This window comes from Dendrobates tinctorius, unplaced genomic scaffold, assembly GCF_039654945.1.
Source record: "Dendrobates tinctorius isolate UK_male_01 unplaced genomic scaffold, ASM3965494v1 ptg000105l, whole genome shotgun sequence".
Classification (NCBI taxonomy): Eukaryota; Metazoa; Chordata; class Amphibia; order Anura; family Dendrobatidae; genus Dendrobates; species Dendrobates tinctorius.
The window spans coordinates 662784-806962 of NW_027361773.1; the positions used below are offsets into that span (position 1 = coordinate 662784).

A 144179-nucleotide genomic window follows, 5' to 3' on the forward strand; every position below is an offset into this window, starting at 1 on the left:
AGGCATCCTCATAACCACCAGCGCTGCTGCACACAAAAGTGTGAAAAAATGAATGCTCGGTAACTGTGCAGACAAAAGGAATAACATTATTTTTGCTTTGAAAACAGTCTGCACAGCAGTGTACAAACAGCAATGCAGCTATCAGGTAGCCTTATAAGGCAGCCTAATAACCACCAGAGCTGCTGCACACAAAAATATCCTCCCCTGTCACTGCACACTAAGTGTTGTGTTGTACAGTGAAAATCGCTATCAGCAGAAGCACAGTTTTTTTTTCCTGCCTAAACACTCTCCCTATTGAGAACGAGCAGCAGCAACCTCTCCCTATGCTAAGATCGGCAGAAGTAAGATGGCGGTCGGCGTTCAGGGCTTTTATAGCCACTGTGACGCCACACAAAGCCAGCCAATCACTGCAATGCCCTTCTCTAAGATGGTGGTGGCCGCTCCCCATGTCATCGCGTTGCCCAGAGTGAGCGTCCTTGATCATTGGCTGAGAAAAGGTGCTGGAAGCATTATGGGAAACGTAACTTTGGAGCTTGAGTAGGCGACCTCATGGCCGACCTCACGCTATGGTCGGGTTTCGATCGGTGAAACTTGACTTTAGCGAAAGTCGGCGACTTTTGAATTTGACCGACCCATTTCGCTCAACTCTAGGGGTGATCCTTTTTCTGTCTTCTCTAGTGTTAGCTATCTCTCCTAGCTTTCCATTGTCTGCAAATTTGATCAATATACCTTCAATTCCCTTATCTAGATCATTTATAAAATTGTTGAACAACACTGGTGCCAGGACAGAGCTTTGTAGTACCCCACTTGAAACACTCTTCCAATTGGATATGCAACCATTTATTACCATGCATTGACTATAATAATTGAGCCAATTATGAATCCACCTAAATGTAGTCTTGTGAATCCCAAATGTTAGGCGTCGGATGCCGGCTGCTGCACAGCAGGAATCCCGAGCCTTGCATTCGGCGGTCTCTCCGGCCGCACAGGAAGCTGCTCAGCAGACTCGTCGATCCAGACGCTCTGCTCAGACCAGCTCTGTAGGCTTGGTCGCTGCTGCCACCTTTGGTCCAGCTATAGCAACGCATGCTGGTCAGCAGCGAGCTACTCCAGGGACTAAGTCCTCCTCTCGGTCCACTGAGCATGCCCGTGGGACGATCTCTCATTGGAGATCGGAGGTCACATGCTCAGGTCCTTCTCCAGCTCGGATTGGACCGTCAGGAGGGTCAGGAAGGTCCCAGAAGGACGCTGCTATAAAAGAGCCGCATGGCCGCACGGCCATGCGCTAGTATAGACTCTGTTATTATGTGTGTGAGTGACGATGGATGTATGAGACTGGTGACTTACTTAGTTTTTTTTTAAACTATTTTCATTAATTTAACAATTTTAACAACAAGGAAAAGGTACAGACAGTTACAGTATATTTATGACATTAAGCCAAAATCCCACCTTTTCCTCCCCGCCTCCCCTTCCTACAATCGTCATCATTTGAAAGGATTCCTTAAATTGGTGCGTGTCCACTGATGCTTTGTAGCAGGTACCATCTGGTGCTCTCAAATTGCTTCTTAAGTCTGTTCCTAGATTCTGTATCCAAGGATGGACCAAAAAACGGCCATCTGGTGAACTTCTCTGTTAATTTTTCTTTGTTGGTCAAGGTTTCCAACCAGTCCATTTTAAACAGAAAATGAATTTTTGTCAATATTAACGATTTTGACAGAACATTTGAGTGTAACCATTGATGTAATATTCTTTTCTTTACTGCTGAGGCCCAAATCACTAACATGGCTTTGGTGTGCTTTGGCAATACTCTTTGGGTCTCCTCTAGGATATTAAATATAGCCCATTGTGGGGTAAGAGGGAACTCAAAACCACTCAATTGTTGTAACTCAAAGTGGATATCACGCCATAACTTTTGAATTTTTGACAACCTCACGTATGATGGAAAATGTCAGTACTATGTAGACCACATTTTACACATTGATATGAATTTGTGGGAGACATTGTAGATTGGACGTACGGGGTAATATAAGCCCTATGTAGCAATAATATGGCCATATCTGTATAATTATTATATGGAATAACTTTCCTTTGTGTCTCAGTAGCTTCTAATATATCTCCCACCTCCAGACCTTCCATGTCCCGTACCCATCTCACCGGACCCGAGGTTTTGGCCTCCCAAGACCATTCCTTCCGCAGAGTGGAGTATATGGTACTAGTTGACAACAAGTGAGCCCTGCCCTTTCTGAGAAAGATATCCAATTTATCACCCAAACCCTCACTCCATCTGCTAACTATAAACCTAAGAACCAGACTGTGTGCTTGTATGAATAAGAACGGCCGTCCTTCAAATATGGGATAACAGGATACTGCCTCGTCAAAAGTGATCATAGAGAAACTATGGTCTAATAGATCCACCCCAAGAACGCATTTTTGTTGCGCCATAGTTTTATAAATTTTTGGCGGTTTACCTTTCAAAAACAATGGGTTACCCAGAAAAGGCTGGAAAGGTAACAGTCTACCATTCAAATTACACAATTTCCTCCCTCTTCTCCAAGACAGAATAGTTTGCCACAATATTGGATGATCTCTAATTTCTTCAGGGAGTTCCTCATTAGTCAGATGTAACAAGGCCACTAATGAAATAATACTGCCCCCTGAAGGACATCTACACCGAAACGTGCGTCGGGGTCCTATTCCCTGCCCCTGGGAACTACATTATGATGGGTAATTAATCTTACTTTTGCATATAGTTACTTCTTTTATCATGCTTGTTTTAAGTATGCGGTCAATGACTTGGGTGATCTATACTCTTTGTACTTTACTCTTCCTGCATACAGACAACTGATATAATTTACCGGCATATTTTCCGTCCTATATGTACTTCTACCATGGGTAGGGTATTTGTTACGTTCTAGGGTTTATAGGTCACTACATTGAGGATTGATCCTCGACCCTCTTCTACTTTGTTCTGCTCATGTCTGTTATTTAATGTTGCTAGTACTAATGTCTGTACATGTCAACTTTTTTATTAATAAATAAAATATGGTATTTCTGTATATTAGCTTAGACTCATTTCTCTCTATCTGTTCCCATTAATGAAATATGTGGGTAAATCTTCCCCTCTAGGTGAGTATTGTAGAAGTGAGATGTCCCCCGCATCCAATCTATTACATATCGTAAATTGGCCGCTATGTTATATCGGACAATATCGGGGAAGTTAATGCCTCCCTCAGATCTTGGGAGTTGTAATTTACAAAACCCAATACATGAACGACCCCCCACTCCACATATAAACTGTAGAAATGTCCTAGTCAAAAGGTTAATGTCCGATTTTGATAACAGAAGTGGTAATGTTTGAAATAAATATAATAATTTAGGAAAAATTATAATTTTAATTAAGTGACATTTCCCAGTAAAAGACAAAATGAAATGTTTCCAGGAGTTGAGGAGGCTAGTGTCATGTCCGCCATGTCTGTCATGCCGCAAGATGCCTGGAGCAGTGTGCACACGCACCTTACCTCATGGCTGCACGCTGTTGCTGGGTAACCATCCGTCTCTGTCTGACTCTGCAATCCGCTGTATTCCTGGAAACCCCTGATCATGTGACTCTTCCTGTGTTCCAGTCCTGCTCTGATTCTGCAATCCGCTGTATTCCTGGAAACCCCTGATCATGTGACCCTTCCTGTGTTCCAGTCCTGCTCTGATTCTGCAATCCGCTGTATTCCTGGAAACCCCTGATCGTGTGACCTTTCCGATGTTCCAGCTCTGTTCTGATTCTGCAATCCGCTGTATTCCTGGAAACCCCTGATCATATGACCTCCTCTATGGTTCTACCCAGGCTGTTCTAGCGATGCTCTCTATGATCCTGGAGGATCTGAACCCAAAGTCCCTCCCTGGTCCTGACCCGGAAGTACTGGTGCTATGGTGCTATATCAGGGCCTGAGTATCGTGTTGCTTCCCTGCATGGCTGCTTGGCCTGCTGGGTCGCTCCTGTATTCTGTGCCCCTGCACTTTGCTGTCATGCGTCTCTGCACACGCTCTGTGCTTGTACTCCATCTCTTGTCCCATGCCTTGTCTTATGTTTGTCCGTTGTGCTATGTTCGTCTTTAAGTCCTGCTTGGACTTGTTGTCCTTCTGGTGTTCTCTGCCTTGCCCGTTTCTGCCATGTCTTGCCTTCGCTTTGCTCAGTCTTGTGTTCCCTCCTCTGTTCTCTGCTCTTGCCTGTTCTCCCTTGCTCTGACCTATGGTGCCCTGTTTTGCCACCTGGCTCACGCACCATTCCTGCTTTCTGATCTTTTGTGCTCTCTTGCACATTTCTATGTCTAGTCCCAAGGCTCTGCCTTGGCCCGACTCTGGGCTTCGGCCTACGCTCCGCTGCTAGACTCTGTCCTATCGTGCTCTCTTGCACATTTCCACGCTAGTCCCAAGGCTCTGCCTTGGCCCGGCTCTGGGCTTCGGCCTACGCTCCACTGCTAGCTCTGTTCTTGCTCTGATCTGACTCTGTTTCTGCCTAAGTTTCCGCTCCGTGTTCCATACCTGCCTAGCTCTGCCTTGTTTTTTGTTTAGCTTTGCTTTGTTGCTTCGTGTGCCCTTTGCACGTGCCTGGCCTTCCTAGCCTCCTGCTTGTGCCTCAGCCGTGCCCGCCTGCTTGTGCCTCAGCCGTGCTCGTCGGTCAGTGACAGCTGTGTCGCCTGCTATGCCTCAGCCGGGTTCTCTGGAGTCTTGCCCACCTGTTTGTGCTGCAGACCGATCAGCTAGCCGGTGCCCCAGCCGTGCTCTCTGTGCTTCCTTGCACTTCACGCTGTTTCTGCACTGTGCTCTCTATAGCACGCGTCGGTCCTCGCCTGCCCTTGGCATACCTCCCCGTGCTTCTATAAAAGTATGCGCAGGTTTTGCCATATACCCTGTCGTGCCCTCTAGCCCGCACAGGTCCTAGTCTGTACCTTGTCTTGAACCCTGACCCTGGCGGGTTCCTTTGCACGCGCAGGACTCTGCTCTGAACCTGTCCCTGGCGTGTCCCTCTACACGCGCAGGCCTCCGTCCTTGTACCTGTCCCTGGCGTGCCCTCTGCACGCACAGGCTTCTGTTCTTGAACCCTGACCCTGGCGTGTTCCTTTGCATGCTCAGGACTCTGCTCTAAACCTGTCCCTGGCATGCCCCTCGGCATGCGCAGGCCTCCGTCCATGAACCTGACCCTGGCGTGTTCCTTTGCACGTGCAGGACTCTGCTCTGTACCTTTCCCTGGCGTGTTCCCCCGTGCTTCTATAAAAGTATGCGCAGGTTTTGCCATATACCCTGTCGTGCCCTCTAGCCCGCACAGGTCCTAGTCTGTACCTTGTCTTGAACCCTGACCCTGGCGGGTTCCTTTGCACGTGCAGGACTCTGCTCTGAACCTGTCCCTGGCGTGTCCCTCTACACGCGCAGGCCTCCGTCCTTGTACCTGTCCCTGGCGTGCCCTCTGCACGCACAGGCTTCTGTTCTTGAACCCTGACCCTGGCGTGTTCCTTTGCATGCTCAGGACTCTGCTCTAAACCTGTCCCTGGCATGCCCCTCGGCATGCGCAGGCCTCCGTCCATGAACCTGACCCTGGCGTGTTCCTTTGCACGTGCAGGACTCTGCTCTGTACCTTTCCCTGGCGTGTCCCTCTACACGCGCAGGCCTCCATCCTTGAACCTGTCCCTGGCATGCCCTTTGCAAGCGCAGAACTCCGTCCTTGAATGAACCCTGGCATTTCTCCAAGCACGCACCCTGCCTTGAACCCTGGCTTGCCTGCCGGATTCCCGAAACCTGCCAACCGCTGCCAGAGGTCCGGAACCAGATGACTGCGGCCTGATGTCCAGAGCTGATTTCCGCAGCCTGATGCCTGGATCCTGTTGGTCGTTGCCAGTAGTCCGGAGTCCGATGCCATTGCACCCTGTCTTGGATCCTAGCATGTCTCCTTGCACGCACCCTGCCTTGGACTCTGGCGCATCTTTCGGCGCGCACCTTGTCTTGGACTCTGGCACGCATCCCTCCTAGGAACTCTTGTGTGATCCCTAACATGTACCCTGCCCTGGACTCAGGTATGTTTTCTGCACGTGTTATGTCTGAACTTTTGGCGTGCCCTTGCACCCACCTTGCCGTGTTTCACCGTTGGTGCCCTGCATCTGATTCTCTGTTTTTGCCTTGTATCTGATTAAAGTGTGTAACCACGTTTGCTGAAGAAACCCTGTGACCTCGCTTATGTTTCACATCCTGTTCGACCTGTTGCTAGACACTCAACAGTGTCTCCCTGAGCCGGCCGTCTGGTCCAGCTGCCATGGTGGCTCACCCCCTTGGTCTTGCCCCTGACACTCCCTGTACAGGGTGTGGGTTCTCACTAGGTTCGCTCACCCTAGGTGGGTGGGTGCCACGGCCCAGAGGGTCCACTCTAAAAGGAAAAACGACTCAGTGTAAGCTGACGCTCGTCACAGCTAGTAACCTTATTAATAATGGGTCCATAATTAAGACAATACAATTTATGTGGATCTGCTGGAAGTCTGATGCCTAGATATCCAATAGACTTACTCCTCCATTGAAAGGGGATCCAGCTGTCATATATTCTGCCCGCCCTGAATATCACTAATGCTTCTGACTTATAATTAATTTTAAAGCCAGTAAGATGTCCAAATTCTTCAACTGTTGAGATTATGGTTGGGATAGCGTGTGTTGGGTTGGCAATAAATAGTAAAATATCATCTGCAAAAGCCAATAATTTTGCTTCCGTGCTCCCTGTAGGAATCCCATGGAAATCCAGCATAGTGGTGACTGACTTATTATGACTCCCTTCCCTCTGATATTATGAATGTGGTTAGGGTTTAGAGGTTAGAGTCAGCGCCAGTCAGTGGCTTGTGTATATACGCCACAGTGCGGTCCACTCCTCTGCAAACTAGCGTCCGATGGTGTCGACCACTGTAGGGCACTGTCGAACCGCGCCAGGTAGCACTACACGCCAGAATGGCGCCATGCGCAGTTCCAGCCCTTTCCTCCCCTCTCTGGGTGGTTAGTGGCATCCGCCGAAGCGGTCCTGTGTGTACTTGGCGCCATTACACTATATGTCCTTTTGCTAGCACCGCAGCCACGGTGTCGATTGCTGATGGTCTAGAGGGACTCGAGTCCTATGTCTCGGGCTCAGAGTTCTGTGACCTGAATCAGCGCTCACTCAGCCGAGCCCTGTGAGTTTAACAGGCTCCGGCGTCTGTCCTTGCGGCTCTGTGAAGCAACAGAGTTCGCTTGCATTCACACTGTGTGAAGTTAACCCACGTGTGAGCTAGCGTTCATTATCCATCTTGTTCTGCCATTGCTCAGCAGCAGGTTCCATCTCTGCACGGTGGACCCCGGGCTGCGAGCGCACCTCTTATCTCTTTATTATTTGGTGCGCTCCGCAGGCCCTAACATTATACTAGCGCCAGTTTCTGGCTAGTAATGGCGGACGAACAGCGACTGCTGCAGTACATCCGGCAGCTGCAGGGCAGGTTGGCGGCTCTCGAGTATTCAGACTCAGCTGCAGATGTTGCTGTGGTCGCGGTTCAGGCAGCCACGGAGGCTGTCTCCCGTGTGACCACTGCCATTCCTGCCCCGACTTTGTCCCGCCTCCCGCTGCCCGAGAAGTTCTCGGGCGATAGTGCTTCTTGTAGGGGTTTCATGAGCCAGTGCTCTATACTCACGTGTGAGCTAGCGTTCATTATCCATCTCGTTCCACCATTGCTCAGCAGCAGGTTCCATCTCTGCATGGTGAACTCCGGGCTGCAAGCGCACCTATCTCTTTATTATTTGGTGTGCTCCGCAGGCCCTAACACCATACTTGGTCATTTTTTCCAATAAGGATAGTATGAGATAATTTATCAAATGCTTTTGCTGAAGTCTAGATACACTATGTCTATCGCATTTCCCTGATCCAACCAGTCAGTGATTCCATAATAGAAGGAGATACATTAGTCTGGCATGACTTGTCTGCTACAAACCCATGCTGGCTCTGGTTAATTACTGTATTCTTATCCAAATAGTTAAATACATGCTGCTTAATAATTTGTTCCAAGATCTTTCCTGGTATAGAAGTATGGTTCACTGGCATGTAAATTCTTGGCTCCTTCTTCTTTCCTTTTTTGAATATAGGAACAACGTTTGCCCTTCTCCAATCGTCTGGGACTTCTGTTCTTCAGGATTTTTGAAAGATTCTGGCTGGTGGTTCTGCAATTTCGTCTGCTAACTCCTTTGGTACCCTAGGATGTAATTTATCCGGACCAGATTTAAATGAATTTAAATTATTTAAGGGTTCCTCTCCATCTCTCTGTTTATAGATAGTGTGGATTCTTTTATTTCTCCTATAGCACAGTGAAGATCAGTTGATGTTACATTTGCTATCTTAGATAACACAGATGCAAAATAGAAATTTAAAAGTTTGGCCGTCTCAACATCATTTTTTACCATTTCATCTGTTCCATCCTCTAAAAATCCTATAGCATCTTGGACTTTTCTTTTGCTTTAGACATGCCACAAAAATCCTTTTTTATTGCTCTTGGTTTCCCTTGCAATTCTTACCTCATTACTAACTTTAGCTCTTCTAACACATGAGCTGCAGACAGATTATATTCTTCTTTAGATATGCCTCCCTGTCATGCTGTGATGGTCTTAGGTAGTGTCAAACTATCCCTGTCCTGGGGTTACTGTTGATAGTAGAGAGGCCCAAGTCTTTGACTTAAGTTTGCTCCTGTTAATCCCTGGTCTGCCCCCTCCTCCACCACATGGAGCCTGGGACAGAAATGTAATATGAAAAAGACACAAAAGACAAAATGGGGATAACAGAAACTCTCCATCATGCAAAAGCACCAACCAACAAAAGGGAGGAATGAACTAAATGGGAACAGGAACCAGGAGATAAATCCACGTACTACAGAACACCTCCACAACAACTTCTCTCTAAACACTTAAGCACACAGCACAGGAAGAGGAATCTCCAATATCAACAACAAACTCCTATTCAGCACAGCCTCTCCTAAGAGCAAGGAAGCAGAGCTTTCAGAGGCAGGACAGAGAGGGTCTGGCCAGGTTTTATAGGAAGAGTTAACTACCAGATCAGAAGTAGCTGAAATGGAGCTGCATGTTTCTGACCAGAATAGAAAGGGTCATTAACTTCTTCAGCACCAAATGAAACCAAATTCATTTAATATGAGATCCAAACACCCAGGCTAAATGGAAGATCTGCAGTTCATAATACGTACTGATCTTCTACTCCCAGAACTTCTAGGTTGGCGTGATACACTCGTGACAGTCCCTCTTTCCATTTGATATACATTTTTTTTTTACTTTGTAGCAAGTGTATGTTCTGTGTTCATCCATCCTCTCTTTAAATGCCTCCAATTTTCCTTCTTTTCGGGATTGTTACGGATTGTGCAGTGAGAATTTCATTTAGCAAAATCTCCCATCCTTCTTGAACATTTCTGTTCTTTAGAACATCCAGCCATTGGATCTTTTCTACTTTCTTTCCGAGTTCATTAAAATCTGTCATTTTGAAGTCCTACCTTAAAGTCTGAGTCCTCTTGTAATGCAGTATTCGAGGACAGCATGATCGCTGCCTCCTAAATTCCTAGCCACCTTTACTTCCATAACTATTTCCTCCCTGTTGGTTAGAATTAGGTCCAAGATCGCAGATCCTCTTGTTCTCTCTTCTACCTTTTGAACTATAAAGTTGTCAGGGAGAGAAGATAAAAATTTTCTGGACCCATTACTTTTGCCTGAGAGAGATTCCCAACAAGTATTTGGATAGTTAAAATCTCCCATGATCACTATGTCATTTTTTTTCTTTTTAGAATAAATACATCTGATGTAAAAACAGTTCATCCATATCTTAAGTCTGTTCAAGTTGCCTACAGTAAACACCTACAAAAGTGTCCTTTCTGTTCTCTCCTTGTACAGTTGTGGCCAAAAGTATTGACACCCCTGCAATTCTGTCAGATAATACTCAGTTTCTTCCTGAAAATGATTGCAAACACAAATTCTTTGGTATTATTATCTTCATTTAATTTGTCTTAAATAAAAAAACACAAAAGAGAATGAAGCAAAAAGCAAAACATTGATCATTTCACACAAAACTCCAAAAATGGGCCAGACAAAAGTATTGGCACCCTCAGCCTAATACTTGGTTGCACAACTTTTAGCCAAAATAACTGCGACCAACCGCTTCAGGTAACCATCAATGAGTTTCTTACAATGCTCTGCTGGAATTTAGACCATTCTTCTTTGGTAAACTGCTCCAGGTCCCTGATATTTGAAGGGTGCCTTCTCCAAACTGCCATTTTTAGATCTCTCCACAGGTGTTCTATGGGATTCAGGTCTGTACTCATTGCTGGCCACCTTAGAAGTCTCCAGTGCTTTCTCTCAAACCATTTTCTAGTGCTTTTTGAAGTGTGTTTTGGGTCATTGTCCTGCTGGAAGACCCATGACCTCTGAGGGAGACCCAGCTTTCTCACACTGGGTCCTACATTATGCTGCAAAATTTGTTGGTAGTCTTCAGACTTCATAATGCCATGCACACGGTCAAGCAGTCCAGTGCCAGAGGCAGCAAAGCAACCCCAAAACATCAGGGAACCTCCGCCATGTTTGACTGTAGGGACCGTGTTCTTTTCTTTGAATGCCTCTTTTTTTCTCCTGTAAACTCTATGTTGATGCCTTTGCCCAAAAAGCTCTACCTTTGTCTCATCTGACCAGAGAACATTCTTCCAAAACATTTTAGGCTTTTTCAGGTACGTTTTGGCAAACTCCAGCCTGGCTTTTTTATGTCTCGGGGTAAGAAGTGGGGTCTTCCTGGGTCTCCTACCATACAGTCCCTTTTCATTCAGACGCCGACGGATAGTACGGGTTGACACTGTTGTACCCTCGGACTGCAGGGCAGCTTGAACTTGTTTGGATGTTAGTCGAGGTTCTTTATCCAACATCCGCACAATCTTGCGTTGAAATCTCTTGTCAATTTTTATTTTCCGTCCACATCTAGGGAGGTTAGCCACAGTGCCATGGGCTTTAAACTTCTTGATGACACTGCGCACGGTAGACACAGGAACATTCAGGTCTTTGGAGATGGACTTGTAGCCTTGAGATTGCTCATGCTTCCTCACAATTTGGTTTCTCAAGTCCTCAGACAGTTCTTTGGTCTTCTTTCTTTTCTCCATGCTCAATGTGGTACACACAAGGACACAGGACAGAGGTTGAGTCAACTTTAATCCATGTCAACTGGCTGCAAGTGTGATTTACTTATTGCCAACACCTGTTAGGTGCCACAAGTAAGTTACAGGTGCTGTTAATTACACAAATTAGAGAAGCATCACATGATTTTTCGAACAGTGCCAATACTTTTGTCCACCCTTTTTTTATGTTTGGTGTGGAATTATATCCAATTTGGCTTTAGGACAATTCTATTTGTGTTTTTTCATTTAAGACAAATTAAATGAAGATAATAATACCAAAGAATTTGTGTTTGCAATCATTTTCAGGAAGAAACTGTGTATTATCTGACAGAATTACAGGGGTGTCAATACTTTTGGCCACAACTGTACCTTACGAGCGGACAATGTATCAAAATAGGGGTTGCCTGGGAAAGTTTAATAAGATTTGGGACTTGTGGAATACTTCTCACATTACTATATCAACACTAGCTATGAACCCGTTCTACGCCCGGGTGGCGAGCATTTTAATTTGTATATGGTCTCCCATCCTGGTATACATGGAACCCCTCATCCCTATCCTGGAATGTATGGTACCCCTCATCCCTATCCTGCTATGCATGGCCCCCTCATCCCTATTCTAGTATGTATGGCCCCCCATCCTGGTATGCGGTATGCCTGGTCCCCTCACCTTCCTATCCTGGTATGCATGGTCCCCTCACCCCCCTATCCTGGAATGCATGGCACCCCCTTCATCCCTCTCCTGGTATGTATGGTCCCCTCACCCCCCAATCCTTGTATGAATGGTACCCCCTTATCCATATCCTGGTATTCATGGTCCCCTCACCCCCCCAGTCCTGGTATGCATGGTCCCCTCACCCCCCAATCCTGGAATGCATGGTACCCCCTCATTCATATCCTGGTATTCATGGTCCCCTCACCCCCCCAGTCCTGGTATGCATGGTCCTCTCACCCCCCCAATCCTGGAATGCATGGTCCTCTCACTCCCCAATCCTGGAATGCATGGTCCCCTCACCCCCAATCCTGGTATGCATGGTCCCCTCATCCCCAATCCTGGTATACATGGCACCCCTTACCTCCCAATTCTGGTATGCAAGGTCCCTCATCCTCAATCCTGGTATGCATGGTACCCCTCACCCCCCTATCCTGGTATGCATGGTACCCCTCATCCCCCAATCCTGGTATGCATGGTCCTCTCACCCCCAAATCCTGGTATGCATGGTACCCCTCACCCCCCAATCCTGGTATGCATGGTCCCCTCACCCCCCAATCCTGGTATGTATGCCATTTTTTTGAAGACACTGGTATTGCCGCAGGGTCTCGCCGTGAGGTCAGGAGAGGGCGGGATTGTGCTGCTGAAACCATGCTTTTTTTATTTAAAATAAAGGTGTCTTTCTTTCAATCAAAGGATTTTATTCTGTCTGTCTTTTTTACAATCTAACTATGAGGTTAGTAATGGGGGTGTCAGCCTCTGCCTCTTCAAAGCTTCCCGCTCTCCTTCCCCGCTTGTCAGCCGGATATTTACAATCAGCGGTGCACTGAGAGCGTACTGCTATATGCCATACGTTGTTCCATTGCTCAACAGTGGAATTCAGCAACTTGGTTCTACAATATCACAAGTAAGTGCCCAAGCTCACCGCTGACTACTAACAGCAGGGAGTGCTTAATGTGCACAGTAACTGGGCGGTTTAATCACTGCTTGTCATTCAATATACCGCTATTTGGCAGCAACAGTGTGGATTATCAGTGAAGGGTCAACCTTCAGTGCAAATCTATGTTATCATTATTTGACATTTATTCATTCTAGATTCTTTGAGCATAAGCGCAGTGAAGTTTGTTTTATATATTTTTGTTTTTAATCAACTTAACAGGATTTGCACAGTGCCTGTTTTTCACTTGCAGCTATCTCAGCAGTCTTTTTTAGGTGGAGCGCCAGTGGGTATAATTAAGTTTATTTATTATTTTCAGGTTTTTGTCCAGGGGCTTCAATAGATTAGGCGTAAAGATGAGTATAACTGTGCTTTTTTATTTTCATTTCAAATAAAAGTGTCTATATCATTATTTCAATTAAACAAATTTATCCTGGCTGGTTTTTTTTTACAATCCAACTATGGTGTTAGTAACGGGGGGTGTCTTATAGACGCCTCTTCATTTCTAACCTGTATGTTTGATGTCAGCGGCCATAAAACAGCTGACATAAAATTCCACCTAATTTTTTATGTGGGGTATGGTGGTTTTGGAGTGATGAACTTTGTTGGTTCAGCGCAAGACATAGCGTTTACCTTGGTAGCCAAAAGGTTAAAATTTGGTCTCATCTGATTACAGCACCTGCCACCATACATTTTGGGAGTCTCCCATGTCTTTTGGCAAACTCAAAACGAGCCTTAAGGTACTGTCACACTAAGCGATATCGCTAGCAATATCGCTATAACTTGTGACGTTATAGCGATATTGCTAGCGATATCGCTGTGTCTGATACTTACCAACGACCCGCTCCCCCGCTAGTTATCGCTGATCACGCAAGAACGTCCTGGACCGTTTCTCGTCGTCAGCTTCCTGTGGAGAGACGAGCGACGAGCGTGGAGCCAGGCGGGAGGACGCAGGATCGCCTAGTGTGACAGGTAAGTAGCGACCCCCGTCCCCAGCGATGTCGCTGGTGAGATCTGCCTGTGTGGCAGCTCACTAGCGACCACTTAGCGATGCACCAGCGATCCTGACTGCGTCATATCGCTGGTTGGGATCGCTGGTACATCGCTAAGTGTGACAGGACCTTTACAATTTTTGCGTGTGTAAGGTTATTTTCTGCCCACTCTTCCATAAAGGCCACCTCTATGGAGTATATGGCTTATTGTGTTTGTATGGACAGATACTCCAGTCTCTGCTTGGGAACTCTGCAGATCCTTCAGGATCACCTGTGGTCTCTGTGCTGCCTCTCTGATTAATGCCTTCCTTGCCCTGGCTCACAGTTTTGATGGATGGCACTCTCTTGACTGATTTGTTGTGGTACCATGTTCTTTACATATGATGATAATGGATTTGCTGGTTCTCCGGGGGATCAGCAGAGTTTGGGTTATTTTATAACAACTTCTCAACAACTTTGTCCTGATTTGCTTGGAGATCTCCTTGGCCTTCATGGTGGTGTTTGGTTAGTGGTGCTGCCTGCTTAACAGTGTTGCAGCCTCTGTGGCTTCCAGAAGAGGTATGTATATACTGACAGTCCATGTGACACTTAGATTGCACACAGGTGGACTATGTGACTTATGAAGTAAATGCTTGCACCAGAAATTTTTAGGAATTTCATAGCAAAAAGGAGTGAATACATATGCACAAGCCAAATTTAGTTATTTGATACTATAAATTTAATTTATGCCTATATTTTTCTCACTTCACCAATTTAGACTATATAGTGTTGATGCATCACACGCAAATCGGATTACAAAAATATTTAAACACAGGTTGTTTTTCTCTCTATTGGTCTTCAAGTAACAAAATAGGTAAAAAGCCAAGGAGAGGTGAATACTTTCGCAAGCCACTGTACGAGAAAAATGGATGTGTGAATTGAGCCCAAAGGTGCCCACCCCCACACATTTTTTGCGTTGAGCAGTTAAATATATGTTGTCACTTTAATTTTTGTTTTCAACTTTTATCTGTGAAGATTTGTATGATAATGAAGCAAAAGCTACAGCCATCTGAAAGGGTCCCTCATCAGGTTGATGGGAAAGAAGTCTATTTCAGTATAATTTAGTTTGCCATTCACATTTTCGTTTCAGTAACTTCCATTAAACTTCAAAATGCTCTGTGGACAGAAATTCATCTGTTCTTGCTACTTATGTTTACTGTGAGAGCATGAGAAGTAGTATGTGGCAAGAAAAATTCTTTATTAAAGTTGTGAAAATTTACTCTGGGGTACTGCATGGAAAAAAAATATAATTCTTAGATGGCTTTTAGAAACTAAGCTTCCTCCTCTATATGACGGAATGCAGACATCACCTCAACTTCGCAACACAAACTAATGTCATTTTCTTGGAAATATTAATTCAACATCCAAAAATATAGAAATATTTTTATCATTCTTAACTCGAAATCTGATCTGCTGTTTTGTGACAATCAAAGACTTTTCATTTTCAATCAACTTTATTAAATTTTCAAAGGTAACAGTAATGTTTTTTAGTAGCATTGAAATGTAGATGTTACTTTTTCCATTTTCAATCAACTTTATTAAATTTTCAAAGGTAACAGTAATGTTTTTTAGTAGCATTGAAATGTAGATGTTACCTCAAAGACTTTTCATAAGGCAGTGTGTGTAATAATTGTACATTTTCACTACAGGATGGTGAGGGGTTCTGAAGTGGATCAACTTCTTGGTATCCAAGTGCGGTATATCCTGTACTTGTGAATATTAAAAGTAGCAATAATCAGACATTAATATAATGATCATCACTAAAACAACCTGTCCAGGAGTAAGAGACATGAAAACGGTTACTAAATAAAATCTGAATTGAAATTATTTTCCTATGTAAAATCCAGCAGGCAGCATGTTATCCATAACTGGCATAGACCACAGAATGCATATATTGTATGAAAGTTTAGAAAACAACAAATTCTACATTGCGTCCCATCAAATCAGTTATTTTAGATTTCTGTTAAATTTGGCAAAGATAATTCACATTTTCTGTAATGATAACTCCACGGGTGATCATTCCAATGAGTTAGTCCACACCGGTTTCCTTTTTTGTGTGAAGGCCTCTATCCCTTCTTGGCCATCCTTTAACATCAGGTTTTGTAACATAACTTGAGATGTCAGTCTGTACGCTTCCTCTAAGCTTTGTGAAATCTGTTTGTAAAATGTGGCTTTTCCAAGAGCAATTACTGTGCGGCTTGCCTGGCAGATTTTACTTGCAATTTTCATGGTTTCTGCTTCCAAGCTGTCTTCAGGCACCACCTTGCTGACTAGTCCATGCGTTAAGGCATCATGTGCTGATATTGGCTCACCGGTAAAGAGCATTTCTAAGGCAACCTGTAAGAATAAAAGGCATAGATGGGCTTGTAACAGAAGAAAAAAATACACAGTAGAGCGAGTTTTGTAAAACCTGGTGCCAACTTTTGCTTTCCACCAGTTAGAAATCTCCCTCAATATAATGTAAAATTGCTATATTAAAATTTACATAAAAAAAAGATCCCAGGTTATCAGGTCAAAAGTGGCAAGTCTTTTTTTTCTTTTCTATCCGTTGCTTCCCTGAGTATTCTGCTTTTAGCTTTGTACAATGTTTATGGTCTTCATCAAGCAGGTGTGACTCCCAGGATCTTCTGGGGGCATGCTTTTAGGATGCGCTACATTACCATGTGAGCCATGCCCGCTTATAAACACCATGAAAATTAGCACTGAAGAAAAAGGCCCATACCTCTTGAACCATAAAGCCAATTAAATAAAAAAAAATGTAAAACAAGGATCAGCAGAAATAAAATAAGAGGAAAAACTAGTGACTTCTGACCCAGTCACAGGATCTCCGTAAGAACTATGTTAGAGATAAAAGCAAAACACATCTGTTTATGCAGTCCGCAGGTTACAAACTAGATAAGTTCAAGTTGCGAACAAACCTACAGAACCTGTATGTACGTTGGAACAGGGTCAGCAAAAAAACAAACAAAAAAAAAACCTTCATTGCTGACCTCTCCGGGAGCCCAGTGTTCACCATCTGTTTTTTTTCTTTCAACTGAAACACACTGTATCTCCAGTCTCTTTCACTGTAGGCCAGGACTTTTCATTGCATGTCATAAGGTCATGGGGCATGTCTTCACAACACAACCTCGTGTGTCCAGATGTCCTGGTCTATAGTGAAGAGTCAGGAGATGCAGACGAGGATTGGGCGAAACCAACTTACGTTTGTAACTAGGAGTCTTAATTAATGGCACTATATAAGCAAGTAAAATAAATAAAGTAATGCATTTTTAAATATTCCCAAATACATTTGTACTAATATTTCACCATGATATGTCCAAGAGTATGGTAGTTAACAAAAATACACAAATTATATATGAAAAAATATAGTAATTAGACATACTGCAAACCATACTTTAGCTATATTTAAAGATTTAGCTCATAGATTAGATGGAGTCTGCCACACCAAAAACTCGATTTGTACTACTTACACAGTCCTTTGAGGGACTTAGCCCACACAAAAATTATCTCTAATGATATTTTTACTTTCTTGTTTTTTTTGCAGAAAATGAGTTTTATTTCTTATGTAAATGAGCGAGCTTTGATGCACCCTTGGTGTGGCCAAGGCTTAGTGCATTGTTCAGGCCCCTCAATCACTAAGGGCTTCAAGCAGGATTCAGTTCAGGCAGTGAGCATTGTCAAGAGACATAAGGGGAGGTGCGTGGTGAATGAGGGGGCGGGAACAGTGAACTGAGCCCGAGGCCACACCATGGGGGCACCGCATCTCCCTTATTTGCATGAGAAAACAAAATGTTTTTTTCTGAAAATTTAAGCAAATAAAGATATACTACATTAATTATTTTTTATAAGTTGAGGCTAAATCCCTTACTGGATTGTATAAGTAGTTTAAATTGAGTTTTGGGGGTGGCAGACTTCCTTTTAAAGTGGTTTCCAAGATTAGAAAAATATGGCACATAACAGTTCCACACGTGTCAACAGGATGTGTGAGATATTGAAATTCACTCCCATTCACGTACCCTTAGGTGAGTTGATATACTTGTTGTAATCCATGTAGAACAGTGGCAGTGTTTTGGAAGAAAGCAATCATGCTTTTTTTTTTAATCCTGTACAACGCCTTAAACAAATCGGGCTCCATTTAAAATAATCATGGCGCACACAGTACTAACCTTTCTTGGCACTGCTCTTCCTAAAGCAACAGCAGGTGTAGAGCAGAACAATCCCACGTTGACCCCTGGTGTTGCAAACCTGGATTTCTCAGATGCAACAGCAATATCACAGCTGGCAACAAGCTGGCATCCCGCTGCAGTGGCAAGTCCATTTACCTGGGCTATAACAGGAACGGGTATGGTTTGGATTGCTGTCATAAGCTGCACACAACATATAGAATAACTTATTAAATCAAAGAAATTCTTTTACATTTCAACAACAGCATAATTCTGGCAAATGGCTCCCAGCTCACTCTTCCTCCTGGCACTTGTTTCGACAACAATAGACAGCAGGACCTCTGCTTACTCTCTGTTATACATGCTAGAAAATGATCTTCTACAGAGCAAGTCCCAAAGACACCAATGAAGTTATAATCCATATATTTAGAAGTTGTTGGGCGATAAGACGTAGAGAGAAAAAATATATTTTTTCCAGTTCGGCTAAATAGACTTAGTGTAAAAACTGTATGATCACACAGCTCAAGTGCCGCAATCCCTAGAAAAAAAAAATATATATATAGAGCCCCAATGTTAAAGACAGTGCAGTAAAAACTTTGTGTGACTCGAAAAAAATCCAGCAGGGAAACACTCAAAGATTAACAAGTGGATTCTGCATTCTATATAGGCCTTGTACCATATTTAACAGAAACAAGTTCAATAGAGGAATAGCAAAAAAGAGGGAATGTACCAAAGTTTACTCAGAGAAAATTACATTGGTCATAAAATAATCCTATAACTGATTAAAACAAACAGTACCCATTTTTCAATGCCACATGTTGGTCGTGCTACTGTGAGCTGCCTGTGTGGCCTAAATGGGCTATATACTGCAGCATTTATGGACTTGTTTCTCATCAAGCACATTTGTGATGTCATTGGATGAAAATTGATAAATATGCTGCCAGCAGCGGATCTTGACGATTTGTTTGCCCAAGCGCACTCAACTTGGCAGAACATTTCTCAGATTATCAATTATAACCTCACACATGGCATGCCAAGGCGTGTAAGTGCATTTATTTCTGCTTGTGAATTCACATCTTGAAAATTGTTTTTTTTTTTCTTTTTTTACCATTTTCATATCATTAACATGTCTCAGTCCTGTGATTTGCACAATCCCATGACTTTTCCTTATTGAAATTGTAATTTAAAAATAGTGCAGCTTATGTCCGGTTAGAGGTCCATTACGATGTCCAGTAATCAACAGAGCATGCTTCATGAGATACGGTTCAGACTCCTAATGTGTGGTATAAAGGAGCACTCAAGAAAATAGTGTACTCCCTTCACTTCTGCCAATTCCTCATGCAGTTGAAATTACATCACTTGCTTTCAGTACCGATGCCTCAGGTGACCACAAAGTCTCCTGTATATCAACTGGCCAACACATGAACTGACGAGCAAGAGGGTAACAATGTTTTGAACTTTTGATTTTCAGGCGCCATATCTTACCATCCACTACTGGATATGGATCCTGAAAGTCAAAAGTTGAAAACATTGTTACACCCTCAGAATACTGAGCTCTGTAAAATCCGCCCACACCACACCCTTTAACCCCTTCATGGACATAGGACTTAAAAGTATGTCGTACATCCTGTCCCTGGATGCAATGGAGGCTGCACGCCGAGCCTGTCTCTTTACTGGCTGATAACTGCTGATTTAATCAGCAATCATGTGCCTTTAGCAGCCACCGATAGAGTGGAGCTCTGCCGACGGCTGTTAACCTGTTAAAACCTGCGGTCAATCTCTGACAGCAGTGACAAGGATAATAGCATGAATTGCGCGCTTGAGATCTCCCCAGAGTGGCTCAATAATATTGAGGTCAGGAGATTGAGATGGCCACTCCAGAACCTTCACTTTGTTCTGTTGTAGCCAATGACAGGTCGGCTTGGCCTTGTGTTTTGGATCGTTGTCATGTTGAAACGTCCAAGTATGTCCCATGCGCAGCTTACGGGCTGATGATTGTAAATTTGCCTCCAGTATTTGCTGTTAACGTGCTGCATTCATCTTTCCTTCAACTTTGACTAAGTTTCCTGTGCCTTTGAGGCTCAAACATCAGCGATTCATCTCCATGCTATACAGTAGGAAAGGTGTTCCTTTCATCATAAGCCTTTTGTTGATGTCTCTCCAAATGTAACATTTATTGTTGTGGCCGAAAAGTTCAATTTTGGTCTCATCACTCCAAATTACCTTGTTCCAGAAGTTTTGAGCCTTGTCTCTGTGCTGTTTTGCGTATTGCAGGCGAGATACTTTGTGGCATTTGTGTGCTAATGGCTTTCTTCTGGCGACTCGACCATGCAGCCCATTTTCTTCAAGTGCCTCCGTATTGTGCATCTTGAAACAACCTCACTGCTAGTTTTCAAAGTCCAGTATTTCAGCTGATGTTATTTGTGGGTTTTTCTTTGCATCCTGCACAATTTTCCCGGCAGTTGTGAGCAAAATTTTTGTTGGTCTACCTGACCATGGTTTTGTTTTTACAGAGCCCCTGATTTTCTATATGTTAATCACAGTTTGAACACTGCTGACTGGCATTATTAATTCCTTGGATATCTTTTTGTATCTCTTTCCTGTATTATACAGTTCAACTACTTTTTCCCGTAGATCCGTTGACAATTATTTTGCTTTCCCCATGACTCACAATCCAGAAACATCAGTGGCTGAATGAGAAAGATGCAAGAGTCTGTCTGGACCCCAGAAACTCACTCAGCTTTTATGCACACATGGATTACAAGCAAACAGGTCACAGGTGAGGATGAAACCTTTAGTAGCCATTCAAACCCATTTGTGTCAACTTCTGTGCATGTTACCAGGCCAACATCACCAGTATATGTGAACTTTTGATCAGGATCATTTGGATGTTTTGGGTTGTCGTTACGATTTAAAAAGAAAAAACACAGTAGTTTGAAAATAAATGGCTTCACCCAACCACTAACCATGAGTGTAGAAAAAGTTTTTGTGTTATCGTTCATATTCTCTGAAAAAAGGCCATATATACAGTACAGACCAAAAGTTTAGACACACCTCATTGAAAGAGTTTTCTTTATTTTCATGACTATGAAAATTGTAGATTCACTCTGAAGGCATCAAAACTATGAATTAACACATGTGGAATTATATAATTCACCAAAAAGTGTGAAACAACTGAAAATATGTCATATTCTAGGTTCTTCAAAGTAGCCACCTTTTGCTTTGATTACTGCTTTGCGCACTCTTGGCATTCTCTTGATGAGCTTCAAGAGGTAGTCACCGGAAATGGTCTTCCAACAGTCTTGAAGGAGTTCCCAGAGATGCGTAGCACTTGTTGGCCCTTTTACCTTCACTCTGCAGTCCAGCTCACCCCAAACCATCTCGATTGGATTCAGGTCTGGTGAGTGTGGAGGCCAGGTCATCTGGCGTAGCACCCCATCACTCTCCTTCTTGGTCAAATAGCCCTTACACAGCCTGGAGGTGTGTTTGGGGTCATTGTCCTGTTGAAAAATAAATGATGGTCCAACAAAACGCAAACCGGATGGAATAGCATGCCGCTGCAAGATGCTGTGGTAGCCATGCTGGTTCAGTATGCCTTCAATTTTGAATAAATCCCCAACAGTGTCACCAGCAAAGCACCCCCACACCTCATCCTCCATGCTTCACGGTAGGAACCAGGCATGTAGAGTCCGTTCACCTTTTCTGCGTCGCACAAAGACATGGTCATAGGAACCAAAGATCTCAAATTTGGACTCATCAGACCAAAGCACAGATTTCCACTGATCTAATGTCCATTCCTTGTGTTCTTTAGCCCAAACAAGTCTCTTCTGCTTGTTGCCTGTCCTTATCAGTGGTTTCCTAGCAGCTATTTTACCATGAAGGCCTGCTGCACAAAGTATCCTCTTAACAGTTGTTGTAGAGATGTGTCTGCTGCTAGAACTCTTTGTGGCATTGACCTGGTCTCTAATCTGAGCTGCTGTTAACCTGCAAATTCTGAGGCTGGTGACTCGGATGAACTTATCCTCCACAGCAAAGGTGACTCTTGGTCTTCCTTTCCTGGGGCGGTCCTCATGTGAGTCAGTTTCTTTGTAGTGCTTGATGGTTTTTGCCACTGCACTTGGGGACACTTTCAAAGTTTTCCCAATTTTTTGGAATGACTGACCTTCATTTCTTAAAGTAATGATGGCCACTCGTTTTTCTTTACTTAGAATTTGTATTATGGCAAGAAAAAAGCAGCTAACAGTCTATTCAGTAGGACTATCAGCTGTGTATCCACCAGACTTCTGCACAACACAACTGATGGTCCCAACCCCATTTATAAGGCAAGAAATCCCACTTATTAAACCTGACAGGGCATACATGTGAAGTGAAAACCATTTCTGGTGACAACCTCTTGAAGCTCATCAAGAGAGTGCCAGGAGTGTGCAAAGCAGTAATCAAAGCAAAAGGTGTCTACTTTGAAGAACCTAGAATATAAGACATATTTTCAGTTGTTTCACACTTTTTTGTTAATTATATAATTCCACATGTGTTAATTCATAGTTTTGATGCCTTCAGAGTGAATCTACCTCTTTCAATGAGGTGTGTCCAAACCTTTGGTCTGTACTATATATATTATATATATATATTTAGTGTAAAGCAGCAGCGTTCACGCTATGCATGAGGCAGTGACCCAGCAAGTTCAAACAAAAAAATGTGTTTAATGTCCACACAAAAAACACTCACAGTGCACAACACGCTGTATCCTCCGAATCGCAGCCGGGAAGCAACAAAACAGTCCGTGGCCAGTTGCCATGAGCGACCGCGTTGCCCCGGTATGAAAGGAGTGCCAGACCTTGGCTCAGCTTGGCCCTGTGTTGCCTCACACAGGGAGTTCTGCAGACCACTGCTCTCTCTCTCTGTGCAAGCCAGACACATACAAACCCTTTCTGCAGGGTTTTTTTTCCTTTCTCCAATCCCAGGTAATGACACTACTGCAGCAATGAATATATTGCTGTGACGCCTGCTTTGAGCACTTGCTTTGTATTAGTGCTTCCACAATAGGTTTCTAGGTAATGATGCTGCTTTGGCAATGATTTTGTTGTGATGGTGCTTTTCTTGAGCATTTGCTCTGTATTAATCCCTCTATACCTTGTTGGGGAACTATGACAACCTAGTTATAGGTAGTAATAATGGTTGAGCTTTTTGCCTATGTATCAATGTATCTATAATGGGTTTTCTTAACCCTTTATCAGGGATATGTAGTGATTATCTTGCACATTCTATGACTAATCTTGGGACTGTGGACGCGGTGTGCTTGATCCTTTGCACCATTGTGCACGTCTATTTGGATATCCCCCCCATTCCATGTACTGTATTGTCCAATTATATATGAATTCTTAATAAAAATCATCTATTTTATGGATTTTTGACTGCTTTTCCTATTGGTGCTCTCTTAGTATTTTGCAGTTTTCCTGCTTTGTCCTATATTTACATGTATATATATATGTGGGAATATATTTGGTCAATTGATTTTTTTAATCCATTGGGCCAGTTATTTTTGGCCTCCACATATATTATGTCTTTTACCTGCTTACTCCATAGGCCACTTATAAGACCTGGGCTGGAGGAAACGGACCGGACCCCACTACCTTACTGCAGTCCATTTAAAAAATAAAAGCCCATACCGGGTTTTCCTGAATAAACTCCTTGGTCCAAATAACTTGACCAGGCTCAAACTCACTTTTATTCTGCCCTGTGAGTCACAAACACACTGCTGCGACGACAGGACACTCCAGCGGATCAAATATGCTTCTGAGCGCATTCTGGGGGACACACAGCGACCCTCGCATATGACTCCGGTCGCTATCTCACATACCCCCCCCCTCTGTTCAACTTTGTGGGGTTGAACATTTGCCACCATACAGGGGGCCCTTGACAGGGCATCCGCATTTCCCTGTGCCTTCCCTGCCCTATGTTCCACTGAGAAACTGAAATTTTGTAGGGACAGGAACCATCTGGTGACTCGGCCATTCCTCTCTTTTGCGTTTCTCATCCACATGAGGGGAGAATGGTTTGTTACCAAACGAAACTGACGCCCGAGCAAATAATAGCGTAGGGACTCCGAGGCCCATTTAATAGCCAAGCACTCCTTCTCCACTACGCTATAATTTCTCTCTGCCGGGGTCAGTTTCCTGCTCAACTAGGTGACTGGATGCTCATCCCCGTTCACCTCTTGTGATAGCACCGCTCCTAAACCTACCTCCGAGGCATCAGTTTGTACAATAAAGGTCTTTTTGAAGTCGGGGCTGATGAGGACCGGCTGTCCACACAACGCCGACTTCAGGGACTCGAATGCTTTTTCCGCCTGAGGATTCCATCGGACCATCACTGTCCTTTTACCTATTAAGAGGTCCGTTAGGGTTGCTGATTCCCCCGCAAAATTGGGTATAAACCGGCAGTAGTAACCAATGATGCCAATGAATGCCCTCACCTGCTTAGTACTTAAGGGCTTGGGCCAGTTTTGGATGGCCTCAATCTTGTTTACTTGGGGTTTGATCACCCCATGAATGATCACGTAACCCAAGTACCGAGCTTCTGTGAGCCCTATCGCACATTTCTTTGGGTTTGCTGTTAACCCCACGACTCGGAGCGAGTCTAACATGGCTTGTAACTGGGACAGGTGGGTCTCCCAGTTGGTACTAAAGATGACTGTCATCTAAATAGGCCGATGCGTATTTCCGATGAGGTTCTAATACTATGTCCATCAGCCCACCTGGGACAGGTGGGTCTCCCAGCTGGTACTAAAGATGACTATGTCATCTAAACAGGCCGATGCGTATTTCCGACGAGGTTCTAATACTATGTCCATCAGCCTCTGGAATGTGGCTGGAGCCACCAGCCTTCATTGCCAGATCCCGCAGCCCACATAGGAAGCACCTAAACTGCAGGCACCATAGAGTCGGCTAACCTGACCGCAACACGACAGTATTGGAGGCAAAGTGACGTTGACACTAGCCGGAAACAGCTGGCGTGCTGAAACCAGGCTGGGCAGGAGGGAGTACCCATGCCAAAGACACTTCTGAGCAGCAACTGGCAGTGTTGGAGCCCAGGGGTTACAGTAGAAACAGAGTGTAGCCAGAGGCCTAATTGGAGCAAGTTTAATATCTGTAGTAGTGTGAATGTGGACAGAGCAGGAGAAATTGCCAGACACACAGCAGGGGGCCAGTCTGGAGCGATCAGGATGGTGGGAACTCCCTCTTGCTTGATCTTCCTCAGGACTCTGGAGATCAGGGGGAGGGGTGGAAAAATGTACAGAAGCTGGAATTGGGTCCAGTCCTGAACCAAGGCATCTGCTCCTAGCGACCGCGGGTCGCGCGTCCTGGCCATGAAATTGGGAACCTTGGCATTGAGATAGGATGCCATCAGATCCACGTCCGGGGTCCCCCAGCGAAGGCAGATCTGACGAAAAACTTTGTGATGGAGAGACCACTCCCCCGAGTCCATTCCTTGTCTGCTGAGATAGTCGGCTTCCCAGTTGTCCACACCCAGAATGTGGACCGCAGAGAGTACCGACCTCGCATCCTCCGCCCAGTGTACGATACGTGTTACTTCGTTCATCGCCTGGATGCTGCGGGTCCCGCCTTGATGTTTTGTGAGGGCGTCATTTACTTTTACTTCACACCCAGCCGAGTCCTTGGCCATAGCCAGAGGGACCCCCGTTTGTATGACTGGAGTTGTCTCGGTAACCAAACATTCTCGGTCCTTCCAGGCTTTTAGCAGGTTGACATGGTACAGCTGCTCGGGTTTCCTTTTCCCAGGTTGGTACACCTTATAATTCAATTCCCCCACTTTCCCCCCATATCTCATAAGACCCTTGCCACTTGGCCATGAGTTTACTCTCTGGGGTGGGTACTAGTACCAACACCCGGTCTCCTCCTTTAAAGGTCCTGACTGTGGCCCTTTTATTATACGTGCGGCTCTGAGCGGCCTGGGCATCCAACAGATGCTTCTTTACTATGGGCCATACGATGGCAATCCGATCCTGCATTTTTGTCACATACTCAATGACACTTATGGGGAGTGGGCTCCTGTTCCCATGTCTCTTTGGCTACATCTAGCAATCCTCTTGGGTGCCTGCCATACAATAGCTCAAACGGGGAGAACCCTGTTGACACCTGCGGCACCTCGCGAATGGCGAACATTAGATAGGGCAGTAACATGTCCAAATCCCTCCCATCCTTGGCGGTCACCTTTTTTAGCATGGTTTTGAGGGTCTTATTAAACCTATCCACTAACCTGTCAGTTTGTGGATGGTACACAGACGTGCGTAGCTGTTTGATTTGGAGCAGCCTCCACAGCTCCTTGGTCACCTTAGACATAAATGGAGTACCTTGATCGGTAAGGATCTCCTTGGGTAGCCCTAAGCGACAGAACATGGCAAACAGTTCACAGGCTCTTAGTTTAGCCGAAGTGTGTAATAGGGGTATCGCCTCTGGGTACCGGGTGGCGTAATCTACGACTACTAATATGTGCTGGTGGCCCCGGGCGGACTTTACTAATGGCCCTACCAGATCCATCGCAATCCACTCAAAAAGGTACCTCTATAATGGGCAGAGGCACCAAAGGACTCCGGTAGTTCGTGGCGGGTGAGGTTAGTTGGCACTCCGGACATGTGTCGCAATACCTTTTGACCTCAACATAGACCCCAGGCCAGAAAAACCGCTACAATATGAGCTCTAGCATCTTTTTGGCCCCCAAATGCCCTCCCAGCATGTGAGAGTGAGCAATATTGAGCACTTCCCGACGATAGGGTTGAGGCACCACCAGCTGTTCTACCACCTCATCCCTGATTTTATCAACCCTGTACAGTAACACTTGGTTGATCTCCATCCGGGGAAACTCCCTCTCTGCACCTGGTTGTTGAGCCACCCCATTTACCACGATTACTCTTTCCCTGGCCCGGGTCAAAGTGGGGTCCAGGAGCTGGGCAGTCCCGAACTTACCAGGTGACACCTCCAGCTCAGTAATCGGTGAATTCTCCTCAACTTCTCCTGCCAACACCTCTAGGGGAAACCTATCGGGTTTACACTCTGTCCCTATGTTGGTGACCCCTACGGCAGGAATCCCTGACTCGGGATCTTCAGGTTCAGCGCCCGGAATACTTTTTACCCTGAGAGGGTTAACCCTGGTCTCCCATAGGGACCAGAACAGGAGAAAGTCTCTTCCTAATACAGTCCCATACGGAAGAGTCTATACCACTCCCACCACGTTTTATCTCCCCACACAGGGTGGAGAACGTGACCTCCTTAGTCTGGTACTCAGGGAGGTCCCCATGTATGCACACTACCCCCACCCTTCCGTCCATTAGTTCTATCCTCGGCAACCAAGGACCCGTGTACCAGGGTCACCAAACTCCCGGAGTCCAAGAGAGCGTCCGTCTGGTACCCATTGATGAGTACCTCACACCACTGAGGTTTGGTACCGGCAGGGTCTGTAGTGGCAGTGCAGACTGGCTGGGCATACATAGATACTCGGCGGGTATACCCACAGTCCATGGGTTCGGTTGTTAGGGGGCAGTTAGCGATCACATTTCCAGGCTCTTGGCACCGCCAACACTTAAGGACTGGGGCTACGCTAGGGGACACGGGGAGGTTGACACTCTCCTTCCGAGATGTCCAATCCTTATTGGCCTTGGTGGAGGGTTGTAGACTTTTCCCAGGCTCCTGAGCTGACGGGGCCTTACGTGACAGCCGAAGTGGGGTAGTGTCCCGTATAAAGTCTTGAGTGGCTGTATACCGCTCAACCAGTCCTACCACCTGGTCCAGAGTGCCCGGGTTCCCTTGGCAGGGACCTCACCATCCGGTCGACCACCACCCTCTCTACCATCTGGATCAGAGTTAAAGTCTCAGGCTGTAGCCATTTTTTAACCTGTTGCAGTAAGTCAGACTTGAGACCGGGCAGGGCGAGTCTCCGAAAAGGACGGACTGAGGTCCAGGTAGGCCTTTTGTGCATCTCCCATCAAGAAGTTGGACACCACCTCAGCCCACTGAGCCACCGGCAAGTTCTCCCTCTCTGCAGTGCGTTCAAAAATGATGAGAAAAGCTTCCATGTCGTCCTCAGGTGCCATCTTCCTCAGTGCTGAACGGCTTCCGATCGGTATGTGGTGGCTGAGCTACCTGCCTCTTGCAGAGCCGCAATCTGCTGCAGAATTAAGTTGTTGGTCTGTTGCTGCTCCTCTTGCAGCTTCTGCTGTCGCACCTGCGAGGCGGCCAACTGTCTTAGTATTTCCTCCATCTTATCAGTTGACTTAAGCCGCAGCGTTGCAGCACGCTTTGGGTATGCCTCAGTTCACACTGCCCGCATTCTCCACCAAGTGTAAAGCAGCAGCGTCCACGCTGTGCAGAGATGAGGCAAGCAAGTTCAAACAAAAAAATGTGTTTAATGTCCACAAAAAGAAAAACACTCACAGTGCACAACACACTGTATCCTCCGGATCGCAGCCGGGAAGCAACAAAACGGTCCGTGGCCAGTTGCCGTGAGTGACCGCGTTGCCCGGGTATGAAAGGGATGCCAGACCTTGGCTCAGCTCTCTCTTTGTGCAAGTCAGAACTGACTCACCCAAAACCTTTCCGCAGGGTTTTTTTTTCCCTTTCACCAATCTGTGGCCATAGGCCACTTATAAGACCTGGGCTGGAGGAAACAGACCGGACCCCACTACCTTCCTGCAGTCCGTTTCAAAAATAAAAGTCCATACCGGGTTTTCCTGAATAAACTCCTTGGTCCAAATAACTTGACCAGGCTCAAACTCACTTTTATTCTGCCCTGTGAGTCACAGGCACACTGCTACGACAACAGGGCACTCCAGCGGATGTAATATGCTTCTGAGCGCATTCTGGGGGACACATAGCGACCCTTACATATGACTCCGGTCGCTGCCACACAGATATATATATATATATATATATTCCATAAAGATTGTTTATAAAAATATACAAAGATGATACACAATGGGAATGAAACAATTGCCGTATATACAATCACATGAAATACAAAGGAGCGACAAAAGAGAATGACTAAACCTGATATCACGGAAATGGCTCAGAGCCTAGCGGAGGGAAGCACTCTGATTAGGAGAATGGACCACCCTCACAGCGAACTGTAACTTCCAAAATGAACAGTGACCCAAACCCAAATTCTTTTTATCTCCAGGTTATGCCCACATACCTTCCCCTTAATTCCCTCATGTGGGGGCTGATTGTAGGATGTGGTAGGTCTGTAGGAATTTTGAGATCCTCAACTTACAGTATATTGTCGCCCCTGAAGGTACCAGGTGATAAATATTATCATATTTCTTATCACAATTTTACCTTTACATGGAGATCAAACATGATCTAAATGGCATCAGGCATAGGAAGACGCATATTAAGTTGAAGGGGTTAGAATGGCCTTACAGTAAGTGAGTGAATGCGTTCTGTTCTCCCTTTCGCTACGATACTGAAAATATTGTTTCATTGCAAACCCCAATATTCATATCTGGACACCGCAGACTGCAATTTCCCAGTTTTTCTTTGATAAGAAAAGTTACCTCTGTATTAATGAATCCCCACTTTGGTGCCTGGTTCCCAGAACAGATCTTTCTGTTCTAATTACATGGTCATTGCAGGGGGCCACTACTTCAATGGAGTTGGAGGAGTTCTCTATTTCCCTGTTATAATTAGTTTTTCTCACGTCCCCATATGTTCAATGTGTAGGAATACTATAAGGAAGTTGAAGTGTCAGCTCTTCTCCCTTCTCTGGAGATTTCTATATGGTTTTTAATTTTATGCGCTCATTGGTGCGCCCGTGACGTGATGGGTTGCCATGACAGTCAGAGGTCTGCTAAAGACCTCAGGGCTGGTCATAACAATTCTCCTGTGAAAGACAGTCTGTAGCTAGTGTTCATAGGAGATCGTGATTTTCTCTATACATAGTAGTGCTGATACACTGCCCTGTATAGCACAAGCAATAGATCACATCTTCAAGTCCCCTAAGGGGACTATAAAAAATGTTTGTTTTTTTACTTTTAAATAAAGTATGAAAAAAAAAATTCACAAGTTCAAATTGTCCCCCTTTTGTACCATTAACAAAACCAAAAGACCAATTTGGTATCGCCGAGTTTGTAAAGTCAGATCTATCAAAATATAAAATAAATTAATCTGATCTGTAAGCTGTGTAATGAGTTAAACAATCAAAACGCCAGAATTTTTGGAAGCGATCAAAACATTGTCTCTTTTCCAAAGATTTTATTCTTTTAAACAAGAGGGGAGAGGGGAAGACAGGGCAAAGAAAAAAAGGGGGGGAGGGATGGGTATGAGAAGGAAAGATAGGGGGAAGTAGGGAAATTACAAGTTGACAACAACATGTAAAGAAAACATGGATTTTTGTGAGTACTCACCGTAAAATCATTTTCTCCGACACGCTCATTGGGGGACACAGAGACTGGTGTATGCTACTGCCGTCTGGAGGCCGACACTAAGTATACAAAAAACAAGTTAGCTCCTCCTCCGCCGCATACACCCTCGCCCCGATAGCGGGCGGAAACCAGTTCAATGCAAAAGCAGTAGGAGAACATAAAAGCGAATTAGCCTTACCGCAGAAAATCATATGTCTGAAAAAACGACCACCCAATAATAAACCAAGAATTACACTAATCAAATAAACAAGAGCCAACTGGCTATCAGGGTGGGTGCTGTGTCCCCCAATGAGCGTCTCGGAGAAAAGGATTTTACGGTGAGTACTCACAAAAATCCATGTTTCTCCTTCGTCTCATTGGGGGACGCAGAGACTGTGGGACGTCCTAAAGCAGTCCCTGGGTGGGAGCAACTCACCGATCCAAACCGCATGCCCCCCTATTTAAAGGTGTGCCACTGCTGCCTGGAGAATTTTCCTACCCAGGCTCGCATCTGACGAAGCCCGAGTATGCACATTATAATGTTTCGAAAACGTGTGCAGGCTTGACCAGGTTGCTGCTTTGCATACCTGCTCTGCCGAAGCCTGGTGCCGAAGCGCCCAAGAGGCGCCCACTGCCCGAGTAGAGAGCGCCCCTATCCCTGTTGGAATCGGTGCGCCTCTAATACGGTAAGCCTCCTGAATAGTTAGGCGAATCCATCTGGCTATGGTCGACCGTGAGGCTGCGAGCCCCTTCCTGCGCCCTTCGGGAATCACAAACAACGAATCTGTCTGGCGAAAAGGTGCTGTCCTTGGCACATACCTCCTGAAGGCCCTTACTAGGTCCAACGTGTGGAGCGCCTTTTCCACTCTGTGTACTGGAGCTGGACAAAACGAAGGCAAAACAATGTCCTCATTAATATGGAAAGAGGACACAACCTTCGGCAGAAACGGCGGCGGTGGTCTAAGGACTACCTTATCCTTAAAAAAAAGTCAGAAACGGAGCTCTACAAGATAGGGCTGCCAACTCCGAGACCCGCCTAATGGAAGTTATGGCTACAAAAAATACGACCTTTCTGGAAAGGTATGACAATGAGACTTCTTGCAATGGCTCAAAAGGAGTTTCCTGCAAGACACCCAGAAACAGGTTAAGGTCCCAAGCGTCTATGGGCGCCCTAAAGGGGGGCACCAAATGAGAGACCCCCTGAATGAATGTCTTGACCTGCATATTGGTAGCGATCTTTCGCTGGAAAAGGACAGACAAGGCCGATATCTGCCTCCTCAGGGAACTCGGGGCCAAACCTGCATCTAGGCCTGACTGCAAAAAAGCCAGGATGTTGGGAACCGAGAAGGACCAAAGCACAACCCCGTGCTCTCGACACCAGAGAAAAAAAACCTTCCAAGTGTTATGGTAAACCCTCACCGAGGCCGGCTTCCAGGTGCTAACCATTGTAGCAAACACATCACGCCCAAACCCCGCCTGGGTCAGAATCCAAGATTCAACGGCCATGCCGTCAAACACAGGGCCCCTAAGTTCAGGTGGCAGATCGGCCCCTGAGACAGTAAGTCTGGTCGTTCCGGTAGACGCCATGGCAAGTCTGTGAGGAGCTGTACTAGATCCGCGTACCAAGCTCGACGGGGCCAGTAGAATTGCCAGGACCCTCTCTGTCTTGATCTTTCTGATGACCCTCGGGAGAAGCGGCAGAGGAGGAAACAGGTATGGGAGCCGAAACTGGTTCCATGGAAGGACCAATGCGTCCACTGCGATTGCTCACGGTCCTGGGACCGAGCGACAAACATGCCCACTTTGGCGTTCTCCCTGGAGGCCATCAGATCCACGTCCGGAGTCCCCCACCGTTGGCAAATCTGCTGGAAGACCTCGGGGTGCAGGGACCATTCCCCGGCCACGACACCCTGCCGACTTAGGAAATCTGCTGCCCAATTTTCCACGCTTGGTATGTGAACTGCTGAGATTACCGAGTGGTGCCTCGCGGCCCAACGGAGTACATGCTCTATCTCGCGCATGGCTGCCCTGCTGCGCGTGCCTCCGTGGTGATTCACTTACGCCACTGCCGTGGCGTTGTCTGACTGAACCCGGACTGGGCGTCCTGCTAGCCAGTGCTGAAAATGCTGCAACGCCAACCGCACCGCTCGAATCTCCAACAAGTTGATTGGGAGACGAGCTTCTTGGGGCGACCACTGCCCCTGGGCCGTGTGATGGCGAAACACCGCTCCCCAACCGAGAAGTCTCGCATCGGTCGTGATCACCAACCATTGGTCTTGGGGAAAGGGTTTCCCCTGAAGAAGAGAGGAGTCGCGCGTCCACCATTGAAGTGCTCGTCGGACTTGAGAGGACAACCTGCACTGATGACCGAGGAAGAACGGACTCCTGTCCCAAGCTGTCAAGAGAGCGTGCTGCAGGGGACGAAGATGAAATTGAGCAAACGGAATCGCTTCTATTGCCGCTACCATCCTCCCTAGAACCCTCATCCCGTATCGAATAGTGTGAGGGCCTGGTTGTTGAAGACTCCGAACTCCCTGCCGGAGCACCCGAGCCTTGTCCTGAGGGAAAATTACCAACCCTCGGGAAGTGTCGAAAATGATCCCTAGGAATAGAATCCTCTGAGCTGGGGTAAGGGATGACTTCTTCCCGTTGATCAACCATCCTAGGCGAGATAAGCTATCCAGCGTGATGCTGACATTTTCCTCGCACGCCCGAAAAGACGGACCCTTTACTAAGAGGTCGTCTAAGTACGGCAAAACCATTATGCCCCGAGAATGAAGAATGGCCATGACGACCTTCGTGAATATCCTGGGAGCCGTGGCTAACCCGAACGGCAGAGCCACAAATTGGAAATGCCGACCATCTATTGCAAACCGAAGGAACTTTTGATGCGGGGGAAAAATAGGGATGTGCAGGTAGGCATCCTGGACATCGATTGAGGCCAAATATTCTCCCTGCTCCATGGCCGATATCACTGACCGGAGGGATTCCATCCGAAAGTGCCTGACTCTGATGAACCGGTCTCACTGTTCCGTCCTTCTTGGGGACCGCGAACAGATTGGAATAAAATCCCTGAGTCATTTCGCCCTCTGGTACCGGGACAATGACCCCGCCCGTTGCATTGAAGACTCCTGATGGCCCCTAGCAACGCCTCTGCCCGGGATTCCGATTTGGGAAGCCGGGAAGGAAAAAATCGTCTTGGAGGATGTCCGATAAACTCTATTTTGTACCCAGGTGAGACTAATTCCGCCACCCATGCATCGTGTGCCACCTTGACCCAGACGTGGCGGAACCTGAGCAGACGTCTGCCTACTCTGCTGTCTTCGGGTACCTGATGCCTCAAGTCATTTTGCTGAGGGCCTCTGGGACCTGGCCCCCCTTGACCTGGGCGGTCGGCCCTGCATCCTACCCAGCGGGTTGGCTTTATACGTGACCTGACGCTCTGTCTTGGTTGTAGCGAGCTGGGGCGGCAGAACTGGCCGCTGTTGCCCATCCGGGAGTGCGAAATGCTCGAAAGCGCGCCTGCAGTTGACGAAAAGGCAGTCTAATCTTCTGCTGTGGGAGAAAACTGCTCTTTCCCCCTGTGGCATCCGAAATGAGTTTGTCTAATCCCTCTCCAAATAGTCGGTTACCCTGATACGGCAGGGAAGTTAACGATTTCTTAGAAATTGAATCAGCCCGCCATAGCCTTAGCCACAAGGCTCTCCTAATGGCGATAGCGTTTGCCGCCGCTAGTGCCGCACAATTAGCCGCATCCAAGGATGCATTAATTAGATAGTCACCCGCCATCGCGATCTGATTTGCTATCTCAGACACCTCTATCGGCAAGTCTCTATCCTGTAGGACTCTATTCAAAGACTCTGACCATGACATCATGGCTTTGGCCACCCATGTTGCCGCAAATGAAGGCAAAAGCGCTGACCCCGATGCCTCATACACCGAGCGTGCTAAACCTTCTATGAGCCGATCCGTGGGGTCCTTAATGGAAGAACCACTAGGCACTGACAACACTGATCTTGAGGCCAGGCGTGACACTGGGGGATCCACAATCGGAGATTCCGTCCATCTCTTACAGAGCTCTGGTGCAAACGGGTATCTTGTCTCTAGCGTTCTTTGTCCCGAAAAACGCTTGTCTAGACGTTCCCTGTGCCGCTGCACCATGTCCTCGAACTCTGGATGAGTGCTAAACACTCTATGTGGTCGCCTGGCCTTTTTAAAAGATATTTTATGCCCTGCGGTTAGGGAGACATCCTCCTCAATACCCAGAGTCTGATTGACAGCTTCAGTGAGACTGTCTACCGTTTCCCGACACCCCGGGGTATCCAGGTCCAAGGATTCCTGCATGTCCTCATCCGAACTCTGCTCGCTCCCAGAAAATAGTGACAGTGAGCGAGACGCCGCACTCACGGATGCCGAAGCACCGGAGGGGCCCAGAGACGCCATATGGGTTCTCTCCCTGTACGTCTGCTTAGAGAGAGTGTGGCCCCTGCAGGCCGGCGGCCCTTGTGAGGTGGATGAACCCTCCCGAACAGGCGAGCCGTCATCTCTACCCCTATCCGGGGCCTGAAGGGTCTCAATCGCCTTCGGAAGCGAAGCCATAGACCGAGAAAGTGATAACGCCCATTCCGGGGGATCCGGACCTCTGGGCTCCATTGGAGGGGAGGGCTCCTGGGCGCGTTCGGAACTACAGACTTCACATAACTTAATAGACTGCGCTCGCGGGAACACAACCCCACAGGAAACGCATGCGGTATAAAAAGACGTGTGCTTTTTCCCTTTCCCAGACATACAGCTGAAAAAGGCCAATTTTCTCTCTCTCCCTTTTTTTTTTTTTTCCTAAGGCTAAGGCCTGTTTCACACTTCTGTTTTTGTGTCCGCCAAACGGATCAGTTTCCGTTTTTTTGACGGAAACTGATGCAAACGGATCCGTTTTTAAAAAAACGGATCCGTTTTTTTGACGGATCCGCGGTAACCACTAATGGAAGTCTATGGGACAAAAAAAACGGATCCTGCAAAAAAATGGCGGATCCGTTTTTTTACGGAAACCAACGGATTTTGACGGATTTGAAAAAACGGAAGTGTGAAACAGGCCTAAGGGAAAATGAGGTGAAGGAGGGTAACCTGCCCTAGTGTGGCTCCGGGACGGGGTCGCACTTACCCGGCTCCTCGTGTCTCCCCGCGCTCCTGATTCTGGCTCTATCGGCAAGTCTCCCGAAGCCGCAGGCTAAATTCGGACACTGCCCGCCCGCCCGTGCATGGGCGCGCCATCCTGGCGGTCCCGCCGGTACCCCCCTGAAGCGCTCTCCCTTCCACCGCTGGCATCTCCCCTGGCGCGGGATCTCCACGCATACCGGGCTACAGGTATGGGAGGAAGGAGGGAGGAAGGAGGAAAGAGGAGGGGGAGAAGGGAGGACAGAGGGAAATGGCTGCTGATCACAGCCCTATGCAAACTCTGCAGCTCCAGCACCTGAGTTGCTGGGGCATACGGACTGCACTGACCTGCTCTTTCCCTAAGCAGGCGCTAGCCTGGAGCCTCTCGCTGCCCAGGGGCCCTCCCCACACATCCATACCTGCCCTGAGGTATCCATCTTCGGATACCATGCAGCAGCGCCGTCATGCGTTGGTGGAGCAGTGGGGGCCGCACAGACTAGTCTTGTGCCTCTGTGCAAGCCCATGGTTTTGATACCTAGGGGTGGACAGGGCTAAGTCTGGCATAATGTCCCACGTCGCGGGAGAGGAAACGTGGAGGGACACTCGCACGTGGTCGCCCGTTGCTGGTTTGGGGAAATCGGATCCTTTCAATAGGATGTGTTGCCCCTGTCTTATCTTCACAAAATAAAAAAGAAAAATAGATGTCTGGGGAAAAGTCCCAGAGATGTCCCTCGGTGCAGGAAAGGATACGCGGAGGCGATACTCGCGCGTGCTCGCCCGTTGATGGTTTGGGGAGATCGGACCCTTTCAATAGGGTCCATCGCCCCTGTCTCCTCTTCATAGCGAAAAAAATTAAAAAAAAAAAAATATTCTGGAGAGATCCAGACTGCGTGTGCCTCCATCAGACACTAAGCAAAAACTGGTTTCCGCCCGCTATCGGGACGAGGGTGTATGCGGCGGAGGAGGAGCTAACTTGTTTTTTGTATACTTAGTGTCGGCCTCCAGACGGCAGTAGCTTACACCCACAGTCTCTGTGTCCCCCAATGAGATGAAGGAGAAATACAAAACATGCATTAATGATGTCATTTTACAAACGTATCTTGCCAGCGCCTAAACACATAGAATACAAGATTATACAATAGAATGATAATAGTAATAAAGAACATAAAAACACACAAATGAGCATAAGGAGTGTCATTACAGATCTAACCCTATGTCAAATAGTAGATACAAGATCAGTTATGTCAGAGGCAAAACTAAAACAGCTTTTATCGAGATTACTAAGTGTTAAAGTATACATTCAAGTAATAGGAGTAGGGAAAGTTTGGTCCCATTTATACTATTTCTTGTGGAAGTTACTGAATTGGTCGTTAGCCAATGCGAAATGCAACTCGTGAGATCTGTGTTGAGTGATCAACTGTAAAATATCATCAACTTTGGGAAGGAAACAGTTCTTCCAATGGAATGCAATGGAATTTTTTAACCACAAGACAAACATGGATGACTATATCTTTTTAGGCAGGGTAAAATTCCTCTAGATTAAGGGAAAGTATGGCCGAGTGAGGTGTGAGGGTTGTGGTTTTGCCTGTAAGTTGGCTAATAATGTGGGAGGTTTACTCATTTTTTCTCCACCGTCTCGCAGAATTCTTGAAACTGCAGGTCAAGTCTTTGACTTTGAATGTCGAGTTTTTTGTCAAGTAGGGTACTTAACTTATTGAATAGGACCTCTATGTTATCAGAGGTTTGTGATTTCGGAGGAGGAATGTCGAGCTCCAAATTAGAACCAAGTGTTTCCATCTTGGACCTGCTTTTGGCCGGAGTTGTGTTTAGGGAGTAGTCACTAGATTCTTCCTCAGACTCAGATATGCCTGCCGTATTGGAGTATTTTTGACCATAGGTTCCAGGCATTCTCAGATTGGCGTTTATGCTTTCTTGTAATTGGACTTCTGGTACAAATGTAACTTTTCTACCTCGATCCGCTTGGTGATAGAGGTCTCCCTGAGGAGATCTAGATCTAATGGGGCTCCGAGCATTGACTTGGTCCCTTGAATGATGTCGGTTGTTAAATGATTTGTCAGATTTCAGAGGGTATTGAGCTTTATTTAAGGGTGAGGTTAAAATTTTCCCCCTGGTTTTAACGCCGCTCATGATGCTGTAGGAGGATCCACTTAGATGCTGAAACGCAAAAACTTCACCAGCGATCTCAGAAGGATGGTGAAGTTGGCCCAGATCTCTGTTGTGACTCCAAACGAGGGTGCGCAGAGGGGTTGCAGTGGGCGATGTTATTATTTATCTCAGGATGTGTTCTGCCGGGATCACAGCTGCGACTCCAATGGAAGACGCTCAGGAGAGGTCGCAGGTGTGATGGAATTGGAGACTGAGGTGCATTCAGAGACTTTGCAGCGTCACCGTTTATTAGTTTGAGAGGATTGATCAACTGAGAACGCAGCTGCGATCTCGCATCTCTGCTGATATAGAGCGCCGATTCTAGGCTGATTTATGGCTCTCCAGAAAGTCTATATATGCTAAGGGGAGGAGGTCAGGGCGATCTGTCATCTAATACTCACAGCCCCTACGATCTCCCGTGGTGAGCTTCTTTTTGCAGGCCGCAACGTCTGGACCGGGGTCTCAAGGGAAACGCAGCTGCCTCCCGGATCACGCAAGCAGAGGGAAAGGCTGGGTAGGCCTTACAATAACATGCTGATTCCCACTTGCAGGTTGAGGGTCCTGACTAGCGTCGCTAGTGTGGGTGAGCTAGGAGCAGGTCCAGAGGGGTTGTGGAGTGTTGATTGAGGCTCTGGAAGCAGGGAGGCTGCAGCCATGGAAGTCCGGGTGGCTGCACAGTGGTAATTTAGTCCGAGGCTTTGCGGCCCAGTGGCGTGGAAGGCCTCAGATAATTTCTATGCTCCAGGAGGTCCAAAAATGTCAGTTTTGGTCTCAAAATGTTCCTAATAGGGTGAGGGGTCCTTCCTAAAAGGTATCCAGGCAGAATGGCATGGACTAGTCGAGTTGAGAGTCGGGTTGGGAGCTTTTTCTCAGGAGCTCCCTATTCCTAAGTCTCACATGCTAGTGAGCTAGGCCACGCCCTCAAAACATTGTCTCTACCCCAAAAATGGTATAGGAAAAAACGTCAGCTCAGACACAAAAAATAAGCCATCACACAGCACTATATCCCCAAAATTTAAAGAGTTATGGGTCTCAGAAAATGGCAACACAAGAAAAGTTTTTTTTTTCTTTACAAACTACAGTACCCAATTTTTTTTCACTACTTAAATGAAAAAAAAAAACTATACGTTTGTTATCTGCGTAATCGTACTGAACTGGAGAATTAGTATGCCAGATCAGTTTTACCACATAGTGAACATGGTAAATAACCCCACCCCCCAAAAAAATTAATACATTTTTAAATTAAAATTTTTTTCAATCTCAATGCACATGGAATTTTTCGCTCTTTCCAGGACGTCACATGATAAAATAAATGATCTCATTCAAAAGCACAACTCGAGTCACAAAAAAACAAGCCCTCATACGGTTATGAGAACGGAAAAATAAAGTTGTGGCTCTTGGAAAGAGAGGAGGAAAAAATTAAAGCAAAAACAGGGAAAGAGATTAACTGGTTGTTTCTGTTAAAATTGCTTTTCAGAATGCAGAAGCCACTTGTTAAACTATTATAGGAGAGCCTACACACCTACGGTATATATGATCTCCAAACAAGAATAGTCACCGAATCATACAAATATATAAAACCAAAAGGACTTTTCAATTGGAACAATGACAACATTATAAGCGATGTACCCAAGAGAAACAAAGAAAATAAAGGGGTAAACAAATATATAGTATAAAACTAAAGTTGATTAATGAGTATATACGAAAAATATACAAAAAACAGTGGTACCTAGGAGAGGTCAGAATAAAAGAAAAAGTCAGAAAATTTAAGTTGTACAGTAGTCTATAATTAGACCAAAAATCATTGATGTAAACCAGATATGGAATAACAATGGGAGGGAAAAAAAACAGCCATGTATCCAAAAGTATGCACAATATGGGTGCATGAAAGCCCCCAAAATAAGCCAAAAAATGTGCTAAGGACAAATCCCATAGTAATCTGACCATAAAGGATGTCCAAGAAAATAGAGGACTCATTTGTGGCTAAACTCAAACTATATGTACATGCAGCAGTAAAAGCCACATGCGGTATACCTTGAAACATAGCCTGTTAGTAGAAAAAGAAAAGGAAAAAGGGCGCACAAGCACCTCGAAGCGCGTTTCACCAACACTGGACTTTGTCAGGACATGATTTAATGAATATATTTATGCTGTGTTTTACTTTGCAAGACACCGACCTTAACACAGGTATTAAATACATCTGCATGATAAGCTTTGCCATGAGTGGCTGTAAATTCTTTCAGATTGTGGCCAGATGAAAATACAGGTCCATTTGCTGGAAAGAAAACAATAACAGGAAAAACATAATGATGTTTTGTTATAAGATCTGTGAGTTAAATAAAGAAGCAGAAATAGTAACTTAGGGAAATGCAACAATAACCCCTTAACCCCTTAACGACCAGGGGTATTTTTGGTTTTGCATTTTCATTTTTCCCTCCCCTTCTTTCCAGAGCCATAACTTTTTTATTTTTCCGTTTATATGGCCATGTGAGGGCTTATTTTTTGCGGGACGAGTTGTACTTTTAAATGACACCATTGGTTTTAGCATGTCGTATACTCGAAAACGGGAAAAAAATTCCAAGTGCGGTGAAATTGCCAAAAAAGTGCAATCCCACACTTGTTTTTTGCTTGGCTTTTTTGTTAGGTTCACTAGATGCTAAATCTGACCTGCCATTATGATTCTCCAGGTCATTACGAGTTCATAGACACCAAACATGTCTATGTCCTCTTTTATCTAAGTGGTGAAAAAAAAATCCAAACTTTGCTAAAAAAAAAAAAAAAAAAAAAATTGCGCAATTTTCCGAGACCCGTAGCGTCTCCATTTTTCATGATCTGGGGTCGGGTGAGGGCTTATTTTTTCCGTGCCGGACTGACGTTTTTAATGATACCACTTTTGTGCAGATACGTTCTTTTGATCGCCCGTTATTGCATTTCAATGCAATGTCTTGGTGACCAAAAAAACGTAATTCTGGCGTTTTGAATTTTTTTCTCGCTACGCCGTTTAGCGATCGGGTTAATGCTTTTTTTTATTGATAGATCGGGCGATTCTGAACGCGGCGATACCTAATATGTGTATGTGGGATTTTTTTTTACTGTTTTATTTTGATTGGGGCGAAAGGGGGGTGATTTGAACTTTTATGTTTTTTTAATTTTTTTTTATTTTTAAACATTTTTTTTATTTTTTTTTACTTTTGGCATGCTTCAATAGCCTCCATAGGAGGCTAGAAGCTTGCGCAACCCGATCGGCTCTGCTACATATGGGCGATGAGCAGATCGCCCATATGTAGCAGATTTACTGCTGTGCTTTCAGTGCCGACCACCGGGTGGCGCTGAAAGCCTTATGCCTGGAACAACCATAGAGGTCTCATAGAGACCTCTGGTTGTCCAGGCAACGTGACGCCGACCCCCGATCACGTGACGGGGGTCGGCGATGACGTCATTTCCGGCCCGGCGGCCGGAAATGCTATTTAAATGCCCGCTGTCAGCTTTGATAGCGGCATTTAACTAGTTAATAGGCGCGGGCGGACGGCGATTCCGCTCGCGCCTATTGCGGGCACATGTCAGCTGTTCATAACAGCTGACATGTCCCGGCTTTGATGCGGGCTCAGCGCCGGAGCCCTCATCAAAGCAGGGGAGATGTCCGATGACGGACTGTGTCCGTCATTGGACATTAAGGGGTTAAAGGGAATGTGCTGTGATTTTAATGTTTGGATTAACTATTAATTATATAATCAATTATTAAAACTAATAATACAGTACATTTCATTTTAAAAAAATATTAAAAATAATTATTTTTTGTGCAGCCACTGGGGGCTGTCATTTTCATTTGCTGGTGTGCAAGTGTCTGAACACGACACTTAAGGTCCCATTATATTTAGCGATGCACCAGCGATCCCGACAACGATACGACCCGGTCAGGATCGCTGGTGCATCGCTAAATGGTCGCTAGTGAGCTGCCAAACAGGCAGATCTCACTAGCGATGCAGCAGCGGTCGGGGGTCGTCACTTACCTGTCACACGCAGCCAGGGTGACGTCTTCCGCCCGCGTCCATGGAGTCGCTAGGGATATCGCTATTGCGTCACAAAATCGGTGACGCTTTAGCGATATCGCTATCGATCTCGCTATGTGTGAAGGGAGCTTTACACACTTCAAATATGGCAGCCCTTGGGCATAGGAGACTGCAGTCTGTGTCCGAACTCATTTCCTACACGGTGGCTGGGACCTCGGCGTGTCCCCTGAGCTGTCCAGGTCACAGCTGTGGGGGAGCCAGGTGCCATTTCATTGTGATCCGCTACAAATTGTAGCTACATGTTCCCCCTGGCACTACTCAGTGATAGGAGGTGCAGAGATCTGGCGAACACTTAGCGGAGGTCCATGATGTGCCAAGTATCACAGGGGTGATCAGTAGCCTGACACTGAACTACTGTCAGGCTGCACTCCTATTCTGACTGCTGGAAAAGTCTCCGCCACAGAGTCGCTTTCAGCGGTGGAACACTGCAGAGACTTCTTCCAGTGGTGATAACACCATGGTAGCATGCAATTATTGAAGCATTATCAGGTTTTCCCTCACCACTACTGTTACCGCAGTGTTCACAGCTCAGCAGGGTAATGATCACAATGCTGATCTCTGAGTGAGCCTTGCTATGTCAGTGTAAGCCTCATTGAGATGTTCCTGCGTTACGGACATGTGAAGGAGGCTTTATGCTGACATAGTAGATAAAGTGATAAATCCCACAGTGCCGCATATCTAATGCTGATCACATGTGATAAAGCCCTCAGAGAAGCCTCTAGCATGCTACTCGCGGCGCATCTATTACCAGTGGGGGAAGAAGGCTGTTCGCCGAAACGTACGTAGGGGCTGATATCACCACCCACAGGAGGTAAGCTCTTTGTTTGCACTCGGACAATGTATCTAACCTTTGGTGTAATTTAGTGGTCACTATAATTTTGTGATTTCTGTGCCTGTCTATTAGCGCAATGTTTTGTGGTTAGACATAGTAGCGGTGTGCCTTGAATTTTTGCACACTTCCTAATAAAGGATATGTGGGTGGTGGTAGCTCTATTTGGGTTTCCGACCTTTTTAATGTTTGTGTGATGTATGTATTTTTATACTAAATAAAGATTATTATATTTCTGATTTTTTGGGTTCATATGTGGTTTTTTTTCGGTTCTATGGATATAGGAGGCTATATAGGGGGGCTGTGTGTGGGCTCATACTATTTATGGGGGCATGTCAGCATACTTAATTCTGCTTACGAACATTAACATAATGATGACATTAAAGAAGAACTACCATCAAAATTTTAATCCTCAATATTGTCACGATTCCTCTGCTCAGAGTGTCTGGAACTCTGTGATGGACAGCTCTGTCATCCTATCCAGTGCTTGGGCGTGCTGAGCCGTCGTGCTTTCATTGACAGCTCGGTTGACCTATCTGACTGGAAGGTGCAGAGATTTCCACAGGTGCTCCATGTTCGTGGTAATTGCCCTGTTATTTAGGTGAGCTATCTGGCCCAGATCATTGCCATTCAAAAGCTTGTGCTCTCTGGTGTACGCTGTACGCTGTGCAGTAAGCTGTGATCTTCCGCTGCTGACCTTTGGACCGTGTTCAGACTATCCGTTTGTTATTGCACCTTTCCTTATCCACTATTTCTCTGGTACTCTGACGCTGGATTGTGACCTGACTTGTGACTTCGTATTTTCCCTTGGTTTACTACGTGATCTTTTGGTATTGACCCCGAAACGTCTGACTGCACTGATTCACGGGTTATCCGTGGATTGTGACTAGCGTCATATACATAATATTAATACATTGCAGTTATATTATATAGCACAGTGTACTTACAATTGCTCATTTTGCCTTTCTACCCAACTAATTCTTCTCTATCCCATTAGGTCTAAGACAACTCGGGATTAAAAACTGACTAGCTGAATCCTGGTAAGCTCTATGTAGAAACAGGACAATTGTAATTAATAAGTTAAAGGAAACCTGTCACCAGAAAAAGCAGTAAAAACCCAAACAATGCCAGGTGGAATAAAGTTAATTTTTCTCACAGAGTTGGGGTAAGTGCGTGTGCGGGGCAGGTTAACCCCTTATCTGCAGGTTAATAGCGTTTTTTCTGGTGGCAGATTCTCTTTAATAGTAAGCAGAACTCATTTCAGCCTAACGGTTCGGCCCTCAGAACAGTCAGTCTCTCATGTGGCCCTTCGGGAAAATTGTTTGTCCACCCGTTTTAACCCCCGGAGCTTTTTTGGTTTTGCATTTTCGTTTTTGGCTCCCCTCCTTCCCAGAGCCATAACTTTTTTATTTTTCCGTCAATATGGCCATGTGAGGGCTTATTTTTTGTGGGACGAGTTGTACTTTTGAACGACACCATTGGTTTTACCATGTCTGGTACTAGAAAACGGGGAAAAAATTCCAAGTGCGGTGAAATTGCAAAAGTGCAATCCGACAGTTGTTTTTTGGTTGGCGTTTTTGCTAGGTTCACGAAGTGCTAAATCTGACCAGCCATTATGATTCTCCAGGTCATTCCGAGTTCATAGACACAAAACATGTCTAGGTTCTTTTTTTATCTAAGTGGTAAAAATTTTTCCAAACTTTGCTAAAAAAAAATAAATAAATTCCAAGACCCGTATCGTCTCCATTTTTCGTGATCTCGGGTTGGGTGAGGGCTTATTTTTGGCGCGCCGAGGTGACGTTTTTAGTGATACTATTTTGGTGCAGATACGATCTTTTGATCTCCAGTTATTGCATTTTAATGCACTGTCTTAGCGACCAAAAAGCGTAATTCTGGCATTTTGAATTTTTTTCTCGCCGTTTAGCGATCAGGTTAATCCTTTTTTTTATTGATCGGGCAATTCTGAACGCGGCGATACCTAATATAATAATAATAATACATTTTATTTTTATAGCGCCGACATATTCCGCAGCACTTTACATTTCAGAGGGGATTTGTACAGACAATAGACATTACAGCATAACAATAATCACATACAGTAGATTATAACAAATACCAAGAGGAAAAAGGGCCCTGCTCGCAAGCTTACAGTCTATGAGGAAAGAGGGAGACACGAAAGGTGGGTGGTAACAGTTACCCTGATTGTATGGACCAGTCATAATGTTAAGTGTGTAACAGTACAGACACAGAGGGCTAATGGAGGCATAAAGCATGTGGGAACATGATGCGGGGAACCTGGTTATGGTAAAACTTTTGGCTCTGCCACACAGGGATAGATTAGGTTAATGTGTTGGGGTGGTAGGCCAGTCTGAATAAATGCGTTTTCAGGACACACTTAAAATTGTGGGGATTGGGGACTAATCGTATTGACCTGGGAAGTGCATTCCAAAGAATTGGTGCGGCACGTGTAAAGTCTTGGAGACGGGAGTGGGAGGTTCTGACTATTGAGGATGCTAATCTCAGGTCATCAGCAGAACGGAGGGCGCGGGTAGGGTGGTATACTGAAACAAGGGAGGAGATGTAGGGTGGTGCTGAGCCATGGAGGGCTTTGTGAGTGAGGGTAATAAGTTTATACTGAATTCTGGAGTGGATGGGTAGCCAGTGTAATGACTGGCACAAGGTAGAGGCATCGGTGTAACGATTGGTGAGGAATATGATCCTGGCTGCAGCATTCAAGACAGATTGGAGGGGGGAGAGTTTGGTAAGAGGGAGACCGATTAGAAGAGAGTTACAATAGTCGAGACGAGAATGAATAAGAGAAACAGTAAGAGTTTTTGCAGAGTCAAAGGTAAGAAAAGGTCGAATTCTAGAAATGTTTTTGAGGTGCAGATGACAAGAGCGAGCCAGTGATCGAATGTGGGGGGCAAAGGAAAGCTCGGAATCAAGTATGACCCCAAGACAGCGGGCCTGTTGCTGGGGAGTAATAGTGGAACCACACACAGAAATGGCAATGTCGGGTATAGGTACATTAGTAGAGGGAGGAAACACCAGGAGTTCAGTCTTTGACAGGTTCAGTTTCAGATATAGTGAGGACATGATATTAGACACAGCGTTTAGACAATCGTCGGTGTTTTCTAGAAAGGCTGGCGTGATGTCAGGAGAAGAAGCGTATAATTGGGTGTCATCAGCATAGAGATGGTACTGGAAATCAAATCTACTGATTGTTTGACCAATAGGGGCAGTGTACAAGGAGAAGAGGAGGGGACCTAGAACCGAACCTTGGGGGACCCCAACAGTAAGGGGAAGATGAGAGGAGGAGGAACTGGCAAAAGATACAGTAAAGGAGCGGTCAGAGAGATAGGAGGAGAACCAGGAGAGAACGGTATCCTTGAGGCCAATGGAACGGAGCATAGTGAGGAGGAGCTGATGATCCACAGTGTCGAATGCTGCAGAGAGATCCAAGAGAATTAGCATGGAGTAGTGACCATTTGATTTAGCTGTTAGCAGATCATTAGAGACTTTAGTGAGGGCAGTTTCAGTGGAGTGTAAAGAGCGGAAACCGGATTGGAGAGGGTCGAGAAGAGAGTTTTCTGAGAGATAGCGGATAAGACGGGAGTGGACCAGGCGTTCCAGGAGTTTAGAGATGAAGGGAAGATTAGAGACAGGTCTATAGTTAGCGGTACAGTTTTGGTCGAGGGATGGTTTTTTAAGTAGTGGATGTATGATGGCATGCTTAAATGAGAAGGGAAAAATACCAGAAGAGAGAGAGAGGTTAAATATTTTAGTTAGGTGAGGGGTGACAGCAGGGGAAAGGGACTGAAGGAGCTGTGACGGAAATGGGTCACTGGTGCAAGTAGTTGGGCGAGAAGATGCAAGGAGCCTGCTTACTTCTTCTTCTGTGACTGGTTCAAAATCAGAGAGTGAGTTAGATGCAGTGGGGGAGGGAGGACAGTGCATGGTATGAGGTGATTGGGAGATAATTTCCTGTCGGATCTGGTCAATTTTTTCTTTGAAGTAATTGGCCAGATCGTCAGCTCGGAGCTCCGTGGTTGGGGCCTGTACTCTTGGATTGAGTAGTGAATGAAAAGTGTCAGAGACGTTTCGGGTTATTGGACAGTGAGGTGATGAGGGTGTTGAAATAGGTTTGTTTGGAGAGGTGAAGGGCAGTGTTGTATGTTCTAAGCATAAACATAAAATGGATGAAATCTTCGGGTAGATTGGATTTTCTCCACAGACGTTCAGCGCACCTGGAGCACCGCTGCAGGAAACGTGTTTGCACCGTGTGCCAGGGTTGTCGCCGTCTGCGTTGTGGTGTTCTATTTATAGGGGGTGCAAATTCATCCAGGGCACTTTGAAGTGTTTCATTGTAATGCTTCAATGCAGAATCAGGACAGGAGAGGGAGGAGATAGGGGCCAATGAAGACTGCAAGTTCTTCATAAGTTTCTGGGTGTTAATGGCCTGTATGTTTCTATAAGTATGGACAGTGGGGGTGACCTGAGCAGCATGGCAGTTCTTGATAGAGAATGAAAGAAGATTGTGGTCAGAGAGCGGGAGAGGGGAGTTTGCAAAATCATCCACTGCACAAAGCCGAGAGAAGACCAAGTCGAGGGAGTTTCCGTCTTCATGCGTTGGAGAATTAGTAAGCTGCGAAAGGCCAAATGAGGAGGTTAGAGATAAAAGGTGAGTAGCAGATGGTGAGAGGGGAAGAGCAATGGGGATGTTTAAATCACCCATGATGAGGGTAGGGATGTCACAGGAGAGAAAATGTGGAAGCCAAGTGGCAAAATGATCCAGGAACTGATGGGAGGGGCCGGGAGGACGATACACCACCGCCACTCGCATGGAGAAGGGGGTGTAGAGTCTGACGGCATGGACCTCAAAAGAAGGGAAGACAAGTGAGGGTACTTGAGGGATAACCTGAAAGGTACATTTTGGTGATAGGAGCAGACCAACGCCTCCACCAGCTCTATTGTCTGATCTTGGGGTATGAGAGAAGTGAAGCCCCCCGTATGAAAGAGCAGCAGCAGCGGTAGTGTCTGACTGCTGGATCCAGGTTTCAGTAAGAGCCAGGAGGTTAAGAGAATTAGAAAGGAAAAAGTCATGAATGAAGGAGAGTTTGTTACACACTGAGCGAGAATTCCAAAGTGCACAATTAAGAGAGACAGATGGCATGCAGGGAATATTAATAAGATTAGAGGGGTTTCTGAGTGTAGCAGTCAGGAGGTTTGACTTTCTATAACATGGGGGACCAGGGTTGGGAGCAATGTCTCCTGCGACTAGGAGAAGGAGGCTAGAAAGAGTGAGCAGATGGTTAAGTGATTTGTGAGAGGGTCTCTGATGTTGAATGGTGGGACTGAGTGGATCTGTGCAGTTTAACAACGTGAAAAGAGCATGAGTGCTATACATAGGAGAGGAAAGAAGCGAGGGGCCAATGTGGATGGAGTGTAGAGAGTTAATGCCAGGGCGGTGGATGTGTGTGAATGCAGTGGCCAGGATATAAATTACACAAATGCATATGGTATATATTTGTTGTACTCCAAATGTACAGGGAGTAGATGGATATAAATGTCTTACCTGTCTCCTGCCCTGTCTAACTGCCATGTTATAACTGCCAGTACTTTGATAAACTGTACTTCGATAAAGTGTGCATAAATGCTATCCCCAAGCTATGTCTGAATATATAGGAGGATAAGACTTAGGACTTTTTTTTTTTTTTTGGGCTCTCTCTTCTTGTTAATCAATCACACTAAATTGAGACACCAGGACCCAATAAAATGTTGTGGTCAAATAAACACATGTCCAGCACTACATGGATCATAAAGCACTTTGAAAAGTTTCTTGACCTCACAACATAAGGGGACAAGCAGAGTAAGTTGAAAAAAACTATATTCCATATAGAAGCTTGCAGAGTTGAAAACACAGAGATAGCATTCAGGATTAACTGCTTGCTGACATTGAATGGAGACACAGGAGTGGATTCAGAGCAGAGATTGGAAAAGCTGGTTACCATATAGAAGCTTGCAGAGTTGAAAACAGTATGTTGAAAACAGTATGTAATATGTGTATGTTTGATTTTATTTTTATGGTTTTATTTTGAATGGGGCGAAAGGGGGGCAATTTAAACTTACATTTTTTATTTTTAAACACTTTTTTTTGTTACCATTGGCATGCTTAAATAGAACCTTCCACAACCCGATCGCCTCGGCTACATAGAGGTGATGAGTAGATCGCCTCTATGTAGCAGAATTACTCTCTTGGGTAACAGCAATCCAGCAATGACAGCCATAGAGGTCTCCAGGAGACCTCGGGTTGTCATGCCGACACACCGGTCGGAAGCGCCATTTAAATGCTGTTATCAACATTTGACAGCAGCATTTAACTAGTTAATAGCCACGGGAGGATCACGATTCCACCCACGGCTATTGCGGGCACGTCAGCTATTCAAAACAGCTGACATGTCCCGGGAAAGATGTAGGCTCAGCGCAGGAGCCCACATCAAAGGGAGGGATAAAGACATAGGCGTACTATTACGCCCGATGTCGGTAAAGGGTTAAAGACGTATTCCCATCTCAAACATTCTAAATGTCTGACACTGGAGTACCCTTATGAGTATCAGCCTGTTTTGGGTCTCAGAGATCAGGCTAAGGGCCAAACCTTTTTCATTGTTTTGTTGCAGCTGAATGTGAATTTGTTTTTGATGGAACAAGTTGCATGTCACAATATTTTGGCATGCATATAACTTACTAGATGGTGGCCCAATTCTAACGCATCAGGTATTCTAGAATATATATGCAGTTTATTTGTGAAGATTTAATAATAATCCAATAATGCACCCCCCAATCCTGATATGTATGGTTCTCTCACCCCCAATCCTGATATGCATGCTACCCCCTCAACCCCCTATCCTGGTATGCATGGTCCCCTGACCCCCCTAATCCTGGAATGCATGGTCCTCTCACCCCCCAATCCTGGTATGCATGGTCCCCTCACCCCCCTTTCGTGGTATGCATGGTCCCCTCACCCCCCTTTCGTGGTATGCATGGTCCCCTCACCCCCCTTTCCTGGTATGCATGGTCCCCTCACCCCCCTTTCCTGGTATGCATGGTCCCCTCACCCCCCTTTCCTGGTATGCATGGTCCCCTCACCCCCCTTTCTTGGTATGCATTGTCCCCTCACCCCCCAATCCTGGTATGCATGGTCCCCTCACCCCCCAATCCTGGTATGCATGGTCCCCTCAACCCCCCTATCCTGGTATGCATGGTCCCCTCACCCCCCAATCCTGGTATGCATGGTCCCCTCACCCCCCTTTCCTGGTATGCATGGTCCCCTCACCCCCCTTTCCTGGTATGCATGGTCCCCTCACCCCCCCTTTCCTGGTATGCATGGTCTCCTCATCCCCTAATCCTGGTATGCATGGTCCCCTCATCCCCCAATCCTGGTATGCATGGTCCCCTCATCCCCCAATCCTGGTATGCATGGTCCCCTCATCCCCCAATCCTGGTATGCATGGTCCCCTCACCCCCCAATCCTGGTATGCTTGGTTCCCTCACCCCCAATCCTGGTATGCATGGTCCCCTCACCCCCCTTTCCTGGTATGCATGGTCCCCTCACCCCCCTTTCCGTGTAGCCGCGACCAATCAGCGTCGCGGCCCTCTGTCCGCGATCAATCAGCAACGCGGCCCTGTAGCCGCGACCAATCACTGTCGCGGCCCTGTACAAAAATGTTAAAACATAAAAAAAAGTTATTCTCACCTTCCGACGGCCTCCTGTCTTCTTTCCACACGCCTGGCCTCGCGTTCCCAGTAATGCTTTGCGGCTTAGACCGCTGATGACGTCGGTCTTCTTTCCCGCTCTCGCGAGAGTGACATCATCAGCGGTCTAAGCCGCAAAGCATTACTGGGAACGCGAGGCCGGGTGTGTGGAAAGAAGACAGGAGGCCGTCGGAAGGTGAGAATAACTTTTTTTAATTTTAATTCTCTTTTTTAGAGATTAAGGCCTGCGCCTGCCGCTGATTGGTCACGACTGCCAGGCCCCCGCCAGGCCGCGACCAATCAGCAGCCCGCCATTTCGGTTACAGACAGACACGATAAGGTGTTTATATATATATAGATTTGATTAAATTGTTATTTTTAAAGGAGGAAAAATTCACACAGGGCATTTTTGCTGCGTTTTGTTTCTGCAGCAAAACCTGATTTCTTGGCAGGAAAGAAGCTGGGTCAAAAACGCAGGTTTAGGTACGATTTTTGGTGCGTTTTTTTCATGCGTTTGTGTCGTTTTGTGCATGGTAATGAAGTTGAGTTTAGTTTATATATCACAAATAAAAAAAAATATTACCGCCATGATTAGTTGGGAAACATTAATGTTCATCCTCCTATACCAAGACATGGCTAACACCTCACTACTACCAGACACTACCTCACAAGAGTTCACTATCAGGTCACCTCACAATAGCTCTTAAGGGTATATGCAAACGCTGCGGATCCACAGCGGATTTGGCGCTGCAGATCCGCAAGCAATGTACAGTACCATGTTAGCCAATGGGATTTCAAAACCGCAGTGCCCACGGTGCGGATTTTTCCACGCGGATTTGCTGTGGTTTTAAATCTGCAGCATGTCAATTCTTTCTGCGGATTCTGCAGTGGTTTGACACCTGTTCCATTGTCCAGGTGTCAAACCGCAGGGGAAAACCGCTGGCAAATCCACAGGTCACTTTACCTGCGGTTTTACCTGCAAATCCGTGCGGAAAAATCTGCAGGTGAATCCGCACAGTGTGCACTCACCCTAACACCTCACTACTACCTGACTCTACCTCACAATAGCTCACTGTCACACTATGCACACCTCACAGCTCTTGGCTGTGAGGCCACTTCCTGCTGGCCATGACTTTTCTGCACAAAAAAAGCAGCAAGTAATGATTCCTGTGTTTTTTCCAACACCCATTGAAGCCAATGGGTGAAAAACGCAGCAAAAACGCTGAAAGAAGTCACATGCTCTACGTCCGAAAAACGCAGCAAAGCACAAAATCCTGATCACACAAAACAAAAAAACAATGTGTGTGCATGAGATTTCTGAAAGCTTATAGGCTTTGCTGGTAATGGAAAACGCAACTGAAAATTAGCATAAAAAAATGGAAAAAAAACGCAGCAAAAGAGTCCTGTGTGAACTTACCCTAACAGTTCTACTTTTATCTGAATTTTCTACAATGTAGTAAACATTTTTGACTAAAACATTTGTAATATTATGGGTTACAATGAAGAACTCTAACTGTGAAGGGATTCTGACAGCAGGATTTCATGCCCAACAAGAATGATTGTAGATCTGAAGCCTTTGTCACTCCAGCTCATAGAGGCGGCGCTGAGCTGGAGTGACAGAGGCTTCAGATCTACTATTTTTCAAATCAATTTAAAATGCTGATTTCTCTGTAATTGAGGAACGGACTGACCATTTGTTTGAAAGTTTTGCTGGATTTGTCTTTGAAAGAGCTAAATGTGCATATAAATAGCTTGGGTGGTGAAATCCATGAGAAGTGTGATGGTCAGCCACAGTAATCTGTACCATGTTATGACCAGGCCAGATGATGCCCATGTGCGACGCACTACCTGATGACAAATGACACAGGAGTGGTGGCTCTTTAAATTTAACTACAGCCAAATTGATGGATGTGTACACACATTATTTGGACAACATGAATAAAGCTGAAGGCAACTAATAAATAATAAAAACATTGATTATGAATAAATGAATTAAAAGACTACAACCTATTTTTGAGTTGCTGTTAAATGCTTGTACGTTGTCTTCCCTCTTACCTACTAACGTTCATTTTTTTCAATTGTTAACATACTTGGAGTATTAGATCATGACGTGCATGAATTATTCATATAAAGAGAATGTATGACTACAGATTGTAACTCTCGGAATACCTGCAATCACAATGACCCTCAAATCTTTGTCATCAACTTCATGTAAGATGTCTTTCTCAAGTGATTGAAGCATAGCAAATGACAGGGCATTTCTCTTCTGAGGATTGTTCAGTGTTATTTTCCTGTACAGAAATAGGTGATAGTTATAACCAACAAGTTCTACGGCACTTTGCAATTATGGTAAGCAACAAATACAATTGGCTGTCAGTGTGTGATTATTGGGTGGTCAACACTAAGTATTCCTATCAGTCAGTAGTACCATTTTGATCTATAAGGCCGGAGTTACAATTGCGAGAAACTCGGAATGAGAGTCTTTCACGTTAATACCCGGCACTCGGATCGGAGATTTCAGCTGCATAGAAATACATGGAGCTGAATGCTCCAATCCGAGTGCCAGTGGCAGTGCCGGGTATTGACGTGCGAGACTCGTCTGAGTTTCTTGCAAGTCTGACCCCAGCCTAAAGCTGTGTTTTGTACTGAAGTTCAGCACCATTAAGCAAATCTATAAGCAGAATTTCACTTTCAAACTATACGAGTGATCTTATAGGTGCGTCATGTCGTGTAATTTCCCTTTGATGTGCCATCTGACGAGGAACCCGCATATTTTCCAGCACACGACGCCTGAGTTGATCAGCTGTCCAGCTGTCTCAGTTTAACAGCTGCAGGTGGAATCCCGATCCACCCGCAGCTGTTAAAATGTTAAATGCCATTTGTCAATCTCTGAGAGCGGCATACAACATGCTCGCGCCGGAAGTGCTTCACTCATCCTGCCCCAGTCACATGATTGCGGATGGGCTGGCATGACAACCAGGGGCTTGCTGAAGACCCCAGGCTTGTCATGGCAGACCTGCTATGAGCTCCGCCCAGTGCCCGACGTTCATAGCAGATGAACATTTCTGCTATACATAGGAGACTTAAAGCTACAATCATCTGCAGCTTCAGCCCTGCTAAGGGGACTATTGAAGAGAGTAAAAAGTAGAAAAAAAATATTTTTCAAAATAAAAAAAAAAAAAATCTAAAAGTTGAAACCACCCCCCTTTTTCCCCATTCAAATAATAATATTAAAAAAAAAACATATTTGGTATTGCCGACTTCAGATTTGCCCTATCAAGTCTAAAAAGAATTACACTGGGAAATGGCATAAAGAGAAAAAAAAAAACTCCAGAATTACGGTACATTTTTTTTGGTCGCTGCAACATTGCAACAACAGGCAATGAAAACAAAGTTTGTACCCCAAAATAGTATTAAATAAAAACATCAGACTGTTGCGCCAAAAAAATAAGCCCTCATCCAGCCCCAGATACCAAAAAATGGAGATGCTACGGGTCTCGGAAAATGGCAAACCTATACATGTTGGGTATCTGGGAACTCGTAATGATCTGAAGAATCATATTGTCAGGTCAGTTTTAGCATTTAGTTAATATAGCAACAAAAAAAAAACCCTCCAAAAAAACAACTGTGGAATTGTACTTTCTTTTTTGCAATTTCACCAAACTTGGGATTATTTTTTCCCATTTTCCAGTACACTATATGGTAAAATCAATGGTGTCATTTAAAAGTACAACTCGTCCCGCAAAAAAAGAAGCCCTCACACGGCCATATTGACAGAAAAATACAAAAATAAAAAGTTATGGCTCTGGGAAGAAAGGGAGCAAAAGACGAAAACTAAAAAAAAAACAAAAAAACAAAATGCCCCGTGGGTTAAAAGGAACCTGTCACCTCTTCTTGCCGCTATAAGATGTGGCCACTGCATTTCATGGCTTATCTACAGCATTCTATAATGCTGTAGATAAGCCCCCGGTCTGACCTGCAAGATAAGAAAAGTTTTATTATACTCACCCGAGGGGCGGTTGGATGCAGTCCGGTCCGATATGTGTCGCAGGTCCAGGTCCACCTCTCATCTTCATGCCATGTCGTCCTTCTGCTTGTTTCATGTCACGCTCCTGCGCAGGCATACTGATCTACCCTGTTGAGGGCAGAGTAAAATACTGCAGTACACAGGCGCTGGGCCTCTCTGACCTTTCCCGGCACCTGCACACTGCAGTACTTTACTCTGCCCTCAACAGGGCGCAACATCCATAAAGCAGGAAGGACGACATCGAATGAAGATGGGAGGCGCCAGATCCAGACTGGCGACACCCATTGGTCCGGACCGCATCCGCCTGCCCGTCCCCCGGTGAGTATAATAAAAGTTATTTTTCTTATCTTTCAGGTCGAGTTGGAGGCTTATCTACACCATTATAGAAAGCTGTATATCAGCCCTGAAAGGCAGTGGCCGCATCTTATAGCGGCAAACAAAAAGAGGTGACAGGTTCCCTTTAAGGGTTTTTTCCCACGCACAAAGCTAATTTTAATCAACATCTCAATTAACAGATCTTTGAATAATAATAACTTCCACAACTGGATGTGTTTAACCCCTTTTCCCTGAAACCTGTTTTCACCTTCATGACCAGGCCAATTTTTACAATTCTGACCACTGTCACTTTATGAGGTCATAACTCTGGAACGGATCCTGGTGATTCTGAGAGTGTCTTCTTGTGACATATTGTACTTTATGATAGTGGTAAAATTTATTTGATAAGTTTGTGAAAAAAAATGGAAATTTGGTTAAAATTTTGCAATTTTCAAACTTAATTTTATGCCCTTAAATCGAAGTCATATCGCACAAAATATAGCTAATAAATAACATTTCCCACATGTCTACTTTACATCAACAATTTTGGAAACAATTTTTTTTGTTAGAAAGTTATAAGGGTTAAAAGTTGACCAGCGATTTCTCATTTTTTACAACAAAATTTGCAAAACCATTCTTTTTAGGGACCACCTCACATTTGAAGCAACTTCGAGGGGTGTATATGGCAGAAAATACCCAAAAATGACACCATTCTAAAAACTGCACCCCTCAGGGTGCTCAAAACCACATTCAAGAAGTTTATTAACCCTTCAGATGATACACATTCCAAAAATTCCTGTGTAAGAAACATTTATTTTTCTTTCACAAAAAATTTCCTTTAGACTTATTTTTTTTTACTTTCACAAGGGTAATATGAGAAAAGGGACAATACATTTTGTTGTGCAATTTCTCCTGAGCATGCCGATACCCCATATGTGGGGGAAATCTATTGTTTGGGTGCACGGCAGGGCTTGGAAGGAAAGGAGCGATATTTTAATTTTTTAATGTAAAATATGCTGGAATGATTAACGGGTGCCATGTCGCATTTGGAGTGCCCCTGATGTGCCTAAACAGTGGAAACCCCACACAAGTGACACCAGTTTGGAAACTAGACCCCTTTGGGACCTTATCTAGATGTGTATTGAGCACCTTGAACCCCAATGTGCTTCACACAAGTATACAGTATAACGTTAAGCCGTGAAAATATTAAAAATTACATTTTTATCAAACAAATCTTTTTTAGCTCCATATTTTGCATTTTCATAAGGGTAACAGGTGAAATTGCTCCACACAATTTGTTGTGCAATTTCTCCTGAGTACACCAATACCCCACATGTGGGAGAATACTACTGTCTGTGCGCACGGCAGGGCTTGGAAGGGAAGGAGTGCCGTTTGACTTTTTGAATGCAAAATTTGATGGAATAATTAGCGGACGCCATGTCGCATTTGGAGAGCCCCTGATGTGCCTAAACAGTGGAAATCCCACACAATGACACCAATTTGGAAACTAGACCCCTTTGAGACCTTACCTAGACATGTATTGAGCACCTTGAACTCCCAGGTGCTTCACAGAAGTTTATAACGTTAAGCTGTGAAAATTAAAAAAAAGTCACAATTTTCTTTTTTTAGCTACAAATTTTGTATTTTCACAAGGGCAAAAGGAGAAAATGGACCCCAAAATTTGTTGTGCAATTTCTCCTGAGTTCGCCTATACCCGTATGTGGTCAAAAAATAATTTTGAGGCACAGTGCAAAGCTCAGAAGGGAAGTAGTGCCATGTTACAGTGCAGATTTTGCTGCACTTGTTTGAGGGTGCCATGTTACATTGACAGAGCCCCTGAGGTGCCAGAACAGAAGAAACCTCCAATAAGTGATCTTATTTTACCAATTAAACCTCTTAATTAATTCATCTAGGGGTGCAGTGATTATATTGACACCACAGGTGTGTCACAAAATTTTACACCATTGGGCAGTGAAGAAAATATCATTTAGATTTTTAGCACCAAAATTGAGTGTTGCCCTAAGTTTTACATTATCACACTGGGAAATGGATTAAAATGGCACCAAAAAAATTCTGCTGAATGTAGAAATACCCCATATGTGCCTGTACTGTACTGCTTACCCATAAGGAGAGACTCCGGGAGGGACAGAGCGCTATTTGCCTCCTGGAGCGCAGATTTTCCTAGACTAGTCTGTGGATTCCATATAAAAAAAAAAAAAATCACTAAGTGAAGTTGCAGTAGAATTTTTATGAATATAGAACAGAGAAATTTAGTACTAAACTGTGTGTATGCTGTGCATTCAGTACTAACCCACCGAAGCGTTTACTCTGCACTCAGTAATAACCCACCAAAGCAGTTACACAGGAAATATGCGCGTGCTGTGCACTCAGTACTCACCCACCGAAGCGGTTACACAGTGTATGTCTATGCTCTGCACTCAGTGCTAACCTACTGAAGCCAGTACACAGAGGGCATGTATATGCTCTGCACTTATTACTAACCTACCAACGTGGGCAGCCACACATAGAGGGTATGTGTATACTGTGCAGAGCACAAGCATGTGTATACTGTGCACTCATTACTAAACAATGAAAGTGAGCACACATACTGGGAATGTGCATGCTGTGCAGTTATTACTAGTCTACTGAAAGCGGTACACATAGTGGGGTATGTGTATACTGGGCACTCAGTACTAAGCCATAGAAGCGGGCACACATAGTGGGTATGTGTACGCCATGCACTAAGCCGGCACACAGTGGGTATGTATGCTGTGCACTAAGCCACAGAAGCGGGCACACAGCAGGTATGAGTATGCCGTGCACTAAGCCACAGAAGCGGGCACACAGTTGGTATATGTATGCCGTGCACTAAACCAGAGAAGCGGGCACGCATAGTGGGTATGTGTTTGCCGTGCACCAAGCCACAAAAGCTGGCACACAGTGGGTATGAGTATGCCGTGTACTAAAACACAGAAGCTGGCACACAGTGGGAATGAGTATGCCGTGTACTAAAACACAGAAGCTGGCACACAGTAGGAATGTGCACGTCGTGCACAAAGCCAGAGAGGCGGGCACACATGGTGGGCATGTGTATGTTGTGCACTAAACACAGAAACAGGCACACAGTTGGTATATGTATGCCGTGCACTAAGCCAGAGAAGCACGCACATATAGTGGACACGTGTAGGCCGTGCAATAAGCCAGAGAATCGGGCACACATACTCACACAGTGGGTATGTGTACGCCATGAACTAAGCCACAGAAGCTGGCACACAGTGGGTATGTGTACGCCATGCACTAAGCCACAGAAGCTGGCACACAGTGGGTGTACGTCGTGCACTAAGGCAGGGAAGTGGGCACACAAAGTGGGAATGTGTACGCCGTGCACTAAACACAGAAGCGGGCACACAGTGGGTACGTGTACGCCGCGCACTAAACACAGAAGCGGGCACGTGTACGCCGCGCACTAAACACAGAAGCGGGCACACAGTGGGTACGTGTACGCCGTGCACTAAACACAGAAGCGGGCACACAGTGGGTACGTGTACGCCATGCACTAAACACAGAAGCGGGCACACAGTGGGTACGTGTACGCCGTGCACTAAACACAGAAGCGGGCACACAGTGGGTACGTGTATGCTGTGCACTAAAGAAGCGGGCACACGGTGGGTATATGTACGTTGTGCACTAAACACAGAAGCGGGCACACAGTGGGTATGTGTACGCTGTGCACCAAACACAGAAGCGGGCATGTGTACGCAGTGCACTAAACACAGAAGCGGGCACACAGTGGGTATGTGTATGCCGTGCACTAAGCCAGAGAAGCACGCACATATAGTGGACATGTGTAGGCCGTGCAATAAGCCAGAGAATCGGGCACACATACTCACACACTGGGTATGTGTACGCCATGCACTAAAACACAGAAGCTGGCACACAGTGTGTGTATGTCGTGCACTAAGCCAGGGAAATGGGCATGTGTACGCAGTGCACTAAACACAGAAGCGGGCACACAGTGGGGATGTGTACGCAGTGCACTAAACACAGAAGCGGGCACACAGTGGGGATGTGTACGCCGTGCACTAAACACAGAAGCGGGCACACAGTGGGGATGTGTACGCCGTGCACTAAACACAGAAGCGGGCACACAGTGGGGATGTGTACGCCGTGCACTAAACACAGAAGCGGGCACACAGTGGGTACGTGTACGCCGCGCACTAAACACAGAAGCGGGCACGTGTACGCCGCGCACTAAACACAGAAGCGGGCACACAGTGGGTACGTGTACGCCGTGCACTAAACACAGAAGCGGGCACACAGTGGGTACGTGTACGCCATGCACTAAACACAGAAGCGGGCACACAGTGGGTACGTGTACGCCGTGCACTAAACACAGAAGCGGGCACACAGTGGGTACGTGTATGCTGTGCACTAAAGAAGCGGGCACACGGTGGGTATATGTACGTTGTGCACTAAACACAGAAGCGGGCACACAGTGGGTATGTGTACGCTGTGCACCAAACACAGAAGCGGGCATGTGTACGCAGTGCACTAAACACAGAAGCGGGCACACAGTGGGTATGTGTATGCCGTGCACTAAGCCAGAGAAGCACGCACATATAGTGGACATGTGTAGGCCGTGCAATAAGCCAGAGAATCGGGCACACATACTCACACACTGGGTATGTGTATGCCATGCACTAAAACACAGAAGCTGGCACACAGTGTGTGTATGTCGTGCACTAAGCCAGGGAAATGGGCATGTGTACGCCGTGCACTAAACACAGAAGCGGGCACACAGTGGGGATGTGTACGCCGTGCACTAAACACAGAAGCGGGCACACAGTGGGGATGTGTACGCCGTGCACTAAACACAGAAGCGGGCACACAGTGGGGATGTGTACGCAGTGCACTAAACACAGAAGCGGGCACACAGTGGGGATGTGTACGCCGTGCACTAAACACAGAAGCGGGCACACAGTGGGGATGTGTACGCAGTGCACTAAACACAGAAGCGGGCACACAGTGGGTAAGTGTACGCCGTGCACTAAACACAGAAGCGGGCACACAGTGGGGATGTGTACGCCGTGCACTAAACACAGAAGCGGGCACACAGTGGGGATGTGTACGCCGTGCACTAAACACAGAAGCGGGCACACAGTGGGGATGTGTACGCAGTGCACTAAACACAGAAGCGGGCACACAGTGGGGATGTGTACGCCGTGCACTAAACACAGAAGCGGGCACACAGTGGGGATGTGTACGCAGTGCACTAAACACAGAAGCGGGCACACAGTGGGTAAGTGTACGCCGTGCACTAAACACAGAAGCGGGCACACAGTGGGGATGTGTACGCCGTGCACTAAACACAGAAGCGGGCACACAGTGGGGATGTGTACGCAGTGCACTAAACACAGAAGCGGGCACACAGTGGGGATGTGTACGCCGTGCACTAAACACAGAAGCGGGCACACAGTGGGGATGTGTACGCCGTGCACTAAACACAGAAGCGGGCACACAGTGGGTAAGTGTACGCCGTGCACTAAACACAGAAGCGGGCACACAGTGGGGATGTGTACGCCGTGCACTAAACACAGAAGCGGGCACACAGTGGGGATGTGTACGCAGTGCACTAAACACAGAAGCGGGCACACAGTGGGTAAGTGTACGCCGTGCACTAAACACAGAAGCGGGCACACAGTGGGGATGTGTACGCAGTGCACTAAACACAGAAGCGGGCACACAGTGGGTAAGTGTACGCCGTGCACTAAACACAGAAGCGGGCACACAGTGGGTAAGTGTACGCCGTGCACTAAACACAGAAGCGGGCACACAGTGGGGATGTGTACGCCGTGCACTAAACACAGAAGCGGGCACACAGTGGGGATGTGTACGCAGTGCACTAAACACAGAAGCGGGCACACAGTGGGTAAGTGTACGCCGTGCACTAAACACAGAAGTGGGCACACAGTGGGGATGTGTACGCCGTGCACTAAACACAGAAGCGGGCACACAGTGGGTGTGTGTATGCTGTGCGCCAGGCATGGTAACACCACATCCATGTGTTGTACCCTCCAGTTCCTCCCTCTCCCCTGACTCACACATGAAGTCACTGTGGATTATCACAGATGAGCAGGAAACAGCTGTCATTCGCCCTAATAAGATAATCACAGTATTACAGGACACACAATAGGCTTCTGGAGACTCCCTGACAACAGGGCTAATCCTGCTTACTGCCACATACTTCTGCAGTCACAGAACTTTCTCATACTGGCACCTGAGCCCCATACCTGACGCCAGCGTCCTGCACGCACTGGGTGAGCCTGGCATGCTCCTGCTGCACTGTGCCCAGCTGCCTGCTCCTGAGGGCGGTCACAGCCCGAGCTGGGGCCCGGACAGCTGCAGGACACAACCAGGAATACATGTCTGCCTGCTCGGAGCTCTCAACTTCAGAGAGTAGAGGTAGAAGCCAGAGCCGGAGCACAGTGCTGCCCCCTAGCACGGAGGATCTGTACTGCTTCTCTCTGTCGGTCAGCAGGTCCGCCACATCTCTGGGATGTGCTGAGAATCTAGAAATGGTGCTGCCAATGACCATTACTAACCCTACCAGGCATGAGGTCAGCTATAAGGCTGAGTTCACACGTGGCGTTTTTTTCGCGTTTCCGCGGCGGTTTTAACTGCGCGATTTTGCCGCGAAAACGTGAAAAATAAGCATCCCATGCATTCCTATGGGATTCCGCAATGCTGTGCTAATGCTGCGGTTTTTACCGCGGCGGAATCGCTTCGCGGTAAAAACCGCAGCATGCTCATTAATTTGCGGAATCGCGGCGATCCCGCACCCATAGGAATGCATTGCTCCGCTTATTTCCCGCATGTGGCTGTGCACACCATGCGGAAAGTAAGCAGAACATTTGCGGATGGTACCCACGGTCCGGAGGAGAGGAGACTGTCCTCCGGGCTTTGGGTACCATATCCCTGTAAAAAATAGAATTTAAAATAAAAAATATTGTTATTCTTACCTTCCGGTGTCCCGCGCAGCCTTCCCGCTTCTCTCCACGCTCCCGGTCCCAGTAAGCCTTTGCGAAAATGCCCGCGATGACGTCCGTTCTCGCGGGATCGTGAAGTCTCGCGGTCATTCGCGCGACGTCATCGTGAATTACCGCGAGACATCGCGATCCCGCGAGAACGGATGTCATCGCGGGCATTTTCGCAAAGGATTACTGGGAACGGATGCGTGGGACATCGGAAGGTAAGAATAACACCATTTTTATTTTTTTTTTTTACATCCTATCTTTTACTACTGATGCTGCATAGGCGGCCTCAGTAGTAAAAAGTTGGTCACACTCGTCAAACACTATGTTTGACGAGTGTGACCAACCTGCCAATCAGTTCTCCAAGCGATGCTACAGATCGCTTGGAAAACGCTAGCATTCTGCAAGCTAAGTACGCTTGCAAAATGCTAGTTTTTCCGCGGGAAAATCGCGGGAATTTAAAATGCGATTTTCCCGCGGAATGGAATTCCGGAATTCTCGCGGTAATTTCCGCGAGAGTTCCGGTACGTGTGCACATAGCCTTACAGGCTGGTTCACTTATTTCCCACTTTTTATTATTTAATACCCAATTTGCAAACAGGTTATGTGCCCACGTATGCAGAAAATTTCTGCATGAAAACGGGACTCCTTCCCAGAGAACGCGCGTTTTTGATGCGTTTTTTTCCGCGCATCCGCAGTCACATACAAAATAGCTAAAAACGCGGACTTTTCTACAAAATTAATGAGCATGCTGCTTTTTTTTTTTACCGCAAAGCGTTTTTTTGCAGGAAAAAAATGCATCAATATGCAGAAAAAGTGCAGAATGCATTAAAACGAATGGGATGCTTCTTTTAAGCGTTTTTGCAGGTAAAAAACGCTTAAAAAACGCAAAAAACACGCTTACGTGTGCACACAGCCTAAATATATTTAATAATTAATAATAGATGACATGAGTGAGCAATAGGGATTGATGGTTTCATATCTCCATTGTGAAGCAGCACTGCTTCCAAACTTCTCTGGGATGAGCCAATAAACATTCGCCAATCTGCAACAAAATACTCTTGGTTCAGTTCTTCAAAGAGGCCGCTCACATTGTTACAGTACACCATTGGTCCAGCAACTGTGAAAAGCTGTGTTAGTGTTACTTCTGGTTCGGTAATAACACTCTCTGACATCATCATGAGGAAGATTCTTCTGTTTCAACCTAGATGCAAGAAGTTCAGCTTTATCTTTTGACAATGAAAGGTCTGTGATGAGATCATGTAATTCATGTTGAGTAAAACGTTCTGGCTGCTCCATCCGGTATATACTCGTCTTGACTTGAGGTCTCCATGTCTTCACCAGTAGCTTCAGCTCCATAGTCTTCATATTCTACTTCATTTTCATCCAGTCCAGACAACGGTAGTACAGGAACTGGCAAGGTTCCATCATGTGGAACTGGCCTAATCGCAGATTCAAGTTCAGGGTAATTAATCTTATGTTTGCTCTTTGTAGAAAAGCCCTTCAGTTTGACAAAACAGAAGTAGCAGTCATCGCTGATTTCTGGGATCTCTCCAAATCATGGGAACAGCAAATGGCATAGCCACTTTCCTCATATTCAACCAGTCACGAAGACCATTTGAACAACTTGAGCATATCACATGAGGGGCCCAGCTTTCGTCTTGATCAACAAGTGGACACTTAAAGTACATCTGGTATATCTTTTTAACCCCTTCATGACCAAGCCTATTTTGACCTTTAATGACCAGGCCATTTTTTTGCAATTCTGACCAGTATCCCTTTATGAGGTAATAACTCTGGAACGCTTCAAGGGATCCTAGCGATTCTGAGATTGTTTTTTTGTGACATATTGAGCTTCATGTTAGTGGTAAATTTAGGTCAATAATTTTTGCGTTTATTTGTGAAAAAATCAGAAATTTGGCAAAAATTTTGAAAATTTCGCAATTTTCAAATTTACAATTTTTATTCTGTTAAACCAGAGAGTTATGTGACGCAAAATAGTTAATAAATAACATTTCCCACATGTCTACTTTATATCAGCACAATTTTGGAAACTAAATTTTTTTTTTATAGGAAGTCATAAGGGTTAAAATTTGAGCAGCGATTTCTCATTTTTACAACAAAATTTACAAAACCATTTTCTTTTGGGATCACCTCACATTTGAAGTCAGTTTGTGGGGTCTGTATGGCTGAAAATGCCCAAAAGTGACACCATTCTAAAAACTGCACCCCTCAAGCTGATCAAAACCACATTCAAGAAGTTTATTAACCCTTCAGGTGTTTCACAGCAGCAGAAGCAACATGGAAGGAAAATAAACATTTAACTTTTTAGTCACAAAAATGATCTTTTAGCAACAATTTTTTTGTTTTCCCAAGGGTAAAAGGAGAAAGTGGACCCCAAAAGTTGTTGTCCAATTTGTCCTGAGTATGCTGAAACCCCATATGTGGGGGGGAACCACTGTTTGGGTGCGCGGCAGGACGTGGAAGGGAAGGAGTGCCATTTGACTTTTTGAATGGAAAATTAGCTTCAATCGTTAGCACACACCATGTCATGTTTGGAGAGCCCCTGTGTGCCTAAACTTTGGAGCGCCCCCACAAATGACCTCAATTTGGAAACTAGACCCCCTAAGGAACTTATCTAGATGAATAATGAGCACTTTGAACCCCCAGGTGCTTCACAAATTGATCCGTAAAAATGAAAAAGTACTTTTTTTTCACAAAAATGTTCTTTTAGCCTGAATTTTTTCATTTTTACATGGGCAACAGAATAAAATGGATCCTAAAATTTGTTTGGCAATTCCTCCTGAGTACACAGATACCTCATATGTAGTCATAAACCACTGTTTGGGTGCACGGCAGGGCTCGGAAGGGAAGGAGCGCCATTTGACTTTTTGAATGGAAAATTAACTCCAATCGTTAGTGGACACCATGTCACGTATGGCAAGCCCCTGTGTGCCTAAAAATTGGAGCTCCCCCACAAGTGACCCCATTTTGGAAACTAGACCCCCCCAAGAAACTTATCTGGATGTGTGGTGAGCACTCTGAACCCCCAAGTGCTTCACAGAAGTTTATAACGCAGAGCTGTGAAAATAAAAAATAATTTTTTTTCCTCAAAAAATGATTTTTTTTGCCCGCAATATTTCCTTTTCACCAGAGTAAGAGGAGAAATTGGACCCCAAAAGTTGTTGTCCAGTTTGTCCTGAGTACGCTGGTACCCCATATGTGGGGGGGAACCATTGTTTGGGTACATGTCAGGGCTCGGAAGGGAAGTAGTGACGTTTTGAAATGCCGACTTGATGGAATGGTCTGCGGGCATCATTTTACGTTTGCAGAGCCCCTGATGTGCCTAAACAGTAGAAACCCCCAACAAGTGACCCCATTTTGGAAACTAGACCCTCAAAGGAACTTATCTAGATGTGTGATGAGCACTTTGAACCCCCAAGTGCTTCACAGAAGTTTATAACGCAGAGCCGTGAAAATAAAAAATCATTTTTCAAAAATGATTTTTTTGCCCACAATTTTTTTAATTTCACAAGCGTAACAGGAGAAATTGGACCCCAAATGTCACTATCCAGTTTGTCCTGAGTACGCTGGTACCCCATATGTGGGGGGGAACCACTGTTTGGGCACACATCGGGGCTCGGAAGGGAAGTAGTGACGTTTTGAAATGCCGACTTGATGGAATGGTCTGCAGGCGTCATGTTACGTTTGCAGAGCCCCTGATGTGCCTAAACAGTAGAATCCCCCCACAAGTGACCCCATTTGGAAACTAGACCCCCCCAAGGAGCTTATCTAGATGTGTGATGAGCACTTTGAACCCCAAAGTGCTTCACAGAAGTTTATAATGCAGAGCCGTGAAAATAAAAAATAATTTTTCTTTCCTCAAAAAATGATTTTTTTGCCTGCAATTTTTTTATTTTCACAAGGGTAACAGGAGAAATTGGACCCCAAAAGTTGTTGTCCAGTTTGTCCTGAGTACGCTGGTACCCCATATGTGGGAGGAACCACTGTTTGGGCACATGTCGGGGCTCGGAAGGGAAGTAGTGACGTTTTGAAATGCCGACTTGATGGAATGGTCTGCGGGCGTCATTTTACATTTGCAGAGCCCCTGATGTGCCTAAACAGTAGAAAACACCCACAAGTGATGCCATTTTGGAAACTAGACCCCCAAGGAACTTATCTAGATGTGTGGTGAGCACTTTGAACCCCCAAGTGCTTCACAGAACTTTATAACGCAGAGCCGTGAAAATAAAAAATCATTTTTTTTCCTCAAAAAATGATTTTTCTAGCCCGCAATTTTTTATTTTCACAAGGATAACAGGAGAAATTGCACCCCAAAAGTTGTTGTCCAGTTTGTCCTGAGTATGCACTGTTTGACTTTTTGAACACAAAATTGGCTGGAATCAATGGTGGCCCATGTCGCGTTTGGAGACCCCCTGATGTGCCTAAATAGTTGAAACCCCTCAATTCTAACTCAACCCTAACCCCAACACACCCCTAACCACAGCCCTAACCCCAACACACCCCTAATCCTAACCCTAACTACAGGCCTATCCCTAATCCCAACTCCAACACACCCCTAACTCTAATTTCAACCCCAACCCTAATTCCAACCCTAACCCTAATTCTAACCCTAACCCTAATGGAAAAATAAAAAATAAATATATTTTCTTTATTTTATTATATCTCCCTACCTATGGGGGTGATAAACGGGGGGTTTACTTTTTTATTATTTTGATCACTGTGATAGGGTTTATCACAGTGATCAAAATGTACCTGTAAGGAATGAATGATTCGATGGGCGCACTGCGCATGCGCCCGCCATTTTGGAAGATGGCGGCGCCCATGAAGGATCCGGGAGGGACATCGGAACTCAGGGGGTAGGGAGTGGAGGGCAGGGGAGGGGGAGCAAATACTGATGGCGGCGGCAGATCACCGCCCTCAGTCGGTGGCAGGGCAGATCACCCCTGTCAGTCGGTGGGGGGGGGGTCAGGTCTCGGTCTCCAGCCATGGTCGATGATATTGCAGCATCGGCCATGGCTGGATTGTAATATTTCACCAAATTTCATTGGTGAAATATTACAATTGCTCTGATTGGCGGTTTCACTTTCAACAGCCAATCAGAACGATCGTAGCCACGGCGGGGCAAAGCCACCCCCCCGAGTGAAGTACAAGGCCCCTGTACCTTCGGGGTGTCTGGTGACCTTTCATTGACCCCGGTCACCCGACCCACAGGAGGGCTATCAATTCATGAAACAGCATATACGTCATTGGTCGGATTGGCACCGACTTTCATAATGCATAAGTTTTGTCAAAGGTCGGGAAGGGGTTAATATCATGAGTGATTGAACGTACTTGGCCTTTTGATGTAAAAGAACCACACACATAGCAGAATCTGTTCAGATGATTGATACACTGTCAGGGCATTTTTCTCCTTTAACTCACATCAAACAGTAGAGTAAGTTCAGTTCAATGGTGGTGACTAGAGATTAGCGACTTCGTCTTTTTTAGGGTCGAGTCGGGTTTCATGAAACCCGACTTTCTCAAAAGTCGAGTCGAACGAAATCGGCCGACTATAGGGAAAAGTCGTGAAACACGAAACCCAATGCAAGTCAATAGGGAGAAAAGTCGGCAGTGAGTGGAGGACTGTAAACACACCTGGCATGAATTTTAACCCTAGAGGCGGCGAAATCTCTCTCTCTCTTCTCTCTCTCTTTCTTCTCTCTCTCTTCTCTCCCTCTCCCTTCTTTCTCTCTCCCACTCCAGCTACGCTCCCGCTACGCTACGCTCCGCTTCTCTCATTGGCTGAAAAAAGTCACCTGCAAGCATTCGGCGAAACCCGACTTTGGCGCTTGGGTCGCCGACCGCATGGCTGACTTCACACTGTGGTCGGGTTTCGTTTCATGAAACCCGACTTTGGCGAAAGTCGGCTATTCTGACTCATGGATATGTAGAACGTATGGTGCCTGGATAGACCTCTCTTTCTGGGCCCTTTCCGTATCGACCTGTACTCACGTTCATACCGATTAATCAGACAGCTTAACTCAGCCACGATCTCATGTAAGAAGACTCCAGGAAAAGAGGGATGCTTTAACTGAAATTCTTGTATTATGATGAAAGCAGCAGGTAAAAAGGAATATTCTTCAGTGGACATGTAAGAGGATGCATACAGATGGAGGGACGATCACAAAATGGAGAATAAGGGAGGGAACAAACATACATCACAGGACTACAGGGAGAGAGTTGGAACAAAATACAGGGAAAGGCAAACTTCTGCCTAGCAACAGATGATGCAACACAAACAATGCAAATATTAAATGATTTCCCAAGTCGTGGGACATGACATCGGCGACTTTTGAATCTAACCGACCTGTTTCGCTCAACTCTAGTGGTGACTAGAGATGAGCGACTTTGCCTTTTTTAGGGTCGAATCAGGTTTCATGAAACCCGACTTTCTCAAAAGTCGAGTCGAACGAAATCGGCCGACTATGGGAAAAGTCGTGAAAAGTCGTGAAATATGAAACCCAATGCAAGTCAATGGGGAGAAAAGTCGGCAGTGAGTGGAGGACTGTAAACACACCTGGCATGAATTTTAACCCTAGAGGTGGCAAAATCTCTCTCTCTCTCCCTCTTCTCTCTCTCCCTCGCCCTCTCCCTCTTTCTCTCTCTCCCACTCCCACTCCTGCTACGCTTCTCTCATTGGCTGAAAAAAGTCACGTGCAAGCATTCGGCAAAACTCGACTTTGGCGCTTGGGTCGGGTTTCGTTTCATGAAACCCGACTTTGGCGAAAGTCGGCGACTTTTGAATCTGACCGACCTGTTTCGCTCAACTCTAGTGGTGACAAACTAAAAAAAAAAATTTGATGAGCCGACCGACTATAAGTAGATATTTCCCCAGAGATGTGATGAGCCGACCGACTATAAGTAGATATTTCCCCAGAGATGTGATGAGCCGACCGACTATAAGTAGATATTTCCCCAGAGATGTGATGAGCCGACCGACTATAAGTAGATATTTCCCCAGAGATGTGATGAGCCGACCGACTATAAGTAGATATTTCCCCAGAGATGTGATGAGCCGACCGACTATAAGTAGATATTTCCCCAGAGATGACAGAGGCAACTTGTATTTAGAGCTGATATTACTGGAGGTAATCTGGTAGATAACTATATACAGTTGTGAGGTAAATGGCTCAGCCTATTCCTTACAGATGGACATTTACAGACAGGGAGTTTCTCAGAGTGTTATTGGCTGCTTTCAGGTTCTCTCTCTGTGGAGACCCTCACTCAGTTACACCTCAGTGGCTGAGCTGTTTTCTTCCCCCTGAGGCGACTTGCCCTCCCAGAAATGCACTGAAAATCCTCTCACAATGGCGGCTGTCTGCTGCTTTCCCTTCTATCTCCCAGTGGCAGATCCCTGTAGAGGCCTGTCTCCTGTCAGAGTCTCACATACCAGTCCTGCTGCCATCACCATCCTTTTCTGACTGACTCAAATCTTACCTCCTACCGCCTCATAACAGTTAGCTCCTCCCCATAACATGTGACTTTCCGGGAAGCAGTCATTGGTTGACTGCACTGTCAATACTCCTTCCCATAAAACTCACTAAATTCTTTACTGATGTTGTCCCTGTAAATTCACAATTAACTAAGACAAGCAAAGAAATGGGAATAACATTAAAAAAAACATATACATTGAAAATGCAGAACTAACGTTATATCTAAAATATTTCTATCCCAGAAACTTTAAGTGGTAGAGCAAAACTAAGCATATTTTTGGAATCAGCACATCAAACTCCATAAAACAGACATATCACCGTTGCTGATTATTTTTTTTGTGCTCACCAGTGAATCAGTCGCCTTGCCCTGCCCGGAGCCCACTTGAGGCCTCTGCTTAGGGCCCTGCGTAGAAACACGGGCTCACAATGACCACACTAATCAAACTGTTTTCCGTGGCTTTACAGCCACTACTGCACACATTTCCGTTCAGCTTCCATCCATTAGAAGAGGTTCTCCAGTGATAACAGGTTATTACCTATCCGCAAGTCGTTGGGGGTCCCACTGTTTGGCCCGCACCGATCGGTAGGTTGCCAGAAAATGCCAATTATGTGTCCTTCCGCTCCATTCTAAAGCCTCATTCACACATCTGTGTTGTATCCATTCTTTTTTTCACGGATCCCACACATACCCATTAGAATTTATGATGCTATTCACATGTACGTGTTTTCTCGAAAGTCACTCACCGATCAACACGTTATCAAATATTCCTTGGATAGGCGAACACTTGTTTTCACTGGACAAACCCTATAAGGCCACGTGCACACACTGAGTACTTGGTCAGTATATTACCTCAGTGTCACGGTCACGTGTGTCTGGACGCAGCGAGTACCGCAAGGCGAACCCATATGACACACGTGACCCTGGATACACCGCCTCCAGTTGGGCGAATTTAAATAATAGGACGTGCAGCTGGATACGCGCCTCCAACTGGCGAATTTAGATATTACACATATATATATACAGTCATATGTAAACGTTTGGGCACCCCTATTAATGTTAACCTTTTTTCTTTATAACAATTTTGGTTTTTGCAACAGCTATTTCAGTTTCATATATCTAATAACTGATGGACTCAGTTATATTTCTGGATTCAAATGAGGTTTTTTGTAGTAACAGAAAATGTGCAATCTGCATTTAATCAAAATTTGGCTGGTGCAAAAGTATGGGCACCCTTATCATTTTCTTGATTTGAATACTCCTAACTACTTTTTACTGACTTCCTGAAGCACTAAATTGGTTTTGTAACCTCATTGAGCTTTGAACTTCATAGCCAGGTGTATCAAATCATGAGAAAAGGTATTTAAAGTGGCCACTTGCAAGTAGTTCTCCTATTTGATTCTCCTATACAGAGTGGCATCATGGGCTCCTCAAAACAACTCTCAAATGATCTGAAAACAAAGATTATTCGACATAGCTTTTCAGGGGAAGGATACAAAAAGTTGTCTCAGAGATTTAACCTGTCAGTTTCCACTGTGAGGAACATAGTAAGGAAATGGAAGAACACAGGTACAGTTCTTGTTAAGCCCAGAAGTGGCAGGCCAAGAAAAATATCAGAAAGGCAGAGAAGAAGAATGGTGAGAACAGTCAAGGACAATCCACAGACCACCTCCAAAGACCTGCAGCATCATCTTGCTGCAGATGGTGTCACTGTGCATCGGTCAACAATACAGCGCATGCATAATGCCTTTTTGTATGACCAAACAACTCAATCTTTGTTTCATCAGTCCACAGGACCTTCTTCCAAAATGTATCTGGCTTGTCCAAATGTGCTTTTGCACACCTCAGGCGACTCTGTTTGTGGCGTGCTTGCAGAAACGGCTTCTTTCGCATCACTCTCCCATACAGCTTCTCCTTGTGCAAAGTGCGCTGTATTGTTGACCGATGCACAGTGACACCATCTGCAGCAAGATGATGCTGCAGGTCTTTGGAGGTGGTCTGTGGATTGTCCTTGACTGTTCTCACCATTCTTCTTCTCTGCCTTTCTGATATTTTTCTTGGCCTGCCACTTCTGGGCTTAACAAGAACTGTACCTGTGTTCTTCCATTTCCTTACTATGTTCCTCACAGTGGAAACTGACAGGTTAAATCTCTGAGACAACTTTTTGTATCCTTCCCCTGAAAAGCTATGTTGAATAATCTTTGTTTTCAGATCATTTGAGAGTTGTTTTGAGGAGCCCATGATGCCACTCTTCATAGGAGAATCAAATAGGAGAACTACTTGCAAGTGGCCACTTTAAATACCTTTTCTCATGATTTGATACACCTGGCTATGAAGTTCAAAGCTCAATGTGGTTACAAAACCAATTTAGTGCTTCAGGAAGTCAGTAAAAAGTAGTTAGGAGTGTTCAAATCAAGAAAATGATAAGGGTGCCCATACTTTTGCACCGGTCAAATTTTGTTTAAATGCAGATTGCACATTTTCTGTTAGTACAATAAACCTCATTTGAATCCAGAAATATAACTGAGTCCATCAGTTATTAGATATATGAAACTGAAATAGCTGTTGCAAAAACCAAAATTGTTATAAAGAAAAAAGATTAACATTAATAGGGGTGCCCAAACTTTTACATATGACTGTATATATAAAGTAGTCTGGAAACCCTGCCTCCAGTAAGGCGAATTTAAATAATAACGGGGAACCTGGGTAACATTAGCAATGGTGGGCCCTGCAATAGGGAATAGGGAAGTGGAGACTTCTTGTACTCCCCTGAGCCAGTGTCCCTGCACTCCTAACGTTCCCTATGCCGGTTCCGCACCGGGCGACGCACAGGAACCTAAAAACCCTAGCTCGCCCTGAACCTAAACCCTCAGTAGGGAATTGGTCGGTGCGGAAACTAATCCCACCACTGCACTAAACACACATGAGGGAAAATTACAATACAGGGGAAACACCACTTAGCTTTGCTCTGTTGTGTACGCTCCTAGCAACAGAGCCCACCACCTGTGTGCATCTTCTCCTTCACCTGGATCCATCACCATAACTGGATCCTTCACCATAGTGTAGCCTTGGAGCAGAGTCCACCAGCAGTTGCAGCTGCCCAGTAAACAGAGTCCCAAAGATGAGTCCAGCTTCTGCCAAAAAGTCCAGCATGCTTCAGTCCAGTTTTCAGCAACCAAGTCCAGCATGCTGAGTGCAACTCTCACCATCGTCGCCACTCCACCAAGCCATGCAAGCACCTCCTGCTGACACCGTAAACTGCGACTCCACCACGCCATGCCAGCCCTTCCTGCAGACCACATAGCTGCCACTCATCCCCTCTGGCTGGGCTTCACAGGACTCATGTTCAGCTCCTTTTTTCACCCAGGCTTCCTTGTGAATGACTAACACACAATATCACCAACAGTGATTGAACACACCTGGCTCTATTTTATAGAGCCTCACACCTGAATTATAATTACGTGCACTAAACCAAAGAAACTAAAGTGCACTACCACTCACCACCACCGGGGCAACTTAGAATGAATGACACCACGTGTAATAATTCTGATGGCCACCGGGGGCAATCACATCACTTTGGCACCTAGCCAAAGGAAAAAAAGTTCACTTATCCATTTAAACTGTCAGATCCACGCTGGATCATGACACTCAGTATGTGTAAGTCAAAACCAGGAGAGGAAAAATCAGAGGAAAAGTATAATAGAAACATGTCACCACTTCTGTATTTATCACCTACTCCTGGTTTTGGCTTACAAATACTTTGTTAAAAAACTCACCAAATACTGAACATGTGAACATGGCTTTAGGCTTACTGCAGGGCAGCATATTATATCACACCATCAGGCCCGGATTGGCAATATAACCAACCGGGCATTTTCCCGCTGGGCCGCTGTCACGTGGGCCGCAGGCGGCAGCGCCCGATCATCTGGCCGCTTGCCAGCTGTTGCGGCCACTGTTGCTCCTGCCGCCGGCCCTCTGCGGCGCGGCGGTGATAGTTTCAAGTTCCTCCCGCACTGCAGGGAGATAAACCGCCACGCCCCCCCCTCGCACCCCATCCTCGCCTTAGCATAAGACCCCCTCCCCCGCAGCCACTCACAGCGTCGCACTTGCTTGCCTGCTCGCTCTGTTCGCAGGACCTGTGATGAGGTCACAGGAGGGGAGGAGTCAGGGGGTCACATGATCAGGAGCCTTTGTCCAGACCCCCGACATGTCACCCCTGACTCCGCCCCTCCTGTGACCTCATCACAGGTCCTGTGCGCTCAGCCTTGCCTCTACCGTCTGCAAGACTCTGCTTTGCTGTTGTCATGGTGCTGGTTGAGGTATGTATGTGTGGGGTCAGGATTTACAGTGTGGATGTAGCAGAGCCGTGTGTGTACGAGGTGTACGGAGCGGAGCCGTGTGTACGAGGTGTACGGAGCGGAGCCGTGTGTGTACGAGGTGTACGGAGCGGAGCCGTGTGTGTACGAGGTGTACGGAGCGGAGCCGTGTGTGTACGAGGTGTACGGAGCGGAGCCGTGTGTGTACGAGGTGTACGGAGCGGAGCCGTGTGTGTACGAGGTGTACGGAGCGGAGCCGTGGGTGTACGAGGTGTACGGAGCGGAGCCGTGGGTGTACGAGGTGTACGGAGCGGAGCCGTGTGTGTACGAGGTGTGCGGAGCGGAGCCGCGTGTACGAGGTGTACGGAGCGGAGCCGTGTGTACGAGGTGTACGGAGAGGAGCCGCGCGTGTACGAGGTGTACGGAGCGGAGCCGTGTGTGTACGAGGTGTACGGAGCGGAGCCGTGTGTGTACGAGGTGTACGGAGCGGAGCCGTGTGTGTACGAGGTGTACGGAGCGGAGCCGTGTGTGTACGAGGTGTACGGAGCGGAGCCGTGTGTGTACGAGGTGTGCGGAGCGGAGCCGTGTGTACGAGGTGTACGGAGCGGAGCCGCACGTACGAGGTGTACGGAGAGGAGCCGCGCGTGTACGAGGTGTACGGAGCGGAGCCGCGCGTGTACGAGGTGTACGGAGCGGAGCCGTGTGTGTACGAGGTGTACGGAGCGGAGCCGTGTGTGTACGAGGTGTACGGAGCGGAGCCGTGTGTGTACGAGGTGTACGGAGCGGAGCCGTGTGTGTACGAGGTGTACGGAGCGGAGCCGTTTGTACGAGGTGTACGGAGAGGAGCCGTGTGTGTACGAGGTGTACGGAGCGGAGCCGTGTGTACGGAGTGGAGCCGTGTGTGTATGAGGTGTACGGAGAGGAGCCGTGTGTGTACGAGGTGTACGGAGAGGAGCCGTGTGTGTACGAGGTGTACGGAGCGGAGCCGTGTGTACGAGGTGTACGGAGCGGAGCCGTGTGTGTATGAGGTGTACGGAGAGGAGCCGTGTGTGTACGAGGTGTACGGAGCGGAGCCGTGTGTACGGAGTGGAGCCGTGTGTGTATGAGGTGTACGGAGAGGAGCCGTGTGTGTACGAGGTGTACGGAGAGGAGTCGTGTGTGTACGAGGTGTACGGAGCGGAGCCGTGTGTACGAGGTGTACGGAGCGGAGCCGTTTGTACGAGGTGTACGGAGAGGAGCCGTGTGTGTACGAGGTGTACGGAGCGGAGCCGTGTGTATGAGGTGTACGGAGCGGAGCCAAGCGTGTACGGAGCGGAGCCGTGTGTACGAGGTGTACGGAGCGGAGCCGCGCGTGTACGAGGTGTACGGAGAGGAGCCACGCGTGTACGAGGTGGACGGAATGGAGCCGTGTGTGTATGGAGTGGAGCCATATGTGTACGGGATGTACGGAGCGGAGCCAAGTGTGTACAAAGCATACAAAGCGGGCTTTTCCCACGGACACAGGAGTACACGGCGGAGCCCCGAGGAGCATTTTAAAACACACACATGACGTTCCACCTGAAGTGATGTGCTGGAAGCTGACCGGAAATGAGATAATTTCTTGAGGAGATTGTGACGGAACCAGGAATGTTTCAGATCCATCACCGTGTCCTCCTCCGACAGCGCAGACAGCAGGATCGCCTTGGAATCGGGGATGCCGGCCATGTGAGCGGATCATGATAGGTCCTGCACCGGGAGGCTCAGGTGGGCACTACAATGGGAGCCGGGCTGCTATAGTATCTTTGTAGAATCTTTCTCTCTTTTTCTTTCTTTCTCTGTTCTTTCATTCTCTGTTCTGTCTTTCCCTCATTTTCTTTCTCTCTGTTCTTTCATTCTCTCTCTAATCTTTCTTTTTTCTCTCTCTGTTCTTTCTTCCCCTCTTTCTTTCTTTTTCTTTCCTCTCTTTCTCTCTGTTCTTTCTTTCTTTTTTTTACTTCTTTCTTTCTCTCTCTGTTCTTTCTGTCTCTCTCTGTTCTTTCTTTCTTTCCCCTCTTTCTTTCTCTCTCTGTTCTTTCTCTGTCTCTCACTGTTCTTTCTTTGTCTCTCACTGTTCTTTCTTTCTTTCCCCTTTCTTTCTCGCTCTCTCTGTTTTCTTTTTTCTCTCTCTCTCTGTTTTCTCTCTTCCTTAGTGCCAGTCAGTGTGCCCATAATGCCAGCCACTGTGCCCTCAGTACCAGTCAGTGTGATCAGCAGTGCTAAATGGGTGCGATTAGGTGTGGACATGGGTGTGACTAGTTGTGAAATGGGTGTGGCTGGGCGTGGCCAAAATTTGCAGCGGCGCGCGCGCCGCAGTCTTTGTCCGTCTTTCCCTTCTTCATAAGTTGGGAGGTATGATAGGGGTGGCTATGACCAGGGGGTCTGGTTGCCCAATAGAGAGCAGTTCTGCCAGGAATTCTGTAATCATGCATACAAAAGGGGACAGAGATTTGGGAGGAGTACTGTACCTAAAAGCAATAAATAGGACTGAGCTGAAATACTGGGCACAGCTGTGACTACATGTTATATAGTCGTGTTAATCTCCTCTCACTTCTTGTAAACTACAAGTGTACAAAGATATTATATAGTCACCATGTGACTAGTGGGCCTGTGTAACTTCAAATGCCAGGGCTGAATTTTAGTCCCATTCCGGCCCTGCACACCATGCTGATGGACCTGACAAGGACAGGGGGTTTAGTGTCTGGATGTAAATGAGCTGGCCTAAAGGTCTGTTTACATTGACTGGCGGCACAATACAAGCGCCAATCGGTAAACTTTTACTGATCAACGGTAAACTATGCTTAATGAGTGATCTACAGGTACTTCTCACAAAATTAGAATATCATGAAAAAGTAAATTTATTTCAGTTCTTCAATACCAAAAGTGAAACTCATATATTATATAGAGACATTACAAACAGAGTGATGTATTTCAAGTGTTTATTTCTGTTAATGTTGATGATTATGGCTTACAGCCAATGAAAACCCAAAAGTCATTATCTCAGTAAATCAGAATACTTTATAACACCAGCTTGAAAATTGATTTTAAAATCCCAAATGTTGGCCTACAGAAATGTATGTTCAGTAAATGCACTCAATGCTTGGTCGGGGCTCCTTTTGCATCAATTACTGTATCAATGCGGCGGGCATGAAGGCAATCAGCCTGTGGCACGGCAAAGGTGTTATGGAAGCACAGGTTGCTATGATAGCAGCCTTCAGCTTGTCTGCATTGTTGAGTCTGGTGTGTCTCATCTTCCTCTTGACAATATCTCATAGATTCTCTATGGGGTTAAGGTCAGGCGAGTTGGCTGGTCAATCAAGCACAGTGATACTGTTGTTTTTAAACCAGGTATTGGTACTTTTGGCAGAACGGACAGGTGCCAAGTCCTGCTGGAGAATGAAATTTCCATCTCCAAAAAGCTTGTCGGCAGAGGGAAGCATGAAGGGCTCTAAAATTTCCTGGTAGATGGCTGTGCTGACTTTGGTCATGATAAAACACAGCGGACCTACACCAGTTATTGTTTTTATTTTTTGCACAGTTCACCGTGTGGTCAAAGTGATAACACAGATTTGTTTGTTTGGTTGGTTCGACTAATGCGATACCAGATTTATAGTTTTGTTTATGATTTGCTATTTTTACACACTAAAAAACAATATTTTAGCAAAATGAAATGTTTTTGCATAGTCCTATTCTGAGGGCTGTAACTTTTTTTTTTCCCGAACGAGCAATATTAGTGTTTGTTTTTTGTGGGACAGTTTGATGTTTTAATTTTTATCATATTTTTTTTACATATGACATTTTGATCGCTTTGTATTCACTTTTTTTGTGAGTCACTATGATGGTAACCATCGGGACCCGTGGATTCTCATCGCAGAGGTCTGATGGTTACTAAGGGGTTATTGTGATCCCTTTGTAATAACTTAAATGCCGCTGTCGTGATTGACAACGGTAATTAAAGGGTTAATAGGCCCCGATCGGTCACAAAACCAGTCGGGTCTGATACTGCACATACAGCTGACACCTGCGTAAGTCGCAGCTGCTTGGCAGCACTATCCCCCTATTCCTCAGTGCCGTTAAAAAGCAGTGCTGAGGAATAAGTACCCTTAATAACCGCCGTTAAAAGGCATATCGGCAGTCATTAAGGGGTTAAATTCCAGTTAGCATCCACATGTGTAGCATCACTGTAGTGGGGAGAGCCCACTTGAAGAAGAGCTGTTATGAAAAAAAATACTATTAACCTACAGAAATGGAGGTTAATAGCATTCGGAATCTATGCGGCTGCCGCACAGAAAGTACGATTGCTGGGAGGAAATTAACTTTCTTCCTCCCAGCAGCCTCAGGCTTGCAACAGTTGAAACCACATTCCCGGCCTTTTTGAGTTTCCGGTGTTACTTTTTTTTTTTTTCAGAATATACCTGTTAGGAATCTGGTTTCTACCATGCCTATGCAGCAATCCAGATCCTCACATTTGTCTCCAGAGGCTAAGTCCTTCTTCCCAGCTTCTGAGCATGCCCACGGGTCGAGCTCCCATTGGAGTTCAGGAGTCTGGTGCTCAGGTCCTGCTCCTGATTCCATTGGTTCTGCTCAAGGCTCTGGAGATTTCCGGCAGGTCCCGTACGCTATAAAAAGTGCGCATGACCGTTCCGCCATGCGCTAGTATTTTCATACTTGCTGCTGTGTGTTTGCTGATGGATGCTTGGACTGGTGAATGACTCATTAAATACCCCCTTCCTTGGTTATTACGTTTGTGTGAGTGATTGTGTTCAGCCAGTATTAGCGCCAGCGCGCTCAAGCTTCAGCTTTACCAGCAGCTAAGCATCTTGCATCGCGCTTCCTGCACAGCAGTGCCTCCCCACGGCACTATCCTCGCCGCACTGCGTGCGCAGTTCAGAGAGTGTTCGCAGTTGCAACGTCTCTGTTACAGACTCCCGGTAGGTCTAGACGGAGTGTGTCCTGCCAGCATAGGCCACTCCTGTGACCGATTACTGCATCTGTCTCACTGAGCCTCTGTGAGTGGTTAACAGACTCAGCGTGTTGTATTTATATGTTTATGCAGCAGCTCTGTGTGTGAAACAGAGCCTGCTCCAAATGTAACCACTACGTGTGCTATAGCTTGCAGCTCTGTGTGTGTACAGACTCTGCACAGTGCACTTGGGTGACGCCTTTAACCCTGTGCACACCACCGCTACTTTGCTCAGCTATCCTCTAGCAGCGGTTATACCATCTACCGCACGGTGGACCCTGAGCGGTGAACGCACTTTATTATAATTTTATTTAGTGCGTTCCACCGCTCCTTACAATACCAATCTGTTGATTTGGCCATTCCTAACATTCTGCCATCTTTGTGATTGATTTTTTTTTTTTTGCAGTTCGGTCTGTTTCATATCTATTGAGAGCTCCTTTCACCACATGTTGTTTCACGTCAACAACTTCCAAAAGCAAATGCCACACCTGGAATGTGCTCCAGACCTTTTACCAGCTTAATCGATGATGGATTATCTAGGGAATAGCCCATGCAGCCCATTTAAGAGCTTATGAGATAATTGTCAAATTACTTTTGGCCCCTTTATAAAGAAGCAGGTACATATTGAAGAAAAGATTCCTAAATCATTACTCCATTTAGGATGTTAATACCCATCAATTAAAGCAGGGAGCCTGCACTGCAAGTTTATATTGATTATCTAACTGTATCTTGAATGTGTTTTGGTAATAGCTAAAATGCCATAACTTGTGTCACTGTCCAAATATTTCTGGAAATAACTATTTCCACTTCTGAAAATGCGAAATCTATGACTGAAGCACATTTTAATGACAATAATAGAACTATTTTTTTACCACCCAATGGTAAAAAAATTCTGTGAAACACCAGTGAAATTAATATTATCTTTGCACCTCTAGATAAATTTATTGAGGGGTACATTTTGTAAAATTGGGTCACTTATGGGGTGGGTGTTCTGCCGCCTAAGGGGCACTGTTATTGTTTATATGGCACCTGCAAACCTTTCCAGCAAATTATGCATTTTGATATGGCCCTCCCTCCCTTCTGAACTTTGCATAGTGCCTGAAAAGTAGTTTGCAGTCATATATGGCGTATTACATGTAAAGCGCTATCAGCTTTCTGAAAATAAAAAACATGGGGCTAAAGCAACATCTTAATGTGAAAAAATATTTTTTTATTCCCCAGGCCAATCCTTTGAAATTCCGTGGATTCAAAACGCTCACTACATCCCTAAATAAATTCATTGAGAAGTATAATTTCCAATATTGGGTCACTTGTGGAAGGTTTCTGCTGTTTTGTATTTGCAGTCTCTTGCTGACTAGACTTTTCCAACTTCAGAGTTGACAGCTAACATAACATTGACAGCTCACATCATCACTGCAGCTAATCAGTGAGCCCCGCGGCTTGTGCCATCTACATTGGCTTTAGCGGTGATGTGAGCTGTTAGGGTATGTACAGACAATCTGGAATTGGCAGCGCTGTGGAAGCAGTGCATATCCACTGCATCCAAAGCGCTGCCGTCTATTGAATGCAGGTGAATCCGCATGTATTCACTAAACCGTGTGGATTCACAGCATCCAATCTATTCTATGAGTGAGCGTTTCCGCAAGAGAAATAGAACTGCTGCGGATTGGAGAGACACACCTCATGTCCATCTCCGCGAGTGAGCTGCGGGCGTCTCTGGACACTGCACAAGTATGCAACATCCAACTCGCAGCATTTACTGATCGTGTGCACATAACCTTAACATGAAGAATTTCTGCAGTCAAAACACTGAGACTGGAGCACCGGTGGAGAGTCGGTGCTGAACCTGAAGAAGCCTAGTACCTGATTTGTTTATTATTTATGATATGTACATAAAGTCATTTGGGGTCCACTTTTCTTAAAGTGGAAAATCATTTTTAGAGTTGATCTGTGATTTTTCAATAACTGGGACATAATTCACACCCACACCATGGCAATTCTTTGTGTACAGTTTATGATTGTTTTATCACTGTTAAAGAAAGGCCAGGTGATGCAAATTTCCCAGCTTTATAAAAATGCAACCTTCTCTTACCTTGTGCCAAAAAAACAGCAGCCATGGGTCCGTCTAAGCAGCTGCCTAGCAATCTGAAAATGGTGGAGGCCCACAAAGCAGGAGATGACTATAAGATAGCAAAACATCTTCAAGTTGCCCTTTCCTCAGTTCAAAATGTAATTAAGAACTAGCAGTCACCTGGAACAGTGGAGATCAAGATAAAGTCTAGAAGACCAAGCAAAATGTCTGTGAGAGCTGCTCACATGATTGCTAGAGATGAAAATCAGAACCCCGCTTAACTGCAAAAGACCGTCAGAAAGATTTAGCAGACTCTGGAATTGTTGGTACATTGTTCTACTGTTCAGAGTCACTTGTGCAAATAAGGCGCTCATGGAAGAGTCATAAGAAGATCCTCACCATAAAATTCAGCTTTAGAAGTATGCAAAAGAACACCTAATCAAGCCTGATGCATTTTGCAAACTAGTCCTTTAGACCAATGAGGTTAAAACAGAACTCTGTCGCCACAATGATCAAAAGATATGTGTGGAGAAAAAGGCACAGGATTTCAGAAAAAGAACACCTCGCCAACCATTAAGCATGGGGGTGGAACAATCATTCTTTGGGGTTGCGTTGCAGCCAATGGCACGGGGAAAATTTCAATCGTAGAGGGAAGAATGGATTAAATGAGAGTTCAACAAATTTTTGATGCAAACATAACATCATCTGTAAGGCTAGTTTCACACTAGGGGTTTTTTTGTCCTGCGCCTCGTGCGCATATCAAATGCATGCAGAAAACCCATCATGCGTTTTGCATGCGTTTGCTATTTTTTTGCGCATGTGATTTAACCAGTTTGTCACCATGTTAACTGGAACATTTTTAAACGCATGCGTGCGCATGTCCTAGCGCACGCGTGCGTTCCCATAGACTGTAATGCTGTTTTTTTGCACATTCCGTGCGATATCGTGCGCATGCGGGTTTTTTTAGACAGGTCGGACGGACCAAAAATGCAACAGGTTGCATCCGGCGCACCTAGGCGCACACTACAAAAAACGCATGCGCACGAAAACGCATACGAACGCGTGCATGCGCTCGACCATGCGCACCCATGTTAAATATAGGGGAGCAATGAGCATGCGCACGATAGCGCACAAGGCACAGTGCTAAAAAGCGCAAGTGTGAAACCAGCCTAACAAAGCATAAATTGAAAAGAGGATGGCTTATACAAATAGATAATGATCCTAAACACACATCAAAATCCACAGTAGACTACTTCAAAAGGCGCAAGCTGAGGGTTTTACAATGGCCCTCACAGTCCCCTGTTCTGAACATCATTGAAAATCTGTGGTTAAACCTCAAAATAGCAGTGCATGCAAGACGACCCCGAAATCTCACAGAACTGGAAGAATTTTCCAAGTAAGAATGGATGTAAATCCCTCAAAGAATTGAAAGACTCTTGTCTGGCTACAAAAAGCAATTGCAAGCTGTGATACTTTCAAAAGGGGGTGCCACTAGGTACTAACTATGCAGGGTGCCCAAACTTTTGCATCTGCCGGTTTCCTTTTAGTAATTTTCAATTTTTATTTGAAAAAAAACATGTATATATACTGTATATTTATATTGCTTAAAAAGCAAAGGAAATGTGTCATCTTTAAATTTAGGCCTTTTAGAGATCATTTCATCTTCAACTTGTTTAACTGTTCACAATATCAGTAATTTTTACAAGGGTTGCCAAAACTTTTACATGCCACTGTATATTACCTGCTGTCAGGTGATAGGCCGGGGAAGCAAACAGGGTGGATACAAATTTCTGCAGCGGTCAACCGCGCTCCCACCTATGACTGACAATCAGCCGAGCTAGCAGAGAAGCACAAGGCAGCTCTGAGCAACAGTCAGGTACTGGGTGGAGCCGAGGGAAATACGCAGTGAGTGGGGTGGCGCTTAGAAGGTGTGCGCGTGGCTGGTAGAACAATGTTACGCAGGCCACTGGAGATGCAGTGCTAGAATCGCACTGGAGGCGAGTATAGGTGTTGGAGTACAGAGGGATTGAGAAGGGGGTTGTTTGAGTAGTGGACAGCCCCTTTAAAAAGAGTTAAGAAATATAATAAAAAATCTGTGATAATCTGGGTCACAAAGATTTGACAATAAAAGTTGACTTTATGTTGTGTAAAAGACCGATTGACACTGAAAAAAATGGAAATAGTTCCTTCAAAAAAATCTTAGGGGATTTCTAAGCAAAAACCAACCCTTTAAGGGTATCCTAGCCAAAAAGGATGAGAACCATTATTGTTTGCTATTTCATCACTATAGAAGGGAAGATATAAGGTCACATCAATGTGAATGGTTTGAAGCAATGTAGGATGCCACATGAAAAACTGAAAAATATTCAGGATTGAGAGTCCTCAGTGGTTGATACCTTTTAATGGCTAACTGAAAAGATGGTAACACATTGCAAGCTTTCGAGACTACTCAGGTCTCTTCATCATGCACAATACAGCATAGAAAAAATGCAAGAGATGAGACAAGTGACGTGAAGCAGAATTATGATTATGGGAGAGGGAGAAACATAAATATTGGACCAGTACATAGATACAGAGTCCGGATGTTTTATAGCCCTCTGTTTGGGGTCTCCTAATGTGTTGTGATGCCCCCATAAGTTCTTAGGAGCAAATTCCTTAATTGATGTAAAAAGACATAAATCCATGCATTAGGAGACCCCAATCAGAGGACTATAAAACATCCGGACTCTGTATCTATGTACTGGTCCAATATTTATGTTTCTCCCTCTCCCATAATCATAATTCTGCTTCACGTCACTTGTCTCATCTATTGCATTTTTCTGTGCTGTATTGTGCATAAATATGTGACTCTTCAGATTTTGTGTTATTCTGTGCCTGATTAAGAGACCTGAGTAGTCTCGAAAGCTTGCAATGTGTTACCATCTTTTCAGTTAGGCTGGAGTCACACACAACGAATAAAAAATCGGTCCCATTTTAACGGTCCGAAATCGCACAAAAGTATCTTAACCAGTGATCCGTTTTTGATGCTATTTTTCTTCATTGATGCGATTTTAATCGCATGTAAGGATCTGTTTGACATCCGTATGGCGAGATTTTCTCGCAGGGTAGCTAAATGGACATATAATGGAGCCCAATGACAGGTTTCCCCACACAAAGAATTAATAGATCTAGACACATTAAATACATATATATATATATTTATATATATATATATATATATATATTTTATACATGTCATAGAGACACATTTATATATACTGTATATATTTCTACAATCCAGGAAAAAGAGGAAGTATGAATAACACTGTAGAAAAACATGCAGTAAGCTAAAAACAGCGTTTATTAAGTCATATAAAATACATACTCATTGTATGGATCACAAAAGGTATACAAAGATACAATGTGCACAATGGAACCACCAGCAGAGGTATCACATAGACAAAAGTGCAGGGAAAGTGTTACTATCATATGATCTTATTTTGGTGCACTGAATGATTATCTGAAAAACAATACTGACAGTATATAATGTATAGTTACATCAATGCACCCCTCTTAAATATGTAAATACTGAACAAAATCCCCAATAACATAATTTATCATGTGATATGAGATAGTTATAAAAGGATGAGCTGTCAGGTAGCATATGCAGATAATAAGCCACCAGCTAAATCTTCCCAAACTAGCTAGTGCATGGCAAAACAAAAGAAGGCTGACAATTGTGTTTTAGGTTGTTTTGTCCTTTTTTCTGTGGTTTTAATTTTTATTTTTAGTTTTCAGGACTCTTGTATTTATCTAACATGGATCAAGTTGTATCAGTCTTGTTTGGAGAAATTAGAGATCTTATCTTAAGGCATCTCAGCCTTATCGGAGGAAAGAATGTGAAGTGGAGACAGAAGGAGAACATGGACTTGTGTACTTGTTTACTTTCTCCATGTTTTATCTTTTTTTGTAAATCTCTGGTTCCCTTTTGGGGACTTCATCTATATGTAAAAAATCTATTACTCTTCATATAGTGTGGTCTAGCTTTTCTCCACAATTTTGTGGATTTATTGTCACTTTATCACGGGGGGGGGGAAATTGTTTTTAGTTTTTTTAGCTCCATCCCTTCTGGCCACCTTTGCATGCATGTTATTTTTAGGGGTCAGAGTTCTGTAGATATGTATTGCTATATACACATACAACCAGAGAAATGGGGTTGTTTATTTGTGGGTATTTTCACCTCAGATGTAAAATTCATCTGTGACACGGTTTAAATATTTTAATCCTTTGTGTATCATAACACTAGCACAGAACAAATGAGGATTTCTTTACATACAATCCATTTTTCTTTTATCATATTCGTCACCTATATTTCTTTAATATGGTTCGTTCACTTATTATTTCACAATTCACATTTATAGATTCATCTTCACTTATATTGCTGATATTAGAGGCACTTGTGGCATAAAGTGTTCTTAATAATTCCTGTCTTCCTTCTTATATGATCTCTCCCGTTTGGCATTGTGCGCTTTGAATTATTGCTGGATGTGATCATGGCATCATTTAAGGGGTTAATTCCTTGTATTAAATTGATGGGACTCCTGCTGACGTCACTGAGGCTGCAGTGAGTCCCCGCAATTTAAAAATACAACGAATTAACCCCTTAAATGAACCCCTACAACTCCAAAACTTTACCCACAAACCCTCATATACTTAATAGTGATAGACATAAAAAAAAAACATGAAATGAAATGGTTAACTATATGTAAACCATGTGTCATTTCATGTCGGGTAGGAGAATGATTATACAAAAGCCGGCAAATGTTTCAGCGGCTATTCTGCAATGAAGAACTGTATGAATTAGAAATATATATATATATATATAAATGTGTCTCTATGACATGTATAAAAATATATATATATATATATACACTCACTGGCCACTTTATTAGGTACACCTGTCCAACTGTGTGTTAAGACTTAATTTCTAATCAGCCAATCACATGGCGGCAACTCAGTGCATTTAGGCATGTAGACATGGTCAAGACAATCTCCTGCAGTTCAAACCGAGCATCAGTATGGGGAAGAAAGGTGATTTGAGTGCCTTTGAACGTGGCATGATTGTTGGTGCCAGAAGGGCTGGTCTGAGAATTTCAGAAACTGCTGATCTACTGGGATTTTCACGCACAACCATCTCTAGGGTTTACAGAGAATGGTCCGAAAAAGAAAAAAAATCCAGTGAGCGGCAGTTCTGTGGCCGGAAATGCCATGTTGATGCCAGAGGTCAGAGGAGAATGGGCAGACTGGTTCGAGCTGATAGAAAGGCAACAGTGACTCAAATTGCCACCCGTTACAACCAAGGTAGGCAGAAGAGCATCTCTGAACGCACAGTGCGTCGAACTTTGAGGCAGATGGGCTACAGCAGCAGAAGACCACACTGGGTACCACTCCTCTCAGCTAAGAACAGGAAACTGAGGCTACAATTTGCACAAGCTCATCGAAATTGGACAGTAGAAGATTGGAAAAACGTTGCCTGGTCTGATGAGTCTCGATTTCTGCTGCGACATTCGGATGGTAGGGTCAGAATTTGGCGTAAACAACATGAAAGCATGGATCCATCCTGCCTTGTATCAACGGTTCAGGCTGGTGGTGGTGGTGTCATGGTGTGGGGAATTTTTTCTGGGCACTCTTTGGGCCCCTTGGTACCAATTGAGCATCGTTGCAACGCCACAGCCTACCTGAGTATTGTTGCTGACCATGTCCATCCCTTTATGACCACAATGTACCCAACATCTGATGGCTACTTTCAGCAGGATAATGCGCCATGTCATAAAGCTCGAATCATCTCAGATTGGTTTCTTGAACATGACAATGAGTTTACTGTACTCAAATGGCCTCCTCAGTCACCAGATCTCAATCCAATAGAGCATCTTTGGGATGTGGTGGAACGGGAGATTCGCATCAGGGATGTGCAGCCGACAAATCTGCGCCAACTGTGTGATGCCATCATGTCAATATGGTCCAAAATCTCTGAGGAATGCTTCCAGCACCTTGTTGAATCTCTGCCACGAAGAATTGAGGCAGTTCTGAAGGCAAAAGGGGGTCCAACCCCTTACTAGCATGGTGTACCTAATAAAGTGGCCAGTGAGTGTATATATATATATATATACATATATGTGTGTCTAGATCTATTAAGTCGTTTCTTTATTTAACCGGTCATTGTGATATTACTGTATTTAAAAAAAAAAATTGGGCTTTTGGTGCGATTTTACCGCAACTCACACATCGGGTCTGTTTGCAGTCCAATTTTTTCTCGCCCCCATAGACTTGCATTGTCGAATCCGATCCGAAAATCGGTGACAATCGCAGCATGCTGCGATTGTCTCGGTCCGAGGATCGGATCCGATCAAAAATCGCATGATGTGAGCTGCCCCATAGAATAACATTGGGACGAATGCAATGCGATTTTTTATCGCATTGCATTCGTCCGATTTAATCGCCAGTGTGACCCCGGCCTTAGCCATTAAAAGGTATCAACCACTGAGGACTCTCAATTCTGAATATTTTTCTATCTACTGGCTAACACGGTACAAAGATCTTTCCTGTACATGAAAAGCTGAAAATTGTAATCCGTTATGGCCCCCAAGTCACCACTATCAGTCACCCAGGAGAGGGGCACTTCATTTTACCTTCGCCCAGAGCTACTCTGAGATGCTATAGATAAAGTAGCAGGAGCTGTCAGCAATAAGTGCTACTGTCATCATTGTTATCATCATGATGGCTTCTCTTTCATTGACCCCTGACAGAGTTCATGGAGAAGCAACTGCAGAAGGAAAAGGCAACTCACAATAAATGTGACTATAAAACATCTCAAGTTCCTGAGAACAGATCTCCCCCAGAATCTTTCTCCTATACTGACTAGTGGGAAAATAGATATTAGAGTGTTAGTGTGCCGAGTGTGCCAACATTCCACTGGTCAAGGTGGCAGAACTCAGTGATTGCTTCCCCGACTGGGTTAAGGCTTTGAAGAAAGCATGTAGTGTGTCAGTAAGTTTAGATATGCAGATTTGGCATTTGTATCAAGCGGATACTGTGAAATAAAAGACAGTGGGTATATTTATCAATATGGTTTAATTCGGAGACAGGGAAAACTTAGGCTAGTCAATTTAACATTTTCCAGATTTTAAATGATTACATAGTGCCCCTAATTCCAAAGCACTGTATATGCAAAAAAGTGTACTGTACTTAGTAATCATTTATCAATGTACAAAACAAGTATAGCTAAGCATGGATAAATGGTACAATGGGAAGGAAGACCCTGCCCAAGAGGGCTTACAATGTACAAGGGAAGGATACAGTAGATGAGGGTAAGAGCTGCTACTCTAATAGTGCAGTGATAGTAGGGTTATTGCAAGTTATATGAGTTCTTGAAAGGTGGATATGTTTGAAGGCTTAAACACACAGGGAAAGACTAGTCAATTAGGCTAGGCTTGGGACAAATCTTGGAGATGGTTGTGTGAGGAGCAGAGAAGGAAGTATTGTGTGGAGCAGAGATTATGTGTGGGGAAGTAGTGAGAAATTAGATCAGAGATGTTTGTAGGTTACGGGTTATAGGAAGTCATTGTTCGTATTTTGAACTGGATTCTTTGGACAGTGGAGAGTGATGCCGAGTGGCAGCAATGACAAAGAAAGGGGGAGGGAAGGCAGAACAGTAACACAGGGACAGGTGGATTAATTGGGTAGCTGAATTAAGGATGGATTAAAGGGGTGAGATAATGTTTAATGAGAGGCCACCATGAAGGAAATTGCAGTAACCTAGTCTGGAGATAAGGGTATGTACCAGCATTTTTGTCCAGCCAAAAGTGAGAAAAAGGCAGATTCAAGAAATGTTTTAACATTTGAAGTTGCAAGAGGTGGTAAGTAGTGATGAGCGAGTATACTCGTTGCTTGGGTTTCCCGAGCATGCTCGGGTGTCCTCCGAGTATTTTGGAGTGCTCCGAGATTTAGTTTGTGTCGACGCAACTGCATGATTTGCGACTGCTGGACAGGCTGAATACATGTGAGGATTGCCTGTTTGTTAGGGAATCCCCAAATGTATTCAGGCTGTCTAGCAGCCACAAATCATGCAAATCACTAGTGGAAAGTAGAATTGTGCAAAATGACCGGCATTATCCAAGGCAAGTGGCCAAATTAGGTGTCCTTGGCTGCAGGACCAGAACCTTGTGAACCTCCTGGTAGTAGTAGGCCTGTGGCAACATCATGGGGACGTGACACTGTGAAAGACCTACTAATCAGAAGAGACGCAGAGGGTGACAACAGGTGCCTGGAGGTTCACAGAGCTCTGTTCCAGGGGTCACAGGCTACTGACATAGCAGCTGGACTTAGCGTTCTGCATAAGTTTTGCTGAACTCCAGTGAGAAGGGATTAAATGTGAGGTTTGAATGACAAATGAGAGGGGTTAATTCGATTTATAAACATGGCGTATGTTTAACCTGTCTGTATGACCTTACATCAAATAATTGTTGGCTTACTTTAAGACAAAAACTTGTGTCACAATTGTGGCCAATTTTTTGACGCAGTATTGCAAGCTATACCATTCCCCTTTTCCTCTAAGTCAGACCTCTTTTCAGCAAAATCACATCCTCCGTCACACAAATGCCCTCATTTATGAAGACAAGCATTTTATACACTAGTCTAGATAAATTGTGCACTGTAACAATCCTGCTGGCATCACTCCATGGCCTCCCATCCCCCGCACACCAACTTACTCACTGCTCCGGGTCATGCTGTGAATTCTGTTTGCTGCCAGTGCTATGCTCTGTTCCTCTGCTCTCCTGCATGCTTCCTGGCTATGTGTGTATACGGGGGCGGTGCCAGAACTCTCTGGTTCTTATGCAGTTAGGGTGCACCTGTCTAATCTGCCCCTGACCAATTACATAGAGCCCTTGACTATTTAGGTCCACCACAACCACTGGAACATTGCCTGTGCAATGTCTAAACTCAGTTAGTGTTTTGCTGCTGAGGAAGCCAGGCCCTGTTCTGTGTATCTCCTTCCCTGTAGGAATACTCATAGCCTTGCTTTGTGTTCTTTGTCTGCCCTCCAAGAGGCTGCATATCCTGGTCTCTGTGTCTTGGTCCTAGCTTTGAGTTTCCTTATCCTTCCGCCTGCCAGGAGGCAGAATATCCTGGTCCTTGAGTATTTGTCCCTGTACCTTGTCTGAACTCTGTCCTGCCCCTGCCTCCTTGTCATTGGCTTCCATCTCTGCTGTGCCTTTCCCTGTGTCCTCCCCATTCTTGCTCTGCACCCTTGCAGCTCTGCCTGCTCTGCTCCTGCTAACCTCTTGCTGCAGCTTCTTTCCACAAATCTTGTGGTTCAGCTTGCTCTGCTGCTGCAGAACCTCTTGCTGCAGCTTCTTTCCACAGACCTTGTGGTTCAGCTTTGCTCTGCTGCTGCAGAACCTCTTGTTGCAGCTTCTCTCCACAGACCTTGTGGTTCAGCTTTTCTCCGCTCCTGCTGCCGCTGCAGAACCTCTTACTGCAGCTTCTCTCCACAGACCTTGTGGTTCAGCTTTGCTCCGCTCCTGCTGCCGCTGCAGAACCTCTTGCTGCAGCTTCTCTCCGCAGACCTTGTGGTTCAGCTTTGATCCGCACTCCTGCGGCTCTGCCCACTCCGCACTCCTGCAGCTCCGCCTACTCCGCACTCCTGCCTGTATCCATACCTACACCCACTGTGTGAGCAGGTCCAAACCTGTTCCTTCATGTTCCACTCCTTCCTGTCTATACTGATATCTGCACCTGCTGTGTGAACAGGCCCCTACCTTTTTCTTCTCATACCACGCCAGCCTGCCCTGTGTCTCAAGCCGTCCCCGCCTGCTGTCTCAAGCTGTGCCCACCTGTCCTGTGTCTCCAAGCCGTGCCTGCTTGCCCTGTGTCTCCAAGCCGTGCCTGCTTGCCCTGTGTCTCCAAGCCGTGCCTGCTTGCCCTGTGTCTCCAAGCCGTGCCTGCTTGCACTGTGTCTCCAAGCCGTGCCTGCTTGCCCTGTGTCTCCAAGCCGTGCCTGCTTGCCCTGTGTCTCAGCCTACCTGTCACTTGCACCTGACTAGGTGTCCTGTCCCCGAGTGGGATCAGCAGTCACAGCCAGACACCACACTGGAGTGGCTGCATGCCGCACAACCCTGACCTCACAATTGGAAGCTCCAGAGAAGACCAAGGCAGCTGTCTTAGTCACGCCCCTTCCAGAGTAGTCTGGTCTGTGGCACAGTGGGGCCACAACCCCCCGGCTCACGCCAACCAGCCAAGGCGCGAGCGTGACATGCACCTAGATTAAGACGTGCCAAGTTCAATTTGACAATTAATCATTCACTCTTTGTGGCGGTCAGAGATCACCAAGGTACTAAAATCCACTTGCACTGCATTTATCCCTATTGTGACAACCCCAATTATTTTGTAAAAATACCAAACATTACACAATTTCATGATGCACAAACGTTTTTCAACTTTCCAAGCAGTTTTGCATCAGAATTCTGGTGAAACTGGCTATATTAAATCGGCCCCAAAGTTTCTAAGAAAACCCATAAATATGGTGTGTCACAAAAGCTTATTTGTTGCGTGGCAGGTCGGCTCACTCAGCTGCCCTCCGAGGTAGACATGGGAACACTTGGTATTAAATTCTCTGGGTGGTTTATTGCTTAAAACCACCAAGCAAAGTAATAACACAAAACAGCCTTTCTGGCACAAATGAAAATTAAAAGTCCATACAAAAAGTCTTTCCCAGTGTGGCTCCAGCCTTCTGGGACACAACACACTTCAGCTCCCACGGGAGTTTCAGCCTGAAGACTTCCTTCCTCCAAACATACATCAGAGGAAAAAACTCACACTAGGTGGACATTTAACTCCCTCCAACTACAACCTTGAGGTGGAGATAAAAACCCAGAACCTTGTTACGGCTGATTAACCCTTTCAGCACATACAGTGAGGGAAATTATTTGATCCCTTGCTGATTTTGTAAGTTTGTCCACTGACAAAGACATGATGAACAGTCTATAATTTTGTAGGGTACGTTAAATTTAACATTGAGAGATAGAATATCAAAAATAAAATCCAGAAAATCACATTGTATAAATTATATAAATATATTTACATTTTGTAGTGAGAAATAAGTATTTGATCCCTCTGGCAAACAAGACTTAATACTTGGTGGCAATACCCTTGTTGGCAAGCATAGCAGTCAGACTTTTTTGTAGTTGATGATGAGGTTTGTGCACGTGTCAGGAGGAATTTTGGTCCACTCCTCTTTGCAGATCATCTCTAAATCGTTAAGATTTTGAGGTTGTCGCTTGGCAACTCGGAGCTTCAACTACCTCCATAAGTTTCTATGGGATTAAGGTCTGGAGACTGGCTAGGGCACTCCATGACCTTAATGTGCTTCTTTTTGAGCCACTCCTTTGTTGCCTTGGCTGTATGTTTTGGGTCATTGTCTTGCTGAAAGACCCAGCCACAACCCATTTTTAATGTCCTGACGGAGGGAAGGAGGTTGTCACTCAGGATTTTATGGTATATGGCTCCATCCATTCTCCCATTGATGCAGTGAAGTAGTCCTGTGTCCTTAGCAGAGAAACACCCCCAAAATATGTTTCCACCTCCATGCTTGACAGTGGGGACTGTGTTCTTTGGGTCAGCATTTCTTTTCCTCCAAACATGGCGAGTTAAGTTAATACCAAGGAGCTCAATTTTTGACTCATCTGACCACAGAACCTTCTCTCAATCACTCACAGAATCATCTAGGTGTTCATTGGCAAACTTCAGACAGGCCTGCACGTGTGCGTTCTTGAGCAGGGGGACCTTGCGGGCACTGCAGGATTTTAAACCTTTACGATGTAATGTGTTACCAATGGTTTTCTTGGTAACTGTGGTCCCAGATGCCTTGAGATCATTAACAAGTTCCCCCGTGTAGTTTTAGGCTGATCTCTCACCTTCCTCATGATCAAGGATAGCCCACGAGGAGAGATTTTGCATGGTGCCCCAGATTGATGTCGATTGACAGTCATTTTGTATTTCTTCCATTTTCCTACTATTGCACCAACAGTTGTCTCCTTCTCACCCAGCATCTTACTTATGGTTTTGTAGCCCATTCCATCTTTGTGCAGGTGTATGATCTTGTCCCTGACATCCTTATAAAGCTCTTTGGTCTTGCCCATGTTGTAGAAGTTAGAGTCTGACTGATTAATTGAGTCTGTGGACACGAGTCTTTTATAAAGGGGACTATGTAAGACAGATGTCTTTAATGCAGGTAACAAGCTGATTAGGAGCATCTAACTGGTCTGTAAGAGCCAGAACTCTTAATGGTTGGTAGGGGATCAAATACTTACCGCTCTGGCAAAAATTAAGAGACCACTACACAGTTTTATAAAAATCAGCTTCTCTACATTCCATTCCATTCCAGTGTCAGTTGAATTCCAACAAAAGTACATCTCATTCTACTTAATGTGCTTCTGATTAGGTGATCACCTGAACCAAATCTTATTTAACGACGGAAAGTGTAATAAACCCTGCTGTGGTGTTCACAATCCTCTTACAATAGGACAAGCTGGATGGCAAAACAAGTGCTAGTAATGTCCCAAAAGCAACAGGAATGAAAAAATAACTTTTAATCATGCCAAAGGAGTTGAAGTCTTGAGTGAGGAAAAGAAGGGCTCAATTCTGGCTTTACTAGCAGAGGGATACAGTGAGCGTTATGTTGCCTCCATCCTGAAAATTTGACGGCAGTCCATTGCAACAAGGTCAAGCAGCAGATATTGGAGACAAAAAAGCAACAGACCGGCAGAAGGCGAAAACGGCTCTCCACTGACCAGGATGACCGTCATCAAATTCGAATGTCACTCAGCAACCGCAGGATGACATCAAGTGACCTACAAATGAAATGGCAAATGGCAGCTGGGGTGAAGTGCACAGCAAGAACAGTTCGTAACAGGCTCCTAGAGGCAGGGCTCAAGTCATGTAAAGTTAGAAAAAAGCCTTTCATCAATGAGAAGCAAGGGAGAGCCAGGCTGAAGATTGCCAAAGACCATAAGGATTGGCCCATAGAGGACTGGAGTAAGGTAATCTCTGATGAGTCTAATTTTCAACTTTGCCCACCTCATCGTCTAATGGTTAGACGTAGACCTGGAGAGGCTTACAAGCCACAGTCTCTTGCACCCATTGTGAAATTTGGTAGAGGATCGGTGATGATCTGGGGATGCTTCAGCAAGGCTGGAATTGGGCAGGTTAATCTTTGCGAGGGATGTATGAATCAAGCTGCACACAAGGTTATCCTGGAAAAACAGTTGATTCCTTCTGCTCAGGTAATGTTCCCCAAATCTGAGGACTTGTCATGCCCACCATGTCTGTTATGCTGCATGACTCCTGGAGCAGTGTGCACGCGCACCGAACTATCATGCCTGCCATGTCTGGTATGTCGCATGACTCCTGGAGCAGTGTGCACGTGCCCTGAACTATCATGCCCATTATGTCTTATGCTGCAAGATCCCTGGAAGCAGTGTGCACACGCACCTCGTGACTGTTGTGCTGCAAGATGCCTGGAGCAGTGTGCATGCATGCCTCATCTCATGGCTGCCTGCCACTGCCAGTGCGCATGTGCGTTTTACCTTGTGGCTACACGCTGTTGCTGTGTGACCAGCCGGCTTTGCTCTGCCTGCAGCAATCCTCTCTGTGTTCCTGGTGCCCCTGATCATGTGACCTTTCCTATGTTCCAGCACTGTCTGATCCAGCTATCCTCTCTGTGATCCTGGAGCCCCTGATCATGTGACCTTTCCTATGTTCCAGCACAGTCTGATCCAGCAATCCTCTCTGTGATCCTGGAGCCCCTGATCATGTGACCTTTGCTATGTTCCAGCACAGTCTGATCCAGCAATCCTCTCTATGGTCTTGGAGGACTTGACCATGTGATCGTCTCTATGATCCTGGAGGATCTGAACCGGAAGTCCTCCCCAGGTCTTGACTCGGAAGTGCAGGTGCTAATGCCCTATATCAGACCGCCCCTTCCTATGGTCGGGGCCTGAGTATGGTGTTGCTTCCCTGCATGGCTGCTTGGTCTGCTCGGTCGCTCCCTGTATTCTGTGCCCTGCACTCTGCCCTGTAGTGCTTCTCTGCACATGCTCTGTGCTTGTATTCTGCCTCTTGTCTCGTGCCATGTCTTGTGTTGTCTTTTGTGCCATGCTTTGTCTCTGCTATCCTTGGACTTGTAGTTCCTCCGCTTCTCTTCTCTTGTACCCGGCTCTGTGCTACTGCCTACGTTCCGCTCCTTGCTCTGTACCTTGCCTTGCTTCTTCGCATGCGATTTGCACGTGCCTGGCCTTCCTAGCCTCCTGTCTGTGCCTCAGCCGTGCCCGCCTGTTTGTGCCTCAACCGTGCTCGTCGGCTAGTGACAGCTGTGTCGCCTGCTATGCCTCAGCCGGGTTCGCCTCAGTCTTGCCCATCTGTCTGTGCCGCAGCCCGACCAGCTAGCCAGTGCCCCAGCTGTGCTCCCTGTGCTTCCTTGCACCCACGTTGTCTCTGCACTGTGCATTGCGTGCTCTCTAAAGCACACGCAGGCTCTAGCCTGCCCCTTGGCATACCTCCCCGTGCTTCTGTAAAAGTACATGCAGGACTTGCCATGTACCCTGTCGTGCCCTCTTGCACGTACAGGCCCTAGCCTGAACCCTGGCGTGTCTCCTAGCACGCGGAGGCCCTTGCCTTAGCCTGAACCCTGGAGTGTCCCTCGACACGCGCAGGACCTTGCCTTGAACCCTGACCCTGGCGTGCCCCTTGGCACGCGCAGGACCTTGCCTTGGACCCTGGCGTGTCCCTACACACGCACTTTGTCTTGTACTTTGAACTATGGACCTTGGCGTGCCCTCGCACGCACCTTGCTGTTTTCCCTGTTATCACGTCTTGCACCTGATGTTACCCTGAGTTTGCCTTAATGAAGATACCTTGAATTCATGTCTTGTCTTGTTTCCTGCACGCTCTTTGTCATCAGACACTCGTACTTAGTGTCTACCTGAGCCGGCCGTCTGGTCCCAGCTGTCTTGGTGGCTCACCCCCTTGGTCTTGCCCCTGACACTCCCTGTATAGGGGGTGGTTCCTCACAAGGTCAGCTCGCCCTAGGTGGGTGGGTGCCACGACCCAGAGGGTCCACTCTAAAGAAAACGACTCAGTGTAAGCTGACTCCGTCACAGGACTGTTTTTTCCAGCAGGACAATGTGCCATGCCACACAGCTAGGTCAATCAATGTGTGTTATGAAGGACCACCACATCAAATATAAAAAGAGAGAAGCCAGCGCTGCCGATGGTCAGAACGCATAACATGAAGTGCAATGCACAAATTGACATCTAACTGTAATCAAAATGAGACATTTGGCAAAATATTGATCAATACATTGAGCCACCCCGCCGCGCCAAGGCAATCTCATCTGGGGGGTCCTACTCTACATTTTTTGTTACTCACTGTGCCACTACGGCCTCCTGAATATTTTAAAAGCAAGACCATATCTATTACAAATGTACCCGAAACATGTCTGAATCGCTCCCGTGCAGCCAGATGAAACAAGTGTAGATAAAGGCCAACCAGGTCTGAACACAGACATCTTAGGTTAAACCTCCACACACTGCCCAACCAGCAACACAGATGAAGGGCGATGCAGGCTCAGACACAGATGTACAAATTATAAAGCCTGGGGCAGGGCGGGGCTGCTGTGTGTGTGCATAGCAGCCTAGATCCATCACAATGAATACAGCAAAAATGGCGAACATAACCCAGCGCGCACGGCAACAGTGGTGGTCAGCCACGACGCAATATGTGTTTGCTGGTCGGGCAGTGTGTGGAGGTTTAACCTGAGATGTCTATGTTCAGACCTGGTTGGCCTTTATCTGCACTTGTTTCATCTGGCTGCACGGGAGCGATTCAGACATGTTTCAGGTACATTTGCAATAGATATGGTCTTGCTTTTAAAATATTCAGGAGGCCGTAAGGGCACAGTGAATAATAAAAATGTAGAGTAGGACCCCCCACATGAGATTGCCTTGGCGCGGCTCAATTTATTGATCAATATTTTGCCAAATGTCTCATTTTGAATACAGTTAGATGTTAATATGTGCGTTGCACTTCATGTTATGCGTTCTGACCATCGGAAGCACTGGCTTCTCTCTTTTTATATCACCACATCAAATCCCTGTCATGGCCAGCCCAAACTCCAGGCCTGAACCCCATTGAAAACCTCTGGAATGTAATCAAGAGGAAGATGAATAGCCACAAGCCATCAAACAAAGAACTGCTAAAATTTTTGTACCAGAAGTGGCATATGGTCACCCAAAAGCAGTGTGAAAGACTGGTGGAAAGCATGCCAAGACGCATGAAAGCTGTGATTAAAAATCATGGTTATTCCACAAAGTATAGATTTCTGACCTCTTCCTGAGTTAAAACATTAGTAATGTTGTTTCTAAATGATTATGAATTTGTTTTCTTAGCATTATTTGAGGTCTGCAAGCACTGCATTTTTTGTTATTTTGACGATTTCTCATTTTCTGAAAATAAATACAAAACTTAGTGCTTGGAAATTTGAAGACATGTCAGTAGTTTATAGACTAGCAGAGCAATTTACATTTTACTCAAAAATATACCTATAAAGAGAAAAATCAAACTGAAAATTTTGCAATGGCTTATTAATTTTTGCTAGAGCTGTACTTCTCACTGCAAAATGCAAATAAATTTATATAATTTATGCAATGTGATTTTCTGGATTTTATTTTTGATATTCTATCTCTCAATGTTAAAATTAACCTACCCTTAAAATTATAGATTGTTCATGTCTTTGTCTGTGGACAAACTTACAAAATCAGCAAGGGATCAAATACTTATATCCTTGGCTGTATCATGTTGGCAAGAAACATGGATTTCAGATCACAGAAGAAAGCAATCTTCGTGATACATATCTCCCCTCACATACAGTGCCAGTGACCCTGTCACAGTTGCAAAACTCTGGGTCATTCAGCTTGATAAATCTCCATCACGATCTCAAAATGTGCCTGGTGCCTTAGTGACCCCAGATTAAGAGGCTGGGGCGATCTCTGGGGAGAATGAAGGTTTTATTTCAGTAGGTGCAGTTTGATACAGAAAAGTCCAGGTAATGAACATCCCAAACACCCGATCAGTGTCGGACTGGGGTGCCAAAGGCCCACCAGTAACATTGACTTTGGGTGCCCACTTTTCACCTGCAAATATTACATGACCCTGGTTCACAAATTTACCTATATCTCTGTATAATAAACTGGGTAGTGTGGGTAATGAATGAGATGCTGCTTTTTTCTGTACAGAGAGAATCAAGTGAAATATTACAAGTACTGCCCACACAGTAAGGTTGGGGGCCGAGATTTGCACTGGGGCCCACCGGGGGGATTCCCCTGTGGGCCAGTCCGAGCCTGCACCCGATTCATTCACGGGAACCTGTCATGTCAAACTGCCCCAGTGTGTTGTCAGTGATGCAATGTACATCACTAACATTGTTTTCTTAAAGAAAAGCTTCCAGTAAATATGTGTAAAGACACTTTATATCATTATTAGAGTGTATCACATGCCTTTTGTTTCAGTCCTATTCAAAATTATTCATGCCCCCCGCATTGTGATTGAATGCCATGACTGGCCTGACATCACCGCAACGGCTTTGAAAATCCCACGCTTGCCCACTGCCCACCTGCTCCCCGGGCAAGCGCACTGAATCTGGGTGTACATCCAAAGATTCTTTTCACATGTGCGCATGCACTGTGGTGGCGAGCAGGAAGATAGTAGCACGCATGCACTCACAAACTAAAATGTGGCCACTGACTTGCAGCGGCTCCATAGCATGCACACTTGTGAAAGGAAGCTGAGAACGTACACCCATCCTCAGTGTATACGCCCGGGGAGCTGATGGGCAGCGTGCAAGTGTGGGATTTCTGAGGCTGCTGCAGTGACATCAGTCAATCACAATGCGGTGGGCGTGCAAAATTTTGAACAGGACCATGACTGACCAACTGAGCAGTAAAAAGTGCCACCCCATGACTGAAACGAAAGGCATGATATAAAGTTGTTTTTTTTCAAATTGCTTTATCAGTAATGCACATTGCATAACTAACACGTAAAAAGGAAATGACAGGTTCTTTACCTTTAGAGAGAACCTGTCCCGTTATGGCCTCTATAAGATGTGGCCATCACCTTTCAGGGCTTATCTACAGGGTGGGCCATTTATATGGATACACCTAAATAAAATGGGAATGGTTGGTGACCCAGATCGGTGCGCTCAATTTGCAGAACGGGCAAAACAAAAATTGGAACAGGACCCTCAGTTTACACAGAACATTATGTTCAGTGATGAGGCAAACTTTTTTGGGTGGGCCATTTATATGGATAAATAAAAATAAACAATTATACCTGCGCTAGGAATACAAAGTGCAAATTCTGATTGGCGTTAATTGCCTATGGATTAATAACAAGTCAGTTTTGCTCATGAATGTAAACATAGGGTGCAGGTAGGTACATTTTCAAATGACCGGTGTTATGTAGAGCATAAGTAAGGGTTAGTAACACAGCCAGAGAATAGTCCACAGTGTTCAAATGCAAAGCCACATAAAAATAGGGAAAAATGAATGTATAAATGTTCCTCCAATAAAATGTATAATGTCAGTGGTAACTAATAATTGCACGTTTCACAATACCTCAAGTAATGAATCCATGAAGAAACCAACTGAAGATGGTGAGGGAAAACCAGATAGGGGCCGTACAAATGAATAAAAGTGAAGAGAAAAATTGCTTATTAAAATAGCCTTTATTAAAATGTTTTTGGCTCAACCACATAAACATATATAAAAATATATTAATATTAGTGCATGAGGCAATTAAACCGCCATAATATAAAGAGTATATATGACTTATTAGTTGGATTTATTATCCTCCTTATATCAACTCAAGTAATGGTTATCTCTATACCACCAAACCTGACGCAGATCAGAATGAACCCATGGAAACAGCCAATATCTAGAGCAGCAGAGAATTGTAAAAAGTGCAAAAATATTGGCACAAAAAGTATATGTAAACCTAGGCAGTGATACAACAGCACAGTGCAAAGAATATAAAAAAATATATATAATCGTGCAACAAATTGTGCAAACTAAGCAAAAGTGCTGAAAATTCAAAAATGTGCAAAAAAAGGTATATATATGGAACATATATAAAAAAACACAGTAGTGATGTGCAAATTTGCAAGGTGTCCAATAAATGCAGAGTGCAAAAAAGTATGCAAAATTATGTATGAAGCATCAGACTGAGTATATATTGAAGCAGACCACAGTGGTGAACATCACATGTGCGCCGATATATTGCAGCGTGGGTCAGCCAATAAGGCCATAAGAGGCAACAGCGTGGGGATAAGGCTGAATACCTGCTGGTGCCAGGAAGGTGGGAGATGCGGTGTGCCTATAGAACGCGCCCAGACGCGTGTTTCGGAAGTCTCCTTCGTCAGGGGGATGATAATAGTACAGCAAGAGGGGTTATATATAAGCCGGTGAGTCCGGGGTATGAGGCAATGCGGCGCTTGCGTGGTCAGCGTAACCCGGAAGTGACACGGCAAGTGGCGTCATGTGAGCGAACATCGCCCAATGGGGGCCTGTTGCTGCACAAAGAGACGCCGTTGCCACGTGACGAACCGGCACGTAAGGCCGAAACTTCCGAAACACCCGGGATTGTTGTACTCTTGGAATGCTATACCCCGGGATTGTCGTACTCTTGGATTGTTGTACCCCGGGATTGTCGTACTCTAGGATCGCTGTACCCCGGGATCGTTGTACTGTAGGATCGCTGTATCCCGGGATTGCCGTACCCTAGGATTGCTGTACCCCGGGACTGTCGTACTCTAGGATTGCTGTACCTCGGGACTGTCGTACTCTAAGATGGCTGTACCACAGGATTGTCGTACTCTAGGATTGCTGTACCTCGGGACTGTCATACTCTAGGATGCCTGTACCTTGGGATTGTCGTACTCTAGGATGCCTGTACCATGGGATTGTCGTACTCTAGGATTGCTGTACCCCGGGATTGTCGTACTCTAGGATTGCTGTACCCTGGGATTGCCTACTCTAGGATTGCTGTACCCCGGGATTGTCTACTCCAGGATTGTTGTACCCCGGGATTGTTGTACTCTAGGATTGCTGTACCCCGGGATTGTTGTACTCTAGGATTGCTGTACCCTGGGATTGTTGTACTCTAGGATTGCTGTACCCCGGGATTGCTGTATCCCGGGATTGTCGTACTCTAGGATTGCTGTACCATGGGATTGTCGTACTCTAGGATTGCTGTACCCCGGGATTGTCGTACTCTAGGATTGCTGTACCCCGGGATTGTCGTACTCTAGGATTGCTGTACCCCGGGATTGACGTACTCTAGGATAGCTGTACCCCGGGATTGTCGTACTCTAGGATCGCTGTACCCCGGGATTGTCGTACTCTAGGATCGCTGTACCCCGGGATTGTCGTACTCTAGGATCGCTGTACCCCGGGATTGTCGTACTCTAGGATCGCTGTACCCCGGGATTGTCGTACTCTAAGATCGCTGTACCATGGGATTGTCGTACTCTAGGATCGCTGTACCCCGGGATTGTCGTACTCTAGGATCGCTGTACCCCGGGATTGTCGTACTCTAGGATCGCTGTACCCCGGGATTGTCGTACTCTAGGATCGCTGTACCCCGGGATTGTCGTACTCTAGGATCGCTGTACCCCGGGATTGTCGTACTCTAGGATCGCTGTACCCCGGGATTGTCGTACTCTAGGATCGCTGTACCCCGGGATTGTCGTACTCTAGGATCGCTGTACCCCGGGATTGTCGTACTCTAGGATCGCTGTACCCCAGGATTGTCGTACTCTAGGATCGCTGTACCCCGGGATTGTCGTACTCTAGGATCGCTGTACCCCGGGATTGTCGTACTCTAGGATTGCTGTACCTCGGGACTGTCGTACTCTAGGATGCCTGTACCATGGGATTGTCGTACTCTAGGATCACTGTATCCCGGGATTGTCGTACTCTAGGATTGCTGTACCTCGGGACTGTCGTACTCTAGGATTGCTGTACCATGGGATTGTCGTACTCTAGGATCACTGTATCCTGGGATTGCCGTACTCTAGGATCACTGTATCCCGGGATTGCCGTACACTAGGATCGCTGTACCCCGGGATTGTCGTACTCTAGGATTGCTGTACCATGGGATTGTCGTACTCTAGGATCGCTGTATCCCGGGATTGCCGTACTCTAGGATCGCAGTATCCCGGGATTGCCGTACTCTAGGATCGCTGTATCCCGGGATTGCCGTACACTAGGATCGCTGTACCCCGGGATTGTCGTACTCTAGGATCGCTGTACCATGGGATTGTCGTACTCTAGGATCACTGTATCCCGGGATTGCCGTACTCTAGGATCGCTGTATCCCGGGATTGCCGTACACTAGGATCGCTGTACCCTGGGATTGTCGTACTCTAGGATTGCCTGTACCATGGGATTGTCGTACTCTAGGATCGCTGTATCCCGGGATTGCCGTACACTAGGATCGCTGTACCCCGGGATTGTCGTACTCTAGGATCGCTGTACCATGGGATTGTCGTACTCTAGGATCACTGTATCCCGGGATTGCCGTACTCTAGGATCGCTGTATCCCGGGATTGCCGTACACTAGGATTGCCTGTACCCTGGGATTGTCGTACTCTAGGATTGCCTGTACCATGGGATTGTCGTACTCTAGGATCGCTGTATCCCGGGATTGTCGTACTCTAGGATCGCTGTACCCCGGGATTGTCGTACTCTAGGATTGCTGTACCATGGGATTGTCGTACTCTAGGATCGCTGTATCCCGGGATTGCCGTACACTAGGATCGCTGTACCCCGGGATTGTCGTACTCTAGGATTGCCTGTACCATGGGATTGTCGTACTCTAGGATCGCTGTACCCCGGGATTGTCGTACTCTAGGATCGCTGTACCCCGGGATTGTCGTACTCTAGGATCGCTGTATCCCGGGATTGCCGTATTCTAGGATTGCTGTACCCCGGGATTGTAGCACAAACACCTTGGTGATTCGGCCCCATATTATCCTACGTGCAGCGCGCTCCCCTCTCCGGTATCTGGCTGAGTGGCTCCTCCACCTCCCTAATGAGCCGGTACCGGCCCCACCCACAGGCGCATGGCAGCACTACTCCCACACTCCGGAGAGACACAATGGGATTACTATGCCGGCTATAAATAGCGCTGTTTAGCATCGCTGAGCCCGACTCCCTGGCCATGTCGCCGCCTTGATGACGTCACCCCGAAATAGCCGCTGCCCAGTGCCGCCTCTTGACCCGGTGCCCTAGCCAATGGGAGGAGCTGTTCCCATGGCAGTAGGCGTGGCCGGTGACGTCTGGGTGGGGCCGTTTTCCCTGAGAGATGCGGAAGTTGGCCCCCAGCAGTGAGGCGGTTGTTGGACCGGAAGACGGTGTGAGGAGCGGGGATGTCCGGCTAGGGTAGTGCAGTGTCCGGGAGTCCCGGAGTGTGACGGAGCTGAGGGAGCAGCCGAGACCGCGTCCTGTTCCAGCTATGAGTGAGTGCTGGGAAAAGTTCGGGTTGTAGTGGGGGAGGTGGTCCCCAGCCGGGCAGGAGCCGTCACCTGCCCGCTCACTGACTGCTCTGCACACCGCCACAGTGTGGCTGCCATGGTGATCTGTTATTGACTGACAGATGGGTGACAGGAGAAGGCTGAAGTCCTGGAAGTGATGTGTACACAGTGATCACTCAGTGTCCTTCATGCTGAATGATCAGTGCCCATGGCACAAGTCTGTGGCCACTGTAATATAGAGCTCTGGACCTGGGGTGTACCTCCTCCTGTGTGGTCAGATCATCAGTGCCCTGCACTATGCCCAGCACAGGCTGTGCCCACTGTAATATCCCTGGACCTGGGGTGTACCTCCTCCTGTGTGGTCAGATCATCAGTGCCCTGCACTATGCCCAGCACAGTCTGTGCCTACTGTAATATCCCTGGACCTGGGGTGTACCTCCTCCTGTGTGGTCAGATCATCAGTGCCCTGCACTATGCCCAGCACAGGCTGTGCCCACTGTAATATCCCTGGACCTGGGGTGTACCTCCTCCTGTGTGGTCAGATCATCAGTGCCCTGCACTATGCCCAGCACAGTCTGTGCCCACTGTAATATCCCTGGACCTGGGGTGTACCTCCTCCTGTGTGGTCAGATCATCAGTGCCCTGCACTATGCCCAGCACAGTCTGTGCCCACTGTAATATCCCTGGACCTGGGGTGTACCTCCTCCTGTGTGGTCAGATCATCAGTGCCCTGCACTATGCCCAGCACAGGCTGTGCCTACTGTAATATCCCTGGACCTGGGGTGTACCTCCTCCTGTGTGGTCAGATCATCAGTGCCCTGCACTATGCCCAGCACAGGCTGTGCCCACTGTAATATCCCTGGACCTGGGGTGTACCTCCTCCTGTGTGGTCAGATCATCAGTGCCCAGCACAGGCTGTGCCCACTGTAATATCCCTGGACCTGGGGTGTACCTCCTCCTGTGTGGTCAGATCATCAGTGCCCTGCACTATGCCCAGCACAGGCTGTGCCCACTGTAATATCCCTGGACCTGGGGTGTACCTCCTCCTGTGTGGTCAGATCATCAGGCTCTGGTCTGGAGTTATTATAGGTGCTGTACCTACACCTGAGACCATGGGAGCTGCTTCCTCCATGAACACTTGGACACTTGGTGTTTTCCACCTGCATCTTCCTTATTGCATACAACACTATGTAGGTGACATCACCATGGAAGCATGGGGCATAATGTATCTTTATGAGTGTCTACTTGTCACCCTCCAGACATTGAAGAGGAAGCGAAGACCTTCTAGAATTAGTCATTGCTCTCCAGAAAGCAAGTCTTTGTACTGTAGAAATAATAATAATAATAATAATCTTTATATAGCGCCAACATATTCCGCAGCGAGAAAGAAAGACTGTAGGCTGCTTTATGTACTATGCAGGAACTGGTTTATCCTTCTCTTACATTAATAGGGGGCTCGCCCCTCCTATTAGCCCGGGGAGCGTTGATCTCGCTGTGGCTGACCGGAGCCAGACACCTTTCACAAGTCTGCCCATTTGTATACATGCTGTATGCCAGCCGATCACCTGGATTGGGTTTACTCTTGATGATCCTGATTTTCTGGATGATGAAAACCCTTGTAAAGTGTTTATTTTTTTTAAAGTAAAGTTATATTTACACTGGTCAAATAAAAATAGGTATCTAAGAACGCTGGTATTCTTGTAATTGGTCTGTCTGAGCAGGCTGCCAATTATCCAAAGAACAAACAAAACTAGTTTGTGTGAAACGATTTAAGCTTAAAAACCTTCTCAGCCGCACATCGCCTTGTGTAAGCTGCAGGTCTGCAAAGAATTTGTTCTACATACTTTATGAGAAGCAGCATTGCAATTTACGCTGCCTACAATGTCAGTTGCTGTTCTTAGACCTAGCCCTAAATTGGAAATGTGCATTGTGAAGCCGCTGTGTACAATGACATCAGTGTTATTCCCTAGGGAGGGACTTTTTACCAGTCCATGCTCTGTCACCTTTAGGAAAGAACATCTTACGTGAATCTCCTCCTAAGGCCACATTCAGTATTTTCCCTCAGTATTTGTAAGACTAAACCAGGAGAGGAACAATCAGAGGAAAAGTATAATAGAAACCCGTCACCACTTCTGGATTTCTCACCCACGCCTGGTTTTGGCTTACACATACTGAGGTTAAATACTGACCCAATACGTGTGAACATGGCCCTAGTCTCATCATTAGGTGCTTTGGCTCACTGTCATTTGGCATAGATCCATTCAGAACAAGGTTGTGTGCAAGATCATGACTGGCCAATAACCTAAACCAAGTCTTTATTTTGACATGGTCACCAGTGACCTGATGAGTCTGGTGTATTTACTTTGATAATGCTTATTAGGATGTGTTCACAATGAGGTATTTTTTTTTTTATTTTTGTTTGCTGATTTTTCGGAGGAAAAGAAAAGTGAACATTCGCCTAGCATTGCTTTTATTCCCGGCTGATATTGAAATGAATATTCTACTCGTAAAACACTAAGCTTAACTTCAGTTTAAAAAGCCATATAAGAATGGCTGTATAATCCTAAGTACACCAGCCTCATGTGGTCTATCAGATTTATTCAGTGACTAATAGTTTGCATTGTGAAACCTGTCTCCCAATTTGAGCTTTCCTCCCAAGCATTGCTTCCACACTACAGATACCAGCATGGCCATATCTTGCTTGCAATGCCCTATTCCTCCATCATTATTATTATTATTATTGGAGTAATAAAAGGTGGATAATGAGAGCACAGCTGATGACTAGCGGGGTCTCGGGCTGGGGCAACCCTTCTAAGATACAGCTAGACAGATCTCAGGACCTTGGTAACCAGGGTCTGGATATCTGTAGACATCTTGCCTGCCAAAGTGTTTATTTTAGTGATCTAGTGTGCTGTAATTGTAAAGAAAACAATAACATTCACCTGCCATGGAAAGCACCTTTTATGTTTGTTTACTAATAAGACTGTCTGTACTTGACTGCAGAACTTCTCTGACAATTGTGGGCAGTGCAGAAACCGTACCCACGTTGTATTCCTCCGCTAATAAACCTTCAGGAGCCCAGCTATGGTCTCCATGTCAGTGTTGTGGAGCCCAGGCCCTAGATCATATAGATAGCTATGTAGACTTTATGCATTATATTGCACTTTAGGTCTAACTGTTCTGATCGTCTTTCTTTCTATGTTGTGCTTGCATTATGCGCATATATAAAGTGATGTGATCTGCATCCTTTCCCGTAACCTATCCTCTAAATGTCCCTCTCTTTCAGGGCTGGGGCAGAGTTGGTGGTGAGCCATATCTTTGCAATAAAGCTAAGGTAGAATGGTGTTTCTTTCCACTGCACTCATCCCACTAATGGTCCTGTGTGTTGTGGTGTTGTGTTTTTTGTTTTGCATCGCAGTGTATCATCACAGAACGTCTCCTCGTGCCACATAGTGATTGTCTTGTGGTGTGTGACACATCTGTCTGGTGACAACCAAGCATGGTCACAGAGCTTGCACAGAGCCCTGCGCGGGCGATGACATCCCAAAGACAAGCAAAGTTTTGTGTCCCCGTTGGAAATGGCCTTATTTTGAGTAATCTCAACAATAGGATGGCTGTATGCCTAGCTATGGTTAAATGTGAAGTAGCCAGCGTCTATGAGAATCTCAGTGTAACCATCTGAATGCCCTGTTCATGGCTTTAGTTTTTGCTTCCTTGATTAAAGGTTAGTGATGTGCGGCGGAAAGGCGCTGGGCCAAAATGAATACGTTTGCTCTGAAATGACTCCTGTTTATTTGCACTGCTGTTATGCCAACATTGGAGAAGCGCTCATTACTCTGCATGTGCTTTGCAACATTTGACTCTTTCATAGCATGCAATGATCAGTGTTACTGTCTGTATTAGCCTGTATCCTTCTTTTAGCCTGCAAGGCTATACGCCAGATTTCATACTTTTGCTTAAACCTTTGGGATAATGGGAATCTGTCAGCTGGATTTCACCCCCCCCCCCCCCCCAAACTATTTGGATGTAGTTCTTTCAAAGACAAGTTTAGCAATAGCTTACATGGCCAGTCTGTTCCTCTGTTACTGAGAAATCCTGTGTTTGAACTCATGTGCAATCTTCTATATTAATCGGAAGCCTCTGTTCCCTCTCAGCGCTGCCTCTTCCTGCTTGATCGAAGACCTCTTTGCCTGAAGTCTCACTACAGACAGGCTGTCAGTCAAGCAAGAGGTGGGATGCTGCGTGGAGAATAGAGCTGGAGTGACAGAGGCTTCAGATCTAAAATGGCTATTTTCATATTCAATTCAAATGCCGATTTCTCGGTAATGGAAGAACAGACTGGCATGTAAAGGTAGCATAGGAGTTTTCTTTAAAAAAAGAGCTACAGTACATTCACATATAGTTTGGGGTGTGAATTCCTGCTGACAGATTTCCTTATTTGTTTTCTACCTGTGTCTGTAGTAGCATACTGTCTGGCAAAACCCAATAGTTGAGTTGCCCAATATATATGGCTGCGTGTTGTATTGTAATGTGCCTCTATATTTTAGCTAGTCTAAGGCCAGGGTCACATGAGCGAAGATTCTCTCATGCGAAACGATCAGATCCATTATGTAAATCACACTCAACTCAAACTCTGATCGGCTGAGAGATTCATAGCACAAATGAGGTGAACATGAGCAAGCATTCTCCATTGTGTGAGTTTGCGGAAACAAAATTGCACTCAGATGTCATCTGAGTGTAGTCCGATGTTTTTCATGCACTCATAGACTTCAGTGGGTGAGTGCGATGCAATGTGCACTGCCCCATATAATAACATTATGCCAAGTGCTATCTTGATATGACATTGGATAGTAGTCCGGTGCATACGCTTGTGCGAGCGATTCCTTAAAATTACTTGTGTTGCTTCGTGAGAAGTTTTCTGTAGAAGGTTGGCTTCATGCAGCAATTTGCAGTGGTTGTAATTTTCGTTCACTTTTTGTTTGAGCCGTTTATAACAAATTAAATTGTCTTTACATATTTTCATGTGTGGCTTTTTTTTCCTCATTTTCTTCCAGGCTTCTCTATAGGACATAAAAAAAAAACAAGCCAAGAATTTTGTTTTAAAACTATGAATATATCTTACAGGTTTTTCATTGTTTGTTTACCTCCTAAATGCAAAGTTGTTACTTTCTAAATATTAACTACAAGGGCAAGCCAAGGTTCTGAATCCTCATTTTTTTTCCACACTCCGGTATAAATGGCCAATAATTAGGAATAACAATAAGGGGGTGTGTGTGCACACGTAAGCGTTTTTTTTTCGCTTATTTTAAGCGTTTTTACCGGCAAAAATGCTTAAACGCTTAAAAGAAGCATCCCATTCATTTTAATGAATTCTGCAGTTTTTGTGCACATTGATGCGTTTTTTTTCCGCGAAAAAAACACATCGCGGTAAAAAACGCAGCATGCTCATTAATTTTGCGGAAAAATCTGCATTTCTAACTATTTTCTATGAGCAAACCAATGAAAAAATGGCTCAAGAGCAATGAATAAAATATAAGATTTTTATTTATACTCGGATAAAATACAATATGTAGATAGAAAAGATATAATTCAGTACAAATAAGGAAATCAGCGACATCCAATTACCACATTTGAATAAGGGTCATGATACAAATTTTAATCTATAAGTGCAGGCAGATAATAACATAATCTGCTTTCTCGCAATTGTCTTTTAAATGCAATAGTAAGCAGCATCTCCCATAAAGTGCACAGTGCATATGATACAAAATATGTTATAATCATCAAATAGGGGTCAAAAAGCCCACCAGTATGAAAAACTGTCAGCTGGTATATGAGACTGTTAGCTAATATAAGAATGGCATCAATAAGTAAGGGAGAGAGATGGCCAGATTTATAAACAAATGCCGAAAAGTCAAAATAAGAAGTACCAACCTATATGATATGTGGACAGGCGGATTCCCTATGCGCGTTTCGCTTCTTGCTTCTTCAGGGGCTTCTTTCTATGAGACTGGGGCCTCTCCGGAAAAGTCTTAGTTACTCACCGGTTAACGGTATTTTTCGGAGTCCATGACAGCACCACCTGAGAGAGGGGATCTGCCCTTCAGGAACAGGAAACCTACAGATACAAAAGGGCGGCACCTCTCCCACGCATCAGTTGTATTACAGAGCACAGAGGACCATAATGGTTAATAGCATAACTTATATACAATACTATACACAACTATTTAAATTACCCGTGTACGTATAAGAGGAAGAAGTGCACACCCAAAATAGACTAAAAGGGAGGGAATATACGGGTGCTGTCATGGACTCCGAAAAATACCATTAACCGGTGAGTAACTAAGACTTTATCGGTCGTCCATGACAGCACCACCTGAGAGAATTACAGAGAGTAATAACTATTTAGGGAGGGACTACAGCCTGCAGTACCCTTATACCAAAAGAGAGGTCTGTGGAAGCACCCAAGTCTAGCCTATAATGACTATAAAAGGTGCTCGGAGAGGACCAAGTAGCCGCCTTACATATCTGGTCGATGGAGACTTCTGATCTCTCGGCCCACGAGGTCGTCATGTCTCTGGTGGAATGTGCCCTCAGTTTCCCAGGTGGCGACCTGCTTTTGAAGTGTATGCTACAGAAATTGCTTCTCTAATCCACCTGGCTAGTGTATTTTTTGACACTCTACAACCTTTCCTAGGGCCTTTGTGGGAAATAAATAGGGCATTATCTTTCTTCCAAGGATCGGTAGCTGCCAGATATACTATGAGGCATTTCCTAACATCCAGGGTATGTAGTTTTTCTTCCTTCTCATTAGCTGGATTAGGGAGGAAGGATGGAAGGACTATTTCCTGAGTCCTATGAAAGTTAGAAACCACTTTAGGCAAGTACGCCGGATCAGGTCTGAGTATTACCCTATCGTCCTTAACCTGTATATAAGGAGGACGCCTAGATAATGCCTGGATGTCGCTTACTCTGCGAGCTGAGGTTAGAGCTACCAGGAAGGCTACTTTGAGGGACAGATTTTTAATGGAAGCTGATGAAATAGGTTCGGATGGAGCTTCCGTCATGGCCGTAAGGACTAGATTCAAGTCCCATGGCATGAATCTATCCTTCACTACTGGCCTGGACCTACCTGCTGCCTTAATGAACCTACTGATCCAGTAATTACCTGCGATGTTGCAGCTAAAGAGAGCCCCCAAAGCTGATACTTGTACTTTAAGAGTACTAGTGGAAAGTCCCATATCCAGACCTTTCTGAAGAAACTCTAAGATCTGCTTTATTGGAGTTGAACCCCCAGCAACTATTTCAGAGCGCTGCAGGAACTTCTTCCAAATTCTAGCATAAGGGAACACTGCATCAGGGTACATTCACGGAGATCTCTTACCCATGCAGATGAGGCAGGTACCGGATCACGGAGGGAGGCAGGGGGAACCTTTAGACTGGAGGAACTTCTGCGGCTCTGCTCACTCGTCCGCTTTCTCTTCTGCTGGCCACTCGTATGAGTCTTCACCGAGGCCTCCTTCTGTGGGCGCTCCTGCACGTCCTGCTGCTCTATGGGGGCTTCTGTCATATCCATCGCTGGGCCTTCAGAAGCACCCCGGCAGCATCACCTCCTGCCCTTTAAGGCCTCCCAGTATCCAGTCAGCAGGGCACTGGCGCGGCACCTCCCCCAGGAACCCTCTCGCGACCTTCCCCCGCATGCTCCGTCCCCCCCCCACCGCCTCAGGTACCGCGCGTCCACCCGGATCGCCGCGCGCACACGGCGCACACTAGGAAGGCGGCCGGCACCCGACTTCCGGTTTCGGCGTTCCCCGCCGCGTCACCTCCGCCGCGCGTCAGAGGCAGCGGGAGCGCGTGGAAAGGAGCCGGCACGGCGCCCCCGGCTCCGGTATGCCCGCCGCCCCCATGCGCGCCAGCCTGCACTTGCCGACCGGACGCAACCGCCGACCCGGCCGGAGGGGGTTTGAGAACGGACCCCGGGGGGAGACGCATCAGGAGGGGCCTGCATACATACCTGGTGCCCGCATTCTGGAGACGGCTGTCCACCGGACCCTTTGCTCCGCCTGCTCTAACCACTGCCGTGGCGACCTACCCGGCCCCACCGTGGCGCTTCCAGGTACCCCGAGCTTGACCGAGGTAGGAGACCCCTCCCCCCCCCCCCCCGCTACCTGAGTCGGTCAGCCGGCCTGGGAATCCCTCGACGACTCCATGATGGACGATCTGAAGGAAGTCCCGTCCTCTAGGAACAGGAAACCAACTGATGCGTGGGAGAGGTGCCGCCCTTTTGTATCTGTAGGTTTCCTGTTCCTGAAGGGCAGATCCCCTCTCTCAGGTGGTGCTGTCATGGACGACCGATAAAAAAACGCATAAACGCGTATTTTTTATGCAAAAAACGCGCTGGAAAAAAAAGGCGCGTTTTCTGGGAAGGAGTCCGGTTTTCGTGCAGAAATTTTCTGCATCCGTGTGCACATAGCCTAACTGTAATAGAATGATTGTAACATGATTCTATTTTTTATATTTACGGTATATGAAAAAAATCCGATCTGTCAAAGCTTTTGAGTTCAGAAAGCCATTGTGAGCACTGGGTCAGTTGTGTCTACAAGCTGCAGTGGGGAAGGCAGTGTTCTGCTTTCTGTATGTCTGCCTTGCTGGAGCTGCTTTTACATTCCGCGCAGTATTCCATAAAACGGATCCGAGTAGCTGATGCTCTTCCCCTATCCAGACCCATCGGTTTGTATGGAAAATCAGTCTTGTGCACTACAACAGGAGCGACAATGAGCCCATGGGCGCCTTGTGGCGCAGTCGGACTGAATATATGCTAGTCAGGAGGGGGTTTGTCACAGATCTGCTGTGGAGAGAGGGAAAAGTATCACAGTTTTAAGGAGAGGAAATAAATACCTGTGCTGATACATGAAAGCAAGTGAAGAGAGCAGGATCCAGAGCCAGCATTCAGCCTATATGATCTTCAAATGAATGAAGATCGCAGACTGAAGGCCCCCAAACACATGTACTGACAATTGAGTGAATGATGGTTTCCATGACTGCACCATACACAAGTCTTTAAAATTAATCCATGTACATTCTATGTACAGTGAAGGAAATTGTTCGATAATCTTAACTTGATACACCCAAAGACAGTGCAGGAAATAACCGATCAAAGACAAATCCAGTGAAGCCTCTGCGTAGTCAGTCCCTTGAAATTGATATGCAAATTAGGCTGAAGTATTGTAAGTCTGAAGCCTCTGTCACTCCAGCTCTATTCGCCACTCAGCTCTGGCTCATTTGGCGTGAAGTCACACAGCTTAGAGGCTGTCAGTCAATTAGGAGGAGTCGGCACTGGGCACAAAATAGAGCTAGAGTGACACAGGCTTCAGATCTACAGCCTACAGAGGAACAGACTGATATTGCTTGACTTGTCTTTGAAAGAGCTTTAATAGCATATAAATGGTTTGGGATGTGTTGTAATACTGCTGACAGATTCCCTTTAAGGTGGGGATATCCTTTTAAATATTACAAAATAAAAAGCCTCAAAAATGCTGCCTTGAATCTCCTGAGAATGCTATACGGTAAGTTTATAAAATGCTGGAAAATGGTGCATGTCCTAAGGTACACTTGTCCCATATAGGCAACGGCATTGACCTTTAGAATAGTGCAGTGTGTATATTAGCAACCACTAATATAGTGATTAGTTATGGTGTGTGTGTGTGTGTGTGTGTATATACACAACTAGTCACTAAGGCCTCTTTCACACTTCAGTTTTTTACAATCAGTCACAATCCGCCAGGTTTTGAAAAAAAACGGATCCTCAATTTTCTTTTGAGGATCCGTTTTTTTTCTCCATTGACTTTCATTAATGGCGGATTGTGACGGATTGCTGTCCGTTGCATCCGTTTTTTTTGAGGATCCGCCAAAAGTTGCTGTCCGTCACCATCCTCAAAGATTTCAAAACGGAGCTTGTAACGTTTTTTTTTCTGGCGGATCCTCCAGACACTCATTTAACCCGAAATTCTTTCTGGTTCCGGACCCAAAAAACACTCACTCTCTCACTCTCTCTCTCTCTCTCTCTCTCTCTCTCTCTCTCTCTCTCTCTCTCTCTCTCTCTCTCTCTCTCTCTCTCTCTCTCTCTCTCTCTCCTTTAAACTTAGTCATTTTGCGGATCCGTCAAAAAAACGGATGGGTGGCATCCGTTGTCATCAGTTCTAAAACTGATCCAGCATCCGTCCTTTTGGTGGATTTTGACTGATGCAAAAAACTGAAGTGTGAAAGAGGCCTAATGGGAAACATATTGTTGCTATAGATCTCACTTGTACTGCCTGATTTGAACCAGTTCTGATCTTGAAACATGTATTTAACTTTTGGGATCACAATGCTGTGAGTGAGGAACATGCCCTATGTGCAAACTATTGCAGTCAGCTCCCAGATTTTGCAGCTTCAGGTGAATGGGACAAGTACAGAAACTTGCAACAAATCTACCATGTGTGAAGAAAACACACAGCAATTCAAGGAGCCAGCAACAATAGCTCTGGAGATTTCCGATTTAAACCTATTTATTGGTCTTGTTCTTGTTTTGTAAAACCAATAAAAAGTAATTTATAGACAGACCGACACACTACACAAATGGCTGTACAATCATTTTTGGAAGTTTTTGGTCCTCTCTAGAGGAATGCTCTACGAACTGGATCATATAGTTATTTTGATGAGTATTTAAAAGTAGGCACACCAGGCTCATCAGGTCTAACAGATATATTTAATAAAGTATACAATTCATATTGTAAGTTTTATAGAGTAATTGCTGTACATTTTTAAACAAAGGACAGATAATCTGGATTTCAGTAGCATGTGATCTCCCTTCACTATCACTATAAATTTCCCTTTTTAAGATTGATCAGCACAGAATGAGTGTTCAAACCAAGCACAGGCGCTCAGTGCAACCTTGGTGTGGCCAAACATTTAAGTACACCTTCCCATCTATCTCCACCGTTCTTTCTCTATAAATCCAGAGTTATCTATCAAAGAAAAAGGGGGTTGGAGATGCAGGAAATCTAGTAGGTGGGAAGCTGCACTTAAATGATTGGCCACAACAGGCGTGCACAGAGCACCTGTGCTAGGTTAGAAGTCATTCTCTGCTGACCGGCCTTTTAAAGTGTACATGTCTCGAGATTTTGCAGTATATCCTGTATACATTAAATAGGTCATAGCCCTGATGATGCTGGTGAACTTACTTGGCTAATCAACTTCATAATCAAAATTCTTACACTGTCTCCACCCATCTAGCATGATTAACAGCCCATCAGTGTCCCCTCTACTCAGTACAAACTGCACTCTGGGTGGGCAGAGATAATAATAATAATAATAATAATAATCTTTTTATATAGCGCTAACATATTCCGCAGCGCTTTACAGTTTGCACACATTATCACTGTCCCTGATGGGGCTCAGAATCTAAATTCCCTATCAGTATGTTTTTGGAATGTGGGAGGAAACCCACGCAAACACGGGGAGAACATGCAAACTCCTTGCAGATGTTGTCCTTGGTGGGATTTGAACCCAGGACCCCAGCGCTGCAAGGCTGCAGTGCTATCCACTGAGCCACCGTGCTACCTATTTGAATACATTTGGCCCCATGAGTTATCTTTTTTTAAGCTGTGCTCATAAAATGCTTATTTTAATATCTGACAACCATCCTGATATCGCCCCACCACCTGTGTAAGGTGCAAGCTGTGTATGATGCAGCTATATTTTAAAATTTTCACAGAACATTACTCAATCTATGGTGCTCTTCACTTTAGTTTTTGGACATGTCTGATTTTGATCCAATTTACAGATCACACCGATGTTTCACTTGGTGTTCACAAGAAGATCATTGCGGGCAAAAAAAAAAATAAAGACCCACTGATACAGATAAGCATAGTTTTACACATATAAGAAATGAGACATGGGCTGAATTCATAGCATATTTGTTAGGCTCACCCAGGGAGGTGCAACCTTTAATCCCAAGGTCCAGGTGGCACATGGGTGTCAGTGCAGCGAATGAATGAGGCACGTGGAATACACGCAGCAGAGGTACTGGAAGCTGAAGAAGTCCTGGAGACGGGTAACAGTGTTACTGGAAGCCAAAGGCAGTCAGGATACTTCCTGGAGACTGCAGACGGGTAACAGTGTTACTGGAAGCCAAAGTCATTCAGGATACTTCCTGGAGACTGCAGACGGCTAATAGTGTTACTGGAAGCCACAGGCAGATGGAAGCCGTGCATTGACGAGCCGAAAGCCTTGGGAACACTGAAATCTTAATACCAAGACACAGGTGTGTGTCGTGGTGAGCATGACACAGGCCCGGGCAGATAATCTCTTAGATTGTAAGTTTGCGAGCAGGGCCCTCATTCCTCTTGGTATCTGTTATGATCTATGTGATTATTGTTATGCTGTAATGTCTATTGTCTATACAAGTCCCCTCTGAAATGTAAAGTGCTGCGGAATATGTCGCCGCTATAGAAATTAAATAATCACATGGGATCATGCCAGGCTATCTGCAAAGTCTGCCGTGCAGCACAGCAGAGTTTAGTAGATTGATGTGAGGCAAGCAAACTGTGGATCTGGGACAGGTGTGTAACAATATTGCAATCACAATACTGCAACTAATATAACAGCAGTGTGATATTAGAGGGTTGATGAAGAGTGTGTTACACTGTCATGAGTGTCACTATATTTTGCATCTTAATGTATTATCATGGATTCCACATCACAAATCACGTATCATGTTAAAACCTGATCTTCCAATAAAATATACTGTGTACATTGTGTTTTCTATAATCCCCTGCAGCTAATAAGTAATGATCACTGAGCCAATAAATGACTTTTGGCCAAATGCATTCTGCTTCCCTGTCCATGTTTATCAGTCTTTTAAAGGTTCATTCTAACAAATGTAGGTTGACATCAAATCTGTTCTTGGGCAGGCAACCATTGCCCCTCTAGCAAATCGTGGACGTCTTCTCTTCCCGCTGGCCTGATGGGAACCTGTGACTGACTGTGTTAGAAGACATTACCACCCTTTTTATATTTCAGTTTATCAAACTGGACTTTACAAGTTCACCTATGAGTCTTGTGTGATTAGTCCAAATTATATGCAAATCTCCCGAAACAAAATCTTGACGGTGTTTTTTTTTTCTTTTTCAGTTCTCACAAAAAGGATTTCTTAAAAACATGGCCAGATAAATGAGTGTGGTATATTTGCAGTATCTATATAGCTTTGCATATGCACTGTGAACTTGGCATATGTAGACTTGTCATGTATAGTACAATGATTATTGGGCCCAGTCATGTAAATGAACACCTGCATACATCTCTCCTGTCTCAGCTCCAAGGTTGACGACTTGTACTTAGAAAAATTGCTGACAGATTCCCTTTATGTAATCTGAGATCACCATAACATAAAGCAAGAAATCCTAAATCCAGGGATGTATCTCTTACTGAGCTGCTTTGTGTAGTTTTCCTAGAATCCCTGTTTTGTCTGACATAGATGTAGCAGAGCCAAGTCTTCTGCTCTGTGTAACCCCTTCCTGTGTACACTGTGCATTGCGAGCAGTGCTGGGGGTGGGCAGCACAGCTTAGCTGGTCTGCTCTGCACATGAGCTGTAGTGTTAAAGGGAGCCTGTCCTGTGAGAGAAGAAAAAAACAAACAAACCGCTATTAACCTGGAGATGTGGGATTAATCTTCATGTTAAGCGTTCTGAACCTGATACCGGGAGGAAATTAACTTTGTTCCTCCTGGCAGCATTCAGGACTCAGTCACCACTTTGTGTATTGAGCGGCATCTGTAACCGCGTCCCCAGCCCTGACTGACAGCCGGCACTATTGCTGATCCTGCTGTCAGTTAGGGCCTGGGCCGCTTTACAGCAGCCGCTCTCTATGCACAGAGCGGTTACTGAAGTCCAAGCAGGAGAAATAAAGTTAATTTCCTCCTGACAGTGGGGCTCTATGTGCCGGCATTAGGCGGCTTCAGAACACTATTAACCTGCAGCCTAGCGCCATATCTTAATAATGTTTTTTCACGTGACCTGTTCTTTATAATCTGCTGATAAAGCATATCCCTGGAATCAGGGCCTCTTGCACTTATGCTATGTTCAAATTAAATTGCAAAAACCTGCTGACAGATTCCCTTTATACACGACTGTATAATACAGCCGAGTGCTCTGCAGTACAACACAGAATAACACTCGGCCCAGTGTAAATCTATGGGGCAGATCACATCTGCAATTATTTTCTCAGGCTGAATCGGCATGCGAGATCAAATTCCAGCAAACTGCGATTGGCACTGAGACTCGGCCAAGTCTCTGCTTACTCACACCCATTTAAGTCTATGGGTGCGAGTGACATAACACACATCACTCGCATATCACCCGAGTGCTGTGTGATATACGCTCACACCAGCAGCGAAGGAGATGGAGAAATTACTTTCTCCGCCTCCTCCGCAGCTGTGCTCTGATCAGCTGTGTGCGAGAGGATCGGCGCACAGACGCATGACACTCATCTCCCGCACGCAGCAGAGCAGGAGCCGAGCGTCATTAGCATATCGCATCCAATGCTCTCATGTCGGATGCCGTATGCTAGTGTGACCCCCCGCCTAATACTTGATATTGATGTATACACTTGGACTATAGGCATGTTTGACATTTTACTTTTTTTAAAATTTTACCTGTTGGTAGTCACCTTTTAGTTAATAAAATTGTTTACCAGCCCTTGCCAACTCCTGTATATGGGTCCCTTAATTTAGGGCAGGAGATTTGCCGGTGGCACCTTGAACTATGGCCATCTGATCCCTGCCTTACACAGAAGTAAGAAATGATTAAAAATAAATCTATTCAAAGGTGTACATGTTATTTTAAAAAGCCAAAAGGGTAAAGTTGCTCAGGATTTAGGAGATCTATCCCCTGCGAATAATAATAATAATAATAATCTTTATATAGCGCCAACATATTCCGCAGCGCTTTACAGTTGAACAGTTTCAAACACAACAGTCATAAGTAACAACATTAACAATACAATAATTAAAGCGAAATAAGACGACCCTGCTCGTGGGAGCTTACAATCTACAATGAGGTGGGGGAGATACAAAGCACAGGTTTGTATTTACAATGATGTATTTACATCTTCAGGGGGTGGGGGTTAGATGGAGATAGTGAATGGGCTACACACACACACACAAACATAACATGACTTTGATTACTGAATGTGATAGGCCGCTCTGAACAAATGTGTTTTGAGCGAGCGCCTAAAACTATGCAAATTGTGTATGGTCCTAATATCTTGGGGTAGAGCATTCCAGAGGACTGGCGCAGCACGGGAGAAGTCTTGGAGTCGGGAGTGGGAGGTGCGGATTAGGGCAGAGGTTAGTCGAAAGTCATTTGCAGAGCGCAGCGGTCGGTTAGGCCGATAGACAGAAATGAGGGAGGACATGTAAGGGGGTGCCGCACTGTGGAGAGCTTTGTGGGTGAGAACAAGTACTTTGAATTGTACCCTGTAATGAATTGGCAGCCAGTGTAACGACTGGCGAAGAGCGGATGCGTCTGAGTAACGATTAGCCAGATGGACAACCCTGGCTGCTGCATTAAGGATAGACTGGAGAGGGGAGAGTCGAGTGAGAGGGAGGCCAATTAATAGAGCATTACAGTAGTCCAGGCGGGAGTGGATCAGGGCGACAGTGAGAGTTTTTGTTGTTTCCATGGTGAGAAAAGGGCAGATTCTAGAGATGTTCTTTAGGTGTAAGCGGCACGAGCGGGCAAGAGATTGTATATGGGAGGTGAAGGAGAGATCGGAGTCAAACATAACACCCAGACAGCGCGCCTGCTGTCGGGGTGTTATTATGGTGCCACCCACAGGGAAATGTCAGATTTAGGGAGGTTGGTAGATGGTGGGAGCAGAAGAAGTTCAGTTTTGGAGAGGTTGAGTTTCAGATAGAGAGCAGACATGATGTTGGAGACTGCAGACAGTCAGTGGCGTTCTGTAGTACAGCGGAGGTAAGGTCAGGGGATGATGTGTACAGTTGTGTGTCATCAGCATAAAGATGGTACTGAAAGCCAAATCTGCTGATGGTCTGTCCAATTGGGGCCGTGTAGAGAGAGAAGAGAAGGGGGCCAAGGACTGAGCCCTGAGGTACCCCAACGGCGAGAGGAAGAGGAGATGAAGTGGAGCCAGAAAACAGAACACTGAAGGAGCGGTCGGAAAGATAGGAGGAGAACCAGGAAAGAGCAGTGTCCTTAATGCCTAGTGACTGGAGCCTAGAGAGTAGGAGAGGATGGTCAACAGTGTCGAAAGCTGCAGAAAGGTCGAGAAGAATGAGCAGAGAGTGGTCACCATTACGTTTTGCGAACACTTCAGTCTTCCTTTTGCTAGTGTTATAGCTCTAGAGTTTCTATTAGGCTATGTGCACACGTATGCAGAAAGTTTCTGCATAAAAACCGGATTCCTTCCCAGAAACGGCGCATTTTTTTCTGCGCGTTTTCCTCGCCAGAAACGCACGGTTTTTATGCGGTTTTTTTTTTCCGCGTGGTTCCAGACATAGAGCCAGAAAATCGGAAAAATCCGTGAAATTAATGAGCATGCTGCGTTTTTTACCGCAAAGCGGTTTTTTCGCGGTGAACGCATCTCTATGCACAAAAAGTGCAAAATGCATAGAAATGAATGGGAAGCTTATTTCAAGTGTTTTTATAGCGGATTTATTGGCAAAGCCGCGAAAAAACCGCTACGTGTGATCACAGACTTAGAGTGGGTACATGTATGTTCGTTCCGGATTTAGATGAGAATTTACCGTAGTTAATATGGCTGGAAATCCCAACAGGATCCATTGTGTGAACTTTGCAGTTCGTTCAAGTAAGTTTACTGAATACTATTTTTACATCAGTGGAAAATCCAGTCAATGGTGAAAACTAGTGATCGCTTAATACTTATTTAACTCCTTTCCAACCTTAGACATATCCATATGTTCAGATCGCCTGGTATTTATCAACCTTGGCCCCTCTGCCCTTTGATCAGAGACCCCATGATGTCCTCATGGGATCCTGATCGTTGCCATGGTGACCCGATGTCACCAAAGCTAGCAAAGTTGCTTGATCATGCTCATGAGGCAGTGTAGGGCTGACAGCTTGCACATCATAGGGATGGAACGACCTGACCCAAAAAAAAACAGTGCCTTTAGTTAACCCCTTCAGTCAACAAAAATGCTTTATTGTATCGCCAAACAAAAAGTGGAATAAACCGTGATTAAAAGACTAATATAAACATGGTACCACTGAAAACGTAATCTTGTCCCAAAAAAAACAAGCCGTGATGCAATTATTTTTTCTTTAAAATAGTTTTTCTGTGACAGTGCCAAAATGTAAAAAAAACTATATAAATATGGTATCGCTGTGATCGTACTGACCCGATGAATAAAGCTGCCTTACTAATTTTACCACATGCTGAACGACATAAGAAAACAAAAAAAAGCCAAATAAACAATTCCTAAATTGCTGGTTTTTGTTCATTCTGCTTCCCAAAAAATCGGAATAGAAGGCGATCCAAAAACTCACATGCCCGAAAAGAAAACCTCAATTCCTCTCACAAAACACATGCCCTCACCTATCGGCAGAAGTATTGAAAAATTCTAGCTGTTTAAATATAGCGATGCAAAAACATCTTTTAAGTGTGTGAAAGCAGCCAAACCTAAAAGCCCGATATAAATCTGGTATCGCTGTAATCACACAGACCCGAAGAATAAAGTCACCTAATCACTAATACCGCGAAAGGAACGGCGTAAAAAATAAAACCAATTCTTCACCTGCTGTTGACTCGTTCATTCTGCCTCCCATAGATCGCAGGAAGGCTTGGCGAATAATGTCTGTAAAGTGCTGTGGAATTAATGGTGCTATATAAATGAGTAAAAATCAATAACTATTTATCCTGCCCTCTACGCTGAATTCTTACACTGGGGTTTCCATGTGGATCTCTAAAATACGTGAAAGTGAAGCAGATAGAGGTACTGTGTCCGGCCTTTGATCCGGTGGTGTCTGTCTTTTTAGGTGTGAATAAAGGCACGATCTGCCACAGTTTTGTGCACTTATGAAAGGGGCATCGCTGAGCAGAGGCCAGACTGAGTCCAGAGTAACTCTGCTGCATCATTATAGTGAATGGGTCTCTCTGAGGATTCATGTGAATCGTGTCACTCAGCTCAGAGATTTAGATGGAAACCACTATGTAAGTGCTCAGCATAGAGCACAGGGTCAGTGTGATCCTAAACGTTATGTAACGTGTTCCCAATAAAAGCTTCAACTCAATCCACAAAAAAAGCAAGTCCCCACACAGGTCCAACATCTGTCAATGGAAATATATGGGGCTTCCACGTAACTGGTAGTACAAAGGCTCTTGAAAAGCGAAATGGCTCCTCACCCTCAAAAAAAATTCAGCAAATTCTACACTCTCAAATCTAAATGCCCCAATGTGCCTAAGTCAAATACAGCGTCCATATGTTTGGCATTTCTTTAACGATGAGAGCCCATGTAATTTATGGTGCTTGTCTCTAGAAGCATGAGCTGGTCACCACAACGTACTGGTCACTACACCGGCAGTTTGCAATTTTCACTCTGCAACGTCAACTGCTGCTTGTTTTTGGGAAAACACCCATGGAGTCAAAATTGTCACTACATCTGTAGATAAATTCACAGAGAGGCATTATTTCCAAATTGGGGTCCCTTGAGTGAGGGATTCTGCTCTAATGGCACTTATGGGCTCTGTATTTGGAGTCTACTAAGTATTCTAGGAAAATCTACGCTCCAGGAGGCATATAGGACTCAATCTCTCCGTATAGCCGTACTGTACAGCCACATATGGGGTATTGCCACGTTCAGTACAAATTGTGGGACAGATTATGGTGCCTTTCTTACCCACTTCTTGTTTCTTCGCTGCAAAATGGTATAAAATTCTGCATCACACCCATGGTGTCAATATGATCACTGCACCCCTAGATGAATTCATTGAGAAGTGTAGTTTGTAAAATAGGGTCACTTATGGGGGTTCTGCTGTGCTGGCACCTCAAGGGCTCTCAGTGGGTTGTGGCACCCTCAAACCCTAAGAAAAATCTGCACTATAATATTGCTCTCCTTCCCTTCTGAGCTTTGCACTGTGCCTCAAAAGTAGTTTTCCCCCCTATATGAGGTATCTGCCTGATCAGGAGAAATTGCACAGCAAATTTTCGTGTCCATTTTTTTTTTATCTTGAGTAATATTTTTGTAAAAAAAAAAAAAGTTAAATGTCCCCCCCACATTCTAAAACTTCATGACGCGCCTGAAGGGTTACTAAATGTCTTTAATGTGGTTATGAGCACATTGAGGAGTGCAGTTGTCACTTCAAATGTGATGTGGTCCGTAAAAAAAAAAACAAAACAAAAAAGCTTTGATGTAAAAATGAGAAATCGTTGGTCAACTTTTAACCATTAAGGCCTGTTTGACATTTCCGTTTGTTGCCATCAGTCAAAATCCGCCGTTTTGCAAAAAAAACCCGGATCCGCCATTTTTTTTGGCGGATCCTTTTTTTTTCCCATTGACTTACATTAGCGGCGGATTTTGATGGATGGTCATCCATTGGATCCGTTTTTTGACGGATCCGCCACAATGTTGGCGTCCGCTGACTTGAGTGGACGGACAATGAAACGTTTTTTGTCTGCGTCAAAATAGCGGACAGCAACAGATCCGCCATTCATTATAATGGTCGCCTATGTAATTTAACCCCAAATTCCGTTCTCTCTCTCGACTCGTATTCCTTTAAATTTGGATCTGTTTTTTCACATTCTGGCGGATTTGGACGGCCGTCAAAAACCGGAAATGTGAAACTAGGGTAACTTCCTAACCAAAAAAATGTTGTTTAGAAAATTGTCCTGATGTAAAGTAGACAAGTGGGAAATGTTGTTTATTATTTTTTGTGACCTGACTGATTTCAGGGCATAGGAATTCAAAGTTTGAAAATTGCAATGTTTTCCAAAATTTTCGCCAAACTTCTATTTTTTTTTTTTTTTTTTTTCCACAAACGCAAGTCACATTGAAGACATTTTACTGCTATCATTAAGCACAATGTCTCAGAATCAGCGGTATCCATTGAAGCGTTCCAGAGTTATTGCCACGTAAAGTGACAGTGGTCAGAATTGTGAAAATTGGCCTGGTTATTAACATGCAAACCACCTTTTGGATGTAAAAAGGTTACCAAAAAATTAAAATTTGTTGTTAAATTGTGAGCCCCATCGGGGACAGTAATGATAATGTGTGCAAACTGTAAAGCGCTGCGGAATATGTTAGCGCTATATAAAAATAAAGATGATTATTAAGTGACAGGTCCTTATTTTTATGTGGAAACCAGAGCTCTGGCCATCCCCTGATGGCCGTGAAGTGCAAATTCAACCTCATTAACACAAAGTATGAGCAGATAAAATAGACATAATGGGAATGCAAGTATGTCATGTGTGATTGCTGAAAGCTATAAAGCAAGATGAATTGTGCTCGTTTACTTGAATTTATTTACGTTAGTAATCCAGAGTTTTTTCCCCTTATACTTTACATGTCTAGTGACGAGCAGATAAGTTGTGTTGACCACAAACAATGGTTTTTATGCCAGTGTATAATATGTCCCCTGATACTAAGGGCCCCGTCACACATAGCGACTCACCAGCGATCCCGACAACGATATCAACTTGTCAGGATCGCTGGTGTGTCGCTACATGATTGCTGGTGAGCTGTCAAACAGACAGCTGCACCAGCGACACAGAGCGCGCGGCGTCGCTGTGTACGTTAGTTACCAGCGCGCTGATGCAAGGAGCTGGTAACTAAGGTACACATCGGGTTTCTAAGTGGTGCGCGTCACTTAGAAACCCGATGTGTACCTTGGTTACCCACTCCCTGCATCAGCGCGCTGGTGACTAAGGTACACATCGGGTTTCTAAGCACCGCGCGCTGCTTAGAATCTCTGCTGGTAACTAAGGTAAACGCGCGCTGATCACTGGTCTCCCGCCTGTCACATGCAGTGATGCATGCTGGCCAGCGGGAGACCAGCGATAAAAAAAAAAAAAAAAAAAAAAAATGTCCTGGCTATTCCAGGACGATCAGCGATAACCGGCAGGGGGGCCGGTCGCTGAGAAGTGTCACACACAGCGATCTCGCTGGTGAGATCGCTGTTGCGTCATAAAACTTGTGACTCAGCAGCGATCTCGCTAGCGAAATCGCTATGTGTGACTTGGGCTTTACTCTCGGATTAGTGGGAAAGCAATCATTGCCCTGCTCCTATTAACTTCATCACTTCAAAAGATGCGCTACAAGACCTGAGAACAGCCATTACCGTTCCAGCTCCATTGACGCTTTAAATTTGGCCACCACCGTAACGTTAAACGTCTGTTTGGTGGGTTTGAAACATTAAGCACCTGCATCAATCTGACATTGATGAGCTATCCCTAATACTAGATCTGCAATGTAGTAAGCCCGAGACACCTCTTTATTAGGAAGATCAGTTCTAGCATTTGAATAAGCACGGTAATGATGCCATGTGGCAGCTTTTTTGGCTCTGAGCCTCAGTGGCTTGGATCATTGCATTATATGGGTAAATCTTTACTTGAATTGGCTGTTGTGGCTCTGAATGTTTGTGATTAGCACAAGATCTTCTGCAATCGAAAGTGATGTGACTACAGAAAAAGGAAGGAACAGCACATCGTAAAACTGAAACGTGAAGTGATTATTCTGGCACAGCTTGAGTAGTCTTCTGCTCTCAATTAGGGCGTTTTGTTATGTTTTCTCCAAATGAATACTACGATCTGCTAAATATGAACGTTCCTGTGCGGTTGACAATTAGAAGAAGGCTCAATGAGGTTGTTTTAGGCCACGTTCAGATGTGGATAATCTGTTGGAAAAAGGAATGGAAATTGTAAGGGAGTATATATCTCCGGATTGTAAAATACAGCCACTATATGCTCATGTGAATAAGCCCTGATGTGTATGTCCAGCTTTTAGCATTCATATAGATTGTGTTCCTAAAAATATTATAAGGCTTCTTGAAAATGTAGTTGATCTTGCAATTGACTTCATACGTTTTGTCCCTGGGAATTAGGCGCTATGGATGACTGAAGCTATTGACTGAGAATGGACCTGTGTTAATGCCAAAGACTGACTGCTTGTTTTGGGGTTGTGGGCTAAACTGTACAGAACCACACTGTAGGTAGTGTTCGGCTTTCACGTCAAAGAAGACCATTCATGTTCCTTTCCAACCACAGTTTCCATTTGTATATACACAATTCCTTAGTATGGTGGTGAAAGTCTTATAATTCTACGGCTCAACTGAAATAATGTAGAAATGCCCAAAATAAAATTTAATCTTAACCTATTTCCTAGCAAAAACTCTATTAACGAGGTTAGGACACCATATTCAGATTGGAATGCAACTTCCTGTTCTGGACCCCTACAAAGCTTTTTTTCTTTTTTTTTTTTTTTCTTTTTTTTTGGGGGGGAGGAGTGGGTTTTGATAAGTTTACACCTGATAATTTTATATATTAATGTGAATCACTATGAATTTAGTCCTTTTTATTCTGTCTTATACACTGCTAGAGGCTCAGCCCATTTAAATAGGCTATATTGGCTAATTCTGTCTTACATGTTTTATGAGAAAGGGGTTATTTTTTGTGTGGCTTCTTAAACCACTTTACTGAGGACTTTACATCAGTTTTAGTTTGTTAATCTAGCCACAGCATGGAATAGTGGATGTAAAGGAGATTTAATTTAATTTGTGGCTTTGACTGTGTCATGGAAAGACTTGCCTACCTCCCCAGGTCATACAGGTCTAACTGCTAGCCATTACTGTGCAGTTGGAGAAGAGCAGAGTTGAGTCCTTATGAACTATCAGTGTGGCAGCTCTGCTCTACTCCCCTCTGCTGCTTGTAATGATAGTAGGCTCCAACAGTGAAATCACAAAGAAGAGCAGTTCTGTGTCATTATAAACACTGGTGCGAGATGAGGGCTGCAGGTACAGAATGTCAGTGTGACTCGACCCCAACGGGTGGTCGGTCAACGGATGGTGCAACTCGCACACAACGGGATGGAAAAGGCGAAAGGAAGGCCCTAGCGATGGGGAATGAGTGAAAATCACCACCTGAGCTCAGCCTGAGCCTGTCCCTAAACTCCCCTTACACCCTATGCAGGTTCTTCCCCCTGCCGCCATCAGGAACCTAATCCCTAATGTCACCTGTCTCTGCCCTGGCTAATGCACTGGTCGGCAAGGAGCACTAGCCTCACTTCTACAGATAATACACAAAGGGGGAAGTGACAGACACCAGAGGGGCAAGGTAACAAAAATACAACACTTTGTGCACACCACTGCTTAAAGGGAATCTGTCACCCCTTTTTTGAGAGATGATATAATGATATCATTCAATTGTGTGTCACATAAGGATTCTCCTAGTACTTTTGCTTCACCCTGACCCCGCACCTTTCATGCATAAATACCTTTTTTATATCGGTTCAGATGTATGTAAACTGCCACGGTCCGGTCCGATGGGCGGGGCTTATTCAGCTGCTCCCCCCCCTCCCTGCCTTGCTCTACACAAGAAGAAATGCGTAGAGCAAGACAGGGAGGAGCAGGTAAATAAGCCCCGCCCAGCGGACCGGACAGCGGCAGTTTACATATATTTGAACCGATATAAAAAAGGTATTTATGCATGAAAGGTGCGGGGTCAGGGGGAAGCAAAAGTACTAAGAGAATCCTTATGTGACACACAATTGAATGATATCATTATATGGTATCTCAAAAAAGGGGTGACAGATTCCCTTTAACTCCACACCACAGATAGCAGAGCAACAGGACTCCAAACACCAGACTTGGCTGACACCAGAGAGCTGCTACTGGAAAGGTTGATCTCCAAAGAGGAACTGCATCACCAACAGTCAGCTGATGCATCAGGTGACCTTTAAAAGGATGTGGGATTGGTAACCACCATCAGCTGACCCAGCAGCACTGCAGGTACACCAGATTGCCAGCGGGGAAAACTGCATTTAATCCCCGCTGGCTTGAAAGGAAAAAAGTTTTTAATGTGGGTGAAACCTCAGCTGCCACAAATCCAAAAATGGATCCTGACACAGAACGGTTTGCTCTGCTATACTCCCTTTTCCCCCCACAATGACAGTGCTGTGAAAGGAGTTGTAAGAAGTGATGATTGTAATGAATCTAGTGGCCAGTGTAGTTTACAGATTTCTGGTGTGGATGTGCATGTGGTTTTGCTTTTTCCTTAACTCTTAATATAGATGGTATTATGGAGAAGTGGGTAAAAAGGAAACCTTAAACACGACATTATTTAAACAATAAGTACATTTCTGATTCATTCCCTTTAAAGGATGCAGAGTTGGTGTTTATTTGCTGTTTGATATGCGCTAGGCATTTCTAATTTTACCTGTTTGTTATATAGCATGCACTCTGTAGTTGGGAATGCTTTGATGCTTTTACTGGAGTTTGTAAAATACTCTGAACTTGTAACTTTTATATGCTTTGTTCCTGATATTTGGGTGAAGCTGGATGTGGGACAGTAGCAAAGGGATATTGAAGCTGCTGAGGCTTCTAGTCCAGGGGGAAAACTACATAAAATGCAGGCCACAGGCATGTAAAGGAGTTGTTCCTCATGTACACTTATTCTGAAAAGTCTCCCCAAAAATGCAGGATTCACTATTTGCAGTTTTCTTTTATGTGACCTTTTAGCTTCGCTGCTCATTTGATGCAAAATTCCTCAATGGCCCATGCAGATTGATAAACTTAACGTAAAGTGTAAGATTTTTTTTATTAACTTTTTTTTTTTATTAGAGCAAGAAGTTGCATGTTTTTTTTTTTTTTCACAGTGTTGCACTTTACTTTTCAACTGTGCCAATAAAACCAGGCACTTTTGTTCCACTAGGGTACTGGAGTACAATTGCACAAAAACATTTGAAAGACTTTCAAAAATCACAAATTAATTGAGCTGGGATCACATCAATAATGCAAAGCTGAAAAACGGCAACAACAAAAAAACAAGCAGATGAAATCAAGAAAAGCGAACTTTAAAAAAGTGCAAATTAAATATCATAACAAATGGCAATTAGTCACTATTTGCAAAAATTTTCACTCTAGACAGACTCAAAGATAATGATGAATGGTGGCATAAAAGTCAAATATTTGGCAATGATGGCATATTTTTTTATTTTTTTTCTGCAGAAAAGTACACAGGTCTATACTTAAAGGGAAGCTGTCAACCCCCTCTCCCCCTCCCGAGACGTGTATGACCTATTAATATGGGCAGACTGGTAATAGAAATGTTAAGCTAGTCCTACCTGTGTCTCTTATTACCACATATTAATAGTCTTTATGCTTAGAAATGTTATATTCTGTCTTTATGCTAATGATTCCTCCAGGCTTCGGGGCATGTGGTTCGTGGAAGAAATCCCTGCCTCCTCTCCATTATAACACTTAACCCGTCCCATGAGCGTCAGTTATGGCCCTGGAAGCCTACGCCCTGCACTCCCTCAGAAATACATACCTCATCCTGCTTTCTGTGGGTTCTTCCTTCAGGGATCTTCTGTGCAGGCGACTTCCGCTCCAGTGACCTCCGGTGTGCTCACTTATAAGGTGCTCTCCTCACTTCCTCCCTGCATAGTCCTCTCCATGTACACGTGGTTTCTAGGGAGGAATTGTGTAGAGCATATCGGCGTGCACACCGTAGGTCAGTGAGTTGCCTGCGCAGAAGAACCCTGAATGCAGTGTCCACAGAAGGGAGGATGAGTAATCTATTGCTGAGGGAGTGCAGGCGCAGGATTCCGGGGCCATAACTGATGCTGATGCAAAGGAGTAAGTATTACATTGAAGAGAGGAGGCAGAGATTTCTTCCACACATTGTGTAAGGGGTGTACCGGGACCGTGTGATACTGTACTCCCTTCCTTAATGTAAATACTTATTGTAAAGCCTTCCTTGTGTATAGCTGTATTTATGTATTGTTGAATCTATTTTATTGAAAGAACAAATAAGCAGAGGAAACATACAAAATGAGGAAAATATGCAAGTAATACACCTTTCTGAACATTGTTACATCATAAGCAGTTACTTATACATCTATCACATCTATTCAAGATGAAATCTTGTGATTTCTCAGTAAAATGTGTATTAATGGTTTGCATACCCCTATACCTGGCCTAGCTGTATTTATGTATATACGTATTCTGCAATGTATAAAATGGTTAACATAGGGAGAGTGTAGTGCCTCAGTTTAGCCACTAGAGGGGGCACGTGTAATTTGTAGCAGTAGCTCTGTAAATAGTTAACATAGGAGGAGTTAGCTGGGGTGGAAGTCAGGAACAGTTCCTGGATAGAGCCAGAAGGGGCTAGGGAGCCCAAACAGTTCGGGTGGGCTTAGAGCCCAAGCTACCCAGCAGCTCCGCAACGTTATAAGCGGAGGACCCAGCCATTCAGGGCCCAGTTGGCTGAAGTGCAGCTGAATCGGCATAGGGTACATCAGTGGTGGAGCAGAAGTGAGAGAAGAGGTCCTGAATTGTACGGGATGCAGGACGCTCATCTTGTGGCAGATCATCGCATGGGCTGATGCCCTCAGATCCGGGGCAAAACGGACAAGGGAACCCCCAAGCACAGCAAGTCTGAACAGGAAGGACGTTGCATTACCGCAAGAGGCAGTATGACCCGGGCACGTACTGAGCGACTAAGGAAAGCGTGCAGGGAAAGTAGTGGGTGTGAGCTGTTTGAAACCCTATACAAATGCTGTGTCTGAAAAAGATGTGCTGTATACAGAAGAAAGTAAAGTTTTACGTTTCAAGTTGCAACTGGACTGTGTCTCTGTACATAAGTGACCGGAGGGGAACTAAAGCAATGGAGAGAAGGCCCTGACGGTGCAGAGAGTAAAGAGGCAAGTACCCGAACAATGGGATGTTATTTGCATGTGACGGGAGACCAGGGCGCGCAAGACCTGATGATCTCAGCCACAACTACAGCCCTGGTGCTCCCTCACAACTGCACACCCTGGAGCCTGGAAGAAATCATTAGTATAAAGACAGAATATAACATTTCTCCACAACAATGCCACTAATGAGGCAGACAGGTAGGACTAGTGTAACATTTCTGTTACCTGTATGCCCATAGTAATATGTCAGATATGTCCTGAGTGGTGACAGATGGCCTTTAAAACATGTGGATTGTGTTCATACATATTTATGACGTACGGTACATCTATCGGCCCCAGGTAAACAAAGACTAAGGCGACTGCTTGGGCGTTCTGCTCTGGATTGGCGGAGGATTAGAAATGAGTGCTCCAAATTCTGGAACCCCGACTGATAAAGAATTCATGGCACATCATGAGAAGCGATTTAACTTAGTTGAACAGCTCCTTAAATTGGCAGCCTGTGAAAAAAAAAAAAAAAACAACCTACAACCACTCCACTTTTCTTTGCTGAAGTGGTTCTGGCCTCTCTTTACGATGGCCAGCACATTGCTGATTGTTGCAGTAAGGTATCAGAGCAGAGCCATGATGGTCGTGATCACTTCTGTCAATGATGGGCTGCAGCGGTTGATTAGATATGAAGATTGGTACACCATTGGGTTACCAATAGAAAGATGCGAGTTCTTGTGAAGTTTTTTTTTTTTTTTCCAGAAGTTGGATACCCCTCAAGTGTCCCTTGAATTGCCTTTTCTATTGGACAATATATGCTGCCTTTTACTCAGCAAGTGCTCAGACTGTGTAAAGTAATCTTTCAGACAAAATGATTTTCAATGCAATATGAACATCTTTCCAAATGGACATCTACACATGACCTGTGTGAGGAAGCTGCCCATACATGAGAACTGCCGACTGACTCCCCACTGCTGCTATAATAACATTTATCATACCAGTTAAAAAATGGTAACTTGTTCTTCAAAAGGAATCTGATTTACATTGCATTAACTTTAATGGCTGTCCCTTTAATGGTAAAGGTATTGCTGCGGTCTTTGATCTGTTGATGTAATTATTAAATGTTGTATTTTTTTTTCTTTGCTTGTAAAATCTTCAGATGATGAGATTTATAGAGATGACTAGATCCTTCTTTTTCAAGTACTTTCCTTCTATGGGTGATACTGCTAGATCCTGTAATAATAAATAAATAAAAAATCCATTAAGACCTTTCGCTCTCCAATCTCATGGTCCCTCCTCGCCCACTCCAGACCTCATTGTGTGTATTGATATTGATGGAATGTCACAAGGGGGCTGCAGATGACACAAATGGCCATATAAATATTTGAACAGGAAAGGCTGGCCTTTTAATCAGGATTTATATCACATTACAAGCAATGTACATGGTGTCCGATTGTTACTATTGTGGTGGTTTTTTTTTTTTTTTCTTTTTCCACCCACAACATTTTAAATACTGATCAATTTCTTGGAAAGTCAATGGCCATTAATGAATTGCTTCCTAGGAGAGTGTTATATATTTTTAGAACATTGGATTGAGTCTTTTCTAATTCTAGTTGCCAAGTGTAGGTGATGTGGGCACTGTGATTGTTATTGTGCCCCATACCGTGCTCATACACTAATTGGAGGAATGTCTTGTCCTCAGTTTGCCATGTTCACTGCAGCAGCATATCGCGTCCCCTGATGGCTCCAATATGGGCACAATGCTGGACTTCTAATATCCTCTTGACATTTTATATGGGAATGGCCACTTGTATGTATTCCACGCTTTTTGTTAATTTTTGTTTTTTAAATCTGCAGCGTGTCAATTTGTTGTAGATTTAACTCTTTGTAATGCATAAAATAATATCCATGTCAAATCTGCAGCAAAATCCACAATTACTCATGTAACTAATGAAGATATTTCTGCTGCTTTATTGCAGACTTTCTGCTGAGGCTACGTCTTTTACGCTTGCTAGGCGTCCCCCTCCCCCACTTCAGCTATGGTTTTATCATTATAAATCATTTGATACCATTTAAAATCACATAGTTGTTCTAAGAACATGACAAGAAATGCCACACACATCAACACAACAAAATTGTGGGGTGCCAATGTCCTTGTCATATCAGTCAGGGATTCTCCTGATTATCTCCACCCACTGCCTATCACAACATATCAGCAGCCTATGGAGGTTTGAATCACTGCAGGATCCTACCTACCCATATAAATGTAGGCTATCAGCCCAGGAGAGGAATCACATTAGGTTAGGTTCCCAGCAGAGAGGATTGCCTTGTCCGTTGGCTGCTGGGCATACATGAATTGGCCAATTTATGCGCTAGGTATCTTCGTTTGCTCCGATTTTCTAGTGCAGTAATGCAATTCCAGTTTCATGTATTTCATGGCTGGATACTATAGTGTTAGAGTGCAACTTTATTTGTTAGGGATTCTCCTGAAGGCCCCGGTCTGCCAGGTTTGTCTATAGTTGGACTTCAGAGGGAATTATCTAGTTTTACAATGCACTGCAATATCACAGTATTGCAGTAGATTGCATAAACGATAAATTGATCCCTGTGTAAAACACTTATTTAGTCTGACATACAACCTTATGTTAATGGTAGACTGCATAGGCATTATCATCTTAGTTGGTGATAGAATATAGGATCCATGTAATAATGCCACCAGCATGACGCCAAAGCCCAAAATGTTCCTTTTTTTATTCTAAAAAAATTAAAGCCAACTACAAGTTAAAACTCGTATTGATATCAAGAGTGAGTTGCATAACGTGCATCTGTATTCAAGTATCGTGCTATGTACTGATGTCTTCCATTGTTTTCCAAGTTTTAATTGGCTGATTTTCCAAGCTCAGCATTTTTTGTCTTTCCTGACTAAGCTGCCATATTGATTTCCAAGTGAGTAAGTAATATGTAAAGCAATTAAATTGGATGCGTTCTATACATTTTCATCTGCCATGACATCAATGCCAGCAGATAGATAAGCTGTTCTTGATTCTTTTTTGTATTGTGGTTAAGCCGCTTTTCGCGCGCGCGTGTGTGTGTGTGTGTGTGTGTGTGTGTTTGTGTGTGTATATATATATTCTAGAAGGGTTCTGTTTTGGTATAATAAGTTGTAAAATAAACTTCTAAGCCTTTAGCGCAAACTCTGACTTTTATCCATTCATTTTTTTTTTCACTTCTGCATGAGACTCCTTACTAAGAAAGTCATATGGAATGTCCTGAAGGGTCTGCTGCTGCTGTTACTTCCCACAGCTGCTTTCTCTGCCCCAAAACAGGACATTCAGTCCTGCTAATAGTTATTGGCACCCCTTAATGTTTTTCATAGACTGCACAATATCTTCATAAATAAATGGAAATCTACCAAACTTATATCCTCTGGATTTTTTTAATCAGTGGTCCAAACTAATACAACAATTAAACATTGTTTTTCAACTTACATGTTGCAATTTCAAAGAAGAAACAGAATAAACAGCATGTGCAGCAATAAAGGCACCCTTAATACTTGGTTTCACACTTTCTCTATCCCCATGACAGCACCACGGAGAGAGGGATCCGCCCTTCAGGGACAGGAAACCAACAGATAAAAGGGCGGTACCTCTCCCTCGCATCGGTTGGTTTCCTGTCCCTGATGAGGAACCTGCAGTTTGCGGTACCTGAAGATTGCAGGATGAAGATCCAGGGCCGGCCAGTCCGGGTTCCGGCAGCGGGGAGGCCCCTGCCGGGGCCGGTGCGGTGCCTGAGGCCGTCACCGCTGGAATCTTGCAGGGTGTGCAAGGGGAAGCGTAGCCATTTCTCCAGTGAGGAGGTAGGGTCTTCCAGGTTCCCGGTGGTGCACGCCAGCACCGTGTGCACCTGAAGGTGAAGAAAGATGTCCGCTGCGCCGGAACTAAAGCGGGGCTTCCAGGTTCCTGGCTGGCGCATGCGCAGCTGAGGCGCTCCCCGGTGATGCTGCTGCAGGATGGAGGAATCTGAAGTGATGACGCTGGGCGGCAAATTCGAACGTGAGAAAATGCAGACGCTCCCTGCTGCATGCAGTCCTGTGAATTCATGGGGGACAGCGACCAGCAACCACAGCATCAACTACCAGAGCCAGGAGAGACGTCCTTCTGCAGACTAGCGGAGAGGACGAACCAGCAGTCACTCCACACAGCGCAGCAAAAATTCAGGCGCAAAGGAAAAGTCACCATCTTCAAAATACCCCTTACCGGATGCTACCCTCCTCCAGAACCGGTACCTGCGGCTGCGTCAGATGGGTGAGTGATCTTCGTGGAAGCTCACCATTGTAATTGGGGTCCATTCTCTACCTTCTTTTATTAGGGAAGGAAAATATTGGGGAAAGCGAAGCATAGGTGTTGCCCCATGTGCGACGAAGCATTACCAGTGTCCTGGGATAAGAAACTTTGTAGTTCTTGTAGAGGACAAGTATTCCTCAAAGGAACCCCAGACTTTGCCTCCGAGCTGAGATCAGTAGTCAAATCAGAGGTCGAAAATTCCTGTAAATCCCTCAAACAGGGGGATAAGGTCAAAAGGAGGGAAGCCGTCATATTCTCCCAGTCGGATTCCTTTAGCTCCGGGGAGATAGGCTCAGATGTACCAGACCCCTCCTCATCCTCGGATGTTGAAACGGGGGTATGTCACCACTTTCCCCTAGACGAAGTAGATGCCCTGCTAAAAGCAGTAAGATCAACTATGGGGGTGATAGACCCTCGCCCTGACAAGACGGTACGTGACAATGTTTGAGGTGTTAGACCAGAAGAGGTGTAAAGTTTTTCCCATGAACGAAAACATCTAGGCCCTAATTAAGAAAGAGTGGGAGAAACCTGACAGGAAAAACTCCTGGGTGCCTTCCCTTAGAGGGAAGTACTCCTTTAAGGAGGAGGCATCCACATCATGGGATAAGGCCGCTAAGCTTGATGTAGCAGTGGCCAAAGCCTCTAAAAGATTTGCCCTTCTCTTTGGAGATATGGCTGGAGAAGCAGCTGCGGGATGGGATACCCAGAAATAAAAGTACTGGAGTCCATTCCCTTGTTCCCTTGATAAGAGGTGAAGCTGCTTTCTTGGCATATACATCAGTCGATTCGGTCTGGTTAAAGGGAACCTGTCACCCCCCCCCCCTGGTGTTTTTAAGTAAAAGAGCCACCTTGTGCAGCACTAATGCTGCATTCTGTCAAGGTGGCTCTGTTACTTAGCTTCCGTTCCACCGCAGAAATAATTGTTTATAAAATTGTTCAAAAATACCTGAAATTTGACAGGGGGGCAGGTCTTTCCCCCTCTGACAGACGCCTCGCATCCATCAGTTATTTTGTATTTGGCACCGCCTCCTCAGTTTTATTTTGAAATGCTGGTGCCTGCGCTGTACTATAGTTTTGTGGGCATGCGCAGTTAGCGCTGCCGGACGTGCCTGTGCTCTCAGATCACATCCTGGCCTTCATATCGCGCGGCCACAGATCCCGCCCCGCAGTCGCTTATGATTTATTCACAGTGCGGGGCTGGGAATCTCGGGTATGCGCAGTAGTTCTCTGTTCAAGCTCAGTATTTGTTTATTGAAATGTCCATGTATCACACCAGCATGTGCTTTATACTGTATATAAATAAGGTTTCTTCAAATATTTTGTTATATCGGCCTGATGAAGGGACGTAAGCAGTCCCGAAAGCTTGCTTTGTAACATCATTCTCTATGATTTGTTAGCTATTAACAGGCATCACACCCACAAGATTCCTATTTTGTTTCTCACTGGGAGCTATATATATATATATATATATATATATATATATATATATATATATATATATATATATATATATATATATATATAGTATTTTAAATTATTTTTTTTTTATATAGGAGAACATAACAGCATGGATTTTTGTAGTTGCTGCAGATCCTGAAGTGAGTCATCTGTTCTGGATTTTACACTCTTTGCAGTGTAAGCTCTTTTCCTTTAATGCCAAGCGTGCTCGTTATCCCTTGCTTACTGTTGTAACATGTGAACAGCATGTGCGATCTATACTGTATCTAACAGGTTTTCTGTGTATACACTGGGATGATGGTATTGATTAGCTGTGGAGCTGGAACTTTCTGCAGCGCTTCTCCTGCTGGTTTAGGAGTCGATTATCTTGAAGGACAGAATTCTTTGTAGCCTTAACCCCTTTGAGATGAAGCCTGTTTTTCACGTTTCTGACCGGCCAATGTTTACAATTCTGACCACTGGTCTCTTTGAGATAATAACTCTGGAACACTTCAACATATCCTGCTCATTTCTGAGAGTTTTCTCGTGACATATTGTACTTCATAATGATGGTAAAATTTCTTCCATATAACCTGCGTGTGTTTGTGGAAGAAAAAAAATGGAAATTTGGCGAAAATTTTGAACATTTTAGTTTTCAAATTGTTAATTTTTATGCCCTTAAATCAGAGTCATATCGCACAAAAGAGCTAATAAATAACATTTCCCACATGTCTACTTCACATCAGCACTATTTTGGAAACATAATTTTTTTTGTTAGGAAGTTATAAGGGTTAAAAGTTGACCAGCGATTTCTCATTTTTTCCAGCAAAATTTGCAAAACCATTATTTAGTGACCACCTCACATTTGAAGTGACTTAGAGGGGCCTATATGACAGAATACCCAAAAGTGACACCATTCTAAAAACTGCACCCTTGAAGGTACTCAAAACCACATTCAAGAAGTTTATTAACCCTTCAGGTGCGTCACAGGAATTTGTGGAATGTGGAAGAAAAAAATAAACATTTACTTTTTCTTTCACAAAAAATTTCCTTTAGACCTAATAGTTTTTTTTACTTTTGCAAGGGTAACAGGAGAAAATGGACCATACATTTTGTTGTGCAATTTCTCCTGAGCATGCTGATACCCCATATGTGGGGGAAATCTACTGTTTAGGCGCACGGCAGAGCTTGGAAGGGAAGATATGTATTGAGCACCCAGGTGCTTCACAGAAGTATATAGCGTTAAGCTGTGAAAATATTAAAAATCACATTTTTCCCACAAATCTTTTTTAGCTACAAATCTTGTATTTTTACAAGGGCAAAATGAGAAAATGGACCCCAAAGATTGTTGTGCAACTTATCCTGAATTCACCGATGCCCCATATATGGTCAAAAACTACTTTTGAGGCACAGTGAAAAGCTCAGAAGGGAAGTAGCACCAGATTTTGCTGCACTTGTTTGAGGGTGCCATGTTACATTGACAGAACCCCTGAGGTGCCCCCCCCCCCCCCCCATAAGTGACCCCATTTTACCAATTAAGCCTCTCAATGAATTCATCTAGGGGTGCAGTGATTGTTGACACTACAGGTGTATCACAGAATTTTATACCTTTGGATAGTGAAGAAAAAATAATTCCATTTTTACCACCAAGATTGTGCGTTGGCCCCAAGTTTTACATTTTCACACTGAGAAATGGGTAAATATGGCACCAGAATGTGTCCCACAATTTCTGCTGAATGTAGAAGTACCACATATGTGGCTGTACAGTACTACTTAGCCATATGTACATATGTAGTGACTCGGGCAAGACAGAGTGCTATTTTTATGAATATAGAACAGAGAAATTCAGTACTAAACTGTGTGTATGCTGTGCATTCAGTACTAACCCACCGAATTGTTTATTCTGCACTCAGTAATAACCCACCAAAGCAGTTACACAGAAAGTATGCGTGTCCTGTGCACTCAGTACTCACCCACCAAAGCGGTTACACGGAGTGTATATGTGTGCTCTGCACTCAGTGCTAACCTACTGAAGCTAGTACACAGAGGGCATGTATATGCTCTGCACTTATTACTAACCTACCAACGCGGGCAGCCACACATAGAGGGTATGTGTAGGCAGTGCAGAGCACAAGCATGTGTATACTGTGCACTCATTACTAAACAATGAAAGTGAGCAAACATACTGGGAATGTGTATGCTGTGCACTTATTGCTAATCTACTGAAGGCGGTACACGTAGTGGGGTATGTGTATACTGGGCACTCAGTACAAGCCAGAGTGAAAACTGCAAACTGCCGCTGTAGTGACCAGTATGTTATGCCCAGCTCATGCTTCTGGAGACACGCACCTGTAAATTAAGTGGGCTCTCCTCACTGCAGAAATGCCAAATGTGTGGGCGCTAAATGTTGTTTAGGCACTCTGGGGCTCAGATGGGAGGGGGTCATTTGGGTTTGGGAGCGGAGAATTTGCTGAATTTCTTTTGGAGGGTGAGAAGCCATTCTGTTAACAATGACAGATCTGAGTGGAGACTTGCTTTTTTTGTGGATTGAGTTGAAGCTTTTATTGGGAACATCTTACATAACGTCTGGGATCAGTTATCTGGCGCTCTACGCCAACACTTGCTTTTGGGTTTCCATCTAAATCTGAGTGACGCGAGTCAGATGAAACCTCCCGATGCATCCATTCACTATACTGAAGCAGCAGAGTTGATCTGGACTCCATCTTGGCCTCTGTTTCTAAGTTTCCTTCTTTTTATAGGTGCACAAAACTGTGGTCAATGGCACATTTATGCAATCCTAAAAAGACGGACACCCCCTAATCACAGGTAATATGGTGTCCACAGTGACTCCATTTGCCTCACTATAGGGAATGTTCCACTAGGGGTTATGTCTGAATCACGTATTTCAGAGATTTACACAGAAACCCCGATGTAAGTGCAGAGCGCAGGATAAATATGCGCTGAACCTTACTGCGATCTTTGGGAGGCAGAATGAAAAAAATCAACAGCATGTGAAGAATTGGGTTTTCTTTCTTTTATGCTGTTCCTTATGCGGTATAAGGGATTAGGTGACTATTATTCGGGTTGGATCGATTACAGCGATACCAGATTTATATAGGGGTTTTATGTTTGGCTGCTGTCACACACTAAAAGACGCTTTTTATTGCGAAAACTACTTTTTCCGTCCCCATATTTTGAGAGCGATAATTTTTTCAGATTTCGGCCGACAGTCATGTCAGGGCTTGTTTTTTGCGGGACAAGCTGACGTTTCTGTTGGTACCATTTTAGGGCACATGTTTGTTTTTTTTAATCTTTCTAATAGATCATAAACTGAGCATGAGTCAACAGTGTAATGCAGCAGCAAAAAATTCAAATACAATTCTGGGATGTATTAACAGAAGCATACAGTCTAGATCACGTGAAGTCATTATTGCCCTCTACTCCTCTTTGGTCAGACCTCATCTGGAATACTGCGTCCAGTTTTGGGCACCGAGTTTTAAAATCAACAAACTGGAGCAAGTTCAGAGAAGAGCGACCAGAATATGAGCGGTCTGTAAACCATGTCCTATGAGGAACGGTTACAGGATTTGGGAATGTTTAGTTTGCAAAAAAGAAGACTGAGAGGAGACTTAATAGCTGTCTACAAATATCTCAAGGGCTGTCACATTGTAGAAGGATCATCTTTATTCTCATTTGCATAAGGAAAGACTAGAAGCAATGGGATGAAACTGAATGGGAGGAGACACAGGTTAGATATTAGAAAAAACCTTTTGACAGGGTGATCAATGAGTGGAACAGGCTGCCATGAGAAGTGGTGAGTTCTCCTTCTATGGAAGTCTTCAAACAGAGGCTGGACAGACATCTGTCTGGGATGATTTAATGACTCCTGTTTGAGCAGGGGGTTGGACCAGATGACCCAGGAGATCCCTTCCAACTCTACCATTCTATGATTCTATTCTGATTTTTGGAAGACAGAACGAACAAAAACCAGCAATTCAGGAATTGCTTTTTTATAATACCGTTCCCTGTGTGGTAAAATTGGTAAGACAGCTTTATTCTTCGAGTCAGTACGATTACAGTGATACCTCATTAAAAAAAAAAAAATATATATATATATATAATTTTTTTTTTTGTTTTGGCGCTTTTATAAAATAAGCTATTTTATAGAAAAAATAATTGTTTTTGCATCACTTTATTCTGAGCGCTATGAGTATTTTTCTGATGATGGAGCTGTATGGCGGCTTTTTTTGTGGGACAAGATGTTTTCAGCGGTACCATTTTTATTTACATCCGTCTTTTTGATAGTGTTATATTATACTTTTTGTTTTGCGGTACAATGATATAGCTTTTTTTTTTTTTTCTTACGGTGTTCACTGAAGGGGTTAACTAGTGAAAGTTTTATAGAGCGGGTCGTTACGGATGCGGTGATACCAAATAGGTGCACTTTTTTTTTTTTTTTTTTTTTTTAACATGTATTTATTGGTAAAATGTTTGTCTTTATTTGGGGAGTTTAAAAAAATATATTTTTACACATTATAATTTTTTTTTTACTTTATTACATAGTCCCAGAATGGGACATTACTATTTTGCATCAGATCGCTGATCTGACACTGCACAGCAGAGTATCAGATCAGGATCTGACAGGCAGGGAAGGGAGGCATGCTGCTCTCAGCAGGCGCTCACAAACCACCTTCCCTCCAGGATCCGGAAGGACCCCATGGCCATCTTAATGCCGGGGGTCTCCACGGAGACCACCAGAACAACGTAATCGCATTGCGTTGTTCTGGTGGGAGCCCCCTTCCTGCGCGATGCAGCAACCTTGTACGCCCTCAGAGTCCTCCTGGATGGAGAAAGAAAAATGTTGTGAAGAAGAAACGGAGAGTGGTGGTCATGGGGGATTCCCTGCTGAGAGGAACAGAGGCCGCTATCTGCAGACCGGATATAACTACAAGAGAAATGTGCTGTCTTCCAGGTGCAAAAATTAAAGATGTGTCTGACAGGATATCAGGACTCTTCAGACCTACAGATGACTACCCATTCCTGCTACTACATGTGGGGACAAATGACACCGCAAGAAATGACCTGGAAACCATCTGCAGAGACTTTGAAGACTTAGGCAAGAAAGTGAAAGAACTGGGAGCGCAGGTGGTCTTCTCTTCCATCCTCCCAGTGGATGGCCATGGAACAAGGAGGTGGAATAAGATTCTGCAGGTGAACAACTGGCTACGTCGATGGTGCCGTCAGCAACGATTTGGATTTCTGGATCACGGAGTGAACTACTTATACGATGGACTACTTGCTAGAGATGGGGTGCACCTTACGAAGACTGGAAAGCATGTATTTGGAAGTCGCCTTGCTACACTTGTAAGGAGAGCTTTAAACTAGAACAACATGGGAAGGGAAGCAAAAGACCAGAAAAAGCCATACATCTGACAAATGCTATTGAGAACTCTGCTATTAGAAGTGGAAAGAAAGAACAAAGACGAAAGAATCTAATTAATAAAAATATTGGAGAAAGAGAAACCAATCACAAACTAAAATGTTTCTATACTAATGCACAAAGCATGGGCAACAAACAAGGTGAATTGGAACTACTAACACAGGAAAAGAAATATGATGTCATTGGAATCACTGAAACTTGGTGGGACAATACACATGATTGGAACACAAGACTAGAAGGATACAACTTATTTGCAAGAAACAGACTTGATAAACGAGGAGGGGGTGTCGCATTGTATGTTCGAAACGCGTATATCTGCACAGAGATTGAAGCTTCAGAGACTGGGAGTTCTGTGGAATCTGTTTGGGTAAGAATACAAGGACAGAACAATGGAAAGGACACCATTGTAGGCATTTACTACAGGCCGCCTGTGCAAGCCGAAGATATAGATGAACTCTTTATGCATCAGATGGCCAAGTTCTCCAAAAAATATGACATGGTTGTCATGGGAGATTTCAACTATCCAGACATTTGTTGGGAATCTCTCTCAGGCAAAACTAACAGGTCAAGGAAATTCTTATCCTCTCTTGCTGACAACTTTATCTTCCAAAAGGTAAGGGAGAAAACAAGGGGAACTGCTACCTTGGATCTAATCCTTATAAACAGGGAGGAAATGGTTGAGGAGGTAAAAGTGGCTGGGACCCTAGGAGGTAGCGACCATGCTATTTTAGAATTTTGGATAACTAGAGGCGGAAGACCTGTGAAGACTCAGACGTCAAGGTTAGATTTCAGAAAGGCAGATTTTAAGGGATTCAGAAAGAGAATTGGAGGGATCCAATGGCTGGATATCCTTAAAGACAAAAATGTCCAGGAAGGATGGGAAATCTTGAAAAATGAAATTCTCAATGCACAGTTGTTAACAATTCCGAAAAGAGGGAAGAATAGGAAGCATTTAAGGAAACCAGGATGGATGAACACAGAACTTAAGCACATGCTAAAAAGGAAGAAAAAAATGTTTATAAAATGGAAAGAGAGAGGCATATCTAAAGAAGAATATAATGCTGTCTGCAGAACCTGCAGGGCACAAATCAGATTATCTAAAGCTGAAAATGAACTGAGGCTTGCAAGAGATGTCAAAAGCAATAATAAAGGATTTTAGGGATATGTCAAAAGTAAAAGAAAAGTCAAAGATGCTATAGTATTTTTACAGGATGAAAATGATGAAATGGTAAGACAGGATGTTGAGAAGGCTGAACTTTTAAATTCCTATTTTGCATCTGTTTTCTCTCAGAAAGGAAATGCAACATCAACTGTTATTCACTGTCCTATTAAGGGAATAGAAGAATCCAGGATATCTATAAACAGAAAGATAGTGAGGAAACACTTAGCTAACCTAAATGAATTCAAGTCTCCAGGTCCAGATGAATTACACCCCAGAGTACTGAAGGAGATAGCAGAAGAAATTTTTGAACCCCTCTCCATAATCTTTGAAAATTCTTGGAGAACAGGAGAAGTGCCAGAAGACTGGAGAAGAGCAAATGTTGTTCCCATCTTCAAAAAGGGGAAGAAGGTGGACCCAGGCAACTATAGGCCGGTGAGTCTGACTTCTATACCAGGAAAGATCTTTGAACAAATTATTAAACAACATGTATGTCAATACCTGGATAAGAATGAAGTGATTAAACAGTCAGCATGGGTTTGTAACTAATAAGTCATGTCAGACTAACTTAATTTCCTTCTATGACGGTATCACTGATTGGGTGGATCAAGGAAATGCTGTAGATATAGTATATCTTGACTTCAGCAAAGCATTTGACAAAGTCTCTCAGACAATCCTTATTGAAAAAATGACTAAGTATGGAATGGACAAGGCAACTGTTAGGTGGATTCATAACTGGCTTAGTGATCGGACCCAAAGAGTGGTCGTAAATGGCTTCACATCCAGTTGGAAGAATGTCTCAAGTGGGGTACCACAGGGCTCTGTCCTGGGCCCTGTATTGTTCAACATCTTTATCAACGATTTAGATGAAGGAATTGAGGGTAAACTGATTAAATTTGCTGATGACACAAAGCTAGGAGGGATAGCTAATACTAGAGAGGAGAGAGAGAGGATTCAAAAAGATTTAAATAAACTGGAGAAGTGGGCAGCAACTAACAGAATGGTTTTTAACAGGGAGAAATGCAAAGTACTACATCTGGGCAATAAAAATGAAAAAAGCATATATAGAATGGGAGGAATAGGGCTAAGTGACAGCACATGTGAAAAAGACTTGGGTATACTAATAGATCACAGACTGAATATGAGTCAACAGTGTGATGCAGCAGCAAAAAAGGCAAATGCAATTCTAGGATGTATTAACAGAAGCATACAGTCTAGATCACGTGAAGTCATTATTTCCCTCTACTCCTCTTTGGTCAGACCTCATCTGGAATATTGTGTCCAGTTTTGGGCACCACATTTTAAAAAAGACATCAACAAACTGGAGCAAGTTCAGAAAAGAGCGACCAGAATGGTGACCGGTCTGCAAACCCTGTCTTATGAGGAAAGGTTGCAGGATTTGGGAATGTTTAGTTTGCAAAAGAGAAGACTGAGAGGAGACTTAATAGCTGTCTACAAATATCTAAAGGGCTGTCACATTGTAGAAGGATCAACATTATTCTCATTTGCACAAGGAAAGACTAGAAGCAATGGGATGAAACTGAATGGGAAGAGACACAGATTAGATATTAGAAAAAACTTTTTGACAGTTAGAGTGATCAATGAGTGGAACAGGCTGCCAC

The 144179-nt window shown here is 44.9% G+C and overlaps 2 protein-coding genes across 5 annotated transcripts in view; one reads left to right on the top strand and one right to left on the bottom strand.

The window, feature by feature from the left end:
* Positions 1-14531: 14531 nt before the first annotated feature.
* ECHDC3 (enoyl-CoA hydratase domain containing 3) lies at positions 14532-72472 on the bottom strand. Of its 3 annotated transcripts, none has more exons than XM_073588988.1 (5): positions 72311-72472; positions 52588-52709; positions 39945-40042; positions 18042-18242; positions 14532-16212 (listed from the first exon to the last, which is right to left on the bottom strand). In XM_073588988.1, exons 1-5 carry the CDS (start codon positions 72436-72438, stop codon positions 15892-15894), a joined length of 870 nt encoding a protein of 289 aa, XP_073445089.1. In that variant the 5' UTR covers positions 72439-72472; the 3' UTR covers positions 14532-15891. The 3 variants fall into 3 exon arrangements, with proteins under 3 accessions (XP_073445089.1, XP_073445090.1, XP_073445088.1); XM_073588989.1 differs by having other exon boundaries at positions 72289-72393; XM_073588987.1 differs by lacking the exon at positions 72311-72472 and adding an exon at positions 61051-61329.
* A 30468-nt stretch (positions 72473-102940) lies between these two features.
* Positions 102941-144179, top strand: part of USP6NL (USP6 N-terminal like) — a 267801-nt gene continuing 226562 nt past the window's right edge. Inside the window, exons 1-2 of one of the 2 annotated variants that reach the window (XM_073588992.1) lie at positions 102941-103257; positions 106559-106606. Coding sequence is in view for 1 of the 2 variants with exons in the window: in XM_073588991.1 (XP_073445092.1) it covers positions 103254-103257 (4 nt within the window). In the remaining variant the exon portion in view is untranslated. The remainder of the gene's footprint in view (positions 103258-106558; positions 106607-144179) is intronic. The other variant, XM_073588991.1, reaches the window with a different exon arrangement.

Coding starts and splice junctions, on each gene's coding strand:
- ECHDC3 (XM_073588987.1), bottom strand. CDS start 61,184: ATGTATTCCTGGTTGTGTCCTGCAGCTGTCCGGGCCCCAGCTCGGGCT. Junction 52,710..61,050: donor GTGCAGGACGCTGGCGTCAG/GTATGGGGCTCA, acceptor ATTTCTGTACAG/GAAAATAACACTGAACAATC. Junction 16,213..18,041: donor GAAGAGCAGTGCCAAGAAAG/GTTAGTACTGTG, acceptor TTATTCTTACAG/GTTGCCTTAGAAATGCTCTT.